We start from the raw sequence: 134,071 nt of genomic DNA, 5'->3' as shown, positions 1-134,071 counted from the left end.
ACCATCAAATTTTGCTAAGATGATATTGGTAAGGTACTAAGGTAGTGTTTAGTTTTTTACTCTATCAAAATTTACTTGGGTTGAAAGTGATGGTAAAGTGAACATGCCCAACATTCTCATATAAGGATTTTCTTTTAACTACTTAGATATCACTTATGCTTATGGTGTTGTGCATAAAGCCATGCCATTCCAAATCTCTGTGGTATATATGTTACAAATCACCACGGTGCATAGCATCTCACACCATCACACGAAATCCTTTTTATCGACGGTCATTTCTATTTCAGTCTTAGCCTATCCCATTCCCATTTAGCAGGTCGAGGGTAATGATATTTCTCTCATGTGCATTCTTTTAAATGGGCTTATATGTTTTTGGGAAAAAAAAACCCATGCACATGGCCCGAAAGGAACTGTAGCCCATTCATATACATGGGCCATATGCAATTCGTTGTCATTTACAAGCATGAAGTTATAGGTACAAAATTTATGTGTATAAAATGTATAAAACTCATATGCACATATTATATATATATATATATATATATATATATATATATATATAATATACATATATGAAGTTTGTATGTATAAATGTTTTGGGCCAATATATTTCTCACTGGGCCTCAAAAACAAGTGGGCTCACATTCAAAGAAGCTCCTACAGACTTATAAATAAGCACACATGGATCAATTTAAAACCGGACATGGAGAGAAACACGGACTGCAATGCCTGACGGGCACCCGTGCGCTCCAACAGTTCCGCATGAGCAATCATGCATTAGACCTACCCAAATTAATTTAATCAATTACCAATTCACATGGGACATATAGAAGTGCGAGTTATACCACTGTTAGAAACAGGATCAGATTTTTTTTATATAATTGGCGTGGTCATGGCCATGGTTCCGGTTCGCATTAAACGATCAAGTATACAAACATCACTGCATTTGCCCGCAGGCGAGGAAGTCCATTGAGCCTGAATGCTATGCCTAGTTGCAAAAGTATCATCTGCAGAAGGTTTAGAAATCAAGGTATGTCATGCACTTCTTGTGGATTTTCAATTTGATAGACAATAATAAGTGATTGATTGTTTCTCTCCTTTGAATTTTGATCTTGTGGCTTAGTGATTTATTAGCGGTTTGTTTTCTCATATATTTATCAATTTTTAAAAATATCTATCAATCAATCATGCTTTATGAATTGATTAATATTTGCAAATTGACATGCTTACTATTATCTTTTGATGTATGATGAATTATGTATGGCGTAAAGATTATTGCTTTATTTCAAAAAAATTTTGTTTGCCTTTTTGGGCCCAAGTATTACTCTCTCCCTCCCTCAGCCCGCAGCCTCTCTCTCCCTCCTCCTCCCTCTTCAGGCCATCGGTCCAGCCCTTTTGCTCCTCCCTCACCAAGAAGTCCATTTTGTCTCCCTCCTCTCAATTCAAATAGTTTTTCGGGTAGTAAATGATTTCAAATGAAAAAAAAATTGTCAACACAAAGTCGTACAACTTATCAATATCTACAACTTTTGTTTTTGTCATTTTGCTATATGGTTTTGTTTCAATAATTTGAATTTGAATTTCAAATTACAACAACTTCAAAAAACATTTTCAAATACTAAATGATTTCAACTGAAAAAGTCATCAACAACAAAGTTGTATAACACATCAATATCTATAACTTCTATTTTGGTCGTTTCTTCATCCGACAAAGTGATAGTAACATTGCTCACAAAATTTACATCTCTCTCTTATAGTTTATATCTGTTATAGTTTTATAAATTTTGTGAGAATGTTATTTGTCGGATGAAGAAACGACCAAAATAGAAGTTATAGATATTGATGAGTTATACAGCTTTGTTGTTGATGACATTTCAGTTGAAATCATTTAGTATTTGAAAATGTTGTTTGAAGTCGTCATAATTTGAAATTCAAATTCAAATTATTGAAACAAAGTCATATAGCAAAACGACCAAAACAAAAGTTGTATATCTTGATGAGTTATACAATTTCGTTGTTGATGACTTTTTCAGTTGAAATCATTTAGTATTTGAAAATGTTGTTTGAAGTTGTCATAATTTGACATTCAAATAATTTTATACAACTTTGTTGTTGATGACTTTTTCAGCTGAAGTCGTTCACTAATAAAAAATTCTATTTGAAGTTCTCAAACTTTGAATTTCAAATTATTCAAATAGAGTCAGATGGAGACACGACCAAAATAAAAATTTTGCATCTCGATGAGTTCTACAACTTTGTATTGGTGACTTTTCTATTTGAAATCATTTATTAACCCCAATTTTCGTTCGAAATTATCAGATTTTGAAAATTCAAATTTTTAATTTTTCAAATGAACTTATTCGTAAAAAATACCAATACGATAGTTGTAGATCTCGATGAGTTCTACAATTTTGTTGTTTCTGATTTTTGCATTTGAAACAACGGTAGTTATTTTTTACGTCATTGACTTATTTTACCAACGGCTGACCATTCGTCTAATGTAAAATTTTTTATGCAAATATAAAATTATTTATATCATGCTTAAAAAACATTTGATGAGGAATCAAGTTAGATTCAGTTTGAATGATTGTATAACAAACCGTTGACCTATGCAGACCGATCGACATCGAGTATAATTGTCCGAAGGGAGTAATTGCATATAACTTTGGCATAATATTACATATGAATATAATTTGTTTTTCGTCTTTACCACATATATATGTTTTCAATTGAATTTTTTGGTAACATTTTCACCACACGTGTTTATTTTATTTAAAAAATATTTATGTAGGAATATAATATTCTTTTGCTCTTGTAATTTGTTTTGGATACACCATTTCAGAAAATTGGTAGCATTCTCACTTATTTTCACCAAATGTCTTCATTTTATTAAAATATATTTATGTTGGAATATACTGTTTATTTGCTCTTGAAATTATTTTTGCATATAGTTTGTATTTTTTTTCCAAAAAAGAATGATACTGCAGCTGTAGACGCCAATTTTTTTGTGGGGTGGGAGCCAAAATTTTTCAAAAGCAAAATCTTCGCGGTCGGGCCACTTTGCGGTCAAGCCATTTTAAATTTGAATTGACTGTTTTGTCCAAATAATTCAATAACTATTGTCAACGCACTAGGGTCATTTCGGTAAAGCCGCGTTGTGATTGCTTCATACCCTGGTTCCTCAAACCCTAGCCGATTCCAATTCCCAAATCCACTGAAACCCAGCTGTCATCGTCTGCTTCCTCGCCGCCACCATCCACTCTACCGCCGAGCTCCCTGCCCACCACTACCGACGGCGACTACCTCCACCGCCACGGTGTCTTGCCTCTTCCGTGAGTCCTGCCGCGACTCCTCCTCCTCCATCGGCTCATCTGCCATCGTCGCGTCATCCACCACCGGCAGTGGCGGCCTCTCCCCCCGTTCCCCGACCTCGGCATCCCCTCAATCCCCCGATCCACGCGGCCACAGCCCCCCTCCGCATCGCCTTGCATCGGGCTGATCCTCCGCCGGCAGATCCCAACGCCGACATATCAAGGACTACGCCTCGCTATTATTAAGGTGGTGGAGGTGGTTGCCTCCGGAGTCCCTGTGACGGCGGCAACGCAGCTCGGCCACGTTGATTGCTTGGATGCGGCTCAGCAAATGCAAGGCGAGTAGCGATTGCTGCGCTTAGATTTTCTTTCTTTGTTGCTAATACTGGGTCCTTATTTCTTTCTTTGCTTACTAACTAATTCTAGATCCCTATATCTTCGGACTCTTTTTTTTATGTAGTAGTCGACTGGAAGGCTTTGGGCTGCCTTCCTCTTCATGTGCATGGTTTTGAAGAGATTTATTTTTATTTTCCTGTTTTCAAGAGATATATGGCCCAAATAATTTGAACTTTTTTTTCTCATGGATGAGTGTAATGGCATGTCAGTAAGCATGCTGATCCTATGCCATTCAATCTGGGAAATCAACCTACTGAACATAGTGTATGCAGTTATCTTCCCAATATTTCCAATAGAAATATGGCATATAGATCATTGTTAAACGATATTATGAGGACATGACTAGCTCGGATATAACCATAACTACCTTATGTATTAATCAACCAAATGTGCATATGTTTTATACTAGATTTACTTGTTATATATTTAAACAAACGTTGCTACACAATAAGTTTTGTGTGTTTTCATTTGCAGAGTTACTTGCTTGGGTAAAAGAAAAGAGACCGAGCATAAGGAATGCATGGATGATTGAAGAAGTTGATTAGGGACCAAACCAAGACCTTCTCCAAGTATTCTTTCATCTCACCACGTCACTTTTGGTCTATAGAAAACAAGAGATAAAATTCTACACGTTTTGGATTCCGATTCGGGCCTCCCGACAGCATCAACTTCAAACGGACCTAGCCGCTGATCTAGAAGGAATTTCGGGGCTCATGAGTACTTGTTGGAAAGCTTATGGAGTTTACTTTCAAATGGTTCTGGTCCCACATCAATATTCCTATCGAGCTGCCAGGAATCTGCAAAACAAGCCACGTATCTCATGTGTCATTATGTCAAGGGCTTAGCCCATGGGGGTGTGCGTCCTAGGGCAACCCTAGGACGTCCCTAATCATATTTATTTAGTAGCCGTTATCGTTTAGAGTTGGGTTTTTCTTAGATTATTATGTTAAGAACAGTTTCGCCGCTAGATCGGTTTGTGGAATCGCAAATTCGGGTGTTTAATCATTCAGATGCAATTGTGTTGCAATCTATCTTGTTTTTCTCGTGTTCTTCGATTTGCATGCAGGGATTAGACTTCTCGGCGAGGTCAACCAGGTTTTAGCACGGTTGATAATCAGAGGAGACGTGGTGCTGCGATTGCGGGGCTTAGTAGCGTGTTCGTTCGGAAGCCGGATCAAGTTGTATCGCGACTCCGCCCAAATTAATTGTTTATCAATATCTATCGGAAGATCGGGAACCCTAGTTCTCATCAGTTGGTATCAAAGTGCGGTTGCCCGTTAGGTAATTTATCTTCCCGTAACCAGAAAATTGCTACACAAAAATATTTATTCTTTACCTAGACAATTTGAGCTGTTGCATTGTTCTATTAGATTTTGCTTTGTTGAATTCTAGATTGCATCGTCGTGTTGAGTGTTGGTTTAGTTTTAGATTTAATTTTTAGTTTTTAGTATTGCATTTGTTTATCACTTAGGTCTAGGGTTCATCACTCAAGTCTGTGAGTTGTACGTCAGTTTTGGGTCCAGTTGTGGATCTCATCGGTTGTTGTCGGGACCTTGAAAAATAGAATCGTCTTGAAAAATAGAATCGTCTTGTTATCGGGTTTCCGTTTTTATCGTTGCAAGAGTTTTTGTTGGTTGGTTGCGGAGTTGCATTAGGGTTTTAGTGTCGGTTTTGTTTTGCCGTGAAGGAGAAAAAAAATAAAATCATAACAGATCTGCCGTGAAGGAGAAAAAAAAACATCATAACATATCTGTTTTGGTTTCCATCTAAGGCCGACACCTGAGTCTTCCTCTCGATCCACCTCACATTGGTCATGTCCCACCGTGTTGTCAGTAGGAAATCACGTAATATCTCTTAGAAAGCCTGCAGAGACACCTTAGTGAAAAAAAAAGAAAATTCCTTTAGCGGATTTGAGATATTTTTATAAAAACGGAGCCTACATGATATGAGCATTCCATTTTTAAGGTGATCCAATTTTAATTTTGCACTTTGTGTTTGAGTCCCTGTAATATTTATATTTACATTTGAGTCCCCATTCGAAGTCAGTGGTTAGTTTTGGTTGAAAAAAGTAAAAAAAGAATAAAGAAAAAAAGAAAAGGCAGAAAGGTGCAAAGAAAAAAAGAAAGAAAAAGTCGCACCTAAAAAAAGAAAAAAAATGCAGAAAGGTGCTTAAAAAAGCCGCACCAAGAAAAAAAATTCATTTATCCTTTGAGTATATTTTCAGAGTGCAGAGTTGTGCATTGATTCATATCTAGTCCTTAGTATTGTCGGGTGCTTGCTTGAGCTAGAGTTAAGTATAGGCTAGTCCAGCACATTGACTAGTACTTTGAACTATTATTCAACTTTGCATTTTCTGATTAGCACAATTGTGTTCCTTTGCTACTATATATAGTGCCTCCCAAGCTCCACGTATATACTTCTGGTCAGCACCATTTTGATTCTTACAATCGACACATCACGTCCTTCAAGGTGTCACGAGCCAGCCACCGGTTGTATCATCCTTAGCATTATTGGTAAGACAATTGTAAAAGCTTGGTAAGGTGCTCCACTTGCCTGAGTTGTTGAGAGGCACCACTACATCGCGTAGCAGATTATTGGGGATAACCTTCACTGTTTGTTGTTGTTTTTATGTTTGCAATGACAGGTATGAATGGCGCTCAATATCAGCAATACCAACAAGGTAACAATAGTCGCGTGCCCGATGATCCTTACGCTAAGGTTAAGTTTCAAATACTATCTTTTTCGGGTTATTATGATGCTGAGAAATACCTTGATTGTGAGATGACAATAGAGTAGAAGTTTAGTGCCCACCTTGTGCCTAAGCAACATAGAGTTCGACAAACCAGTAGTGAGTTTAAAGATTGTACTATCATTTGGTGGACTGGGTTAGCTGCACAGGGTGCTTTACCTACTACTTGGGAAGAACTTAAGATAGTTATGCACGATAAATTTGTTCCTTCATCTTTTCACAGAGATTTATGCAAGAAACAGATGCGTTTAGAACAAGGGGATAAATCTGTATAGGATTACTATCGTGAGCTACAAAAGGGATTAATGCGCTGTAACATAGTGGAGGGGACCAAGGATTCTATTTGTCGTTTTTACTCAGGATTGAGGCGCGGAATTCAGGACATAGTTGATTATAAGGAATTTAACACTGTCAACCAGTTGTTTCAGTTAGCTATGCTTGCAGAGAAGGAATTGCAGGGGCGTGATAAACAATTCAAGAACAAGGCGAGCACGTACACGCCACGGGCGAAGCCATCTTCAGGGATTCCCAAGCCCATCTTTTTTTAGGTGTCCCCACCAGCGAGCAAGCGACCAGTTGCGTCCGGAGTTTCTGTAGTGCCAAAACCACCTCCTCCACGAGCAGCAGATTCAGGTAAAAGTTCTTCACAGGTACCCGCCAAGAGCGCCTCATCCGTCGCTTCGACAGGACGCATTCAGTGCCATTGTTGCCAAGGGTTTGGCCAAGTGCATAAAGATTGCCCTAGTCAACGGGCATATGTTGCTACGGAAGATGGCTACGTCAGCACCTCTGACGTTAAAGATGAGGAGGAAGAGAAGAAACACGAAGAGAAAAGATCTATCCATAGCTCCATGCATGCTTGAAGAATGTTCAATTGGCCAAGCACCTATAATTTCTGAAGATGAGAAAAAAGGTAATGATAATGGTGCTACAACTACTCAAGGTATGCATATTTATGATGTACTAACTATGTCCACTATAGTTATGCTACATTAGAGCAACCTATAGTGGAAACAAATGTTGAAATACCTTTGTCAAAAAATGTTTCTTTGATAAAGAAGAGTTGTGCGATGCTTTCACTTATATCCATGTCACAACTAGTAAATGAACATGTTAACTAGCCACTTAGTCTCGCGTTGCGCGACTTTGGATTCCCGTTTATAGCCCTATATAAAATTTACTAAAATTTAATTATCTTCTTTTATAGAAACAATAGGACTCAATAAACAGTTAGTTAGAACCATATATCCAAACGATCGTATGTTTCTAACTAAAGGTTCAAATAATCATAGGACCCCTAGCAGCACTAAGCCATGCATTTGCACAAACATGAGTGTCCACCGATAAGCATGTTACTTTTGCGTAACGTGTGTGGAGAGAATAATTTGGATTGGAAAGACACTGAAATAACAACAATATTTGTTCGATGGAGCGGAAAAGGAGTTAACAATGGAAAGTAAGTGAAATATGCTCTCTCCCTTTGAGTATTGATCCATGATAATGCCAAATATAAAGAAAAATTTGATGACCTTCTCAGCTCTATTTCAAGTTCAGTTATTGAAAGGTGGCCTGAAGAAGCTACAACCTGGATTACTTCTCAGTTCCTGTTCAATTCAATGCATCACAAAGACTGAGGGAGAAAACGTTTTCTGCAGAACAAAACATGGATGGAAATTTAGGGGAATGAGCAGAGTAGAGCAGGAGAATATGGCTCAATTTGATATAGCATCCAAAGCTATATGAAATTTCCTCAAAAAAAAATGGTGCAGAGAACATATATGAAGTGGATAGTGAATAAAAATGCACATTGAACCAATACATTCTGATTTGAACTGGTCAAGTATAAGTTGTTTTAATCACATATCAGATTCTAAGAATTCATTTTTTTTAGTTTGCTAGCAATAGCCAGCCATGATCAGAACTCTGAAGTGAATTATGGAAATATATGAGCAGCAGTACCTGTTAGAATATATACGGGCCAAGAATTTCAATGCGATTTAGCCAAGAGTGCACAAAATCTGTTGGCGGGAAATTAGGAAAGCGTTTGCCAGACTGCTCAAGTTAATATTAGCATCTCTAGCTACAGAAAATTCTCTCACTGCTCTGAATCCATCTTTTGACGGGATGACCAAAGAAAGGTCATCCAATGGTATTAAGAGAATCATAATATCTTTCTTTAAGCCCCATATGCATAGTTCACCTGTTACATAATCATCAAAAATGAATTGCTCACATAGAAAAAATGCAAAAAAAAAAAATGAGGAACTAACATTTGTGCTAATTGAACGGCAAGTTATGAAACGGTAGTTCTTTACTTGTATTGCAGGAAACATTATCACCAGAGCTTTCAAGAATGAAAATGGTGTGCAGAAAAATTAACTCAACAACATTAGCAGCTATACCAGCCGACATAGCGTCAAATTGGCTAAGAAACACCCTCTCTTCTGGCTAATGGCAGCTTATTTTAACCAGCAGATAAAATTCAAAGATGGGCATACTATCATAAACTTTGAGTAAATCGTCGACTAGTCCTAGATTTTTCATTACTTAAATTTGGTCAAAAGCAAGTAATAGTAGTAAAATACAACACTACAGCAGCATTTGGTCACCTTTCAGTACTATGCTATTTGTTGTAGCCGTGAAATACTTTTGCCAGACCACTGAATCCTTCACTTCAAACTCCATTTTGTTCAGTGTCTTCATCATCCTTTTATAAGAAGCAGTAAACCCTGTGATATACTATAGCTAGTGAAAACATGCAGAAGCAATTAACATGCCACAACTTGAATTCAACATGATTAATTATTTCTTAATAGAATCTAGATCACATTATGAACTACACCTTTCTTTGTTCAGAAGAATCCTATCTAAAGATATGACTATTGAGAGGAAGAAAATTCTATATAATGCAACTGGCTCTACACATTCAGTATATCTGTATAACCTCAATTATTATGGTACTACGTACAACAAACTTACAAATGTTGGATGAAAAATTGTAAGTTCGATCTATTGAAACTGCTTTACAATCCTTTTTTTTGTTAACACTGAGCATTCTCTTTTTTATCGCTTAAGAGTAAAATTAGGTAATTCTGGAATGTTCTAAACCGGTTGGAAATCATAGCAGCCTGGATAAAATGGACACGATTATGCAGTCTGAAAGTTTGTACCAAATAATCAATCTAAGATAATTAGAGGAAGAGTAAAACTAAGTTGCTTAATAAGAGAGCAGTAGCAGGGGATGGTGATAAGTGCCTCTGTAGATTAGAGATGACGAAACGATGGAAGCAGTTCCTCTATTGGCCAGTGGAATCCCAGATTTAACACTGGAAATCACAAAGAGATTCTATATCCAAACTCTCATAAGAGATCCATGCATAATTTTTACTTCCAGCACTCCAAGAGTCAGGACTAAAACTTAAAATGATATATGTGATTAAAAGGTCACCAAACATCATTTGTCAAGGAGTTGATCAACACAACTATAATTAGAAAAGGTTATTCTCACACCCCATCTAATTATTGGATTAATCATCCCACGCCGATAACTCATGGAATATTCCGCCGGCAAGACCCCAACTCACGGGGCCTTCCGCTCCTTCATCCGCCTCATCGACGCCCCACTCTTACCTCTCCTCAGCGGTGGAGAATCAGATTGGAAGTAGATGCGTCGGCTTTGGAGATGGGGAGGGGGGGAGATGCTCGACTACAGCGGGAGGGGAGGGGAGGAAGCGGTGGTGGGATTGGGGAGGTGGAGACGAGAGACGGTGGACGGAGAAGGAGGCGACGTCTCGATCTCTCAGGAGTAGCGGCGGTGCAGCGACGGGGTGAGAGGTTTTTCTCTGTGTGACATTAAAAAAGATGGTGGCTGCCTCTGTGCCACTAAAAAGTTTGAGCCTCCCTCTATGCCACCGTCGAACTTTATTGCGTCCTCCATACCATTCCGTCATTGTTCTGTTTGGGTTTAACCGTTTTGCAGCTCTGACATGTGGGCCCATGCATGAAAAATATCGATATTACCCTTTCAGTCACCGGCGCCTCTCAGCCACTCACCACGGCGACATGTCATCCACCGCGCCACAGCCGCTGCGGCCACGCTAGGGGATAGCCGTGCCGTCACACCGCGCGGCGATGTAGCCGCGCCTCGCCGTCTCGGCGTCCTCCACCACAACCAAGACGAGCAGGCATCGCACTTTTGCCCACCAAAACACAGCCACGGAACCCGGGTGACAGCGACGACGCTCGCTCAAACGGCGCGCCGCCGGCTGGTCACGGCTGCCAGCAGCCAGACGGCGAGCTGCAAGCCCATGCAGAGCGGAGCACGCCGCGCGCTGTGGCAGCTACTCCTACGGCCATGCACGAACCGAGCATAGCTCAGCCAAGGCAAGACAAAAGTAGAGCAAAGTGAGCAACCGAAGCTTACAACCCAGCGGCGTTGGTGGCCAGCCTCGGGGGCGCTCGGCGGCGCGGCGCGGTGACCAGGAGGGGCGGGGTGCGCAGCGAGGCCGGCGACTGGCGCTGCGCGGCGGCCGACGGTGCCTCCTGCGCGGCGGCGGAACGGCTCGACGGCGACGCGGAGCTCCAGGAGAACGGCGACAGCTCAAACGTCTCCAAGATCTAGCATGCATGTGTGTCCACGAGGTTAGTGAGGCCACAGGGATGGTGTGTGCGCGAGGAATTGGACAATGGCTCACCGGAGGAGGCGGAATCGACGTTTGACGCCGGTGGCCGGAGTTGGAGAAGATGACGCCGTTCTTCGTCCATGGTGCTTCAATCTTGGGGGTTCTTGAGGGGTTCTGGTCATGGTGATGAGATGACGATGGTGGCGCGGCGGCTCGACTTGGCGTGGACCAGATCGACGGGGAGGAAGATGATGTCGTGGCGGCATCGCTCCGGTGCGCGTTCTAGAGCGCCGTGGGTAGGCGCGGCATGGCATGGCATGGCGCGGCGTTCCTTCGCAGGCGGCGGCGGCTCGGCGGTCAGATGGTGCGTGGTGCGGTGCGGCGGCGGCGGCTCGGCGTGGAAGAGGAATGGCGGCAGTGGCTTGGTGGCACAGAAGGAAACAAACTTTGTTCAAATGGCCTCTCAAGCCTAAGGGCAACCAAGTCATTTGGCTGTGCCGTTACCCACCGTGAGGACCAAAAACGGACAGAATGATGTGGAGGGCGCGATAAAGTTCGACGATGGCATAGAGAAAGGCTCAAACTTTTTAGTGGCACAGAGGCAGCCACCATCTTTTTTAATGGCATACAGGAGAAAACCTCACAGGGTGAGAAGGAAGCGTCATGGCAGATTCACCGGGCAACGTGCTAGTCTGGTAGGGGTGAAAATAAAAAATAGTAATAGTAGGGACGTGGAAGGGTATGTTTGTGAAAGAACTTTTACGAAGGATCTAGAAGATGTTTTGCCAATCAATGAATCCAACGGCTCCCATCATCTTCAACTGAAATCGGATGGCCAATTTTTCTTCGATGACGTGGCGCACCCCGGTGGTGAAAAACTTTAGTTTTTTTCACTACTTTAGATTCTATAGTAGAACTATTATGTGTTGAGTTTAAAATGTTATTCACATTGCTAGCGAGAATGAAGAGTTTAAATTGCTATCTTCTTTAAATATTTGGGGTTATCACTCAACTGCTTAGAGAAGAAATTATTTGCTAGATTTGAATTGCCATGCCCTTCTGATGTGATTTTTCATGTTATTGGCAATTATGATAGTAAAGGAGAATATAATGTGCATCGAGTATATATTTGTTCGAATTTGACTATACCTCCTTTTCATGATGAAATGTATTGTCTAGAGGACCGTATATGTATACGTAATTTCTAAACCTCACCTCTGATGTTTGATGAACTTCATTTTCTCGTAAATACTTTGTTTGACCAGATTTCCTGCTATATATATATATATATACTCTCTCACATATGGACAATATAATGGTTTAGGCGACTATTGTCTACATAATCTAGACGACCCACACAATAGAATATTTTAAGCAGATTTTTATAAGTGCCAACCACTGCCTATGTTTTGCTATTAATAGTATAGTTCCTTTCGTGAATTTGCACAAAGACTATAGAAAATCATAATATAAGTGCGACCACGGACTTCATGAAAGTTAGAAAAATTTTCTCAAGCATATAAGCATATAGTCTGACGGTCATTTCATAAAAATCTCTTGATATGATTTTATAAGTGAACAGGATCAAATTAATTTGAATGTACAAGCCGATATGAAATTAAAAGAAGTAGAAGTTTCTGTACATGCTATTAAGAAAATTTAGGTGAACTAAATCCTTATTATGCCTTTTTTTGTTTTCTTCTGACACAATTGTAAGTTTGTTTAGAATACTGTAAGCTGCGGCACCGGAGGATGGCCAACCTCATTGGCTACTGCTGCGACGGCGACAAGCGGCTTCTCGTCGCCGAGTTCATGCCCAACGACACCCTCACCAGGCACCTCTTCCACTGAGTTTCCTCCCTCCCTCCAGTCCCCTATGTTGTTTTCAGGGTGATAAATACAATGAAGAAGAACCTAATGCATTTGATTTATTCAAGGAGTTCCACTACAGCAAGAAAAAAAAAGCTACACCAGTGCTGTACATGAGGCTATTGTAAGATGACTTTCAAACTCTGCTGGGAGCCGTGGAGGAGCTTGCGGCGCTCGACAGCGACAACCACTGTGCAGAGCTTGCTGGCGGCGTTGGATCGACATTGCCTCCAGTCGTTTGCTGTCATGCCAGTCCTGGAAGGCCATGCCGTTGTGCCGCATGTGCATCGCCTCCGCACCTGGCTGTCCGCCGCCAGCGGCTGCGGCCTCCTTAGGGATGCTACCGTCGGGTGTTTTGTCCACCTGCGCGTTGCCATGCGGCAGATGAATAGGCTGGAGCAGCAATACGCACGAACATAAGGTATTTGCTATAATCGTAGGCTTTAGTCCAGCCATGATAATTTTGTTGTTGTCCTGAAAGTTATTATCTTTATTTTATAGTTGCTGCTCATACAATACAGGTGAGGATTCTACCATTAAATGCACTATGACACAATTTGAGGATCAGTTTAGCACTATAAAACCTGATGGGATTCAAGCCAGATGCCATAAAGTACTTGTTTTTTTTTGTTGCACTGGACTTCGGACAACTCTGTCTGATGCTATCTCTGAAACTGCTGCCAATGTTTTCTAACGTAAATGCAGTGCCCTGGTGGGGTTTACTTGAGTCTGTACTAAATTTTGCTTACTCATGTATTATAAGATTCATATATACATTATGTCGCTGGGGTACATGTAATTCAAGTACAATAAGAAACTACTCGTTTGGCAGCAATTTTGCATCATCAAATGCTCAGCAGTAAGCTCTCCTACTCAATTAGGTTCCAGATGATATTTTGGTGACACTAAACTTGCGACCATTGTGCTTGTGGGATGTTATTTTGGTGCTGCTGTGCTTGTGGCCATTGTGCTGTTGCTTCTGTGCTTTTGGCCATTACGTTGTTGCTGCTGTGATGCTATTGCAGATGTGCTGATGTTGCTCTCGCTGTAGCAGGAAGATGAAATTTGAGACTTTGGATATGTATTAAATTGGTGGATGGATGTAATGATATTGCATTTTAAGACTTGTGGAATGTGAAATGCACGTGACATTGCAATCATTTGTGGAATGTTAATTCATTTGAATCTGATTTTGTATGTGCTGAAATATTGTATCTGGGCTGAATTGTATGGGTTGAAAAAATATCAGTTGAGTTTTGTTGGTTGAAAAAATTATATGGGCTGAATTGTGCGGATTGGAAAAATCATATGGGCCGAATTGGTGTGGGCTAAAAATTTGTACAGGCTGCACTAATAAACAAACAAGCAAAAAAATATGTTGGGCTAGCTAGCAACAACCCCAGAAAAAAATATATTTGTGGCCCATGAGCTACATGGGTTTTGTGACGTTTTTTTTTTCAACCATGTCAACTGCCATGTCAGCTGTCATGTGGCAAGCCCCAGTATTTTGTGACAATAAAGCAATGTCTTATGCTTGTGACAATAAATGTACAAACGTCACATACTAAATTTATGACGGCGGCTTTTGCCGTTTGGAATTACGTCAACTGTTTGTCACAAATCTTAATTTTTGACATAAATTTCACATATTATGACATAATAAAATGTCAAAAAGCCACACATCTCTTGTTGTGATCTCAGATCTAGATGACTCAAACAACCTCTAATGAAGATGTGTTCAATAGCAATGTTATAGTACATTTGGAATAATTAAGGGACATAGGCCAAGTAATAATAATTAGGACCATAGACTTTCAACCACAAGTGCTTGTTCATAGTCCGGATTGCAGTTTTATGTAAAGCGAAAGGATTCTAAGAAGCAAATGCCAGACATATGAAAGCAACTATTTACATTTGTGGCCATAACCCAGATGTTCTAAACAAACGTCCTTGCTTCTAAGGATGGGTGTGCAAAATGATGGCATCCTGCACATATAACCAAAAGTGGCATTAACTGCATGTTGTTATTTCCTTCTTCTTCCACTACACAAAGAGCAAAGGAAAATATAGCTTAACAATGTGAGTTTAATCAAAGTTTCTGTAATTTTGTGATAGTTGTTCAAAGATTAAATAGCAGTTGCGCAGACATATAGCCTACCACATATAATTGACCACATGTGAGAATGTTGCATTTCTCTAAGTATGGAAACAACCACTTCTATAAAAGTATGATATTTTCAAAGGTACTTGGTTTATAGCGGTATGTGATGTGGTCTCTCCAACCTACTTGCGTAGGCGGATTCCTTTATGGATCATCTGTACAGTGAAAGAGTAGTGTCCACGAAAATAGTTTTTATGGTAGATTAATGAATTTTGAACCAAGAATATAACGCACATGTAGGTAGGTTTTCTATAGGATTTTAGTGAAATCAAAGATGTTCCGTTGGTTATGTCTTTTGGAGCGTGTGTTAGGGGAAGCATATGCGAGGTGTGTGTGTGATGTTATGTGTGTAGTGGTGTGTGTGCATGTACGTCTGATGTGTAATCGAAAAAAAAAATTGAACCAAGCCATTTGGCAATGAGGCATGGATCGATGGCCCATGATTGATGGGAGGATCGAGTTAACTGAACATGGTGTGTGTGAATCATTCGCAATCAATGATACACTAATAGTGGACTTCTCCAAATGAAGCCAATTGGAAAACCTTATGAATCTTAAACTAAGAAGAAATCATGGTTTCATCCAGACATTTTGGATCAATAATGATCACAGGAACCAGAAGTTCGTTTTTTTACATAATATAGGAACCATAAGTTCTATTCCTTCACAATCACATTACACTCAGCTTTGTCAAACTTGTCCCCATATTTTTTTTTTCAAATTTATTCCAAATATATGGTAGCCACATTACACACAGTCTGTGCTCTTGGCAGAGAAGCCTAGCCTGGTTTCTGATTAATGGTACACAGGTTCCATTCTTGCATATATGTCTTCCAATTCATTATAGGATATGTCATATATGTCCTAATTTATTTTGCAAACATACAATTCAAGAAAGGATGCTTCCCCCATCAACGCATATCACTTGGCCGGTGATGTAGGACGCCGCCGGCATGCAAAGGAACGCCACCAGCGACGAGATTTCCTCCGGGTCACCGACACGACCCAAAGGAATACGGCTGTAGTCGCTCTCTTCGAAGATCTCGCTGGCCACATACTACAGATGTAACAAAATATATAGAAAATGAAGTATAGCTATGGCATGTCTATAAACTTTCATGATCTCCGTTTATTTTTAATTAACTGTTGTTAGAACTAGGAAGGTAGCCCACGCGAATGAGCGGGCATGCATGCGTCGTACACTAAGTTTGAGACACTTATAAGAGTGAAATATTAACTGGAGAACATATGCCACGATTTCTCTGTTGTTTTCATTGGCATTAATTATTTTTATAATTTTCTAACCTATTAGCTTTATATTACATCATATTTAAGTGATATTTATAAGCAATTATTTATAATCTTCTTCATCATTTGAAAAGAAGGTAGACTAATTTTTTTTACAAAACATGTCACCGAAAGTAAAAGTAAGCGTAAAGTAAAAGTAAGGTTTTTTTTTCTAAATGCATATATATTATCATGGTTTATTAGAGAATGAATTGGGTGGGACATAAAGCTCCACTAAATACTTTATAGCTAATATGATTGATGTAGTTTGAGAGGCGGTCCATCCATGAACATTTTACGTAGAGTGGGTAAGAGGTTCTACGCAACCTAACATGAATACAATAATGATAAAATATAGTTGCACAATAATATTTTTGAAATGTGATGTACCATACATACATACTTGTTTTTCTTATAAATAATAGTTCCACCAAATTAAAAGGCATAGGAATATTTCAGAAATGTAGCTTAAAACTTATGGTTGTTTTAATATCCAACATTATTACGAAGTAGACGTGTCTCACTGGTTAGGTTCCTTGTGGTGGAACTTGTCCACTTGGGTTCAAGTCCTAGACTGACAAATTCTTTCAGTGGTAGACAATGTACCCGGTGATAGTGAGGTGCTCGTGGTCACTTTATCAATATCAAAATATGTGGATTCAGTCTCTCAGAAGTACTCATAGGGGTAGGATGTGCGTGCGTGCGTTTATAGGTGTGAGTGTGCATGCGTTGTGAGTGCCTACGTTTGTACTTTGTTTCTCAAAAAAAATATCTAACATTATTGATTGTTTCTCTTTTAGTTTAATAGATAAAAAATAGGGAGGGGACGGACAATGTTGTGTGCATGCGAGGGCAATGAGGAGGTGGAAATCGAAAAGATGGAAAGAGTAATCGATGATAGAAGATAGGAGACAGAGGGAGGGACAGATGTACATAATAATGTTAAGTAGGTGATGATGGGGGAGAGGATGCCCAGGAGGTGGTGGGTTAGGGGTAGGATTGGATTTATGGATGGGTTGTTGGATTTTGTTTAAAGATAGATCTAATGGTGAGATAATTTCTTCAATTTCTCTATTTATTATAGCGCTAATCGATGATTTAGGAATGTTTATAGAAAGTTTAATGGATTTTTAGTATATAATAGATTTAAAAAATACAACATGATCATAAATTAGATACTCCCTCTATCCCATAATATAAGGCGTGGTTAAAATTAGCACGGTCATCAAAACTAACTTTTACCTTATAATTTTTCATATACTATAAGGTCTGTAGTAACAAAATTGTAACCATATGAAAGTAAATTTAAATTTCAATCTAATGATATATTTTTTAACAAATAAAATATTGAATGTTGAAATATGTGCGCGTCTTATACTGTGGGATGGAGGAAGTATATTTTCTTTTAAAAAATTAAAAGATGGTTTAAAGAACATTTATTGGATATTTTATATTTTTTATTATAGATCTTAGTTTTACTATATATTTATATTTGTGAAGTAATATATTTTATTTTTATATTGTAAAATTAAAATAGACCGTCAATTTTTTTTCTTCCGGGCAGCAGAAGGAAAGCTTCGTTTTCAATAGTAATGTGCATACTCAAGTTTTTGTTTCCAATCATACGTACGTACGTACGTACCTACGTAGGGAGACAGCGGTCATGTTTGTATCATATATACAGTCGGAGGAAGTTATTATTTTTTAATAATAAATTTAATTTAATGGTGTAAAATAATGAGTCCACAAATTAAGCGAAAATCAACGGTACGGTTAGAACGGGTCCACCAATTTAAATGAAAATTAACGGTGATATTAGATAGTGTCATGTGGCGTCTTAAGAGCGTTTATAAGAGTACCACATAACGGTGTTAGAGCGTTTGTAGGAAGTTTAATGGACTTTTAATATATAATAGATATCAACATAGCTCTCCTTTTTAAAAGAAGTTACAAATACTTAAGAAGATACCATACTATTATTAACATAAGTAGTACGAAACTTTCGCTTATCATGGCCTAACCAGCTAATAATAACTACGGAGTAGTGATCAAAGAAAAACAGAGTATTTCTCTCCTATGAACCTTGGCTTTTGTTAGCAAATGAAGGAGAAATAATAACGTTATTGCTTTATAGACTCTCACATTAAATGAAGGAGAAAGAAATGATCTTTAAAATTCTCATATTAGCCCTCAAATGAAACATTTTTTACTTCAATGTTTTGGTTGGATAGACTATTATGTACTTTCTTTTATCAGTAATATGTTTTTTTTAATTATCAGTCGAGAAAATTTGCATGATAAATAGCTTAAACTTGTATATTCTGAAAGCTCGCACCTCTAGTATAAATTTACTGTAAATTTTAGGTTTCTTTAGTTTCATTTAATTGCTAGATTAGTTCAACTAGATGCGTTTGTATTCCTATCTAGATCGAAATTTGGCAAAGATATAAAACTAAACAAAGCTAATGCTACTGAAATTCAGTAATGACAAAATATGTCAAAATTTAACATTAAGAAAATTTGGTAAGGTTGATTTGGCCAACAAAGTGAACAACTTGTATAGTACCTTGCATTATTTTTTTAAAACAGTTATACCGTTTTAAGGTTATAAGACGTTTTGACTTTGGTCAAAGTCAAAATACTCTAAATTTGATCAAATTTGTCGAAAAAGTAGTAACATATTTTCAACCCAAAACAAATTTACGATGAAAATATATTCAAGTGTTGATTTGATCAAACTAATTTAGTTTTATAAATATTACTCCCTCCGTCCCACAATATAAGGGATTTTAAGTTTTGGCTTGCAACGTTTGACTACTCGTCTTATTCAATTTTTTTTTGCAAATATAAAAAAACGAAAAGTTGTGCTTAAAGTACTGTGAATAATAAAGTAAGTCACAAATAAAATAAATAATAATTTCAAAAAAAATTGAATAAGACGAGTGGTCAAACGTTGCAAGTAAAAACTCAAAATCCCTTATATTATAGGACATGGAGGGAGTACTATATTTATCTATAGCATAGTTAAACTTGAGACGTTTTGACTTTTACCAAAGTCAAACGTTTAACAAAGAACTTACGTCAGCTAGGAGTGGCGTCTTGATGTAGCCTGGTGCAACGCAATTGACTCTGACGCCATCGCTGGCCCACTCAGAAGCCAGGTTCCTAGTGACTTGGTTCATTGCTCCTGATATAAAACGGCACAGCTAGTGTCCGTTATATAGAACTTGTTGACATGCTTGAATGAATATATTTTACTCACAGTGTCGACTCACAAGGAGAAAACATGCGTGGTGTGCCAAAATTACAACGATTAAGAAAAACAAAAATCAGTGATACTGGTGCTCACATTGTTTGGTCTATGATAAAATCCAATAAAATTTAGACATTATTAATCACTTAGTATTTGTCGACTTACAAGTAAATTAAACTATTATACGTAGGGTGATGCCTGGTGGTGTTGCCAGCATATAATTAACCTGCATACATATATATTATACATACATAACATTTTAACGCTACTTAGTCGTCAACCTATGCATTGCACGGGCTATTACTATTTTGATATTACGTACAGATATAAACTTTTATTATATGTTTAATATGTTGTTATTAAATATTGTTGATACACGTAACTTTGTTTCAATATTCAAATATACACGATCACCATCGAGAAAGAAGAATTTTTGTAAATTACTTCAGCGGGGTCTTGAAGCATCCGAAAAACAATAATTTACATGTAGATAAGAAAACAAAAGTAATGACTACAAAATCAAGTATAGAATCCAAGCATAAATTTTCTATTTACTTTCAATTTTATTAATGCAGTACTGTAATTCCAAAATTCGGAGTTTCTATATATCGGTCGGTCTCATGTCAAAGTCTGAAATTAGCATTTGCCTTAATTGATTTAGACAGGTGGATCGAATATATAAACCTTAGCTGTCATGGACCCTAAACCGGTGGTACATAGCTTATTAACTATTTTTTCTCTTACAAAATCAATTTATTAGAATCAGGATGGCGATTTTCCTCTATAATTGAGCTCGACGATTGTTTGTACTACTTGAGACTCGTTGGATCGGAATCGCTAAAACTAACTAGCTAATTAATTTCGTTCAGGGCATAACAGAATATATAGAAGGAAATAAGGAAATGGAAATAATTCATCTAGCAAGGCATGCACATGGTGCCGGCCTGTAAAAACGAGTACTCGTGGTTGAGGATTATGGCGTGAAGGCTACGAAAATATATTTACCAGACTTCCTTCGTGTCATACGACATGACAACGGTTGTTTGCATCCTAACTATGGCTGCTTTTGGAATCCGGCTTTTGGAATCCGATGTTCCCAATACAAGTTGTGTGCACGGAAAATAGAGCGATCCATTAGCGTATGATTAATTAAGTTTTTGCTAATTTTTTTTAAAAAATGGATCGGTATGATTCTTTAATGCAACTTTCATATAGAAACTTTTTACAAAAAATACACTGTTTAGCAGTTTAAAAAGCGTGCACGCGGAAAATGAAAATGAAAAAGAGTTGGGAACAATGGGTTACAAACACAGCCTATCTATATGTGTATGGAACTCTCTATGACTAAGATCATTATATCTTTCATTGCTAAAGAAAAAATAGTATAGTGGGCCGGGTGTCCTCAATCAACCTTTGGCTGCCGAGTAGACGGGAAGGGAAGGCAACGCGAGGGAGGTAGCCGCAGAAGAGATGTTGATGATGTTCCCCCTCCCAGAGGCCTTGAGGAGAGGGTACGCCAGCTGGCTCATGTGAAAGCATGACTCGAAGTTGGTCGCCATCAAACTCGACGTCTCCTCCAGCGTCAGCTCCACCGCCGGCTTCAGGTACGACGTCCCAACGTTGTTCACCTGCATCCAAATCCGTTCGTGGTCGTTCGTGTGCAGATATCACTTACATATCGAGAGAAGACAAGTTGATGATTTGATGGTATTCTCCTACTAGGATGCTAAGCTTGCCGTCGAACAGGGCACGCACCCTGGCGGCGAGCGCCTCCCTGTCGGCACGCACCGACACGTCGCAAGCGGAGACGGTGACGGCGAGGCCCCTGGAGTTGCACTCCTCCTGGCATCTGCTCAGCTCTGCCTCGTTCCTGGCACAGGTGTGTCGCGCCGAAGCTCGCTAGCTCCTCCACGATGGCCCGGCTGCATATATAATTTGGATGATTTGGTACTAAATCATTAATAATGTAATGAATTAGCGTGCGGAACAAACTGTCAGATATGATCGATTTGGTTAACTATCAATTACCCGATGCCTTTGCTACCGCCGGTGACGAGCGCGGTGGCGCCGGCAAGGCTCCACCTTTCCTTTTTAAAGCTGGTAGTGGCCATGTATCTAAAGGCTGCAGATCTTGATATTTATAGTTTTATTAATTAGTGGGTCTTCTTTGATTATTGTGTGCTTCATAAATATTGAGCCCTATATATAGACACCCAAACATATGTACTGTTACTGTCTGTATAATTTTGTTCACGTCACATTCAAACGATATACGTACAAGCTTATAGGACAAGCATCTAATCCGCATATCGCTTGTGGTACAATATGCAGTCACTTGGACAAGCGTGAATTCTATGGACCTCTAATTAACCCCAGGGGACACAGAACATGCTTCATATTTCATCTCGGGCAGTGTGTTCTCTTTAGGAAGCATGACCTTCAATATTCCCAAAAGTTATATAAAACTCTTGTCTGTCCATCCACTCCTTGCCTTCAGCTTTATTAGGTCTAAGGTAGTTGACAATTTAGTGTGTTTTAGCTTGCATCCGGCATATATAGGTGTCTCCGAGTCACTGACCAACCTGATGAACTTCATGGAATCTCTCTAGTTGTAAGTTGGGTCCTCAACATCACGTAACATGTCTTGCAGCAGATCAGGGTCCACATCAACCATTTCACCCCCCAATGGAGATGGTATAAACATGTCATGCTCATTTTCATCTCCTTCATGATTGTTTGCACCACTTCTATCTACAACTGCACCACTTCCTGATTCTTGCTCTCCATGCTTCACCCAACATGCGTATCCCTTCTTGAATCCCCGTTGTGTTAAGTGAGAGTGTATGTCCACTCTACTTTCAAACATATTCTCATTCTTGCAATCTCTACATGGACAACACATGTATTTGCTATTTCTTCTTTTCCTATCCTCCTCCGCAGCGTTCATAAAACTTAATACGACATCTCTATACTCCTTACAATGATGATTCAAAGTAGTCGCATATATCCAACTTCGATCCATCGCTGCAAAAATGAACAAAATTTTAGTTAACAACTTATAAGATAAGTAATACTAAATTAATAAGAAATGATCAGTAACTTTTTACTTAATTTTATGATTTTCTTGTTTTCCTTTGGAAAAAAATGATGAAAATTCGCCCCCTTCAACCTCCCTCCAAGAGAGTGAACAGTGGGATAACTTCGGACAATAGACGGGAGGAGTATTTATAGTGTCACTAGTACAGAACCTTCCATCTGTGACGGCCTCTAACATGCTTGGAATTAGCGGCCGTCACAAGGAAGTCATCTCAATCGGGCCAAAAAAAACGCCCGATTGAGATAACTCAGGCCCGTCAAGGATGATACCTATCAGTGATGGTCCGTAGTTTAGGCCTGATTGAGATAACATTCCATATCTCAATCGGACCTTAAGTTGGTGCCCGTCACGGATGATGGTCACTTTGTCGGATGAAGAAATGACCAAAATAAAAGTTATAGATCATGATGAGTTATACAACTTTGTCGTTGATGACTTTTTTAGTTGAAATCATTTAGTATTTGAAAATGTTGTTTGAAGTTGTTATATTTTCAGATTCAAATTCAAACTATTCAAAAAAATGTTGTATAGAAAAATGAACAAAATAAAAGTTATAGATATTGATGAGTTATACAAGTTTGTTGTTGTTGACTTTTTCAGTTGAAATCATTTAGTATTTGAAAATGTTGTTTGAAGTTGTCATATTTTCAAATTCAAATTCAAACTGTTCAAAAAATGTTATATAGAAAAAAGACCAAAGTAAAAGTTGCAGATCTTGATGAGTTATGCAACTTTGTTATTGACAATTTTTCCATTTGAAATCATTTACTACCGGAAAAAATATTTGAATTTCTTATATTTTAAAATACAAATTTTATATAGTCCAATCAAACCCAGATAGAGAAATGACCAAAATAAAATTGGTAGATCTCAATGAGTTCTACAACTTTGTTTTTGATAGCTTTTTCATATGAGATCATTTAGTATCATAAAATTCAATTCGAAATTCATTTTTTCCTATAAGTCTGATTTGCTTCCTCTTTGATAATACTTGCTAAATATATATTTGATCCAATTAACTCGGTTTTCTTGGTAAAACATGTGATCAAAATGGATGTTATGTGAATGTGGTTGTGTTAAATATATTGATGGTTATGTATGTTAATGAATCTATATGAATAGGGGATGCTAGGGTGTGATATTCTGGCACAGGGCTTAATAGGATTAATAGAATACTCATACCAACAAATTACAATTTCTTTCTCAGAAGCCAATCTCAAGCGTGCTTGGCCTAGAGCAATTTAGGGATGGGTGACCAACCGGGAAGGCACACAAGTGAGGGCAGAGGCTAGAGGCTAACAAAAAAAACAAAATTTATTTTTTTGTGGATTATACTCATCCGTGACGGGCTATAATCTAGGCCCGTAAGAGATGAGAGTCATCCGTGATAGCTAAAGTTTAGGCCCGTTAGAGATGAGAGTTATCCGTAATGGCCTTTTGTATTAGGCCGATTGAGATATGTCATCCGTGACGGCCGGATGCCCGATTGACATATTTTCTCACATCACTGACCTTTGCTTAGTGACGGGGGCCCTGCCCAAAAGAGATGATGCTTTAAGCCCGTTAGAGATGACCGATCCGGTTCTAGTGTGTGCAAAATATATCTCAATCAGGCCAAAGAAATGAGGTCTCCAACGGGCGCACAATTATCTCTAACGGGCATAAATAAAAGCCCATCACCGATGTATGAATCATCAGTGACGGGCGTTAACCTCATCTCAATCGGGCCATATTTGGAGCCCGTAACCGATGTTCTTCATCGCTGACGGGCTTTGTACTTGGGCCCGATTGAGGTATATGAGGTAATCTCAATCGGGCCTAACGGTGTGCCCATCACAGATGTGTGTCATCGGTGACGGGCTATAGGTATATGCACCTCGATTATGTCTGTATGAGTACATCTACAATGGTGTTAATTTAGGGCTAGTTAAGATGACTTTGTTGTGACAGCCCATGTAGCCCAGCATGTGAGGGGCCGTCGCAGATGAGAGGACTTGTACTAGTGAAGTATGAACAATCTAGCTATGTAGATTATCAACATATGGTTTTATCTTCTCCTCTTTGCCTTAGATATTCTACATGTCGCTGTCCTCTGACAGTGATATGACACTGTACGAAAGTCATCATTCATCGCTAGAGGTTTTTCACGGGTGAAGAAACGCCCTTTTTCATGACAGCACTCACGGTATATGAAGTTGTAAAGGTCCTGCTGCATATTTTTAATGCCTTTGTCGTCAAAGTTGGTTCGACGCTCGATTCTAGGCAACTGCAAGTACGAAAGCAATTAGAGAGACTTACAATGTCAATTCGATGTGCATTCCATAATTGAACTTATATTTAGAGGTGAGAGACATACATCCTATGGGTTTGTCCTCTACCTCCCATTTACTCTAAGGAACTCGCAAGTTTATTATCTGCAAACACTGGTGGAGAAGTGCTTTTTAGTCCCGGTTCATAACCCTTTGTAGTCCCGGTTTTCCAACCGGGACTACGAATTCGATCTTTAGTCTCGGGTGAATTAACCGGGAGTAAAAATCTGTTTTTAGTACCAACCGGGACTAAAGATAGAGCATTTTTAGTCCCGGTTGGTAAACGGGACTAAAGATAGAGCTAGGCTAGCTAGATCCGGTTGCTCCATTATTTTTTCTTTTCTTCATTGTTTTTAATATATTGATTTCACTCCATCCCCATCCCAAAATCCCAAAAAAATTATCCCCAAATCCTCAAATCCCCAAATCGATTATATGCAAATACATCACAAAATCTTAAAAAAGAACTACATCACAACTTCTACAAAATTCATCACGAATACATCACATATTCACATCACACATAAATCAAATACACAGACCCGAATCACAAATTCTCAGAAAAAAAAAAGAAAAAAAACACCCGTTGCGGCTGCCGCTGCCGTGCCGGCCACCGGCGCGCCGCTCGCTGCCGCGCCGCCGTGAGGCCGCCCGGCCCTCCGTGCTGCAGATCAGAAGTGGGGATGATGGGGGGAAGGGAGGAGAGGAGTTAGTGGAGAGGAGTTAAAGGAGAGGAGGAGGAGGAAGAGGAAGAGATGGGAGAAGGAAGAGATATGGTAAGGGAGGAGGAGATAGAATTTATTAACTGATCCCGTCTCCTCCTCCTCGATCTCGTGCACGCCTCGTACTCTCCAAGGCGCATGCCGCACGTGCCGATCTTTTGTTCCGGTTGGTGTTACCAACCGGGACTAGAAATAGATCTTTAGTCCCGATTGGTAACACCAAACGGGACTAAAGATAATAGGGATCTTTTTTTCCGGTTGGTGTTACCAACCGGGACTAGAAATAGATCTTTAGTCCTGGTTGATAACACCAACCGGAGCTAAAGATAAAAAAAGTAGCTCTAACCTTTTGAACGGGACTATTGTGGATTTTGGCCGACCGACCAAAGATGGTTTCTACACCAGTGAAAGGACGTTGCCTCTATGTTGCTTGTGACACTTCATTATGACATAGATATAGAAGGAATTTTTTTTTGAGGAAAACAAGAGCTTTATTGATTATGTAATAACATTACAATCTTGCTTCAGAACCTGCATCACACAAGACGGGACATGGTCACGCCAAACCGCGCAATGTGCCGTCCGTTTAGCAAGTTGAGCCAGTTCATGAGCTACCCTATTACACTCTCGTTTTCTATGCTGAATACGCACTTCCTGAAGACTTCTCATTACAGCTTTTGCTGACCGAATAAGAAACGTCCATCTTGATCTCTCCTCATCTTCAGCTGTCATTCTTCCAATCACCGTGACACAGTCAGACTCAAGGATAATTGGCTTCCTTATCCACTCAGCTGCAAGCTTCATCCCCTCATAGCAAGCTAAAATCTCCACTTGTTCTGCATCTGCACATCGGTGTAGGTACTTCCAGGAAGACAATAAAGCCTTCCCTTCACTATCACGAGCAATCACACCGATCCCTCCTGTGTTATCTGTCATGGAGAAGGCTCCATCCACATTAATTTTTGCCCACCCCTCCGGAGGAGGTTCCCAGATTTGCAAACAATCAGCCTTCGTCACGCCCGGATTCTGATTCAGCCTCCCAGGAACCTGAGCAGCACATTTTCCTTTTGGGTCTTCCTTTTGTCGGATCGGGAACAGGAGCTGGACATAACTCTGTAGGAACCGAATTGAACCAGAGATTGTCAGAGTGCCAGTGTCATGAACGGAGTTGTTGCGAAGATGCCAAGCTCTCCACAGCATCAGCAGCATCTGGGCTTTATTCCTCATATCTAGAGTATCCAAAAGAAGAAGCAGCCAATCTGGTCCTTGTCTAACGAATTTGTCTTCTGGAGGAATCGGCCAGAATGCCCGCAACTCATCACGCAGAGCTTTTGCTTTTGTACAAACCACAGTAGCATGGAAACCATCCTCACGGGGGGCACCACAGACCTCACATCGAGCACTTGGCACTATGTTGCGCTTCTGCTTATTGTGTTGGGTAGGTAGTCTTTCCACTGCCAACCTCCAAGCAAAAATGCAAACCTTTTGTGGTACTTGAGCAGACCAAATATTCTTCCAAAGCACTCGGTCGCCATTTCCATTCGAGCTGCATGCACCAGCCTCGTTTGCACGGTGTTCTTCAGCCAGTCCCAGTTTATAAGCACTGCGAACAGTGAAGACTCCCAATCGCTCCGGATGCCATGCCAGAAAATCGTCAGTCGGGGACTCTGGTAATTTAATTTTTAGGATTTCATCTACATAGGGTGGATAGAAGATTTGTCGAATTAAACCTTCATCCCACTCCTGATTGTTTGGTGACACCAGGTCAGCTACCCATTTCAGACATGTTCTTGTTCGTTTTCCAGTTACTCTCAGCTGGTGATCCCTAGGAATCCAATTATCCCGCCAAATATGCAACTGGTCACCCTTTCCAATTCGCCAGATTATTCCTTTCTTTAACAATTCCAAACCATGGCATATGCCTCTCCACACTTCCGAGGAGTCAGTGGGGAATACTGTATCAATTAAATGGCCATTGGGAAAGTACCTTGCTTTCATCAACTTGGCACAGAGGCTATCAAGGAATTGAATCAGACGCCACGCTTGTCTTGCTAGAAGAGCTTGGTTAAAGATTTTCAAGTCCTTAAAGCCAATTCCTCCCTTACTCTTTGGTTTAATAAGCTGCTGCCAGGATGTCCAATGCGTTTTTCTCCGGTTCTTTTCTTCCCCCCACCAGAATTTCCTGATCATCTTCATATAGTCCTCACAGAAACCAGATGGCAATTTAAACACATTCATCACATATGTAGGGAGAGCTTGTATTACTGATTTAATGAGGACCTCCTTGCCTCCCATAGATAAGAATTTCTCAGCCCAGTCAGAGAGCCTTTTCATCAATCTGTCCATTAAGTACTGATATTTTCCTGCTTTCATCCTGCCCGATGGCGTAGGGAGCCCCAGATATTTGTCCTTAAAAGTATTTTGTTGGACCTGCAGGACTGACTTGATGGCCTCCTTCATCTGTTCAGGACAATGTTTCCCAAATAGTAACGAACATTTCGCTGGACTTAGTAGCTGGCCCGTGCACCTCTCATAAATACCCAGTGCCTCCTTAACTACCGCAGCTTGTTGTAAGTTTGCCTTGAAGAACATAGAAGGAATTAGTTATGCACATAGAAGGAGTTTAAATAAATAAGTGTGCGGAGTATGTTTAGTACCTGCTAGTATGTATGCACAAACAACTTCTCCCTCATTCGCAATTGTTCCCCACCCTTTTTACTTTGTAGTAGTTGTACATGCTGTATGATTTATAACTCGTATTAATGAACAGAAATTTAATAATCATGAACACTTCATGCTTGAGTCAGAATAACTTACTATTGTAAATTGTCAGGAATTCTGTGTACGAACTATGAGTACAATGGGGGGGGGAGGTTCTAGGACTGTAGCGGTCCCGTACTTTGGGTAGAGAAGGATGCAATTGTAATGATCCATACAAAACAAATGTACAGGATCAACCCAGAGGATGTGATCTCAAAATATAAGTTCAATGATGGAATGCACATCAATTGATATTATCATATATTCTCGTGCTCTCATACATGTAGTTGCCAATAATTGCACATCGAACAAACTTTGACATCGAGGGCATTACAAACATGCAGCGGGACCTCTACCACTTCATCCACTACGAGTCCTGTCATGAAAAGGACTTTTCTTCGACCCTAAATGCGGCCTAGCGATGAATGAAGACTACAAGTCTCTTCAGGATTAGAGCCAAAAGCTTGTGCAATTATCATGTATAGAGCTAATCGACACTTTTCTCTAATGCATGCAATATGTGTATATCGATATCCGTATCACAAGTCTACTATCTATTACATATATTTTTTAATTAATAAATTTCAATATTATTTGATTAAAATATACTACTAGATAATTTGGCAGGAAAATTATATTTGGCGGGAAAATTTCACAAGGGGCGTAATGCATTTTCCTAGGTGGCATATTGTACATCAGCCCATCTGGGAGATACATCTTCACAGGCAGACCACATAACTGGCCTGCTTGTGAAGATCAATCTTCCCACGTAGTGTTCTGGTGCACATGCCTTTGTGTACAAGTGGGCCGTGCACCCGCCTGCATAGATCATTTTTTTCCACCTACGAAAATGTCTTTTTCTAGTAGTGTTGGTCCTTTATTTGGGTGGACGTAATCACATGTTGAGCAGTTGAGCTCACACCATACCAAACACTACTACAAAACCCCTCATATCTGTTGGCTCATAGGTGCCGGTTCATTTAAAACAGGCACATATGGACATCTTCCCACCTCTGTGCGATGAAAAAAAAGTAGAATCGGCGCCTTTGAACAATATAGGTGCCAGTTCTAGGGAAAAAAGGTACCAATATTATATTATAGGTACCATTTTTTTTAAAAAAAAAGACAACCATACACGATCAAGGCGAGCTCCCTTATCCACTCTGTCTCCCTCTCGCACTCCCTTTTTGACGTGAAACAGCAGGAGAGGCTCCTACTGCCCGGAAGTGTCTACAAAAATCAGGTTTCTCTGTGCGGGTGGCGCACCCGCAAGTGAAAATTAGATTTTCACGTGCAAGTGCTTATGTCGCTGACACGTGAAAATAAAAATAAAATAAATAAAAATCGTGAAAAAAATCGTAACCCTAGTTGCCACCGCAGCTCGTCATCGTCGTAGCCGTTGCCATAGCACATCATCGTCATCGCCGTCGCGCGGGGGAGGGCGGGAGAGGGGCGCTGCCCCTGGATCAGTGTGGAGGATGGCCGGAGAGGGGTGCCACCGCTGGATCCGAGCCGCGGAGAGGCACTGCCGCGGGGAGAGCGTGGGGACAGCCGCCGTCCGCCTCCGCTCCGGCCACCTCCTCGTCGGCGGGGGCGGTGGGGATTTGCTAGGTCAACGGCCCCGCTCCCGGCCACCTCATCACCGTCGTCAGCGATGATGGGGCGGTCGGGGCTACACTTCTCCTGCAGTCGCCCGCTGCCAAGCCGCCCGCCTGCCACCGTGTGAGTGCGTGAGAGGAGAGGAGAGAGAGTTGGAGGTGAGGATAAGGATAAGGAGGTGAGAGAGTTGGAGGAAGGATATAAGAATAGAATCTTTGAAGTGTTGAGAGGGAAAAAGGAGAGATGGTATTTTAGCGTACGGTGCTCTTAAGTGGTCCGCCTGCGAGAATCGATTTTCGCGTGTGGTTCTCTTAAGGATCCGCAGGCAAAAATGGGAGGACGATTTTTTCCAGACGGGACTAGTCACGGTCCGTCTGCAATACATTTCACGGTCATAGTTGAATTTGCAATACCATGACCGCAAGAAAGGAAGTACAATGGAAAAATACCCGTGGCATGCCTATTGTACACTTTCTTTTTAATGATCAACAAGCCCTTTCGGCTACGATTATGACAGCTACCACAATAAAAACAAAATACAGCTACTTGCACTAGCAGCCAGTTAAGCCCGAAAACGATGTGACAACTATATTGTTTCCACTTTCAGCAATCGATCCCTTCCCACGTACTAATGTCGACGGTTGTGGCAAACTACAACCCAGCACCTACTAAACCTCTATTATCTACCAAACCATGCAAAATCCACCGTGTGTGGTGCAGACTGCACAGAAACGGCCGGTAATGCGTCCAATCTCGGGTGGGCGTGCAAAAGGTGGTTCATGCCACTGGTGGAGAAACCATCTTTCGTCGGTCGGCCGAATTCCATAATAGTCCCGGTTGCAATAAAAACTAGGGCTAAAGATGATATTTAGTCCCGGTTAAAAAGGGTAACGGGCATATTTGATTTTTAGTCCCGGCTGGTAACACCAGCCGGGACTAAAGATCATCTTTAGTCCCGGTTCAAATGCTGTCAGGGCTTGTCAGGCCCCACCAGGATCTTTAGTCCCGGTTGGTAAGTCCCACCCCTATATATATATGTCTTCTTCCTCCTCCAGCTGCCCGAGCAAGCTTCAAAATTTCTTCAAAAAAGAGGGGAGGTCATGTCAAAATTTCTAGTGAATTTATTTTGGTGATTATATACAAATCGGAGGTGCCTAAAAGGTTAGCAACTTCATCCTCCAATGTTTTTTTTGTCATATTATATTTAGAGCTATGTTTTGCACACTTTTTTGTCTCCAAAATTTAGTTGTAAGTTGATGAGAGAGAAAATTTGTGTGGGGAAGAAAGAATATATAGAAATTTAGTTTATTTGCTAAAGAAGGTTTTATAAAATAGTTGAGAAGGAAAAAAGAGTGAAAGTTAATCTTAAATAATAGAAAACAAACTAAAATGAAAATTAAAAGAAGTACAACACATTAATATTAGTTTAAAACTTTAGAAATAGTAAATAAGAATTATTTGGTGTAATATTTTATAATTTTTGTATGAATAATGATATGTCATTATTGTATGACTGTTGAAAGAGTTTGTAATTATTTTATAATTATTATATGACTGTCATTATTATACGAATAATTATTTGTGTATGATTTTTTTTCATTTCATGTAGATGGATCGGCAATGGATGTACGCTGACCGGCGGTCCAAAGAGTTTATTGACGGCGTGCATTATTTTTTGAGAGTGGCCGAAGCTAACATGCATAAGGGTTTTATTTGTTGTCCATGCAATAAGTGTAAGAATCAGAAGGAGTATTCTGCATCCAGGACTATTCATTTCCACTTGTTTGAGTCGGGGTTCATGCCAAGCTATAACTGTTAGACATCCCACGGAGAGCAAGGGGTTGAAATGGAAGAAGATGAAGTGGAAGACGACAATATTCCGGACTTTGCTCAGTACGCTGGATATGAAGGAAATCAAACGGGCGAGGAGGAAAGGGATGCTGATGGTAACGACGTTGCGGATGATCTTGGTCAGATGTTGCAGGACGCCAAGGAGGACTACGAAAGTAAAAGGGGCCCATAAATTGGACAAGATGTTAGAGGAACACAGAACGTCGTTGTACCCAGGTTGCGAGCATGGGCACAAAAAGTTGGATACCACTCTGGAGTTCTTGCAATGGAAGGCAAAAAATGGTGTTAGTGACAAGACATTTGGCGATTTATTGAAACTCATCAAGAACATTCTTCCAGAGGGAAACAAATTGCCCAAGACAACGTACGAGGCTAAGAAGATAGTCTGCCCTCTAGGACTGGAAGTTCAGGAGATTCACGCATGTCCGAATGATTGTATCCTATATCGCGGTGAGGAGTACGAGAACTTAGAAGCATGCCCTATTTGCAAAGCACTATGATACAAGATTAGACGAGACGATCTAGGAGAAGTTGACAGGCACCTAACAAAGAAGAGAATTCCTGCTAAGCTGATGTGGTATTTCCCTATAATACCACGCCTAAGGCGTTTGTTCAGGAACAAGGGGAATGCTAGAATGATGCGATGGCACGCCGAAGAGCGTCAACAGGACGAGATGCTGAGACACCCCGCCGATGGTTCGCAGTGGCGAAACATCGACAGAAAATTTAAATACTTTGGAAAGGACACACGAAACATACGGTTTGGTTTAAGTACGGATGGCATGAATCCTTTTGGAGAGATGAGCAGCGGCCATAGCACTTGGCCCGTTACGATGTGTATCTACAACCTACCCCTTGGCTATGCATGAAGAGGAAGTACATAATGATGCCGATTATTATTCAAGGCCCCAAGCAACCTGGTAACGACATCGATGTGTACCTAAGACCACTGGTCGAAGATCTTAAACTGTTGTGGAAAAAGGAAGGTGTCCCCGTGTGGGACGAGGACAATCAGGAGGAGTTTAACCTACGAGCGCTGCTGTTCGTAACCATCAACGATTGGCCTGCACTTAGCAACCTTTTCGGTCAGTCCAACAAGGGATACAAGACTTGCACTCACTGTATGGATGAAACAGAAAGTACGTATCTTAAGCACTGTAGGGTGTACATGGGTCATCGTCGATTCCTTGCTGCAAACCACCCGGTACAGAAGAAAGGCAAGCACTTTGAACATAAGGCGGACCACCGTACGAAGCCTAAACATCACAGCGGGAAAACAGATCTTAAAGTAGTGTTCGGAAAGGGGCCTGGAAGCCAGCCTATAGAGAGCGAAGATGGTCACGTGGCGATGTGGAAAAATAACTCTATATTTTGGGAGTTATCCTATTGGGAATTCTTGGACGTCCGCCACGCAATCGACGTGATGCACCTCACTAAGAACCTTTGCGTAAACCTTCTTGGCTTCCTAGGTGTATATGGAAAGTCGAAAGATACACTGGAAGCACATAATGATCTGAAGCATATGGAACAACACGGCGACCTTCACCCAGAACCAAAGGAGAAAGGAAGCCATTACTTGAGTCCAGCCAGCTATACTCTTAGCAAGACAGAGAAGGAAAGTATGTTTGAATGCTTGGAGAGCATAAAGGTACCGTCTGGATACTCCATGAATATAAAGCAAATAATAAGCACAAAGGAGAAGAAGTTCACAAACCTAAAGTCTCATGACTATCACGTGTTGATGACACAACTGCTACCAGTTGTAATAAGGGGTATCCTTCCAGACAATGTCCGGGCAACAATAACAAATCTATGTGCTTTCATGAACGCAATTTCGCAGAAGGTCATCGATCCGGATAGATTAGAAGCCCTTCAGAATGATGTGGTGCAATGTCTTGTCAGTTTTGAGTTGATATTTCCACCGTCATTTTTCAATATAATGACGCATCTGCTTTGTCACCTTGTCAAAAAGATCGGTATTCTCGGGCCTGTGTACCTACACAACATATTTCCTTTCGAGAGTTACATGGGCGTTCTGAAGAAGTATGTTCGTAACCGTGCTCGTCCAGAGGCAAGCATCGCCAAGGGGTATGGAACAGAGGAGGTCATCGAATTTTGCGTAGAATTTATTGAAGAACTTCGCCCAATCGGGGTACCTGAATCACGCCATGAAGGGAGACTACGGGGAAAGAGAACTCTCGGAAGGAAAGCAATAATGACAGTAGACAACAATTTATTCCGTAAAGTCCATTTCACGGTTCTGCAACAATCTTCATTGGTAGCTCCTTATATCGAGGAGCACTTGGCTCTAGTTCGCGCCAGAAACATCGGTTAGTCCAATGCATGGATTACACGGCATCACCTTTTGTCCTTGCCAATGATGTAACGCAAGTCTTTTACGTGAAGGACATGTCTAGCAAAGGAAAGAAGGGCAGAGGGCCTGACGAGCCGAAGCGTAACGTGGTTCTCCCAGGCAAAAGAAAAATCGTCGGAGTTGAGGACAAGACTGATGAGAATTACGATCAGTTGGATGGGCAACCCCCTTTCACGGTGACGATTGACCCTAGCATCCTCCTATCAAATGAAGACACCCCTTACTCACGTAGCGATCACAAGGAGGGAACAATAGTGAGGAGAAAGTACGTGCGATCAACCGTCACCGCCGATGTATTGCCGTAATTATTGTGTACACGATGTAAACTATTTTGGAATCAATTGTTGTATGGCATATGTTAATTACGTACGATTATTAGAAATTTTAACAATTTTAAATCATGCATATGCTAGTTATATGCGATAATTAGAATTTTTAAAAGTTTTAAATCATGCATGTGGCATTTACATATGTTAATTAGAGTTTTTAACAATTTAATATCATGCATATGCTAATTATATATGATTATTAGAATTTTTATTAATTTTAAATCATGCATGTGGTATGTACATATGTTAAAGTTTAATTTTTAACAATTTAATATCATGCATATGCTAATTATATATGATTATTAGAATTTTTGTTAATTTTAAATCATGCATGTGGTATGTACATATGTCAATTACAATTTTTAACAATTTAATATCATTCATATGCTAATTATATATGATTATTATAATTTTTATTAATTTTAAATCATATATTTGCTTATTACGTTTTATCCACTTTATTTACTACAGACAACAATAATTTTTCGAAGTAATTGTCATTAATTTTTTGACTTTAAATTATTTTAATGCATTATTTTCTATTTTAGAAACACATATGTAATGAAAATCAATATTCAGTGCGTTTATCAGTAGTCCTGGTTCTTAATCCTAACCGGGTTTAAAAAGAATTTGGAAATAGCAGTAAAATATCTTTAGTCCCGGTTGATGAGAACAACCGGGAGTAAAGATATCTTTACTCCCGGTTGTTGAGAATCTTTAGTCCCGGTTGTTCTCAACAACCAGGAGTAAAGATATCTTTAGTCACGGTTGTTTTTACAAACCGGGAATAAAGATCTAGGGGTATATATATTCCCGATGCGCGCCCTCGTCTTCTCCATGAACACTTAGAAGTTTTTTCCCTGATCGATCTCTCTCGGCTTCTCCTTCGCCGCCACTGCCAAGGGCATCCCCGCACCGACGCCGCACTCGTATCTCGACGTCATCTCGCGGGCGTCGTCGTCGCCGCCTCCGCCGCCTCCGCCACCGCCGCATCTTTGGGGTGAGAGCCGCCGCCGCCTCCCTCTCTCTCTCGACGACCTCAATCTCTCTCTCTCTCTCGCTGGCCGCCTCGTTGCCGACGCTGCCGCCGACGTCGACGCGGCCAAACACGACTTCGCCTCCCGACGATGCCGACCCCGACCTCGATGCGGCCGCCACCGGCGACGACGTCGCGCCGGCAGTGTCGACGACGCTGTCGCAACGCCTCCGGACCGCCACCGCCGCGCCGCCGCGCAACGCCGCCACCGTGTCGCCATGCCGCCGCTCTGCTGCCACCACGAGAACGAACGATCGATCGTGAACGAACGAAACGTGACTTAGGTGTCACGCCCAGAAATTCACTAGTAATTTCCGAACTTATTTGTGCATAAAATCCTCGTCCAGGAATCAGCCGAGGTACACAAACTAACAATTTAATATACAGATTCATCATAATAAAAATGTTAAATACTTACAAAAGAAAAGAAAACAGTAGCGGAATAACGGTCTAACGCAGCTCCGGCTCCACTCCCACAGGCAGCTCAACTGGGCTATAAGCCAAACGTCTCCTCCTTCTGGATCCTTTTCTTCAACTGAGGTTTGATTGATTATTGCAAGGTGAGTACATGGAATACTCCGCAAGCCACACAGCAAAAATACAAGTGCACAAGGATACCAAAGGATGGCATAATATAGGGCTTATTTGCAAAAGCAGCATTTAGCAAACATTTGAGAATTGTAAAACAGTAGAGTAATTAATCATCAATATTAATCAACGCTGAACAGCACACCCATGCTGCACAGGCCCAACCATCCTGAACAACCATACCCGGCTGTACAGACCTATCTCCAAACCAGGAATGTACCATTCCAAACCAGGAGCTAAATTAATTGCCATCAATTATCACATTATTATTAATGAGTAGTGTGGGACTAATCACGAAAGACATTATTAGACCCGCCCATAACCGCGGGCACGGCTATTCGAATAGTTTTACTCTGGCCAGAGGTGCACCACTGTACCCACAAGACACAACCCACCGTCATGTCACCGCATCCGTGCAGACACGTCAACATGGTGAGTGATTGTGACAAGACCCCTCACATAACTCAACTCAAAGCAGTGCACCGTTCCTGGATCATAATCACCCCCTTTTAAACAAGGCATGGACTCCCCAGCGACCCCCGTGGGCTTATCTCCGCCACTTCTCAGTCTGGTGCTCCGCAATGAGCCTTGTTATATAAAGTGTCCAGCCGTTGCCCATTCTGGCTTGTGGTTGGCACGGTTAATGTTTCACAACCGAAACTCGTGAACTGGTCCTTAATTGTCATGAGCAGTACCATCAAAACCATGTGCTCATAACCCACCATTATCAAGTTTTAATTAACCAATCACGATTAACCATCGTGAGCTATCATTAAATATCCATCATTAAGTAATAGTTAAACATTAGTTATCCCAATAGTGTGCTAATGTTTCTAAGCATGACTAAGCAATTATATCTAATATATCTAGTTGAACCAATATATAAATCCAACTAGTCAAATTATAACCCGAGGTAATCAAGAAATAGGGTAATCAATGCAAATTGGCCATAACAAAGGAATAGGTTCACACCACCCGATGACATTCGAAAATAAATGCACAGTTGAAATAAATAGAGAATTTAAATATAGGATCAACATGTTCAAAGGAATTCTGTTTGGGATCTGTGTGACTTGTCTTGCAATAATGGGTCTTCAATTTGTCTTCTGGAACACTTCCGACGGACTCGTGAACCTTCGTAACGACGGAAACGACAAGATAACACGCAAAACGGGGAAAAGAATAAGAAACTCCAAATAAACAATACATATAAAGTAAACAAACATGTAGATCATGATTTTAGATGAATTATGAGACTTGAACGGCCACATTCTGACTTCATATGAATTAATTACAAATTTTACAAGATTTAATCTAATTAAAGCCCATTTAAAAAGGATTAACTAAATTTAATTCAATTTATTGATAATTTTAATATATAGATCTTTACTTTATACAACTTTTGCAACTTGAACCACATTAAACCAAGTTACAATGAATTAGTTATGAATTTTTAAACATTAAACCGAATTAAAGCATTTATATGGATTTTAATTGAATTATGACGCAATAAAGAATTATTTTTGAAAAGGAAAAGAGATTTATTGCGTCATGAAAGACGGTCAACGGTAAACTGGGTTCACAGAAGCGGTCCACGGAACCAACGGCCAAGATCTAATTGACCTAAACTTGACCGAATCGAACGGCCGAGATCGATCCGGTCTACCACGGGTCTACGGCTGACAAAGCGCTGACATCAGCGATGATGTCATCGCCGGCGGCGGCTCGGCACATCGTGCTCGCCTGCGAACGATGGCACGGCGGCGCAATCGGAGGACACCAACGCGTAGAGCTCGGCTCGGCGAACTCAGTAGTGGCTTGGACGACGGCAAACGACGACGAATGACGACGGCGTCGAGGTCAAGCCGGCGGCGGTCTTCGGGTCGGCGGTGACGGTGGTGCTCCAGCGGGAAACGGCGGCAACGAAGGGGTGGACGAGGTGCTGCTCCTCCTCGTGATCCCGACGGTGGCGACAGCGACCGAAGGCGGTGGCTGCAACGACGGCGCAGCGCGGCTGGACCGACGGCGACGGTGGAGAGCTTCGGGTCGACGGTGTCGGTGACACTCCGGTGATTCGCGGCGGAAACGGAGGACGGGACAAGGACGGCGGCGACCTTGCGAACCTGGCGACGGCCTTCCCGAGCGACGGCAGCGACTGGAGCAGCGGCGCGGCACGGCCGGACTCACGGCAACGACGGCGGCGCACGAGCTAACGCGGAGGCGGCGCTACAAGCGACGGCGGGCTAGGGCAAAGGTGGCGACGGATAGAGGAGGTCCCAGGGGTCATTTTATAGAGCTAAGCGGCGGCGATGGAGGCCCATGGCCGGCGGCAAGGAGATGGAAAGCTCTAGGGTTAGAGGAGAGAGAAGATCCGAATCGAGCTCAAATCCGTCGGTTTCCAAACGAAATTAGCCTGGGATTCCTAAAGAGAAAGGGAAGAGGAGATCGAGGAGATTATTTCTCCTCAATCAATTTGATCGGAGAAGGAAAGGGGCGGCCGGATTTTGGAAGGAGATCGGCGGCGCGCGGCAAGGCTGGGGCGGCCGGAGGTTGAAGACAACCTGACAGGTAGGCCCCACCCGTCAACGGCACAGAGAGAGAGGAGGGAGGAGTGACGGATTAGGCCAGCTTGGGCCTGGCACGCGCAGGCCGGGGAAAGGGACAGAGAGAGACTTGGGCCGACTTTCGGCCCAAAGCCAAAAGAGAGATTTAAATCCTTTTTCTTTTTAGATTATTCATGAAATGATATTCTGTTTATTAAAAATACTTCCTTTGCTCAAATAAATCCCAGAAAAATCTAGGAACTATAGAAACAAGAGAAGTATTTAACAAAATTTTATCTAGCCCACTTTTATATTGAGATTTAACAAATTAAAATTAGATCTTCTCTTTTAGGCATTTAAGATCATTTCTAATAATTCCTTTTAAACAACAATTTATAATTTAAGGATTTTTAAACAAGAAAAGCATTTAACATAATTATAACTAGATCATTAATGATTATTGATTAACTAATTATTGAACTGTTCTTTGTATCATTTAGGAATTGAGCTCTGAAAAAATCTGAGAAAATTTCAGAGAGTATAATTAATCGTGGAGAATTTAATAAAAATTAAATCCAGCCATGCTTTATATTTAGGAAATTTTATTTCCCACATTTAACTTCACTTGTAAATTAATGAACATTTAATATAAATTCTATTAATAATTTATTAAATAATATATAAATCCTGAAACGGAAAATCAGGCTGTGACATTAGGCGAGAACTTAACGACAATGTGAACGTTAATGAACGATCGTGAACGAACGTACGTGAACTTGAACGAACGTGAACTTAACAGGAACATGAACGAACGAACGTACGTGAACGTGAACGTGAACGAACGTGAACGAAACGTGAACTTAACGTACGTTAACGTGAACGAACGAACGTACATGAACGATACGTGAACTTAACGTATGTTAACGCGAACGAACGTAAACGAACGAACGTGCGTGAACGAAACGTGAACTTAACGAGAACACGAACATGAACTTAACGTACGTTAATGCGAACGCACGTGAACGAACGAACGTGGGTGAACGAAACGTGAACTTAACGAGAACGCGAATGTGAACGAAACGTGAACTTAACGAGAACACGAACGTGAAGTACAATATATGTTACTTTGCGTTTAGCCTAATACATTTTTTTGTATGTTGCAGAAAAGACGTTGTCGTCGTCGTCCCTCAAGCCTGAGTGGTAGCTAGCCCTCGAAGGAATTCGCGCAGGCAAGTGATGTAAATATATGATTGTTAGATCTTTAATACAGTTAAGACTATTATATTTAATATATGACACTTAGACTTAGCATATATGATTATCTAGGGTTGTAATGTATGACACTTAAACTTAGCATATATGATTATCTAGGGTCCTAATATACGACACCTAGACTTAGCATAGTTGACTATTAGAGTTTTAATACAAGATTATTAGAGTTTTAATACAAGATTATCTGAGTTTTAATATAAGATTATTAGATTTGTAATTAGACTTAGCATATATGATTGTCTAGGGTTCTAATATAGGACAGTTAGACTTAGCATATATGACTATTAGATTTTTAATATAAGATTATTAGAATTTTAATACAAGATTATATGAGTTTTAATATAAGATTATTAGATTTGTAATTAGACTTAGCATATATGATTGTCTAGGGTTCTAATATACGACAGTTAGACTTAGCATATATGACTATTAGATTTTTAATATAAGATTATTAGAGTTTTAATACAAGATTATTTGAGTTTTAATGTAAGATTATTAGATTTGTAATTAGACTTAGCATGTATGATTGTTTGAGTTTTAATACAAGATTAGTACGGTTTTAATGATTATCTAGGGTTCTAATATATGACACTTAGACTTAGCATATATGATTGTTAGCATATAAGATTGTTAAAGTAAATATGACCTATAGACTTAGCAAATATTTCTTGTATGAACAGATGGTTGATCGCGATGAGGAACATATATTGTACGATACAATCGCGGAGGGAAGCAGCTAGTACTGGAACGAAGAAGAGGGGAACGAGGATCTAAACCAGTACTTGAACGAGGAAAGGAACGTGAAGAGAGATGCGGAGGGGAACCAGGAGGGGAACGTGGAGAGGGATGCGGAGGGGAACGAGGAGGAGGAGGCTAGTGGAAGTCAACCCTTCGCTGGACGGAAGAGGGCACGCGGGCAACGAGGTGCCGCGAAGAAGCTAGAGGATCGGCACTTCATAACGGAAGTGGACGACGACGGCCGACCTAGTGCCCCGGCAGAAGCAGCCAAGAACTACGTACGACACAGCGGTTGGGTTGTGCAGGATAACGTGCCTGTCAGTACGGTGTACTGGCGCAGAACAAGGGCACGCAGAAATCATGAGAGCTTTGTCCCAGATTTGGAGAAAGAGATGCTGTGGACCACAATGCTCGAGACATTCACCCTTCCCGCGGGTACAGAGAACAAAGTGAAAAGGTGGACTCTAAAGAAAATGGCAGAATAGTTTCAGAGCTTCAAGGGAGATCTGTACCAGAAATATATCCTGAAGGGGCAGACACCGAACTTCAACACATTCCCAAAGCTAAGGGATCACTGGGATGAGTTCGTTGCATATAAGACAGGTCAACAAGGGCAGGCGATGATGGAAAGAAACAAAGAAAATACCGTCAAGAAGAAGTACCATCACCACTTGGGGTCAGGCGGCTATAGCGTCGCGATGCTATAGAGGGGATGGAGGCAAGCTTGCTTGAGAGGGGTATCGAACCGGCCACCACTAAATGGCCGGATCGATCGAAGTTCTGGTACTATGCTCACGGTGGAACGCTCAACCCAGATGATGGCTCCCTGGTCTTCAGCGATCAGATACGCGAGGCTGCGCGTCGACTAACGGACGCAGTGAAAGCCTCTTCTCAGCGCACGCTCCGACCCGACAGAGAGAAGGACGAGCTATCACTCGCCCTGCAGACTCTAGAGCATCCAGGACGAACATGAGGGAAAGGGGTGATTCCTTGGAAGATTGGATTCAAGGAGGACATCCACACATACAGGAGTCGGATGAGGAGCAAGAGAGATACCGAGACGAAGATTGCAGATCTTGAGTATAGGGTATCGAGCTACGAGCTCAGCATGCAAGAGGAGGTGGCAAGGAAGGTTGATAAACGCATGGCCGCACATCGGTCCCATGATCCCCAGCCGTACATTCCTCCTGCAATGGTGAGCCGTTCAGGCAATTGTAGCAGCTGCGCCTCAACGGGGCAGGTAGGATCACAGAGCATGGACGCTATGCAAACCTAGGACGAAACCACCTGCCCCGTTGATGACATCACTCAGCGGACACCATGTGAGCTGCATATTCCCTTCAAGAACTTATCAATAAAGGTAAGCTCGTAGTATATAGATTTTAGACTTGTCCATTCCGCAAGTTGCTGCTTATATATGTTGATTACTAATAAATAACCTCTCACCATGTGAAGGTGGCGTCGGGCATGGCCATCCCAATGGACCCTTCAGGGACTTACCACTGCAGGCCGATTCCAGCAAGATACTCCAAGGTCGAAGTTGAGTTGGTGGAAGGCGCGTACGAGGACCTCGAGTTGGACTACCCTGGAGGAGACGGTGAGATGCATCTACGAGACACAAGCCACGCCATTATACTATGGCGCAAGCGGTACATCATCCTCCCTGGGCGACAAGCGGCGTCTCGTGCACCATCTCCTCCGGCGCCGCCATCTCCTCCTTAGGCTCCTGCACCGTCTCCTCCTCATGCTCCAGCACCGTCTCCACCTCAGGCTCCTGCACCGACTCCTCCTCAGGCTCCCGCACCGACTCCTACTCAGGCTCCTACACCGACTCCTCCGCAAGCTCCTCGTCCGGCACCTTCCAAGTCAAGGGCCCCCCAAGCTCCACCGCCTGCCCCCACAAGGGCAACAAAACAAGGACCCGGGTACGATTGCACGCAAGAGGAGCTTGACGCTTATGTGGCATCAGAAGTCATGAGACAATTGAAGCCTCGAAGTCCAGAAAAGAAGATTCCTATAAACCCGAGTGTCAGGAACTTCTTCAGGGGTATGTCTGCACCTGCCAAGGATGCCATAAAGCTATCGGACTATGAGCGAACACTTAAGAAAGCATCTTCTGGAAAGTCCAAACCAGTCCCTCAGCTTAGAGAGCAACCAAACCAGGAGATCGAGCCGTTGGTGACCAGTGAAGATTTTGGAATACAAGAATTTATTAATGACACCGGGCTAACTACGGATCAATTGCTACGAGGCGCACCAATCGAAAAGGCGGAAGTGAAATACATGTACGAACTCGGTAAACCGCTTGTCAAGCCTGAGCAGCTGCAGTCCCTACCCACACAAATGTACAATTTCCATCAACTGTACATGGAGATGAGCGCCACCAGTAGAGAGATGATCGGAGCGAGGATCAGGGACACGGACTTCTTGCAAGGAGAAGATATTCACTGGATCAATTTCAAGGGTATCTACGAACTATACCAGCTGGACGCCCTCGACGTCTCTATTATGAGTTGCTGGATTTTGTAAGTATCGTTCAGTTAGATTTCTTATTACGTTTCCTTTAATTAATTAGGTCCTTGTATATAATTAGACTATATATAATATATACTTCCTTTTATCGTTGTAGAATGGAGATTCAAAGGGCCCGACGGCGGGGGGTTTTCGATACTGGATTCGTCGACCCTCGGAAAGTAAACGTTGCAATGCTCGACCAGTATCCGCAAGCTACAGAGGACAATCTCGTCCATCTCCTGAAGGCATAGTATTACAAGACGTTCATACTATTGCCGTACAACACAGAGTTAGTTTTTACTGTCTTCCTATACCAAATTTCATTCCCGTACAAACATGCTAAGTGTTTCATATGTAATGCATCCGACGCACATTGCAGATTCCACTGGGTCCTTTTACTCTTCGACATGGAGGCATGCACCGTCAACGTATATGACTCAATGGATAAAAAAGAGTCTACATTTGACAAGGTTTTCGAACTTATAGACAGGTACTGTCATAAGTTCCTATGTTAATTAAGAATCTTGTTATAATTAATTGCTACTACGAATCATAGCTTTAAACTCCATGTAGGGCTTGGTATCGGTTCCGTCATTTGGTCCGCGGCAATTGGAGAGAAAGACTTAGGCGGAAGTTTAATTTTCCTGTGAGTACACATGCTCTACATTTATATTGAATCTCCAATTCAAATACATACAAGTGTATATTAATTAGATTTCTCGTCGTTTGTCATTTATTTATAGTGCGCAAAGTAAGCCCAGGGAACTAACTTGTGCGGCTACTACGTGTGCGAGTATTGCCACTGCCTTGCAGACCAAATCATCACCACAAGAGAGCTCGATGTACGTACAAATAAATTCAAAATTTCATTTCGTACGTATCGATTTGTTGTTTACTAATTAATTTCATACATTCATATAGTTTATTCGCATGAGGGATAACCATACACACAAGGAACTTATCGCGGCGGTTGAAGAACAACTCATGGGATTCATCAACGAACAAATCCTTGATCCCAAGGGTGAATTCTACTACGACGGAAATACAATTCACAGGTCCTTAGCTTCTGAGATAACGACTACTACTACGTCGAAATCGTAGCTAGCTAGGACATCATAATGGATTGTAATTAATACATGTCTATTTTTCTATATGCATGTACACATTTTCTTTAATGTAAATATATATTTTAGTCATACATATATGCACATAAAATGTTAAGTGATTTCATATATATATATATATATATATATATATATATATATATATATATATATATATATATATATATATATATATATATATATATATATATATATTATGCATGTATATGTATTAAAACATATATAAATATAATATATATATATATATAAACATATATATGCATGGTTTATATATATATATATATATATATAAACCATGCACCAACAGGGCCATGCAAATAAAAAAAAGGTCAGCTCAATCTTTAGTCCCGGTTATTTCACCCGGGACTAAAGATAGCGATCTTTAGTCTCAGATTGGTAGTCCCGGTTTGAAAACCGGGACTACGAACGCTTTCTCCACCAGTGTGCGTGTGCCTGTGTTGGAGCTTGTCACACGTCAACATATGGTTGACATGTAATCAAAGGTGGTGGAACGAGCTAGCGTTAGGGGATCAAGTACCTGTCGATAATGCCAATTAATATCTACTTTTCCGTCTGTGATTATTCGCGTCTTCATAGGTTTTTCACGGTCGTAAAGGAGGTATCATCAAGTACCAATGTACTATGATGTACCAACTCCATCCCATCCGTTCATTTACAAGTGAAAGGGTACGATCAGAATTAAGCATGCGGATAACTGGATACCCCTTCTCTCCGACACGCTTTTGTTCTCTCCCCCTGCGCGTGTCTTCCCCATTTTTTTTCTCACTGCATGTCACCACTGCGACTCTGGAGCACACGCCCCCCTGCCGAAGCACGCGCACCTCGCCAGGTTTGCTATCTACAGACAGCTGCAATCCAAATCCGAAAGAACGAAAGCCCCATTTTGAGTTGGGATATTTCTCTTCTAATTTGTTTTAATATAAGATAGACTGGTAATATCAAATTGGGTTTAAAAAGTTGAGCAATTTTATGGTTCTTTAGGAGATATCATGATGTGTCCGTGCAACGTTTCCTTAAAAAATACTAGTTAGGTGTCCGTGTGTTGCAACGGGAAAAATATTGATATTGTGTTACAGCACAAGAACAACAAATTAAAACGGATGAATAAAACACCAAAGTCAAGTGTTGATAAGTACATTATAAAAAAAATGTACACCAAATACAATTCATACCATTCGAATAATGTCAAAAATCATATTAGGCCCCTCCACATCTGAGTTATTTTTTCTCTTCTTCTTTGTCTGACTGAGTTTTACAAATTAGAAAAATACATGTATATGGATATGAAAAACTATCATAAATTAACATCAATTGTAATTGACCACTAATATCACCTGATCCTATCAATGATGCATGGACAAGCATATAATAGTGATACTGATTACTACCTCCATTCCAAAATATAAGTATTTTTTGGTTTTCAACACGATCTTCATATGCTACTTTGACCAATAATATTTATAAAAATAAGTTATTTTAAATAACAGAAGAAGCATATTATAATAGTTTGTTCAGTGATAAATCTAGTAACATCATTCTCACAAGATGCATCTTTTTAATTTTTTGTTATTAATAGTCAAACTTGACACTATTCTAAAATGTTTATATTAATTTTGGGACGGAGGGAGTACAAAGTTTTTGGTGTGATGCATATTTGTTTTTTATTGCCTCGTGCGATGCAAATTTGAAGCTTTCTAAGAAAACCAATTCACTTTTTTTAAAAATTATCAGATAGCTAGACATTTTCAGGCGAAACACTGCACTGCTTACAGGGCCACAACGTGAAAGCAACTCAGGAGGCACGGACGTCCACCGCCAGCCCTGCCCCATCCCTCCCTCCTCGTCATTGCCGGGGCAGGCCATCGGATTTCGCACTGCTTGAAGGAAGGCGACGGAAGTGCTTCCTTTCCCTCCTCCACTTGGTCGCAAGCGGCTTATGGGACAGGTCTGTCAGAAGTTGTCGGCCTCGCACGACAGCAGCTTGGAGGTGCCCAGATCCGGCTTGGGCATTACCGGCAGCATCAGTTCAACTGGCGATGACTTTACACGGTGAAGGTATCTGGGCGTCTAGCAGTGGCGGCACAGGTGATGGTGTTGAGGTGGAGTTAGGGACTCAAGTGGGTTGCCAATGGGCTGGTTCAACAGCTCACTCGCTTGTTGGCCCAATCAAGCCCATTGAAGATAGAACTACAAAAGCGAAAGCAGCTACTCCTCTAAGGGTAGGACGAACAGAACGGCACTGGACGGCGACTAGCCTTGGCTAGGTGATCGGCGGAGGCGACGCCTTGGATCCAGGATAGGATCCTCGTCGAGTACCTATCCTCTCCTCCATCTCCCATTCTCCTAGCTTCTAGAACCTTCTAGCCCCTTGTATTGCCCCCTTCTCCCACCTGCAAAACACCACTGATGATTGGATTAGTGTTCATTGGCGAAGTTGTTGTCATTTGGTTATTCGGTTGCTAACAATATGGTATCAAAGCATTCAAGGAGATGTTTGACGGTATGGAAGTTCACACAGGCAAGGCTTTCAAGGAGAGAATTGCTGCCATCAAGACATCCCCCACTGACCTCACGGCCGCATCTCCATCGCCACTCCCGGCATCTCCTACTTCAGCGCCAACTTGGTATTCGACAGTTTGCCCCAACAACAACATCATGTACACGACGGCGAGCTCATGCCACTTCAATAAGAAACCTATTCTGGAGGTTGCCTTGGAGCTAGGAGATCATGAGGAGAAGGCCCACGCACTCTGCATCGATACCATTGGCTGTTTCAAGGATATGCATGCCAAGTGTTCGACATTTGGCCTCGAGACAAATGGGGATGCCAACCAAGCTGTGGTCATGTCCCCGACCATTATAGGCATGTCTAAGATAATTCCAGCATCAGTTGTGCTAGTCGACATCTTCTCGCCAACGTCCATCACTGACATCAAGATGTATACACTTATGGCCACAAGGGATGTGTCTCAATGTCAATATCGGCAATTACCATGCTATGGTTGCGTTACCTCTCATGGCAAGCCCTCTGGGAATCATCACAGTGCTAATGGAGCCATCACCAGTCATGGGGCTGAAGCTTGATGCCATCATCAGTGTGGAAAATGAGGTGCCCGATGGGTGTTCAATGAAATGCCATGAGGATGGACAAAAGGCGCTGATGGAGAATCCTAAGAGAAATCCTTGGCCACCTCCTAACTCAGGTGAGCATGTTCTGAGAAGATGGGAGATGGGGCTTGTACGCTCAATGCCTCTATGGTCACCACTTATTCAAGTAAAATCCTTGGCATGTGTACAGTCTGACAACGGAAATTTATTTATAGGATTAGTGGTTCTATCGTATGAAATGACTGAGTTGGATGAAAATACTTGTGCCAGGGGAATGGTTTTCCTACACTTCATGACTGATGAAAACACTTGTGCCACGGTAGCGAAAACAAATTTAGCTACAGTTAAAGAAGATGAGTTATTCTCAGTTCTTGAGCTTTATGAGTCTTTCTCATGTTACAATGATATTGTTGAGCAGAACATGCCTAGTCATTTCTCAGAAAAATTCTTGCAAAAATATGGTCAGATAAGGTATTGGGATTGTGCATTGCTCACAAAAGGAGATAAGGGGAATTATGATCAGTTAGAGCTTTTAATGTGCATGAGCATGAAGTGGATACAATTGGTGTTATGTACAATGCTCTACAGGAGGATTGAATGAAAATTGCTGATTGATTGCAATTCTAAACAGTGCATAGAAAGTTTTCTAGCTATTCTTGACACCAAGCTATTGGTTATTTCTGTCAACAAGGATAATGCTCTCCAAGGTAAAGCATCAAACTTCCTGGTGGTATGGTGGAATGCTTCTGCCACTAAAGAGTTAGCTATGGTAATGATGGAAAAGCAGTTGTGTGATGTGAGTCATGGTATCGTTGCTTTTATCATGCAAAGGCATTGGGGATCATGGTGGATAATTGACATTGGTGGAACCTTTTGTATGGAATCCAAGTGATGGCAAGGTAGCTTAAAAGCACTTGCTAGCAAGGAAGGCAACCTTGTATTTTGTGATCTTGAATCATTATTCTTTTGGTCATCATCTACTGAATTGTTGGGGTTGTTGTTCAACTACTATCAAACTGGAATAGAAGGTTCTAGAAGACATGGGAACGGGTGGTGTGTCGACGGTCGTTATAGACCAATTTCGACCATCAGTACATCCGAAAATAAAGGAAAACTAGCAATGCTTGCATACGTATTGTTTGCGGCATAACTTGGCTTATAATTAGTTTATTTCTGCAAGCCAAATTATTTTAGAATAACTGGTGTAATGGACTAATAATTTGCTTGGAAAATCAGCTCAGTTTACATGTGCAGGAATTTGTGATAAATTGGATGGTTGTCCATGTAAATTGGAGGGTGATTCGATGATTCGATCATGCATATGTGGAGATATGTATGAATGTCAGTTGGGCTGTGCTGCAATTGAAAAAGGAGTAGCTTTGTATTTTGGAGTCTTGGACTGGGACTGGATGCATGCATATGGAGAATCGATGCTTTGTCTTCAGTTGTTGCTTGATGGCTGATTTGAGCTGATGTTGCTTGACGTACGGCTTTGGATGGAGGACAGAGAGGAGAAGCAAGAGCCAGGCGCACAGGAGGATTTTACATTGGGTTTGCACTTGTGACCGAGATGACACTACTAATTAAAAAAGGCATATATAAGTAGGCACCATTTGCACCACTAGCAGAGCAGGTGGCATGTGGTCGGCTGGCTGTCCGCAATTCCGCACCGATGGGGCATGGCTACGCCATGCACTACCTACCAATGTGATGACCATCATGCATGCATATACTCAGTTTGTTGATGATAAAGCAAAGAAACACACATCAACAGTAATTTGGATGCTCTAAGTCCAAGGTATATAAGAGTGGCTACAACTAAAAGATTTTTTCACTACATACTTTCGGAATGCAGCATACTCTTTTTGCGTTTTACGTCTATTCTGAAACAAATATAGTTTCTTTTTCTTCTGTATCATGCTCATTTTTTTACTCAGATTTACTGGGATTTATGGGAATAAGTGAATGCATGTCAGTTTGATTAGTTTACAAATCAAGGTATTGTTCAGAATGAATTCCTTTTTTTACTGCTCTAAATAAGTGGATGCATGTAAGTTTGATTAGTTTACAAATCAAGGTATTGTTTAGAATGAATTCATTTTTTTAATGGTCTATTTCTCTCGAGCTAGTCGTTCCACCATAGGAAGCACGCACACCATGATCCCTGCACTCTAAGATCAATACTTCCTCTCACCGAAAATGTAGCTAGTACCAGATATCATATTACCTAGGACTACGAATCTGGATAGGTACTAGGTAATGTGACATCTTATATTAGGTAGCTATATTTTAGGATGGAGGTAGTATAAAATTAAACACATGAAAGCACGCACACCATGGGTCCTAGATTCCATAAACACAAATGCATGCCCCATATAATTTCAGGATCAGCATCGGATTATAAGAAAACTGACATACATTTATTTCTGCAACTCACTGCATTTTTCATCCTTTCTTTAACACAAAATTTCTAGAATCAGAGTTACTAGTGGCAAAAATTCTGGAATTGGAGTTACTAGTCACGGGCTGTCCTCCTATTTATGTTGGGTTGAATGGAGCTGGCTAAACTCTACAATACCGTGCAGTACTGTGCTGGCTGCAGCTTCAAATTTAACCAGAAACTTCCCCTATTAGCACCACAAATATACATAAAATTTTCGTTGCGCATACATCATATACATATAATTTTCGACGCACATACGTCATACCATACAACCACATATGGGATCATCCCGTATACACCGAATGTCTGCAGCTTCAAATTTAACCAGGAACTTTCCCCATTAGCAGCACGTATATACATACAATTTTCGGCGCACATACATCATATGCATACAATTTTCGGTACACATACGTCATGCCTTACGACCACTTCGGGATTATCCCTTATGCACAGTATGCCTGCGTACATTTGGACCACACCTAACACTGCAACTCACTGCGTTTTTCGTCCTAAAAACGGTGTCGGATCCATCTCATCGAGGACACTGTAACTCAATGCGTTTTTCGTCCTAGCTTTAACAAAAAAATCCAGAATCGGAGTTACTAGTGACCGGGCTGTCCTCCTATTTATGTTGGGTTGAATGGGGATGGCTAAGTGAGGTGTACTAAACTCGGTGCTACAGTACCACGCAGTACTGTGCTGGCTGTTGTTGCTTGCAAGATGACTGCATTCTGTGCTGCTAGCTAGCTGCTGCTGCTGCGCTTGGGCCAAAGGCCAGCTGCTGCTTGGGCTGCCGGCCTGCTGCTGCTAGCTAGCTTGCTTTTCTTTTTTTGTCAATTATTTTCTGGGCGTTACAATCAGCAAGCCTTGGATGCAGAAAGCTGGAACAAAATAGTAAAATTGATTAACTTTTGCACGAAATAAAGCAACCATTGCTGCCACAAGCTCAGCCCATATGCTACTATGTCGGAGCTTAAATATATGGCAATCATTGTAAGGGATTCGAAGAATAAGTCACATTTTTTTTTCTAATCAAAGTAAACAAGAAACCTTTGGAAATTTGTTACATATATATGCCATATCAAGCTTGTAGTTTGAGCATTGTCTATATGACTTATCATTAGAAAATGGATTATTTGGTGAGTAGTAAACAATGACTTATTAAAAATCATATAGTTGTAAACAGTGGCAAATTGAACTACATATACTTCCACAATGGGCATATAGTTGTTGCTCCATATGTGGAGAGACGAAATATGAAATAGCATTCAACTTAAGTATGAGGTGGAATGTATTCATTTCTCACTTCCCTGTTTTATTTTACTATAGCATGAAGAATGTCGTTGTCATTGCCTTTTGCACTGCCAACTTCTTTTTGCGTGGGTTGTGTCACTGGAGCGCTTCATCCATTTGCGATCCTAGAACTTCATTCGGTGCTATGGACAATCCCCCACCGAAGCTACACATCTCGCCATACGATGATGTGTACAGCCTAAACCCTAACATTAGTTCGGGGTAGTACGATCCTAGGGAAACGTAGTACACATTAATAAAATTGTCAATACTGGAGGAGAGATCAATCACACAAACAAACTAGTAAAATTTAGAATGTTTTTTAAAAAAAGAGTAAATTCTCTGTGTACCTTTAAAAACTCACTCAATCTCTATATATCATACCCTTGAATTTTAACTGATCTCTTCTACACCCTCGAAATTTTAACTTGATCCTTTCCATGCCCCTACTGTTATATTTACCTTAATTTCATTGTTAAGTTTGGTACCAGATGTCTTTTATGCCCATGATGATGTTTGTTTGAATATAAGGTTGAAAAACAATTGAAATTTTTGTTTGAGTGCACATTACATGCATTTTACGAAACTAATGAGACTAAATAATTGCTGCAGAGAATTTGAACATTAATTTTGAAAATAAACTAAATGTAATAAATTGAAATTTTAATATGACAATGGATTTTTTTTTGCAATCAGGGGCATTCATACAAAAATGAGAAGCATCCATAAAAAAAATCGTGAGCATTAGTAGCCCCATCTTTATATGGATGCTCCAAATTTTTAATGCCTTTTTAATAAATAAAATAAATACTCCCTCCGTTTCAAGTTATAAGTTGTTTTGACTTTAGTCAAAGTCAAACTGCTTCAAGTTTGACCAAGTTTATTGAAAAATAGTAATATTTTTGTCTCAAGATAAATTTATTATAAAACTATATTTAAATCTTAATTTAATAAAACTATTTGGTAATGTAAATATTACTATATTTGTCTATAAAGTCGTTAAACTGCTTCAAGTTTACCCAAGTTTATTGAAAAATAGAAATATTTTTGTCTGAATATAAACTTATTATAAAACTAATTTGGTAATGTAAATATTACTATATTTGTCTATAAACCTAGTCAAACTTGAAGCAGTTTGACTTTGACCAAAGTCAAAATATCTTATAACCTAAAACGGTATATATATTGGTTCTTTCATTATTTAAAAATAAACTTCGTCATAAATAATGTGACCACGACAAACCCATAACTATAATAGTCTTATATGAAAAACTTTTATATTTTTAACAGTGTAATTCATAAATTTAGAAATTAGATTGTCAACTTACGGTCAACTGATTGGAGGAGCATGGAAGGGATGAAGTTGAAATTTTAGAGGTATAGAAGGCATTAGATAAATTTCAAGGGTATCATTGAGATTGAGTGAGTTATCAAGGGTATACAGGGAATTTACTCTTACACGCGACGCTGCAGCCGAGGGTGGTCCCTCCCTCCGCGCACGCTACCGACGCTGCTCCTGCCCTAGGCTCGCGTCGCCGCAGCTGCTCCCTCCCACGCGTGCCACCGCCGCCACCGGCACCGCTCCATGTGGCAGAGTTGGGGATAAGATTATGTGGAATCAGGGGCATTTTGGTCATTTTGGACTAGAAAATACATTTCTATGAAACCTTAACGGTGGAGGGAAAACAGGGTTAGCTATTGGTGATAGACTTCAAAATAGGGTCAAATAAGCAATTGTCCCTTAAAAAAATATCTCCAATACATTGCCTAAAAGTAGCTCCCAACTTGTGGAGATCAAAAAAAGAATATGGGACTTGATTAAGAGGACTGTAGGAGCACTATTTTCAGCTAATATCTTATAATGTTAGCATTGGAATCTGCTGGGAAGATAAGGGAATGATAAGAATTGGAGCAATGCACCTTTCCCCAACGCGTGTGAGTTCAGTGGGACTGCACGTTTCCCGTGCACTAAGGCCTAGATGTCTCCAATCTCATTCCTAGCGTGTGTTAGGGATGCGCTAGCGTGTGTGTGCGTGTGTTGCGGTGTGAGTGTGATGTGTGTTCGCATGCACCCTGAATCGCACCCTTAAAAAAACAAACACCGGTGCGATTCAGGGTGCATGCGAACACACATCACACTCACACCGCAACACACGCACACACACGCTAGCGCATCCCTAACACACGCTAGGAATGAGATTGGAGACATATAGGCCTTAGTGCACGGGAAACGTGCAGTCCCACTGAACTCGCACACGTGTGTACCCTATTACCACATAAAGGTGATCAATATGAGCGGGGAAAAACCCCAGTGAGGCAACGCAAAAAATTTGATCCCATGGGAGTCGAACTCGTGCCTGCCAGCGTTGGGAAGATAAGGGAATGATAAGGGAATTAGCAGCTCTTTTTGTTTTTGGTCCACCACTTATACTCAACGCATTTATGGCCCAGCACATTAATACAGATAAAACCTGTATGTATATAAACCTGTATATATACAGATAAAACCTGTATGTATTTATGGCCCAACACATTAATGTATTTATGCAAATGAATTTTGCAGAGTATATAAACTTTATACATAGAAATATATAGCCACACAAAAAATTTAATTTTTTTAAAGAAGACAAAATATGCCTATTTTGGGATACAGTCTCGGGGTGTCTTGCCGCCACATGCCACGGACACATTGAGTTTGGTAAAAGTAGTTCGTGAACACAAGTCCCAAAACAGGGAAGACTGATCCGAACTAGAACTGATCTGTCCAAGAGGGGTGGTAAGATCTACAGTGACACTAGACCCCAGTGACCTAGAGAGAAGGGACAGGGTTCCGACAAGCAACGGTTGCCTAAGTCAATATATATCAATTTAATCGTCTAACAATGAATAACAACATAGAACCAATGGATAGCACGACATGGAAAAACCAATATGGTACCTCAAAGTGGTATTGTGGTTCTTGTCAATCTATACCAACCAAGGATATGCTAATGTTTACATACTCTCTATGGTTTTTAGTTTTTTGATGCGGTTGACTTTTGGCATAGGATTAACTATTCGTGTTACACGCATGATAGATATTTCCAATAAAATGAAAGAAAAACATATTGATGAATCTTGTACTCCAAAGAAATCAATGTTTTTTTTTGGATAATGGATAGTAATCTGGTCTCCATATCCACACACTACCAGAGGTTACATGAAAACTAAAACAAAAAAGAAAATGAAAAGACTACAAGACTATTGCTTGGCCTTCTCCTATTTAATAACGAGTCATGCTAAACAAAAAACCGCAATGCGTCGATCTTGATATGCGGTATGAACTCTTGCACCCCTCACGACGTTCTGATCATATGTGATGAGCTCCTTTTGCCACCTTGTCCTTGCCATTGGCTAGAGCCAATCGATCTGATCTGTCAACATCCTGGCCCTGGTGCCATTGCTTGCCGACGCTATTCAGTGGAGGCAGAGAAGAAGAAGCCTTTTAATGTAGTTTGCGATTACACGTTCAGATCGGGCATGGACATCTCAAATCCCGTGGCACCTGCGTCCTAGATCCAACTTCATGACATATCCATTGCCAGCATTGCCATATCCTGCCTACCGTCATCTTGCGTTTTCAATGCATCCTTTTGTCACCTGGAGGGCAATCTGGCCAGGCCGGATCCATCAACTCAGAATGTCGCTGGCACTGCCTGCGATGCCACTCTCATCCCAAGTTGCAGTCGCTGAGCCAACGTTGATTGGCTGGCCACCATTGCCATCCCAAAGCCTCTATCACCGCCTCGACACACCGCCCTGTAGCCGCTGCCAAGACGCTTGTTGTCGCTGAGGCATTAAGCAATAGACATGGAAGGACAATGGACGTGGCGAGGCAAAACTGACCTCTTTTCGGAGTGCGGCGAGCGGAAACGCCACCATTCCCAAACTCTGCTTCCAACACCTATTGCTGTGCCCTACGCTATCGTCACGCCCTATTTTTAAAAGATTAATTAATGTTCCAGCACAATATTTTTATAAGATTAATTAGTCTTAGAAACCAGATCGATCTTCTGTTCCATGGGAATTCCCACATTAGACGCGTCCCGACAAACTATTCTACCTAATTTCCCAGACTTATTTAAAATATATGTGGTAACTTCTATCATTTTGACACACCCAGCAATCTGTGCTCTTCCCAGATAAATTAATCCTAGCCTGGTTGGCACGTGGTAGACAAATTCCATTAATTCTTCCATATCTCTCAACGTAGCAGGTAATTAGTATATCTTTCAGGAATCAGGACCATCCACTTCAAGAAAGGCAGCGACCGCCGTCGGCGCATATGACCTGACCGGTTATATAGGAGGACGCTGGCATTGACAGAAACGCCACCAGCGATGCGATGTCCTCTGGTTCACCGAGACGGCCCATGGGAACACGGCTGAACTCTGCTCGCCCCAACTCGTTACCCTCCACGAACTGCACACATTTAGGCCCATTAGAAAAAAAATGCATGTCTAACTGACAACTGTGCCATATTTGTAAGCTTGCAAGCATATGTACGTTGTCAAAAGAACCTCCCATTTAATGAGTGGTAGTCTAATATTTATTTGAATCAAGTTAATACTATATATTAAAATAAGTAAACTAATAATAAAGCATATTTGATAAAAAATATTATATCTATGACATATTAGTATATATTTTATTTTACCCATAACAAAGCATGGGTATTTTGCTAGTCTCTGAAAATAAAAAAAGAAGTGGGAGATAATATAAATTAATTATAGAACTACAAAGGAGCCGTACATCCATGGATAATTTAGTAGAATTAAAACCTGGAACTTACTTCAGATAGGAGCGGAGTACGAATGAAGCCTGGCGCAACACAGTTAACTCTGATCCCATCGTTCGCCCACTCAGCAGCCAGGTTCCTTGTGACTTGGTTCATTGCTCCTAATATCACAAAGAGCACAACTTGTCGTCAAAACATGAGAAAGGTCAAATAAGAGTTGTGTTCGGCCTCCCATGGAAATTGTTAAACTTCTATAAAATCTACGTTTTCCAAAGATAACCTTAGTATATTGCCTCATGTGTAGTGAAGGTAATTGCCTGTGGTTACTGCTATGCGGAAGCCTCAGCTAATAGGTGTGCCTCACACCCCATGGATCCACATGTCAACTATTGTTAGTATTATGCAGTAACTACTGAGGATCTGTGTCCGTGTCTTAGAATTAATCCACTTTAGATAGGCTGACCGTGGTGCAAGCATATTCAGCTTGATAGATTTTGGGTTACTAATCTTGTGCACTTCTATTTTTAGCAGCTTTCTTTCAGTATTTCGTTGTGTAGTAGATTGTATCCTGCATGCTTGCATACGGCCGGCTGGGAATTAAGGATAGAACCAGACAACCAGTCATTGAGTAGCCGTTTTTTTTTTCTCAATTGCCGGCAAGAAACCAGATCATACGAGTAGCTGTTATTGGATCTTGCATTTCAGGCGGCCATGGTTTGCTTGTAATTATAACCCAGTTCATAGAGAGAGAAAAAAAGGAGAAAAACAAAAAAGCTGCAAGGTTACACATGCCAAAACCTTACGTCGCTCCACTCTGCCTTGCATTCCTCTGTTTCCTCTGTTTCTAACTACTGTAGCGCGTCCAGCAGAATTCAGGCAGCTGCAGTCTGCAGACACCAAGCGTGAGCGAGAGATTTCAGCTTTTCCGCTAACACAGGTTATATCCTTAAAATCACCCAAGAAGTTCGGAAGAGGTTGTTTATTAGTCATCCGTTTTAAAATATAAGATGTAATTTTCTTCGTATAACCTTTTCTTTCTCCATTTGGTTAGTATTTAGTACTAGTACAATTTGTACTAGTTACATTCGTACTGACGAGTACCTTACTTTATTATGTTCATATTTTTCATCAGATAAATCTTCTATAACCGATTTCAGGGTCAAAAATCTGGCCTCCTATTGAGCCACATGGCACACTAAAAATTTAGTAACACATGTCCAGAAAACTGCCACGTGTCCATTTAAAGAGCCTGCTTGCTTGAAAATTATATGTCTCCCGTGCACATACATGATACAATATGGAGTATTGCCCAGCCCTCGGAGAGATTAGCCGGTTGTTGGAGAAGATGAATAGGTAGCACTCCCGTGTACATCATGGTAAATAAGCGTGTACAGTTTATGGCACAAATTCTATAGATTTGCAGCTTTTCATATGGTACTATGAGAAAATGACGAGTTTCGTAGCTCCTTTAAACAAAATTTAGAACACCTTTAAATAAAATATCGTCACCAGTTTTATCATTCAATAGAAAACTCAACTATGATTTTAGATAAATAAAGAAACCCTAAATAGTGTGGAAAAAAAAGAAAAATTAAGGATTTTCGTAATAATGTGATTTGCTAAACTAAATTTTAACTTAAAAATTGATTAAAATTTTCATTCAAATGTACCTTTTTTGTTTCAATAAAATTGGACTAAATTCTTATAAAACTTTGCAAAATTTATATTAGCTTTGTATTTAACATAATGTCATTTTAAAAATCAACACAGACTCCATTACGCATATTTTAACATTGTTTTCCCAAACTACATATCTATAAAAATTAAAATACAACTAAGTTTTCATTAAAAAAATATTAATATGATATTTACAATTTAATAGCTTAAGATATGGAAATTTGATGATGTCGTCTTTTTGCAAGACACATAATACTTTTTAACAACACAAAAACGAATGCAAGAGCTATAAAACAAGCGTACCAATTGGCACGCTCAATTTCTAGTGAGATACTAGTAATAGTTAACAAGCTGGTCAAAGCCTTGTTCTAATAGACAAAATGCCCCTTATATTTTCAAATTCTGGTAATAGTGCTATATCCGTTTTCTAGAAAACTCTTCCACCTCCTAAACAAACATGATATTAAGCGATTTTTATAGAAATCAGTTAAGTGGAGAAATGTCTAAGGTGCCACAGTGATATCGTTCAGTTAACTGGAGCCCATGGAGGGTCCCATTGAATCGCAAAAATGTAAAAATAGTGCAATAAAAAAATCACAAGATTCCGATAGAAATGCAAATACAAAATAGAGAATGATAAAATACAGGAAAAACACGTACAGGAACTGTTGTTTGATTAGACGGCAAGAAAAACGTATGAATCGAATGAGAGAGATAGATTCAAGCAATTTTTCAAGAGGATGGAACTCTTGCTATGTTTCCTCCAAAATGTCGATACGATTGTGCGTTAAATAGGAATTTCAAAAAGAAATTCTATATGATTGAAATCCTCGAAATTTTATGTGTTTTTCATACAAATCAAAGGGACTCTAATTACTCATCCATTAGTCAAAGGAAACGAGTCTCAATTCTCAAGCAAACACTTTGTGGAACAAATATCGAATGCTAAATATAAATTATCATGGAAAAACCGTGATGCTGGTATACTACTACATACTCCATTATATATTCTTTTTAGATAAAAAATATTTTTGAAATATGTCCAAGATAGCAAAGGTTGTTTGTTTTGACCTTTAGCAGCTGAGTAGACGGCGTTGGGAAGAGAGCAGAACGCGACCACCGAAGCAATGGACGAGATGTTGATGATACAACCTCTCTGAGAGGCCTTGAGGAGAGGGTACGCCAGCTGGCTCAAGTGGAAGCACGACTCGAAGTTCATCCCCATCACCTACGAAGTAGAGGTGGTAATGGGTCAATGTGTATAGGTTCTTCTACGATCTTATTCAGACTCTAAATATTTTTAGATAAAAAAATAAATAGAAATTCAGCGTAACTCATTTCATATTGAGGCCTGGTTTAGTTCTCAATTTTTCCATCACATCAAAACTTTCCTACACACATAAACTTTCAACATTTTTTTTCAAACTTTCAATTTTAATCAAACTTCCAATTTTGGCGTGGAACTAAATATAGCCTCAGCTCTTAAATTTTGTAGGTTAAAAAATTAAGACCCATAACGCCTTAACCACCCCTACCTGCGAGCAATCGTCCGGCGTCAGCTCCACCGCCGGCTTCAGGAACGACATCCCGGCGCAGTTCACCTGCATTCATGAGCTCGCCACGGATTCGTGTGTCACAGATAACACTATCAAAATCGACCACGGCAGCTAAGCTGCCTTAGCTAATTTCTACATGGGTCGTTAATTTACCAGGATGCTGAGCTTGCCGCCGAAGAGCTCGCGCACCGTGCCGGCGAGCGCCTCCCTGTCGGCACGCAACGAGACGTCACAGACGGAGACGGTGACGGCAAGGCCCTTGGCCGTCAACTCCTCCCGGCATCTGTTCAGCGGCGCCTCGGTCCGGGCGCAGGTGTGCACCGTCGCGCCCAAGCTGGCGAGCTCCTCGACGATGGCGCGGCTGCGAGGGTTGGCAATATGTACGATAACGATCCGATCGATCAGTGGAACGCGGCTTGCGCATATGCTGGCGTGCGTCAATCAGCTGAGAAGATTTGGTAGATTAGTCTTACCCGATGCCTTTGCTGCCGCCGGTGACGAGCGCGGTGGCGCCGGCGAGGCTCCACCTCTCGTTTTTAGAGCTGGTAGTCGCCATGGCCATGTACGGCTGGAGCCTAGAGGTCTCAATTTCTCTTCGTTTCAGTGAATGTAGTTTGACTTTACTGTGTATCGACCAGTGAGGATATTATATAGACTTGTTCATCCCCACTCCAACCGAAAGAATATTCTTTTGGGCTGAAAAATTCATCTAAAAATATGACTAGATAATTAAAAGACTTTTTTTGTCGCATTTAGTACATTCGAAAATGTGGCACTAGCTTCTTTATTTAAAAAGAGTTTGAACGACTCGCACAAGACGATGCAACTCTGCGAGGTTGTAACCCGTAAAAACAAAGAAAAACGCATCGCCGTCAAGAGTTGGCAGCTCCTCACAACACACAATAGAGAAGACACTAGCACCAAGCCGACCGTCCCTAAGCGTGATCAATCGCCAGAAGGCCAACAAAGAGGCTGCAAACGCCCCGCATAACACCAACTCAACCCAGAAAGACGTCGAAAGGTTTTCAGTTATACTCACGAAGAGGAGTTGAAAGGAGGAAGAGGGTGATAGAGAAGGAGATCCATTCATCCCTTGTCACAACCTGATGAAGAAAACCAAGAGCCGCCAATGACTAATCAAAAAGAAGACATAGATTGCGAGGAATAGGACCTCCTAGACAATGCCTTCATGAAGGCCATGGGATTTTAGCCGTCACTGTTGCCCGTCCAGAAGGACTCGGTTTTCAACTGGAGAAAGCGTAGCCGCTTGCATACAAACCTCCACACCACACCTATTGCCACCACTTCAGAGCTCTGCCACCTACACAACCTCTGCCAACTCGACCTCATCTGCACCAGCGCCACACCGCCAGCCAAGCCTACAAAGGAATCTCGCGAACACAATCCGCGATGGCCTCCCTGCCGTCGCCCTCGCCGGCCTTCGCCACCACCGGATTCGCAACTACGGCCTCCCAACCGTCGCAAGCGTCCTCACCAGCCTCTCGCGGTCGTAGGTTGCAGTGCCCGCTCCATCATCATCTGCATCGTCCCCCTCCTCGCTGCTAACATTGCCGTGCAGGCGATGCATGCGCCGTCCTCCTCCTCCGTCACCGGCCGCGACGTGCCAGCCCTCCGCCAGCCACGGCCTCGTTTGCCCCTCCCCATCCCCACGGCACTTCCTTGCCCTGCGCGCCTCTCCTCGTGCCACCCCGCACATCCACGGGACTGCCGTCGTCACGAGCTCTGCCGCCATCGTGGCGGTCCTATACCGATCTAGCCTAAGGGAGGCCAGATTTGCCACCGCGAAGGCCATATCCGCCTCCGGTATGGCTGGATCTGCCGCGCCAAATTAACCATTCCGGTCGCTGGCCTCTGCACTTGACATGCACCGCTCCATCTCCCGCGCCGAGGAGGACCATTGTCGAAGTCGCTTTCCCCGCCGTCACCTTTACGGCTAGCCGCTCGGTTTCGGGCGACGGGCTCTAGCGGTGGCGAGGTGGAGAGGAGAAGTGAGGGGAGTGCCGGTGCGGGTGGCTAGGGTTTTGTCCCCAAGCCGCCCACGCGAGAGCGACGCGGGGGCGATAATATAATGTGTCCTTATTCCGGTTACTAGCTTCTTATACTATCTCAAATAATACTTCTTAGTTTATATTCTTGTCCACAAAGCCAAATAATACCAGTCTTTAAAAAAAAAGGTGCAGACACGCAAGTGCCTTATCAATCTTATCCTTACCTAACACGTCGGTCTGCGGCAGTATGATGTGCATGTGGATGTCTAGGATGGTAGTGCGTGCCAGTCAAACATCATCACGGCGAGCAGTGCACGACTGTATGATGAATGATGATCTAATAGTCACTCACTGTAGAGCTATAAAAGGAGATGTAAACCTGTCAGTTGTCGCAATATGCGCGAAAAGAATTTTCAGATAAATGAAAGTGTAATTGGAGATAGTTATCCCGTTCCCGTTGCCTGCTATTTTCAATCGGCATCTGTGAATTTTTCCCATGGCATATTTCTAACATATTCATATCTGTTTGCTTTTCAAAAATCGTTTGATTTTTTTTCTCATATGTCAATCAATTATTCTCGCACAAGTCATCAACTACATATGATTTGAGAAAGGGATGGCTGTGGTGCGCCAATCTTTTGGCACTCATCAGAAAAAACATTTGCTCATGCGACCAAAATGGCTCTATCCAGACCGCCAAACACTCCGCGTGCAACTAAAAGACCTACAAAGATATGTTGTCTTGGTAAGTGGGAGGCGACAGTCTAAGAAGATTTGTTTTCGCAGGGGGTGGTTAAGTGACAACCTATGAAAAATCAATGTTCATATGCGGTCGGCAGTAAAAATAGCCACTTGTAAACATTTATTCCGTGTAGACATATATATAAACTAAGCAAATTTTGTTGTACGACAGTACAACTTCGTGGTTTTAGCACTCAATCTTTGTACTCGCGTGATTGACCGAAGGTATATTTCGTCACATAGCGGGTATACGTTCATCCAAAATCACCCGTATACAAATATTTACACATACTTGTAGAAACAGTTAGTAATAAATCCTTATCACTAAGTTTGATATTTTATTCTATATGTTTTTATGCAGAAGTTGACGGTAAAATTTGGTACTTAACTATCATCAATAGTCGTCTGGGTATTCGAAACTGTAGACAGTTTCTAAGCTGGTACAGGTATCACTGATTGGGCATGTATTCAGACATGGTTGAACCATGACTGAGTCTAACCTGAGGGGATGGAGTTGAAGTAGATCCCAATCTTGTGGCGAGAAGCAAAGGAAGTTGCATCATGATTTTGGGCATTGTTGGAGATGCCGATTGGATAGGCCGACGCTGCAGGTTTCTCTGACTGGTTTGAATCCTACTCGGGAAAAACTGGCCTAACGAAGGTCTTGGTGGCGTTCGAGTGACCGAACAAGATGGAAGTGATCTTGAACCTCATCGACTGGTTAGAACCTAAGACGGAGAAGGAGAGTTTGCCGAAGTTGTCGGTGAGGAAGTCAAAGCAGCTGAATCGAAACGCTTACCCTGGGCGATAGACAAATCCAATGACTCGTGAAGTTGAATCCATCGCTCTTGTTGATGAAACACTTGACACAACCCCTACACGCACGCCAGCTATGGATTTTTTTTGATTGGCAATAATTTTATGGGACTGTCTACAACTCAGTCGACAGAAAATAGGTGTTCCAATCTGTCGAATTTTGTAGCCACAAGATCTGAATCAAACAGCCTCAGATTTTTAACAACAAAAAATATAAAAAAAAACATAGCAAGCTAAATCTGAAAGGCTATTCATGGCCCATTTCTTTTGAGCCCAAATCCAGTCGATACTATGAGGGCATAAATCCAAAACAAAGCCCAAATCCAAACCATGGCCCAAATAGATCAGATCAAAAAAAACAAAAAAAAAATCACGTGACCTTATGCCGTATTGAGAAAATTTGTCAAGCAAGAAGCAACTCTGCAGAGTCACGTGATTCTGATCTAAAAAGCAAAAAAGCAACTTTGCTTTCAAGAAGAAATCACTTGGGGATTTTTACACAAACAGATCTAACAAAAAAAAAAGAAGAGGATGGAGATGGAGGAGAAGAATAAAAAAAAAGGAGATATAGGAAATCAAATCAAAAACACAAAGGATTTAAAGTCTGATTTCAAAAATCAGGTTCTGAAAAAGAATACAGGTACTAATACCTTTTATTCTCTTCAGTTTATTTTTCTGAATCTTCTGTCGATTGATATTGATATGTAAAAATTTGACAAGTTAAATTCACCAATATATAGATCACATAATGCAGATTTGACTACACTTTACAGAAACATCTGACAAATTTGAAAGTTGAACAGATTTGACAAACTAAAAATTCAGAAACTCTTGGTTGCAAGAAAAACATCAATCAATGTGTAAGAAAAACAAAAACATCATACCAAATCAAAATACACAGATTGTCAGGTAACACCATAACTTGGTCTGAAATTTCTTGAGAGTATTCACAGATTCAAATCGAAATGCAAAATATAATTTCATACTAAAACTTTCACTGAACTGAAATATCTACAAGCATAATTTCAAACCATACTCTTCTCTGAATTATTTTAAGACACCGACATCTTGCAGTTTTAAGAGAATACAGATGCATCAGAGTTAAAAATCACTATGAGGAGCTCTTATATTTCTGTAACCTCATTATCTCAAAACACAAAATCACTACAGAAAAAATAGTGTAGGGATGCAGAAAGTTGAGTTATGTCACAATTTTATATTTTAGTTATATTACTGTAGCAATTAATTAATAAGAAGCAAATGCAGATTTCAGAGCATAACGCTATCAGAAAATAATAATTCAAACACTAAACATTAGAAAATTATAATTCAAACACTAAACATTAGTAGCAGTATAGCTCTTTCTAGTACAGTCCCCAGGACATAGAGCTGAACAAAAAGAATGAGACCAGCTATACTCACTTACTCATCAATGTCAGAGACATAGATGGTCACAAATAAGAAGACAATTGTCTTAAGCCAACATATTGATTAGTTACAGGACAATTGTCAGAAACCGTTAGATTGCAATCTAGCATCCTTAGGCAGCAATCAATTACAACTTCAGATTATTTTTTACTCTTCAAGAAATTCTAAATTCAGACCATAACTCACTGAGAATATTAAGAAAAAAGAAAAAAAATCGTTGCATATCAACTGACTAGCAGGATAATAAAAAATTCATAGTACGAAGAAAATCAGAAAAACATAATTCATTACAATCTAAAAATAAACTAAAAATTGCTACAAGTTGCCATAAAAATATTCAAATCACTATATTGAGAATATTCAGCAGCATTCTAAAACTTTGTTATTAAATTACAGTCATTTTGTACAAGAATTACATAAAACAGATACTGTAATTTCAATAGTAAAAATATGTAACTTACATCTTGTAGACTTGAGGCTTTACAGAAACATCAAAGATTTAGTATATGTTTGATTCAATTTATAGAATCTATAGGATCTGTTAACAATATAGAATTTATCAAGTAATTTGTCTTACAATAAGTAGAAGTACAGATTTAAAGCCATTTCTAAACAACTAGGAGAACATATGTGTAGGTGCATTTCAAAAGAATATGTACTGCATATGTACTGTATTCAGAACAAAACTTATATCAAAATTTGGATTTCAAAGAATTTATATGTCAAAAAATTTATATTACTCATGGACCAACTGCACAAAGTTCATGGCAAATGTAAATCAAATTTCATATATAATATATCAGATTTCAGAGTATATCAAATTTCAAAATTTCGGAGTATATCATATTTCAGAATTATCAAGGGAGTAACATAAAGTAACACATCTCCTCAATAATATCATAACTTACTTGTCTAAAATTAGATAATAGTACGGCAAGCTTCTGTTCAGTCACCTAGAGAGTAAACAAAAGTATGGTCGGATAGCAAAAAAAAAACAAAAACAACACATATCAAATACACCACTCTCTTTACATTACTCACTTGCTGATCAATGTGAGAGACATAGATAGTCACAATAAAGAGGACAAATGTCTTAAGCTAACATTTTGACTAGCTACAGGACAACTGTCAGGAAACTCTTAGATTGCAATCTAGCATCCTTAGGCATCTATCAAATACACCTTTAGAATCCTTTTTTTGCTCTTCAAAGAATTCTAAATTTGAATTTGCATTTCATTGCATAGTACAAATTTCAATACTCACATGTATTATTAAATTTGATTCCATAAACCATTCAAATCAAGCACAATGCTTCACAAAATGAGAAGATTCAATAGCATTCAATTTTTTTTCTTAAATTACAGTTATTTTGTATAAGAATTACATAAAACAAACATTGTAATTTCAATACTAAAAATATGTAACTGACATCTTGTAGAATTAAGACTTTATAGAAACATCACAGACCATATTATCTTAAGATTCAATTGTCATGTGTGTTCTTAGGTTGAACAACATTATGGCATATGAATTTTGAACTGCATATTATTGCAGACCAAAGTAATTAACAACAAATTCAGAATTAAGATCACAACTCAATCAGTAATTCAAAATTGAGACATATTACTGCAGAGCAACTAAATATCAAAAAAATATTGAAACCATTCCTATGGAACAATTATGCCAACAAGAAAAATAAATAACTTCAATTCAAAGTTTGTGCCATGTCAGTTTGTTGGAGCAAATTTGCAAATTGGACGTGTGAGATTAATAGCAAAAATATACTCCAGTTTATCTACAAAAATAAATTAGATGATTTGTGTGAAAATAAATAAACTACATGTTCAATGTTGGAATAATATTCTTTGATTCTTGCACTAATACTATGCAGTTTTCAAATTTGAAAGCATTTAGATTCACGAAGTTACAAATTCAAACTAATCATATAGAATAATCCACAAATATTGTTAAATTGTCACAAAATAGCACAAAGTTTGCACAATTAGTTCCTAATCCCTTCCTAGTACACACGCACAAAAATTACAGTGCATTTCTACTATATTTACATAGAAAAAATACTGTAATTTCAATATTAAAATCATGTAAATGGAGCCACGATTTTAATTATGATTATGATTACTAGTGCAAAATCTGTACATATTTAATTGAAATGCTTTTATATTCAAGATTAAAAGAGAAGAATTTGAAAACATCAAATGTTCTAAAGATGGGTGATGAAAAGCAATTCCAATCAGGAAATACATCAAGAGGTAAGATATTCTTCAACTGTAATCTTTAAAACTTCAAAAGCTTTTCATCCTGAAACAATCAAATTCAGGTAAAAAGTAAAAAATGTTATTCTGTATAGATTTATCTTAATCTGGATCATAATTTTCAATTTAAAATCTACATGCATAAATAGAAATTTGGATCTTCAAATTATTTTAAGTGTACAGAAATATTCTGATTCAGTTATGATTTTTGCACTAATGTTCTACAATTTCAATTTTGGGTTCCTTACAGATTCAACCAAAAAAGGACAGGAATTGAAAGCAATCAAGAAATTACCAAGTATTTTATTATGTTTCATTATATAAAAATTAAATCAAACGCAAAATAATAACTTGAAAGTTAAAAATGATTGATTGATTGTTCAAAGGAGTTAAAAATTATATAGAACAGGTCAAAAGAGGAGTCTTAACATATGACCAAATAGCACAAAGTTAGCACAGTTAATTCCTACTTTCATCCTAGTATACACAAAAAATTATAGTTCATTTGTACTATATTTACGTAGAAAAATACTGTAATTACAATGTTACAACCATGTAACTGAAGGCAAAAAAAATAAATTCAGATTCAGTAATGCAGAAAAATAGGTTGAATTTTACAATTATACAACTTCAAGTCTAATAAATAGAATACTGCAGTGATAATTCAAGTGTCAGAACACCATGACAATTTTAAAATTTGTTAAATTTTAGACAACATGACAGCTTCAAGATTCAGAGCTAGAGTACTGCAGTGATAATTCAGATATCAAACATGAAGTAACTTTAAATTTCTGAATTTCTCCAATTCAAAACTAACTGATATGGGAACTTGAAAATTAATCAGAACATCAATTTCACCTAACGATTTTGTGCGGCATTTTTTTGTCAACAGATTTGAAACAACTCGACCTTATGAATCCACCCCTTGCATCCCCCGATTGTTTCAAACAGCCAAGCTCCTCCTACACAGGCAGGCAACATTATGATGACCATGGGAGGTATATACATATCTGTAGTCAACTCTTGCATATATATTGCTACCTGACATTGAGCTAGCTCCTCTTTGTTCACTGGATTGCTTCATTTGATTCTAACTGCAGTAACCAGATTGAACTCCTGGCTCGGCTGCGTTTAGTTCCAAACTTTTCCTCCAAATTTCCAACTTTTTCCATCACATCAACCTGTCATACACACACAAACTTTCAATCACATCGTTTCAATTTTCAACCAAACTTCCAACTTCGGCGTGAACTAAACACATGAGAGTTGGAGCAAGTGACTGATGGTTTTAGGAACAGGGGAATAGAACGTCCTGTTGGATGAAGGGTGGACAATTATCAAATTATTATTTCTAATTGATAATAATTAATAAAGACATATCCTCTTTTACTGTTTCATATGGTTTCTAATCGTCGGTCATCTTCTGAGAGTTTCTTGATAGCTCGATAATTTACTCCATTTTACTGCTGCCAGTGGATTCCAATTCCGCATCGATCGTCTTCCTCTGCTCTCGACGAATTCCTTCTTGGCCCAGACACACACTCAAATAAATTTGGATCGATCAATTTTTTAAGGTATATACAGTCCAGAGAGTGCTCGATTTCACTCCACTTCCTCCTCCTTGATTGAGTTGTTTGTTCGATCGATGGATTGATTGTCGCTGTCGGTTTAGCAATCAAGCTAGCTAACTAGCTACAAAACAGGAATGTAGACTAATCTGCATCGATGAGTGCCTCTAATCTTCTTCTTCTCTTGTAACCAGCAGCAGAAGCAATCCCCCTCTCCTCTCTGATGGCGTTTGGCAGCCACACGCGCCTTGATGTGAGGCAGGCGCAGCAGCAGCAGCATCACTCCTCATTCTGCTCCCCCTCCACTGCCACCGCCGTCTTGGTGGCGCTGGCCTTGTCGCCGTCTGGATGGCCTCTTCCACGCTCGTCACCCCGGCGGATTTCTCCCCCTTCCACCCCACAACCACAACCACAACCGCTCGACCTTAGAATCACCAGATCGAAAATTAAAACAACATTAACTCACCTTAGAAGAAATCACCAGATCGGCGCTTCAAACACAAAAACAAAACCACAAATCTAGCAAATGCCTGCAAAAAACATACAACATATCAACGAGATAGAAAATTTAGAAGGCATCAACGATGAAAAAAAAAATAAAAAACAAAGCATCAAGGTGGTAGGGCTCTGATCAGGGGTGTGGGGTTTCCTCATGCCCATCGTTGTGGGATGCGGAGATCGCCATCTCCATGGCCGCGCTGCTCGTCACCGCACTGCTCCGCAACAAATTGGTACACTACAACATCAAAAACTTGTGCTCCCCCCTCATCGTCCTCTACTCATGCAGCCCCAGTGAGCTGCCGCCGAAATGGCCGTAGTGGTGGCTGCCGTTGCTGGCGGCGCTCGAAGGGGGAGAAGGAAGCAGCTGAACATGGAAGCGCAAGCAAGGAAGCAGTACTCACAACATCTCCGTCGATGAAGACCTCCTCACCAGTGAACCGCCTACTCGTCGCTTCGGCGCCGCCGCGACGGCGCGGAGAAATCCCCAGCTCGACGGCGCGGCGAGATCGCCTCCTCTTTCCCCGATGAAATCACCACTCTCTCTCTCTCTCTCTCTCTCTCTCTCTGTCTCTCTCTCTTCGCTCTCTTCCGTTCTATCGGAATCAACGAGAAAAAAAAATCAGCAAATTGGTCCCACAGAACCGACGAAAAAGGAGGCGCGGGTCTCGAAAAATTGAACAGTGGTTGTGGGACCTACAGAGCCCAAAAAGCGGGCCAATAAAGCCCAGCCCAGATGAACTCAAGGATGTCCATACCACAGCCCAGCGAATGCACGAATCTCAAATTAGATGGACGGCCCAAAAAACGAAAGATTTGGGCCTGCATTTTCTGTTGACAGAGGAATAGCAATTCCTTAAATTTATAGGGCTATGTACAAAGCGGAAAGGTGGATGGATGCAGAGACGATAGTTTAGACAAGTTAAGGCCCCCTTGATAAGAGATAATACCCTATTGAGGGTTGTATATCTATTGGGTGTTGTATTGATCTGATAATCTGAACGTGACTTGTGCTTAGGAGGACTCTCGGCTCCTCTTATATAGGTGGGGGGCAAGGGTATAGATAGAAAACCCAGCAGGACTCCGCATAACTTTCCTCAAGTATTAAAGAAAAACCCAGACGGGGTTCTGGAGTCATGACTTAAAATACAAGGTAACTTTAACGAGTAAACCATAAACAATATTAAATTTATCATTGTCTCAGTCCATCTCCTATCTTCACTCTTTGAATCAGCGCTTAAGTGAATAGTTTTCCATGACTTCATTGCTGGTTCATCACTATCATCTACAACTGCCACTGATAATGAGCATCATGACATTTCCTCAATTAATAACGATAAATGTAACAGTACTTCCGGCCCACACGGTCTAGCACGCACACATGTTTCTTCTTTCTTTTTTTTTCAGTTGCTACCACCGTTTCTTCTCTTTTCTTTTCTCGCTTTCTTTTTTTTCCATGATTTTTTCCTTTTCTTTTTTCGCATTTTCGATTACTTTGAAATCTTTTTTTTTGCTTTCTTTTTTTTCCATGATATTTTTCGCTTTTTTAATCTTCTAACAACACGTGTTTTTCAAATGTTTTGTGTTGAAAGTTTTTAAATATTAACTTAAAAATTTCAAATTTGGACTTGAAAGTTTTCAAATCTCGAGTTGAAAGTTTTCAAATCTCGAACTAAAAATTTTGAAAACTCAAGTTGAAAGTTTTTAAAATTTTCAAATCTAGACTTCAAAGTTTTCAAATCTCAAGTTGAAAGTTTTCAAAACTCGAGTTGAAAATTTTCAAATCTCAAGTTGAAAGTTTTCAAAATTTTTAAATCTGGACTTGAAAGTTTTTGAATCTCGATACTCGAGTTGAAAGTTTTCAAATCTGAGTTGAAAGTTTTCAAAATTTGACTTTAAAATTTAAAACTTAAATCGAAAGTTTTCAAATCTAACTTAAAAATTTTTCAATCTTCTAGTAAAAAAATCTCCAAAAAAAATCTTCAGAATCTTTCCTAATTACTGATAGAGGTAGTTAAGTCCGGGGGTGCGTGCTAGCAGCGCGCACGCACTAGCTAGGAGCCCCCCAATACTAATACTAATATATTTGGACCAATTGCATATTTGCCACTAGTTTCTACCAGTATTGTATATTTGCCACCATAAACAATTGGAACCCAACTAGCCTGCCATTATACTGACAAACTGAACTAGCACCGTTAGAAGGTTGGTTTTTATCAAATTTAGGACAAGGATACCCCTGTCCACCAAATTGCAAGATAAAAATTATTTTGGCATACTTACCGCATAATAAGAAAAAAAAGAGGATAAAAGCCTTAGGAGATGCAGCCGTGGGTTGCTACTGCCCACGAAAATGCTGCCTGCTAATGTTGTTGTTGTTGCTGGCCAAGAGCTAAGATGCTTAGATGCAGTTGGCTGCTGCTGCATCCCCTGATAATGCTGTTGCTGCCCAAGATGCAGTTGTTGCTGCTGCCGCCGCTCAAGCCGAAGTCGCACGCAGTTCTGACCGCCACAACACCCGCCGACTGCCTGTCGCCTCCTACTCATCAAAATCCATTAGCTCTTTCGTTGCCATAAGAGATGAGAGGATTTGAGATCTGTGGTTTATAGAGGTAGGAGGGGATCATTCTTTCTTGCAGTCAAGTCGGGTCCTAGGGCTGGGAGTGGATAAACTTAGGTAAGGGCAAAATAGTCTTTCAAGTTGCTATATATTTGTATGAATTATTTTTATCCTTTTAATTGCATCAGTTTGGACAACAGTGACAAACGGAAGCACAGAAAACCAACTTCGATGGAAAATTTGCAGTTTGTGTTTTTACAATTCTCCCAATTTATTTCTGGTGTGTTCATTCAATTTTATCTCAAATTTATACTAGTTTGTAAGTTCCAAACATTTCGTGGAGAGTAAAGAAAACCATCAACTATGAAAATACAACCGAGTAAAACCCCAGAGAGGATCTAATCATAACTAGGACAATATACGACCACCATCAACATAGATGACTTGTCATGTGATGTACTCCCTCCGTCCAAAAAAAAACCTAATCCTGGGCTCTGTCCAAAAAAAACCTAATCCTGGGTTTGAATCTGGACATCCCAGCATTAGGTTTTTTTGACGGAGGGAGTAGGATGCTGCCGGCATGCAGAGAAAAGCCACCAGCGAAGCGACCTCCTCCGGCGCGCCAACTCGACGCATCGGAATATGTCACAGCCTGATTTTCGTTTCAGGATTTATAAATTATTTAATAAATTATTAATATAATTTATATTAAATGTTCATTAATTTACAAGTGAAGTTAAATGTGGGAAATAAAATTTCCTAAATATAAAGCATGGATGGATTTAATTTTTATTAAATTCTCCTTGATTAATTATACTCTCTGAAATTTTCAAAGATTTTTCAGAGCTCAATTCCTAAATGATACAAAGAACAGTTCAATAATTAGTTAATCAATAATCATTAATGATCTAGTTATAATTATGTTAAATGCTTTTCTTGTTTAAAAATCCTTAAATTATAAATTGTTGTTTAAAAGGAATTATTAGAAATGATCTTAAAAGCATAAAAGAGAATATCTAATTTTTTAATTTGTTAAATCTTAATATAAAAATGGGCTAGATAAAATTTTGTTAAATACTTCTCTTGTTTCTATAGTTCCTAGATTTTTCTGGGATTTATTTGAGCCAAGGAAGTATTTTTAATCAATGGAATATCATTTCATGAATAATTTAAATAGAAATAAATCTCCCTTTTGGCTTTGGGCCGAAAGTCGGTCCAAGTCTCTCTCTCCCTCTCCCTTTCCTTGGCCTGCTTGCGCTCGGCCCGTTCAGCCCAGTCCGCCGCGCCCTCCCTCCTCTGTCTCAGCCGCTGACAGGCGGGACCCACCTGTCAGGGCTGTCTTCCTCCTCCAGTCACCAACTGCCGCCTGTAGCGCCGCAAGCCGCCGCTGCCTCCTTCCAAAATCCGGCTGCCCCTTTCCTTCTCCGGCCAAATCAATTGAGGGGAAATAATCTCCTCGATCTCCTCTTCCTTTTCTCTTTAGGAATCCCGGGCTAATTTCGTTTGGTAGCTAACACGCAAAATGAGGAAAAGGCTAAGAAACTCCAAATAAACAATATATATAAAGTAAACAAACATGTAGATCATGATTTTAGATGAATTATGAGACTTGAACGGCCTCATTCTGACTTCATATGAATTAATTACGAATTTTACAAGATTTAATCTAATTAAAGCCCATTTAAAAAGGATTAAATAAATTTAATTCAATTTATGGGTAATTTTAATATATAGATCTTTATTTTATACAACTTTTGCAACTTGAACCACATTAAACCGAGGTACAATAAATTAGTTATGAATTTTTTAAAGATTAAACCGGATTAAAGCATTTATATGGATTTTAATTGATTTATGACGCAATAAAGAATTATTTTTGAAAGGAAAAGAGATTTATTGCGTCATCAAAGACGGTTCACGGTAGACCGGGTGCACAGAGGCGGTCTACGAAAACAACGGCCGAGATCTAATTGACCTAAACTTGACCAAATCGGACGACCGAGATCAATTTGGTCTATCACGGGTCTACGGCTCACGAGGCGCTGACGTCGACGATGACGTCATCACCGGCGGTGGCTCGGCACCTCGTGCTCCGGCAGGAAACGGCGGCAACGAAGGGGTGGACGAGGTGCTGCTCCTCCTTGTGATCCCGACGCTGGCAACGGCGACCGAAGACGGCGGCTGCAACGGCGGCGCGGCGCGGCTGGACTGACGGCGACGGTGGAGAGCTTTGGGTCGACGGTGTCGGCGATGCTCCGGTGATCTGCGGCGGAAACGGAGGACGGGACGAGGACGACAGCGACCTCGTGATGCTGATGAAGGAGACGGCGACCGACGACGATGACCGAAGCGATGGCGGCGCCCGACTGGACACCCGCCGGCGGCGGCGACGCAAAGAACCACGCGGAGGCGGCGTTAGAGAAGGCGGCAGGCTACGGCGAAGGTGGCGGTGAAAAGAGGAGGTCCCAAGGGTCCTTTTATAGGGCTAAGCGGCGGCGATGGAGGCCCATGGCCGGCGGCAAGGAGATGGAAAGCTCTAGGGTTAGAGGAGAGAGAAGATCCGAATCGAGCTCAAATCCGTCGGTTTCCAAACGAAATTAGCCCGGGATTCCTAAAAAGAAAAGGAAGAGGAGATCGAGGAGATTATTTCCCCTCAATTGATTTGGCCGGAGAAGGAAAGGGGCGGCCGGATTTTGGAAGGAGGCGGCGGCGTCTTGCGGCGCTATAGGCGGCGGTTGGTAGCTGGAGGAGGAAGACAACCCTGACAGGTGGGTCCCGCCTGTCAGCGGCTGAGACAGAGGAGGGAGGGCGCGGCGGACTGGGCTGAACGGGCCGAGAGCAAGCAGGCCGAGGAGAGGGAGAGGGAGAGAAAGACTTGGGCTGACTTTCGGCCCAAAGCCAAAAGGGAGATTTAAAACCTTTTTCTATTTAAATTATTCATGAAATGATATTCTATTGATTAAAAATACTTCCATGGCTCAAATAAATCTCAGAAAAATCTAAGAACTATAGAAACAAGAGAAGTATTTAACAAAAATTTATCTAGCCCACTTTTATATTAAGATTTAACAAATTAATAAATTAGATCTTCTCTTTTAGGCTTTTAAGATCATTTCTAATAATTCTGTGCCATCTCCTGTTGATAGACATCCATAATTTCAGTTACGGCCTAGAAGCAGGTACAGTGGAAAGTTAATTTAGAGCTTGCATGTCAAAATGTGAGATTAAAAGACAATTGGTTGATAGTACTTGTTAATGACTTACCATAAAAGATGCAAAGTAACTTATTTATTTTGTCTGAGAGAAATTAATTAATATGCAGTGTTACCTCCTCAAGGAGTGGCGTCCTGGTGAGGCCTGGGGCAACACAGTTGATGCGGATGTTGTCGCCAGCCCAATCTGAAGCTAGGGCCTTCGAGAATTGATTCATTGCTCCTGCAAGAAGTGCAAACTTATGGGTGGTTTTGTTTTTCTAACAGTATGATTGGATGCGCAGACATTGGTCACACCACACTCCAACCACCGATGCACATCCATTTATCTTCTACGTGCATGTTAATAACAGGTTTATGACAGGCACACATATTTAGCCATATGAACAATCTTAAATAAAAAAGTTGACCAATAAAAAATTGAATATTTCTTCATTATACACAGGAAAATGTTATTAGTTTTTCTGAAAGATAGTCATGTGAGTTCTGAAATACTCCCTTTCTGTCAATGCGGATTTGTAAAAACAAAACCGACATTCATACTCTATATTATTGAGAACCAGCAGCATCACTACAAGTTCATTCTAGTATTAATGTCGGTTCCAACATTTGTTTTCATGGCAGTATTTTCTCTTATTTTACATTTGTTAATAATTAGGAAGGTAGCCCGCACTTTTAGGGGGCCATGCATAATCACTTGGGTGGATGTCCACATGTTTACTGCTTGTCCACATAAACAGTGATGAAATTTTTTAAAAAAATTCACAAGATAGATTAATATGAAAATATCACTCAACAAACATGCATGTTTAAATAACAAATTTAATTATAAAAATATGTATACTAATTATAGTATAATTTTTTATTTCTGTTACAACTTATCGAAGTTAAATTTAAATTAACTTGCATGTTTGTGAAGTGACATATTATATATTAATCTATATTATCTTTTTTTTTAAAAAAAATCATAACCTTGGGGATTAAAAGAATTTCCTATACATTGATAGATAATAGATAGATAAATGGACACATTTCAGGAAAATCTTATTCTTGTTATTGGAACTACCAGCACTGCTTTTTTAAAAACACATACTAATTTGTTTTCTTTTCATTTCAGGAATTTGCGGCTTGCTAAAACACGTGCCAATGACATGTGGAGCTAGCTATTTCTATGCTATTTTACCAACTTATAAGTTATGATATTTTTTGCAATTATCTCAATAACATATGTCATATATAATATAAATGAGTAAATTCCCTGTATGCATGTCAAAACTGACTCAATCCCTTCCATGCCCTCCAGTTTTCACCAATCCCGTGTGTACCCTCGAGATTTTGCTGTGTTCCCTCCCATGTCCTTACCGTTAGGCATATGTTAGATCTGTTAGTGCATACATCCATTACGTTGTCAGTAATTTCAAAAAAGACCAAAATGCCCAGCGAAACCCTAGGTAACAACCAACAAGGCAGCAACAGTGAGAAATCCCCAAATAATCTCCAATCTCTCGTCTCCCCTCGACGCGGGCGGCGCCGTGCGTCGCCGCCGCCGTCCTTTCGCGGCCGTCGCCAACATTCCTCCCGTGGCCACCGGCCTTGCGCTCCCGTCCCCGCCGTCGATTCGGTGCTGGTGGTCCTGTCGCCCTCGAGCTCTCGTCGTCGTTGTCGGCGGCGGCTGCGGCGGCGGCTTCGGCTCCCATCGGCTCCGGCGACGGCGGCTTCAGCTCCCTTCGGCCCTAGCGACGGCAGCCAATCGACGCTGCAGGTGCTGTCCAGGCAGCAGCCGCCTTGTTGACAGAGCTCTCAGCGGCGGCTGCTGCTGGCCCCCGAGCTCCCATCCCCTACTGCTCCCATTCATCCGACTAGGTTGATTTCTTTCCTATGTAGATGTGTATGATTTCTTCCCTTCTTCTTGACTGTTAATATTGAGAAGGGAATGCAAGATGTGCAGGTATTGATCAACTGTTACGTTCACTTTTTCAGACATTTAGTGTGATGTGCCATGGGTACTGTTTACTGTGTAATTTGGCCATGTGATGACATGTACTTAGTGTGTGCCTTTCCCCATTATCATGAGAAAATTAGCGTAATGACAACCTTGGTTAAAAAGCTTGGTCATATTGTAAGAACCAAAATTACATGCAGTAGTGCTTAGCTCCTGTACAGATCTAGTAGTTTTCACCTATCATAGTTTATTTCAATCTAGACTGTACTTAAAGATGTTAATTAATGTAGATCTGTACTTTATTTCTTATTCCTCCTATAGTTAATTAGTAATGGTAATTTATTCCTTCTCTTGTGTGTGAGAGTTTTTTTAGAGAACTTGTGTGTGACAGTTGTGAACCACATCCACCTCGAATGGCAAATTCAAGGCTTAGCACAGTTCCTTCATGGCTACCAATAGGGTAAGTGACTTTAACTTGCTTGTTAATAAGTTTGTTGTCGTTGGAATAAATTTGGTTGATAGGTTGATAGACAACTCCGATGTTCATCCACAGGATGGACCCCATAGCTACATATTTGTTGGAAATTAAACCAGCGGGGGATCGAAAAAATGCTAGGGTGGAATATGATTGGTTTATATTCAGTAAGGTGGTAGACTCAAATGTATTGTGCTACAAAGACTTTGTTGATGACATTGCAAAGTCATATCCATGGGGGCCAAATGAGACTGTTACAATTGACTACATGGATTTGGTTGATAAAACCTCTCATCATGTCAAAACTGATCAGGACATGATAGCAATGTTTGAAAAGTTCATTGATATCAAGGTGATTCCAATGATTATTCGTATACATGGTATTGATGAAAATATTGATGAGTTAGACCACACTCCTGATAAAGTAAACATAGACGTGTTCGATACTCCTTTGGCAATTCCCTCTCAAGTGGATTTCAGCCAACCTAGCAGCAGCACTCAACCTTCTCGTGTCACTGTGCCATCCAACACATACTTAGTAAACCTTTTTCCAATGGCTGAGCATGTTGGTGTGGATGATGAGGGCATGTACTTAAATGATGTTGAGGAAGCTGCTGCTGGTCATGCCGAGGAAACTAGAGGTAAAGAGGTTGTCAATGAAGACTCTGAGGATGAATCTTATTTTGCATCTAAGGATGCATCTGAGGATGAAACTGAGGATGCATCTGAGGATGAGTGTGTGGATGAATCTGAGGATGAGGGGATGGCATTGGATGAGATGCCAGAACATCTTCCTACCATAACCTATGATAAAAATGATCCACCAATGATAAAAGGCAGCACTTATCCTAACATTGATGAATTTAGATTGGCAATAGCACAACATGCAATAAAAAAGGAATTTTAATATAACATTATCAAGAGTGAACCAGGGAAATTTACTGCAAGTTGTGCTGCTGAAGGCTGCAAATGGAGGATTCATGCATCTGCGGTTGCTGATGGTGTCACCATCATGGTAGGTTTCTATTGTACATCAACATATATTCTTTAAATATTGCAAAATATGTGTTTTATTGTGGTATTGATTATCTATGACATTTTAGGTAAAAACTAATCTTGTTGCCCATGGATGCTCAAGTACTAGAAGAAGTGAAACTATCAAGGCTGCAAGCAAGTTTTGGATTTGTGAGAAGGTGAAAGATTGGTTGTTGGAGGATGCTACTGTTGGAGCAAAGGAATTGCAAAGAAGGATTCATGAGACACACAAGGTTTTGATCAATTACAAAAGAGTGTTTGTTGGTAGAGAGCTTGCTCTTACAAAGTTGTATGGGAGCTGGAATGAAAGTTTTGACATGTTGTATAGATACGAGGCACAAATTGAATTATTAAGCCCTGGTAGCTTTTTCATCATTGACCATCACAAGGTTCTAGAAGAAATAAGGTTCAGGAGGTTATTCTTTGCCTTAAAACCATGCATTGATGGTTTCCTGTAAAATCAAAGGTGTTTTTGATTATTATTCTGTGATGAACAATTGGGCATTGGAGATTATTGGTTTTGTTATTTGGAATTTATTCACGAAGTGGTTTTGGAGATGATTGGAATTTACAGGTGAATCTAAAGGATGCTGTTATTTTATGTGACCGGTCAAACCGGGCTGTGTATGCCGGTCAGACCGGCGGTGATCGAGCGGTCGGACCGGCCAACCCGCGGTCTGACCGGCCGACGCTGTGTCGGTTTCAGTTTCGGGTTGTTTGTTTGGATATCCGTGATTATTTCATGATTATGGCTTCTAGATGGGTACTATACGTATGTAATACTGTTGTTTGCTACTATGAGTCAAGTTGGAGATAACTTGGTCTCGGAATATGGTTTCTTTGTTTATTTCATGTGTAGGTGACTTGATGCCTCGGGAGAGTATTTGCGGTGATGGACTGGGAGTCGGCTTGGGGATAAGACGACGTCCGTGGTGGTCAGAGATCATGCGGGATACTTAGTCTAGAGTTGATGCACGTGGTTGATGGAGATTCCATATGGCATACGATGGAGGTATTGTGTGCGTATGGGATGTGGAGTCGAATTTGGAAGGAGTCCAAATTTGGTACGATTGGTTATGTAAAGTTTCTTTCTTGTACTAAAGGGTTTTCTAAGGTGTTTTAGGACTCTTAGTATGAGTTTGGTTCGTGGCTTTAGGCTGCCTACCTCATGTATAAATAGAGAGGGAGCGTGAGGCTTCCCGGTATCGCTTTAGAGAGCAATTGAGTTGAGTTTTGAGTTAGGGTTTTGAGTTTAGTCGAAATTTTTGTAAGGAGAGCTCTTGGTGCACTTTGTAAACACAGAGAGAATCAAGAAAGATGTCATCTACTTTAAAAGTTCTTCGATTTGTGTTTACCGGGTTTCGGCGGTCTAACCGGCGATCTACCGGCGGTCAGATCGGCGGCAAGCGGCGGTTAGACCGGCGGCATATGGGCGGTCCGACAAGCGCGGCAGGCGACTACGGCGGTCAGACCAGAGATTCAACACCGGTCAGACCGGCGGCATCCACACGGTCAGACCGGCAGATCAATCTCGGTCAGACCGACTTCCGTCGATTTCGAGGGTAACTTTTATTTCCGCTAAAAGTTTTCGGTTTTTGGGTATACCAACCATTCACCCCCCTCTGGTTGGCTTAGTTCTTGTGATTCGATCCTACATTTTCTTGGTGGTTGCAGGCCATATTTGGCTATAGACAGTACTTTCTTAATAGGCAAATTTAAGGGACAGCTAGCAGTTGTTTGTGCTATAGATGGCCATAATTGGATGCACCCAGTTGCTTGTGGTATATTTGACTCAGAGACCAATGAAAACTGGATATGGTTCATGCAGCAACTTAGAGATGCAATTGGCACTCCAACAGGCTTGGCTATTTGCACCGATGCAGGAAAGGGGGTAGATAATGCAGTGAATGAGGTAATTTATGCCTTGTGTGGTTTGTACGTTTTGTTATTTCTTTTGAAAAATAGCTAACAAGCATTACTATTTTTCTCCTTTGTTTTAGGTCTTCTCTTCTGCAGAACATAGGGAGTGCATGAAACACTTGGTCACTAACTTCAAGAAGAAGTTTTTTGGCAAGGTTTTTGATGACAACCTTTGGCCAGCAGCATATGCATGGAGCGCTTCTTTGAGAAGCACATTGCAGCCATGCAAAAAGCTAAACCGGAAGCGATGTCATACCTGAAGAAGTATCACAAAAGGCTATGGAGCAGGAGTCAGTTCTCCACAGTTTGTAAGGTTGACTATGTCACAAATAATCTTGCAAAGAGCTTCAATAATATGGTCAAAGACTGGAAGGGACTCCATTTATATGACTTCCTAGAGAAGATTCGGCGGTGGATGATGGTCAAATGGGACAAGAGGCGAAGAATATGTATGAAGTTTGAAGGTCGCATTCTACCTCATATTGTGAAGGAACTGAATGAAAAAAGCCGAGATTTGGACATGGTGGTCACTAGGAATGGTGATTTTGAGGCAGAAGTAGAAGTGAAAGGGGGTAGTGGGTTCAGACATGTTGTCAATTTGGAGCACAAAACCTGCACATGTAGGGAATTTCAAGTCTTAGGAAAACCTTGTCTCCATGCTATAGCATTTATATTACATCAATTAGAGGAAGGCTTGAAGATTATGTGGATATCTGCTTTAGTGTGCATCAATTCAGGACAGCATATGATAAATTGGTGCCTTCATTGCCTGACAAGTCTCAATGGCCAAAGCTAATCATGGGTTCTTCTTGGCACCACCCATTTTGAAGAGATCAGCTGGGAGGCCAAAAACTATGAGGTACAAAGGATGCACTGAGAAAGGAAGCAAAAGAAGTGGGAGGCACAAGTGCCCAATTTGCAAGACCTATGGCCATCATTGGAACAATTGCAAAGAGGGTGATCCGGAGCAACTAGCGGCAATGCTTGCTGAAAGGTAACTACACGTCTTACAAATTTCCATTATGTTTCTTATAACCTTAAGACATATATTTTCTCCTTTTCATAGAGGGCCGCCAAAGAAGAGAAGGAAGAAAACTAATAAACCTCCCTCAGAGACTAGCATCATAGTTGCTCCAACATTTACACCGATAATGACATATCCCCCTAGGTTAGCCAATATCCTTCTTTATCTTATTCTAATCTGAATTTAGATCAGCCTTTGTACATAACAATTAATTCTGCACATCTAACCCATTTATTCCAGTGAGGACAATATGACAAGGAACAATAGCTTGGATTCAAGTAAATCAGTTAGGTAAGTACTTGTGCCAATTGTTAGTATTATTTTGCTTTATCCAATCCATTTGCATTTACAATTATGTTTTTATAGGTCTAACTCACTTACTGGCTCCAACCAACCTGAGCCTTCCAACATGATTATAGCACTGCCACCCCTTGGAGAGCAAACACCACCACCTGCACCAACAAAAGCCAAGCGCAAGACGAAAGGAAAACCACCATCTGATGCTGCTCCTGACAGCCCAGCTATGGGCACAAGGAGCAAAAAGAAGAGCCCTGCAATGAGCACTAGAAGCAAAAAAAAAAAAAAAAGCTTATGGACTAAACTATGGATGTAGCTAGTTGGTTTAGTTTCCTTTTGGCACTATTAAATTAGCTCATGTACTAGATAAGTGATATAACAATATTACTGGTATATTTTGTTGTTATGAGGTCCTGTAAGTGCTGAAATGATGCCCAGGATTGCTTGCTATGGCCATGTATTGTTATGGCAGCTAGGTACTCTGCCATATTTTGCTACTGTAATGCCCAGGATTGCTTGCAATGGTGATGTACTATGGCAGTGATGCTCACAACGTACACAATACTTGCCTTGTTATTTTAGTTTGTCCTTGCATTCGTTTTATGGCCATGATGCTTATGATCCACACAGTGGTGTGTGCATGGATGATCCCCGTAGTGCCTTGTCAAATTCCCTATAAATTGCTGGCCATTCTATAAATTTTCTATGCACTTATTATTTTCTGTGCACTTATTACTCAGTCTCATATAATATGATGCACTCATTCATATTTTAGTCTTTCTCAACCTCTCAAATACAATCGGCCACTAAGAACTCAAATTGCACACTTAAGGGCATAATGGATATTTCCAGGTAAATTAACCAGTCAATGCTGTGAGAACTAATGGTAGAGACATGGGAGGGATCGCAGCGAAATCTCGAGGGCACACAAGGGATTGGGCAAAATTGGAGGGCATGAAAGGGATTGAGTCAGATTTGAGGTGCATACAGGGAATTTACTATTAATTGAATGTTTACTGGTGAAAAAAATGCAAGACATGGAAATTAATTCAGACAATGTATTCATTTTCAATAATTTACCTTTCGCAGCTGAATATACGGCAAGATAAGGGTACGCGAGGTATGAAGATATGGAGGAGATGTTGATGATGCTGCCCCTTTCGAACGCCTTAAGCAGAGGATGTAGGAGCTGGCTTAAGTGGAAGCACGACTCGAAGTTGGCCACAATCTGTTGTGTGTAGTCACTTGTGGTTGTCTCCAGGGTTAACTTCGACAAGGTCAGCCCCGCGTTGTTCACCTTCATGTTAATTTGGTCAACAGAAACTTTATTTCCAACTAGAAAGGTAGCCCGCGTGTTCGTGCGGACATGTGTATTAGTTTGTTTTCATAATACATTTAAAAAAATTAAGTTAAAACTAAAAGTAAGATGTTTTTGTTTTTCATTGAGTGTCTGTTATCTATTTTCTTTTAAGAAATCTTGTTAAACTTTTATTGTTAATCAATGTATTTTCTTTACCATCGAGTCCTTGCTTTAATTGGTTCATACGCACGCAATTTATTATGCTTGTGTGTAAAGTAGCAACCACATAGGAAATATACATACCCTGGACAGTGCTCTCTATAATACGTGGGAGCCGTATTGTATCTTTAATAATAACATATAGTCAATGTGCCTTAAAATATTAATTTAATAGAAAGAAATATAAAAGGCCACTACAAACTATAGGACTTCAGATTTCAGTAAAAAAAAAACTATAGGACTTCAGGACTTCATGGATTTATCATTAGCCTTCGTATCTTGACAGGTGTGTCAAAGCAAAAGATGACTTGTATGAAAAAAAAAAAACTCTTCGTAACCTACTATGGGCATGAATTAACTATGATTGCATAATCTTTGATGCTAAGGCTACAATGCCTACCCTATTTATCTTCTTTCTATGAAACAAATAGGCATATTACAATATTGTAATTTATTATGTCCATTTTAAACACTAAATAATTCTTAATTTCCATGTTTCCAAAATAAAAATTATTTGGTGGATACAGTTTTCTTGCAACTCTAGATATTGTGCTCGATGGCTATAAAAATAATCCATCTAAACTTGTTGCAACTTTTCCCTACCACCCTGTTGATGCATTATTCATCGGTTATTAAGACCGGTCCACTCACTCCCTTATCTCTCATGTGGGCAGCCAGGCTTACAGAGGGAAAATTTTTATTTTTCGAAGTCCAAAATTATTATCATTGTATGTGTCTCATGGCTGTAATTTTATCGGAGTTGTCACATTATCTATCTAATATAGTGGTGTTCTTTTATTAAGTAGTTAATCTTGATTTTTTTTATTTTAGTACATCATAAAATTTAAATTGATCTTGAAGTTGGTTCAGCATGTGTATGGAGAACGAACATGTTTGTAACCTACTAATGTTCATATATAAGAATATTCACATTCACATTTACAATGGTTTAGGCATATAAAATAGTCAAGTTTATCTTTATATATATGAAAGGTATAGAGGGAACATATTCTATGCACACAAGCTTACCGTGCACACTCTGTGCACACCAACTAGCAAATATCACGAAAAATTCTAGAAAAAAATGGACACATACTTACAATTGTATTACAAATATCTGCAAAGTCTCATATTTAAATTTATTATATTTTAGCCGTAAGAAAAAAGTGAAACATCTGACAGTTTTAAAGGTAAAAATCTATCAGAATTTTGTCTTTTTTGTTACGGCTAAAATATAATGAATTTGAATACAAGATTTTACATGTAGGTGTAAAACTATTGAAAGTATGTGTCTAATTTTTTCTAGAATTTTCTATGACATTTGCTAGTTGTTGTGTACGGAAAGCTTGTGTGCATAGGATATTGTCGGAGGGCAACCTCCTCGAGCAGGGGACCATAAGGCCCCTCCTTTTCAGTTTGACCGGGGGCAGTGGGTGTAGATTGAGGAACTGGGTGTACTAGAAGGAAACAAGGGGGTTCGGGGCCATGGTCTAGCGGTTCGGGCCGCCGAGAAGCGTAATACCTTACTCCTAGGTATGATGATTTTTCTGAGCTTTGAAAGTCTCTGAATCTCTGGTGTATAAGCTAGGGTTGAGTGTTCTTACTCTAACTTGTCCTCTCCTCTCTCACTAGACGTCCACCCCTTTTATACTCTAAGGGGTTGTTACATGAGTTGTACGTGTCCTCCAGCAAGAGAGTAAACATTCTCCATATTGAACGTGTGTCTTGTGCTACATGCGCTACAGCTTGGAAATTCTCCACATCGGCAGTCGAGCGGCCCCCATCAAATCATGTAGGCTGACACAAGCCGACATGGAGAAGGATCCCTGTCATTCTTCATTTAATGGTTATAGATTTGAGGCTCGTATGCGCCGGGAACACCGTCCCGGGCGCTGCGCCTCCCGTCATCTTGATGGGACATGGCATACCTACCGCATGGCGAGGCACGCTCGCTCTGCCCGCTCCGCCCGCACTAAATGCGGTTAAGTGGGCGTGGAGGGGCGTCCACGAATCGTCTTTGCATGGTGGCCACGTGGTGACCAGCCCGAGGGGTCGGGGCAGCCCGACCCCTCGGGTTAAGAACGGGTGGCTTCCGCTCGTTCACGGGCGCGACACCTCGGGGTGAGCGCCACGTGGATGCCAAGGGCGGCTCCTCCCTTCTAAGCTCGGTACTCCCGGTACCCCCGGGCCCATATCACCGACATATATGTTCTCATGTATAAAAGCCATAGCAGCATTCATCTTTATCCATCATCTATAATGTACTACTCCCTTCGTCCCAAAATACAAAGGATTTTGGACAGACAGGACACTCTTCAGTACTGTCTAGATTCGTTGTACAAGAATGTGTCCCATCCGTCTAAAATCCCTTATATTTTACGACGGATGGCATAAAAGTTTTTTAAAAAATTTCTCTAAGTCCATTAAATGGCAATGTATAATATATTTTAGAGCGCATACATTAAAGATGAGTAACCAGATAAGACATAAGTTGAGCACATTTCAAAATACATAAATAACTGGATACCATTGATCCAAATAAAGGTGCAATCTTTTATGCTGTTATGCTATTCATAGTTAAATTTATTCTTTTCTCACATATATACAAATTATATATCAAATTTAGCTATGTATGCAAACTAATATATGATAATGCAACATATGTTGTTAAATTATTTCTCAATTATGCATTTTTCAGGAATGATTTAAAATGGCATACTACATGTTCACTATCTTATAATATTTCATTGCAGTTGCTAGATAAATTATTCTTTTATATCAAAATTTATTTATGGTTGAGTTTTTTTTCATCTAATTTAGCTATGCATGTTTGTTAAATGGTTTAAAATGGCATAATATAAGTTTGCTTTTTTATAATATTTCTTTGATATTTGGTAGCTATGTAAAAGATATAGTACTGGAATCAGAGGAAAGATATATTTGGACCGAGGACACTAGGTAGATTATTCGTTTATACCTAATTTATTTCATATTAACAAATTAATGTATCAGGAAATAATTACTCTCTCCCCCGTTCCAAAACAACTTTGTTTTTTACCTATCCCATAAATATCAATACTATTCCAAAAAAGTAAAATAGCCTACTTTATCAAATCCCAATGTAATTATTTTTCACTTATCTTTCCAAGGATTAATCTCTTACTTTTACAAACTCGGATTAAATACTTGCTCAAAAAAGTACTTATTTTGGGGCTAACGAGAGGGGAAAAAAACCTATTCCTGAATTTTTTTTATTCTTGGTTCACATTAAAAAGAATATACAGATAGTGTAGATAGCGTATATGCCCGAATATCGTATTATAATTTATATGTAGCAAAATATGGCAATATAGATCTTGAGTTATACATTTAGTTATAAATAAATTAATAACTCAAAGACAACTGAAATTAGATATGTGTATTGAGTTATGATCATTTAGCTATCTAATTATTTTTCTTTTAGTGTATGTAGTTGTCATAGCATCGATGCGCACATATTGAGAGGAATGTAGATGATTTAATATGACACCATATTTAAACATAGCTGTGCATATCACTTTAAAAATAGAGAATTAATGGGGCCAAATAACATATACATTATTGAAATTCTCACAAATTTGCTAAAAAAATATGACACCATACGTGGGCTTGATTTCAATCATTTCTGTCATTATGTTATTGCTACCTCCTTGCTCTTATCTCCTATAAATACGTCATAAATTGTTTTATTCTAATTCTCTTATGCAGTATATATGTCCTCGAAGAATTACAGTATAAGTTTTAAGATTTATGATTACAGGGTAAGTTTTATCGTTTACAATGTAAATGCTACATACAGCGCCACATAAGAAAATCAACTCAAAATTCAATGTCACATGGAGGAAAAAAAGCAAAGCTTTCTCTGTGGATAATAATGTGACCGTTTTGAGCACAATTTGGAGCACCAATTAGTTTTTTTTTCTTTCCGTGTGCCTCCAATTGGTGCTATCCCTGTAGTGCTACACATCTTATAATTTCATTCACATTTTTTTAATGTTTTTACAGGCACTATTTGGGTTTAGGAAGACGATAATGAACTACCAATCTGAGATTTTCTTGTTTATGAATGCCACCAGAAACTTCAATTCTTTTTAATAACTTAGGTATTGTCTAGATTGATGACATTTCAAATCATATCATTTTTTATAGGGTTGCCAAATATATGCATCCATTTAGTTTGTTGCCAAATTTTAATAAATACATAAGAAATTCTATCAAAATTTTAGTAATATTACCAAATTGTGAAAATCTGATAAGATTTATTTTAGAGTAAATTACATCAGAGGTACATGAACTTGTTTGAACTTGTTAGGTGGGTGCAATGTGAACAGCCCCCCTTATTTTACATATACCGTTGGATCGCTGGAAATCATGGTGGCAAGAGATTATGAGACTTACAAGGATATTGAGTTTGCCGCCGAAGAGCTCGCGCACCCTGCTGACGAGCTCCTCCCTGTCAGTGCGCACCGACACGTCGCAGACAGAGAAGGAGACGGCGAGGCCCTTGGCCGTCAATTCCTCCTGGCATCTGCTCAGCTCCGCCTCGCTACGGGCGCAGGTGTGCACCGTCGAGCCGAACCCAACGAGCTCCTCCACGATGGCGCGGCTGCACATACGCGCGCGCGCGGTGAATTTTTGCACGGAGGATTATTCGGTATTCGATCAAACACGGAATGAGCGCATATATATTTGGGTGAGAAATCACCCGGATTTGGATGATATACATTACCCGATGCCTTTGCTGCGGCCGGTGACTAGCGCGGTGGCGCCGGCGAGGATCCACCTCTCGTCTCTCCCGGCGCCACTGCTTGCCATGTTTCTCTCGCACTGATTTTGCATAAAGGAAACCGTTCATGTTGTACTAATACTAGTAATCATACACGTGCAAGGCACGTTATGTTCAATATATAAATTAAACCCAATATATTATAACCTAATAATCTGAAAGAAGAATAGGTAAATAGGAAATAGATCATAAGAAAGAGGATCTGCTTCAATCACACTTGAAGCTCTAACGATTCCCCGCTGACTTATGCACAATCTGCACAATTTTCATAAAGTGCATGCATATATGCATTCTGATTTTCATATTAGATACAAGAATTTGCTAAAAAATAAATATGATCTTCAGCCAATGTGCAGAGATATGCATAAGCCAATATGCAGAGGTAATGTCTGAGAAAACAATGGAAGAACATTAGATTGATATCTCAAAGGAAGAACATACATAGCACAATAAATTATTGAAATGGAAGTGGCCACTAACACTAATTATATTTCATAACAGCAAACACTACATAGCATAAACCAAAATCCATACTATGATATTGATGCACATTATTTAGGGGCAATATCTTAAAATTATTGAGTTGTGCACATTTTGTCCTATTATTATTATGCCTAAGGGGTGGAGGGTATACCAATGACTTCAACTCCTAGAGGGATAGTTTATCCCTTGTTGCCAGTGCACTTCTTTTTTGGCAATGGCTCAATCACCACTTCATTATCTTCAACTATCACCACTTCTGGTTTTCTTGGAGCATTATTTTGTTCTGCCGGTTGCAGTAGCTCTTGGTTCCTAAAGTTCACACCAATCTTAATGGCATCATGCAGGACTGGTTCTTTGAACATGGAGTTTCTCACCTCTGCATCCATTAGAACAAAGATTACAAACAAAATATGCTAGAACAACAAAAAGAAAAGTGTCCTAATCAGTATTAGTTTTAGAATTGCACTCAAAAATAAATTGGAATTGACTTACTTGGAATCCATCAATGTGACCTTTCTAACACTGTTTGGAAAATTTGCATAATGGTCTACAGGGCAACATCTGTACAAATGTAAACATGTTTCAGAGTTAGTTTCAGCAAGAAAAGAACAAACACAAAATACACTTGTGGTTCAATATACCATACCAACAATTGCGCCATTAGGCAGACTGAAAACTTCAGCAAAAGTCATAGCTGATTCTCAGAAGAGAGACCTTACTAATGATCTATGGAAGAGGAAAGATGAGAAGAAATGCAGTGGCGATGTACTGTACCGAAGTAGTGGGATTGAGGCTAGCTTTATAGGGGGGACGGATTGGGAGTAAACAGTGCCTTGTGTCCGCGGCGCTCCAGTGATCCGTTGGCCAGAAACGATGCTTTCCTGTTTTACAATGTTGATAACAAACCTTCCACTGATGAACACCTCTTGAAATACACAATTAGATTGAACCCCTAAAAAACGCAAAGAGTAATTTGATATTACAAATTGATTCCACAGGATATTACCAGGTGTGGAGGAAGACATAGGTGTGGAGGATGGCACTGGCTGAAATGATGGCTGACAATTTACAGTTTGGCTTCCTTCATGCAAACTCTGATTCAAAACTACAATCCAATTGAACTAGCCCAGGTTTTAGCATTGTTTGCCATAAATTAAGCTTGACCATAATAAGCATCGAATGAATATATCATCACCTGTGCCCGATATAGATGCAGAATTCTTCCTCTCCCTGTTTTCACGGTTCCTTTGAACCAGCGCAGCCTTCTCCTCAACGCTGAGTGCCGTGTACCGCTCTCAGGCTTGCTGACTTTTTAATTCCTTCACAGTTAGTTTAGGAACGCCGTCCATCGCAAGGATGTACAACCTTGAAGAACACACCATGAGCATATAAAAGCAGTTTTAATATGCAACAGGTTCTCGTTAATATTGATGACAGTCCGCTCGCTATAACAAAATCCCAAATCCACATTTCGTAAGCATCAATTAGGACCTACATGTTACAGAATAACAAGACCTACTGAGGACTTTTCATTTTCTAAGAATCAATTTGAACCACGTTAATAAGAACAACCGGAAACAATTTTTTCAGCTTCAAACTGGAACAAAAATATTTACCAAGGTAGTATAATGGTCCATAATTCACATTTCTTGTAGAATAAAAGAATCATCGATAGTATTGTAACTGAAAACAATATTTACTCGAAGGGAGTGTGTGAGTTGCTCCCAATAATCAAGCAACTTATTAAGTTAAATGAGATAAGTACTTGAAAACAATATTTGCTCGAAGGGAGTGTGTGAGCTGCTACCAACTAAATCCCTTGTGTGAAATTGTGAAGCTTCTTCCTGCACAACAGTATAGCATCACGCCTGAATCTGTACGGAATATTAGCACAGTGATGTATGTGCAGTTCATATTAATTTTGCTAAAAACAAAGAGAGGAGAACCATGAAGCAATTATAACCTTGCACTGCTGAAACTAAAAACGTTAAGACAAATGGAAATCAAAACATAGGCAGTCTGTTAGTATATTCTATGGCCTGAACTACTAAATTAAGTTCATACTGTCCATTTTTAGAGCTGACATATATGGAGGACAAACAGAAAAAAAAATCCATACTACCCACATCGTGGGAAAAGAAATACAAGGCCCATTGCAAGCACAATTTCAGAGAGTAATTTCGTAAGCATTGCAAATCCAAGAACAAAAACATTGATATTTGAATGGCCAATCCATATATTGCATAGCCAAGCTCATAATAAGCACAGTGATGTATAGAATGGTGATGCTTTACACAAACCACACAGCAGATGGAGAGGAGGATGGCAGTGAGCTGAAGGGGAATTGTTTGGCAGTCAACAAAGAAAGACCATCAAATTGTATAATTAAATGATGAATCGAAGCTGCAAGATAGAGTCTGATTACCTGTACGTCTCAACGATGTTCAGATTCCCTCCTATTGTTCAGCACCTAGGGTATAGGCACATTGGCCAAGTACAGCTGCATGACAGGAGATGGGCAGCGGAGCGAGGCAGCAGAGACAACGTCGACGATGGCGACAGGGACTGCGGTAGCGGCGGATGGGGAGGACGTCGGCTCCGGCTGTGGCCGATGGGGAAGAGGCCGGCCGCGGCGGTGGGGAAGAAGGAGGCGGCGGCGGATGGGGTTGAGGTTGCCGCGGCGGTGGAGAAGAAGCAGGATCCGGCGGCGGCGTCTCCGGCGAGGATGCGGCGGAGCGGCGACAGAGCTCCGGCGAGGATGTGGCTTCAGTACACATGGGGAGGAGGAGAAGCGAAGTAGCGAAGTCTGCGTGCGTGGAGGAGCAAAGTCTTCGCATCCTGCGGTGGGGAACGAAATCATGCGTTGGTGAATGAAATCGCGCGGATGGACGGTAGGGATTCATCCAAGTGATTTTGGACCGTAGGATTGGAGGGAGGCAACTCCTCCTTTTTATATTAGTATAGATATAGATATAGATAATTTGCTGTATTAGAGAGACAGAGAAACAGAGATTTCTCGTTGTCAGGTTGATCAGATGTCAACCTCGTCCACACATACGTCGTCCAGCGAGCGAGTGATAGAGATATCTACATAAAGCTTAGTACGGGTGCATGTCATTTGTGACAAACCTACGTGTTAGGGACCCAATATCTTTTTGCATGCTTCTAAAATAGGACTTTTGAGGGTCTAAATTTGGATACCTCTTGGAGATGCTCTAACATATTTTCATGCAATTAATCTCACTAGTAATATGTCCGTGCTAAACGCTACGGTGTAACTCTATTTATCTTTAATAAATATCGCCAATACCTATATTAAAAGATGGATTTTCACGTCTTTCTTTTACATATTTGACAGACAAAAAATATATTTTGTTTGTCTCATTAATTGAATTCCCCTATTTTTAAAGCACTACAATGTGATTCATGTCACATGAGAACTTTATTTCCATGTAGTAATTAAATAATTTATTTCACAATCATGTCGTGCTTTTTATGGCGTGCATTCGATAGTTAGTGTATTTAAGGATTTATTTGTATTCATATTTAAATGGGCAGACCAATTTAATTTTTCATATGTATGAGTATAATATATTTTGAAAAGCACCACATCGGCGAATTAAGAAAATTACCGTTCTCGGAATCAATTCAGAGGGAAGGAAACATTGAAACATACGGATCCATCGAATTTCATCAAAGCTACAGAACAGGCCTATGTATATTAATTGGATGAACAAATTGAAGAGCTACAGCCCACCAATTTCACCCGTATTTTCGAGGTTCCATTTGCACTCGCTTTTGCCGCCTCCTATATATCAAGCATGAAAAAATTTCACAAGTCAAGGCTATTCAAGTCAAGCAGCTTTCTAATCTTCTTTTCCTATTTTGCTAGCCACTTTTAGAATAGCCACTTTTAGAAACACATCTACTTGGTTCGAGGCTCCATCCTATTCTTCTCTAACAATCGCTTGCTGAGCTGCTTTCATTCTGCAGCACAAAAGACATAAAAAGGATAAATACCCAATACTGCACACACAGCAGTTACATCAGCTAAATGGCATGTCGAAACATGAATTCGGCAATAATAAAAGGGGTAGTGCATGAGACATAAAAGTAAATGGATGCGGAGATAATACCTTAATGAGAGATAATACCTTACTCCTGTTTGAGGATTTGAATCCGTCGGGTGTAGTATAGATCTGACGATCATATGTGCTCATGCCCCCTAGAGGGCCTCCTGCTCACCTTATATAGGATGGGAGACAGGATTACAAGATAGAAACTTTAACCAATACGGTATCGGTTTCCTAAATCTATTTTACAATATTATCAAATCAAGAATTTAGGCCGCTCCATAATATAAAAGGAAACATAATACCCAAATCATAATTTGTTACATATTCCATACATATAAGCTATCCCCAATAACTAGTCGGATAACCATGCCGTGTGGGTATGGGGTACCCATAATCTCCACAGTAGCCCCTGAGACCTTCACAGTCGAAAAGATAATCTTATCTCGAACTAGATTACTCCAAAGCCAAGTGCTTCAATCATCTTTGCCATGGTCTCCCGAGTACTTTTACCAAATCTGAAGACTGTGGAGGGCTGAAAAATAAAGTTAGGTGCATCGACTAGATGCACCTAATAGGTGTAGCCCTCGACTATGTGGTTAATTGAACAAACCAAGGAAAATAATCCAACCAACCGAGTGGTTTCGATAATTGTAATCAACCAAGCGACTTGATATTAATATGTAGCATATGCGGTGTGAATCCCCGAATAATATAATCCAAGTGATATACCGACTGCTTTATAAAACATGATGCGTACAACCTAAAGTTGACTACATCATTGAAAATTCACATAGCAAAAATAGCTATAAAGAACCTTGTATGCTGTGAATAAAGAATTTTCCAAAGTATTGGGCATACGCCATACGCACACTGCTTTAACAGATGTGCTTAAGTCCCTAAAAGACACATAGTTTCACCACACCTGAAAATATATGGCATATGCGGTGTAACATCCGAGTAAATAAACTCATAAAGGATTTACCAACCGCCTTGAAAATGACCACAATATATAATCAGCCTAAGCCATAATATTGGTCAATAAAAAGGCACACTTACATGACAAAAAGCACTGATACCGTATTCAATCAATTGCTTTATTAACCCAAACTGCGCCTTGACTATATAAAAAAGTCAGCGGGGCAGCTATGAAAAACTTCACTGTTGGCTACCTTTTAAGATGCATTGTACTAACTCCTAAAAAGTTGAGTAACTGCGGTATAAAAGGATTTTAAGGTATTGGGCACTTGATCACGCGCACTTTGGCCTAAGCAAAAAGTGCCTAAGTCCCTAAAAGAACGTGATAGGCCACACCTGAAAATATGGGCTGCAGACATATTAGGCCTAGGCCAAAAAATATGCCTTCGACATCCTTTAAAGGATGACGCATGTAACATGCCCTCGGGTAATAAATCTTCCAGGTGATATAGACCAAGTGTAGCTCATATGAATAGCTTCTGATCTGAGTGATTATCCCTTATGGGATACTCCAAAATAGATATAATAATTGAATCCCGACTGGCGCAAGTATTCAGTTGATAGCCCTTACGGGGAATAATGATTAGTCGAGTCTTCGAGCATAGATAATAATCTCAGGACTACGTGTGCATATTGCCTGTATCTAGAACAAAGTCCAACTTGAAGGTATGATCCTTGTGTGAGTTGATAGGCCCCTGAGCATATATAGCTTGTCCTTCTGTCATAGTCAAAATTGTCCATTGGCAATAGCTGATGCAGTCGACATGGAGATGAAATGACCAACATGAAGATGATATTGCCCACCAGAGGTGGCAAAAATATTGGTGGTAGTGAAGATAGTGATACCAATCAAAAGTGACGAAGTTGCACAGCTATGGAGGTGAAGAAACCAGTCGGCAGCAGTCAGGTCAGCCATCAATGAAGATGCAAGCGCCCAGCGATAAAGTTGTGTAGCCATGGTAGTGAAATAATCAGTCGGTGACGGACGAGGCAGATCAAAGGCGATGACAAAATCCACCAATCATGAAGATGAAGAAAATAGTCGGCGACGACAAACGCAACCGACAGTAATGATGATAAGCAGCAACAGAGATGATCGACTATGGTGACGAAGTTGCCCATCAAACAACAGTAGAATAGGCTATGTTGAAGAGGCTTGACAGGATATTGATGAAGACGACGATGTCGGTGATCCAGTCGATAGTAGTGTAGCAACCAATGATAATGACGAAGACGCTCATCAGCATTTGCTTAGTAGGTCAACCGTGAAGGCGAAATAACAAGCCGACAATGACGGAAGCAACTGGAGGCGAAGACGTAGTCATCCATTAGCAACGGCAGAAATGTCAGGGCTGATGAAGTAGAGGAAAGTAAATGATGTTGTCCAACTCATCGAAACTGAGCTGATTGGTTGATAACTCAAAACTCCCAGACATATAGATAGAATCTCAAACTTGATATTTGAAAATTTTGGAGTAGATTGTGGCGGCATCCAGAAGCCAAAATTAATTGCCGGTGAAATAATAAGAATGGCTGAAGTAGAACGTCTACTCTGAAGTGAAGATGAAACTGATGACTCCCAAAGTAGATTCCACAGAACTCATTGGCTGATTAGAGAGTCTTGTATTTGTATAGCCCCCGACTCTTTGGTTAGTTGGGAAACAACTAAACATAGAGTCGAGAATTGTAGCTTCTTGTCGTCGAGTAGTCATTGCAATCAAAAGTGAAGATGCATGTCGAAGATGTCCGAGTAAAAATATTAAACATTTGAACACCACTTGTTGTAGTAAAATAGCACGGCATCATATTTGGTGACGCATGCCGAGATGTCGAAGCTCCTGTAGACGTCGCGGCTGGTGAAGTAGCAAAAACTTGCGAAGTAGCGGCAATTGAGTTTGCCGGTGCCGAAGATAATAAAGATGAAGTCGCTCCACCATGGTGACAAAGTTGCAAAGCCGTGATGAAGTGAACACAAGTCAGCGCCAACAGAAGCAAACTGGTAGCGAAGACGTGTAGTTGTGAAGATAAAAACACCAGTCGGCGGCGACATAACCAATTGACGACGGAAGAAGTAGAATGATGATGAAAACGAAGACGTCCTTGAATGGCGGCAAAATAGGCCAGCCATGAAAGTGAAGACACCATGGGCGGTGACAAAGGCAAACCGGCGATGACGATGACGCCAGTCAATGATGACTAAGATGTGCAGCCATAGTGGTAGCGGCATAAACCAGCCGTAGAAGCGAGGGCACTAGTCAGCAGCAGACAAGACGACTGGCAGTGAAGACAATAAGGTCAATCAACAGTGGCAGAATCATGCAGCCATGGAAGTGAAGAAACCAGTCGGCAGTAGACGTATACAGCTTGTGTTGAAGATGATGATGCCTATTAGCGGTGGCTGCGACGTGGCCTGCTGTGAAGACGATATCACCAGTTGGCATCATACGAGGCGGCTGGTCGGTGAAGACGTAGACGCCCAACAACGGCGGCATAATAGGCCAGCCGTGCAGGCGAAGACACCAGTCGGCGGCAGCAGAGGCAAGCCAGTCGGTAAAGACATAGACGCCTAACAACGATGGCATAATAGGCCAGCCGCGCAGGTAGAGACACCAGTCGGCGGCGGCAGAGGCAAGCCGGTCGGTGAAGACGTAGACGCCCAACAACGGCGGCATAATAGGCCAGCCGTGCAGGCGGAAACACCAATCGGCGGCGGCGACGACAAGCCGGTGGTGATGTTCTGACTGATCCATTTCTGGAGCGTAAGAGATAAGCTTAAAGCCATGAATCCCTTTTATGCATATCTGGATCTGGATCCTGCAGAACAAACATATAGGATGAGTAGTATCTGATGTAAATATAATACTCGAGAAAAATTCAAGTATTTTAAAAATTTATAAATATGTATTTCTCCTCTTGCCAATTTTGATTTCCCCGAGCAGATGACTCCGTACGTTTAAGCACTCTGTCCGACTAGTAATAGCCCCCAAGCATCGGGAGTCGGCCTAGGCACTTCCCAAACATGCATATGAGTGACATGAGTTCGTCATTAATGGAACAAAGTTTCACGAATCAATATTAATCTAGTATATGTAAAGAAATAAAAACGATGGTGTGACGAACCAACCGTATAGGCGATGACACTAGTTGGCGGCGATGGAGGCAAGCCGGCGGTGAAGTCGTAGACGCCTAACAACAGCGGCATAATAGGCCGGCCGTATAGGTGGAGACACCAGTCGGCGGCGACGAAGGCAAGCCGGTCGGTAAAGACGTAGACGCCCAACAACGGCAGCATAATAGGCCAGCCGTGTAGGCGGAAACACCAGTCGACGGCGACGGAGGCAAGCCGGCGGTGAAAGCGTAGATGCCCAACAACGTTGACATAATAGGCCAGCCGTGCAGGCGGAAACACCAGTCAGCGGTGACGGAGGCAAGCCGGTGGTGATGACGAAGACGCCCATCAGCGGCGGTGTGATCATCCAACCGTGAAGGCGAGGGCACCAATCAGTAGTGGCGGATGCCACATATGTAAAAATAACAGATCAAAAATAATTAGAGATCTGTGAATTAAATGACTAGAAAAATCAATATTAATCTAGTATATGTAAAGAAATAAAAACGATAGACCTGGTAAATGTTTGTCACCCAAACTCTTAATGATGCATGTACGTCATCGGCTTTACATGTATCAACCTGGTCAGCCTTGACGTTCATCGTTGACTGCATCTGACTTGAGTTAAAGTGGCAAAATAGGTACTGTGCAGGGCCAGATATGAGTCCGGAGTATGCATGGCTGAGTTCGATCAGTCGGCTCGGATTCCACATCGACTCCGATTCATGCTAATAGTTGAATCTCGCCGAAACTTTGATATTGACGAGAAAACATTGGCGCTTGGAATTTGATCGACCGACGCGAACCTGATTTCCAGGTTAAGCCCTTCGCACATTTCCCTGAACTTGTCAGAGTCGAACTGCTTGCTGTTGTCAGTGATGAACTCTTTTGGCACTCTGAAACGGCAAACAATGTTTTTCCATACGAACTTTTGTACTGCTGCCGAAGTGATCGCTCCTAGTGGCTCGACCTCAATCCATCGAGAGAAGTATTCGACGGCCACAATTGCGAACTTGTACCCGTTTTGTGCCACCGGGAACGATCCAATGATGTCCAGTCCCCATTTGGCGAAGGGCCAGATTGGCGCAATGGGCTGCAACTCATACTGGGGCGCAGTTTGGCTTCGGCCATGACGCTGGCAACTTTCGCACTTCTTGATTTGCTCAACACAGACTTTCAACATAGTGGGCCAGTAAACTCCTTGTCTAAACACTTTGGAGGCAACTGTTCTTGCAGCTTGGTGCGCGCCACATAGCCCCTGGTGAATCTCCTTTGCCATTTCCTCGCCTTCGGCGAAAGAGATGCAGCGAAGCAAGAGTTGAAGTACCCCGGAGCGATAGAGCTGGCCCAAGACCATCTTGTACTTTGTGGCTCTGTGCTGCAAGCGTTTTGCTTCTGCTTCATCTTCCGGAAGCCATCCGGTTTCAAGGTGTTTCACAAACGGTGTTCACCAGTTGCATGGGTCTTCGCCCAGTTTCACTTGGTCGATTGCCGTGACCTCCAAGATGTCCGTGGGCACACTTGGTGCATACAGGACTTCAAAAAAGATGTCAGGCGAATGTGGGCCGCTACAAGCAGCAGATTTCGCCAAGGCGTCTGCTTCCTCGTTCTGGCCTCTAGGTAAGCTTGGAACTGCGCCTGCAGAGCCGAAGTCCCTTCTGCCATTGCTTGCGGCACTTGGCCAAGTGGTTGAGGGTGTACTTGGGCTGCGACCGGTTGAGCTTGCAGCTGCACGTGAGGGGCCGGATGCGCTGCTGCAGTCGACGGCTGCCCGACGAAGTATATTGGCGCCTGCCGAATATTGGAGGATTGGTTGGCACTTGTGGATAGACTTGGGGTGGGACATACCCTACCGAATACTAGAGGATTGGTGCCGAAGTGACCTTGGATCGCCTTGCCGCCTCGTACTCTTGCTGCTATTCTTGCATTTGACGAAGCATGTCTCGGAGTCGTGTCATGTTCTGTCGCATGGCTTCCATGTCGGCTTCGGTTTGTGTCTAGAGGTCAGAGTTGACTTGGGCTTGCACAGCGGCGAGCGTAGTTCGGGCCGCTGCCGGCTGCGACGGAGCGGCTTGGGGCACCAGCAGCTGGCTTGTCGAAAGGATCTCCGCTCTGGTCTGGAGTGCCCTCGCCGCCGCAGCTGCCTTCGCCATGTCATCCACGTTCGGCACCTGCACAGAGGTGGCATGGGCCGAAGGCGGTAGTGAGGGCGCAGGTGCAGAAGCAGATGGCGCTCCTCCATCTTCGGGCGACGGGCGCCGAAGGCTCTGCTCCCTCTTCGGCGGCCATATCAGCCCCGGCGTCGCTTTCCTTTCGCCTTGTAACCTTCTCCTTCACGACCTTCTTCGGTGGCATTCGCTCTCAGTGGTTTTGCTAGGAGTTCCCCACGGTCGGCGCTAGCTGTTGTCGAAACGACAACCGCATACGTCGAAAGACGTGGTTACTCAATAGTGGTTGAAACAGAAGTAAAGTGTATTAATTTGAGAATTTTTACTTGGGATCCCCCCATTACATGGCCCTATAAGGACTATTTATAGCCCCTATTACAGGTTCTTACTACTAGGGTTTTGGTTATAAGGGGAATTTACATGGTTACCCTTATAAAAGGGACATTTACATGGGTATATAGTGTAATAGAGGTTTATGGACTCCTGATGGGCCGTTAGGCGATCGCCGGCCCAATGGCCTCTAGGCTTGATGGGCCGGAAAAGGCTTCTCCGGCCCTCGTGGGGGCGAGCTTGCTTTGGCGAAGTCGTCAACCTTCGGCATGTACTCTTCGCCCTGCATCCTTCGCCCAAGAGGCCTCCGGCTTGGCAGAGTACCCGCACGATCCTTCGCCTCTCGCGCCGTCCTTGTTCCATAGTCTTCGCCATGGGGGCGGGGCTTTGCCCCGACTAATTTTGACGTCTCGGGCTTGGCTCCCCACTCCTCACATAGCCTTCGGCAGATTTTGGTCGAAGGGCCTCATGCCATACCGCCAACACAAAGGATGATTCTTCAACCCAGACAGCATCCTGACAAGGCACTTCGGGAGTGGAGCAACCCGATGCCGTATTGTATTTATTAGTTAGACGATAGTGCATTCGACGTGGACAATACAATGTAAAAAAATATTGTACAATATTGACGATACTTTAAATGCAATATATGTCAGTATTAAATGATTATTAGTTCCTAATATTATTTATGCATTAATTAATTAATTAATTGCAAAAAAAAATATTAAAAAAAATTGGCGGGAAATTTCAAATTTTGGTGCCTATTTTCCTAGGCGGCTTAAACACATTAATGCAGGCGGCGCATGTTCCTCCTGTCTGCATATATCTTCCTAGGCGGACCGTTCGGCCGCTTGCGAAGATTGGTGATCTTCACAGGCGTTTGCTTGTAGGCGAAAGGCCTGTCCGCTTGGGAAGACGGTTTTAGCCTGTCTGCAAATACCTTTTTTTTCTAGTAGTGGTTGTTTATCATTTAATTATTAAAAACTTGAAATTAATAAATTTCGAGTTGCCCTTTATTTAAAATATCAATTATAATATTTTCATGATTTAATAACTCTAAAATCTTAATTTGTAAATGCCCAATTTTTTTTTTTTTGAGAAGCGCGATGGCTAGCGCTGTCGAACTGTTCTGTTAATTTTTATCAGAAGTAAACAAGTTCCTCAAGTTGATCTGTGCATCTCGGTAGGCAATAAGTTCCACTTGAGCTATCTATAAAGAATAATAATGAAAATCGTTAGGATTAATGACAACGCCAACATTACAGATCATTTTTAAGAGAGAACGTCACCACGTACGGTTTTTCTGACATTCTATTACATATATAGCTTGCTCAGTGCACCTTGCTGTTCTTCATGGCCTCGAGCTGGGACTTCCCTTTGAGCCCCCTCCTGCGGGAGAACCTGCGGTACTCGTCGAAGACGATGGGCGTGTAGAGCGCCGGCGACTGCGAGCTCACCAGCTGAGCTGCCGGGCCGATCGGAAGGTTCCCGCTAGGGTTGCAGAAGAAGGCGACGGTGAACCGCGCGTCATCGGAGCTCGCCACTGCGCGGTGCTCCACGCTCTTGTACTTGTCGTTGCTTATGATCTACAGTGGTGGTTAATTAGTTTCTGAAAAAGGAGGCCATATTTCAGAAGAGGGAGAGAGAAACTACCACTCCATACGAGTCATGGGCGAGTGGTTATTATTTTACAAAATACAAAGTAACGGTGATGATCAATTGTAAGTTGTTTATCTTTTTTTTCCTCTAAACTAAATATACTTGTGAAACTATTCATAGTCTACAATGCAATACTTTGACTGAATGTTATTCTAAACTAGTAAGGTAGCCCGCGCAGTTGCGTGGACATCTTATTTAAATTTTATTATTAGGATTTTAAATATTATGACTTTGTCTCTCGATGAAAGAATTTGAATGTTCTTTTATAACACATGATTGAAAAAAAAAGTATAAAGGCCGGAAACATGTTAGAAATGCATGTGTAAAACAACGAATAAACAAATTTCGGACAGTAAACGAATTTTGTACAGAGGACATAAATAACATGAATTTTAAAATTTGTTAACCCACATAGATGAAATCATCATCTTTCATTGCATAAATAAATTGCAGTTAACCAAACAACCTTTCCGTTAGCAGCTTGATTTTCTCGATCCCATGCGAAGGGAAAAAACATACGCATGCATCTTATTACTATTTTATTAATTTTATTGCTATAGAGATATACCGCAACTTTTTGGATATCAGCTAATCGTTATATGCACCGTGCATGGATACCTTGTAAGCAATATGATTTAGGGATTAGTAGATAGTGGTAGTGTGGATATACCTCGTAATAATTGATCAAGTATATTGTATACTACATATTAAGCGTTTTAGTAGCTTTCTAAAGAGCTTATCGGAGTGGCTACTCCCTTATCCTATATATCTATAAAGTTCATTCTCAATAAGTGCAGTTAATGCTAATTCTCTCTTCTCTCATGAAGCCACAACACCTCAATTGTTTTTAGCCCTTGGATGATTCATCAAGGGTGCAAATTGCATCTCTTCTCCCCAAAAGCCACACCATACAACTCAACCATTTATAACTTTTGAATAATTGATGAAGGTACAAAATATACAAGCACATGAAAGATAATCATATAGTAAATAAGATATTTTTTCTACTACTCATATCTACTACTTTATCACACAATTCTCCTACAGCAATGTGCGGGCCATCTAGTTCATAGTGATAACGTTTCTTGGACTGCTAAACGTGTTATATTTTATATTTTTCTGATAATTTCTATTATTTTCTCTAATTTATTATAGTACCATGTACAATAGTGTTCATAAGATGTTTAATTAAAATTTCCTATGTTTATTTTTGCATGGTATCGGTAGGATATGAATTTTTTCATCAGACTTACTATAATGTATTCGTGCAAATTCAAGGACGGTATAGTGATGCAATCAATAGGAATCCCAATCGCACACTTTTTTTACTATAATCCAAAGGAGGTTTAAATTTTAATTTTAAATCCCAACTATAGTTTTGAGCTGAGTTCAAACTTTTTAACAGTGTATTGCCTTTTGGATTTCACAAAGAAAACAAAACGAAAGAGAGGAACGTGGGACCTGCGTGGGGACATACTTATTTACACCTAGAAGTGGGGACTTTTAGTGATAAATTAAATTGGTAGTTTTTTAAGATAGATTCAATGCATGGATAAAACAATGGTCTAGCAAAATAAATGAAAACTAACGGTTAAATGCTGTTTTTCTTAGAATTTATGTGATTTATTATAGCGCCACGTGGTAGCTTAGAAGCGTTTATAGGGATGCTATGTGGCGGCTTAGAACCATTTATAGAGATGCTATGTGGTGGCTTAGTAGCATTTAGACGAAGTTTATTGGACTTTCAGTATATAATTAATAGATAGATGGTAGATTGTCAGTAATAAAACGAATTAAGCTGAGCATAAAACCAACATATATTTTTTATAAGTTAATACATGCAAGGATGCACGCATGCATGTAACCATCCATGAAGAGGACATCGACAGATGTAACCATGGTGCTTTTGCTCTCAACAACTTATGAAAAAAAAAGAACAGATGATGCATATACATGATTGAGAGGTGAGCAGATTGCCGGATTGGACGTTTTATATGTTAGCTGTTAATTTTTCTTTTCAATCTGTAACTGTTTTTTGGTTTTTTATCTTTTTTTTATTTTGGCCTTTTTTTATCACTTTCGGATGTATTTTCTCTCATATAGAAACGGTATATTAGAAGTGAGAGATTATATTTTAATGGATCTAATAATCTAATGGTCCAAAATAACGGATCCACAGTTTAAGTGTTAGATGTTTCACTTTTTCTTACAATTCTCTAATTTATTATCGTGTCACATGGCGATGTATGAGCGTTCGTAAAAAGCCACGTAACAACTTGAGAGTGTTCGTAGGAAGTTTAATAGACTTTTAGTATATAATAGATATATTGTTATATACGATGTTTAATGTAATGGATATTTATTATTTGCTAGCTAGAAATTAAGGAGGCCAAAGTGAGCAAGGAGAGATGACGTAAAATTATTTGCGACCACATGATAGTATATGTTATTATTTTTTGCTATTTGTAGGAGTATTTGTCAAACGATGTATTTCTTATATATCAAAACACATGGCTAATATAGATAAATAGAATATGTTGTAAAAAATTATATTTATTTAGTTATCTAATTATTTTTTACATAATAAATTTATTATCTAAAAAATTAGAAGATGGATGGGATGAAGAAAAGAGAGGTGGTGAGGGAGTAACGTACGTACACGTACATGTACGTGAGGAGTGGAGGCCCATGAGGGGAACGGGAGAGGATGGGATCTTGGTTTATTTTGTTTAATATAGATCTAATGGTGCAAAATTATGAGCCCGCTATATTAAGTGAAAATCAAGGGTGAGATGTTTTGCTTTTTTTTCTAGAATTTCTTGGATTTCTCTAATTTATTAGAGCGCCAAGTGACGGCTTAGGAGCATTTGTAGGAAGTTTAATGGACTTTTAGTATATAATAGATATAAAATATGTATATTCAAAGGGAGTACAAATTAAACAAGGTATTTTGTCCGGGAGCGTTCTGTGACTGTGTTTAGTTACACGTCAAAATTGGAAGTTTAAAGAAATTGGAACGATGTGACGGAAAAGTTGAAAATTTGATGTGACAGAAAGTGTGTGTAGAAAAGTTTGATGTGACGGAAAAGTTGGAAGTTTGAAGGAAAAAAAGTTAGGATGTAAACATGGCCTGCTATATAATACTGGTGGACCGACGTTGACATTTCCTTCTCGATGAACTAATTAATTATGACAGATTTAACACTTGTCACTTGCTCAATCTTAAACTAGGGAAGAACATAAAATATTTGAAATGCAACATATGCAATTTTTCGTCTGGTATATATATTTTCAAACATACACCAAAATTAATACATACTCCTACTTTATAAAGGTGCAAATACCGGAGCTAGCAAAAGGTCAAAAACAAAACGATTTTAATCACCTGAATCTGGTCGCCAACGTTGACTAGAAATGCATTGGGGATCGGCTGCACCGTGTACCACGTGTCCCCCTTTAGCACCTGCGTCCCCTTCACACGGTCGTCGGCGAGAAGCACGGCGATGCCGCCGGCGTCGGAGTGGGAGGAGATGCCCAGCGTTAGCTCCGGCTGGGGGCACTTGGGGTAGTAGTTCACTCGCATGCACGCCGAGATGCCGTCGTCGCTGCCGAAGGCCGCGTGGAGTTGGTTCTCACCTAATCCCAAGCTCAGCGACATGGCTTTGAGTAGCACTTCACAGAGATTCATCAGATCACGCCCGTAATCCTCCGTGATCTCCCTGCAACAAAAAATATAGATGAGGATAATTAGGATATGATTAGTCTATTTGTGTTTTGTCTTGATCGAAGAAAACATTTTAGTTGGTGACACTATGGAACTGTTTGGAGGACTTCACAAGTTAACCACGTAAACCAAAATCTACTTGAGTAATTAATCTACATATATAAGGTATCTATTTATCGATTTATCTGTCTATGTATATGCTTATCTCTAGTTATATACATTCCCTCTGTTTTTAATAGATAACGCTGTTAACTTTGAGATACACATTTGGTCATTCGTTCTTATCTGAAAAATCTATGCAACGACATACGATATAAAACATGTTTAAATTACTTTTAGTCAATAACATATTTTGTGCATACAATCTTGTCGTGTACACACAAAATAAAACAACTAGATGATACAATAAATGATAATTATGTAAAGATTTTTAATAAGACGAATCACCAAACGTGTGTCCAAAATTTAACGATGTTATCTATTAAAAATATAGAGGAAGTATATATAGTTGGACACAATCAAAAAATTTACAATTTGCCTGGAAAGATCTAACCATTAATTTGCATGTATCACAATATTTATTATAACTATAGATGATATTAATAATTTGTGTTAAATAAAATATAACATTGAAAACCCAGTTTTTGTTTTTTTACTTTCAAGCTATACAAGCGAGACTCTATACTTCTTTTTATTAATAGTAGATTTATGAACATATATTCTAAATTTATTCATTCTGAATTTTAATATCCTTTAACAAAGAAAAAATATACAATGGCCCATGTACATACGTACAGATTGACGACTTGTTTAATTACAAAATCTCGCCAAATTAAGTTGAGGTTTCAAATATTTTTGATAAGAAATATGCTCACACAAAGAACTAATTTAATCAGATATCAACGAGATGAGTAGAAAATGCTGAAGAATTTAACCAGACGTATGTACCTTAGGTCATGCGGTGATTTTGGCCACTTGTTACGACGCTTGATCTCCCTCGGCAAAATGTTGAGGAAATAGTAGTCACCCCAGTCAAGGAGAGCTCCCTTCTCGACTCCGGCGCGGCTGCCGTACCCTTCCGGCGCCGACGGCGAGTTGGAGCACGCCTTCTTCTCCTCCATCTCTAGGGCAAAGAACCTCCTCCACGCGCCTCTCATCCTCTCCACGGTGCTTGCCTGCACGCCATGGTTGACAACCTGGAAGAAGCCATGCTTCGAGCATGCCTCGGCTAGGTTCTTCAGCTGCTCGGCAGCAGCGCAAGCGGCGGCGGCGCCGTCGAGGTCGAGGAACGCGGCGACGTCGACGGTGGGGACGTCGAGGCTTGGCGCGGGGAGAACCGGGCGATCCTGTGGCGGCTTGATGTATTGCGGCGGCACGGCGGAGACGCCGGCTTCCGACAAGGATTGCACCGGGACGACGGGCTCCGGCCAGGCGTCGGGCAAGCTGCAGCTTGCCGTGGTGTCCATGGTGGATAGCTATATATGTTTCTGTGATTCTTGAAGGATTAATTGCTGGAGTTGTGGAAGATGGTGATGGTGATGGGAGCAGGTCATTATATAGATAGATGCTGCAAGGAATATGCCTGCAAGTACAATGTGGGATGAGTAATAGTGGCATGTGATAATAATCAGTTAATAATGCTTACTCTGCTGACACCTAATTGTTGGACTTATTAATCAATTGCTCCTGAAGTAGTGAAAAGCCTCTTCTCCTCCAATGCTGATCACATGCCCTAATATACTCACTATTGTCAACTTCAATCCGTGATTCCCGCGCGAACAGTTGCATTTCGTAATTTATATTCTTTTTGTCTTTATTGGTTATAGAGGCGACAAGGAACACTTTCTGTCGTGACATGTGTGGGTTTGAACACTTCAACTCATATGATGATTACGTGCTCATTAATACAGACGTAGCCAGGTTAAAAAAAATGACCGTAAAAATATGCTATAGGACCATATATAAATTAAAGTCCTCTAGTTATTTCTATTTATGACTTTAGTTATTTGTATTCATGACCTTAATATGTTAGCTTCTTATGCATGTGTGAATTCATATGAACAACCATGGCCCAAAAAGGTTAAGATATTCATTATGAATGTATCGTACTATGTTAAGTTGCAGCTTTAATTTATATTTGTAAATACATTATTGTGATTAGGATATGGCGCCAACAATATTTGACAATGTTCTCACAATATGGAAACATCTGAATAACTAATCATCAATATAATTTATCCTAACCATACATCAAAATAAACAAAGAAAAAGTAAAAATATTGTAAATAGTGTTTAATTTGATTCTTTTAATGTTTATTTCTTTTCATCTTAGCTCAAGTCTTCTAATATTAAATATTGTTTAGCTACTAAACATCACATTTTTTTATTCATTATTTTTATAGTGTATACATTTTTCAGTCATTAATGTATATACAACCACCTCACAGCAATGCGCAGGAATCATCTAGTTTATATATATCAAGTTTGTGCCCCCACCTTAAAATCTAGGAGCAACCCTCATTAAAATCATCACTCAGAACTCATTTGGACTCTGTTTTCGATACTCTACACATATGTATGGAAAGCTAACGATGTCATTTTTCCAATGGGCCTAGTCTCACATCGAAATTCCATTTGAGTCCACATGAATAGTCGAAATAGGAATAATTAACTATTTGCCACTCTTACGAGTGGTTCTAAAGGACTTGCCATTGGGCCCACATGTCATAGACACATGAGGGCCCACATGTCATAGACAGCGAGTGGCAAATCCTTAATTGATACATCTTAAAAGTGGCAAATAATTAAATGTCCCGTCGAAATAAGTTGGCATCCAGAATTTGTTCAAGTGGTGCATCATAGTTTTTGGGGTCGTTAGCCTGTGTATTGTGTTGGAGTCCATTGCTGACGCGTACAAGGGTCCTTGGTTGACTCTATAACCTATTTATTCAATAACCATCATCGAAATAGGGGTTGATTTTTCTTAGATTATTCTGCCATTGTAGTTTCGCCGCTAGTCCGGTCTGTGGAACCCCAATTTGTGACCTTCATCGAATATTCACAATATATTAAGATTACATCTTCCACTCTTTTGCTTGTGTTCTCAATTCGCTTGGAGGAGATAGCCTTATCAGCGAGGTCAACCGTGTCTCGGCTCGGGTGATAACCAACGAAGAGTGGTGTAGTGACTGTGAGGGGTTCGATCATTCTGATTAGATCCTCTGGATCATTAATGTTGGATCTTTACAATTGACCTATCTAGTACCTATCGGAAGATCGGGACCTAGTTCCTCATCAAGTACCAAGTTATCCGGGTTTGATGAGATGTAGTACCTCCATCTTAAAATATAGCAATTTTTAGCTATTATGTGGACAAGGTCAGATGCTATATTTTGAGATGGAAGTAGCTAGTACATTTTTATAGTTGAGCATGTTTTTTCATTTGAGATTGTTTACATCTCCGACTATGCATTATAATTTCTTAGATTATGTGGATAAACAAATTTTTAGAAATTTACAAACCGATGTAGACATGCTCTGTACAAAAGTTATAATGTTTGACGAGATTAAATCTTTATGGTTGATGATTTTTTCAGTTGAGTTGAGTTAGTATGGAACCCAAAGACCTAACATGCATATTTTGTTCAAGTGAGAAGTGCATTCTAAGTGACATAGTAAGAGGCAATAGATGAAAAGAAAATAATTGGGTGTAAATCCAACGTTTCGTGCAGAAGCATATTTCGTGCGAAAAAATGGGTGAGTTGTGAAAATACGAAATATATTTTTGCACCTACAGAAATCAAAAGGGGGACGACAGTAAAATTCATTTGCAGAGACGATTGTTGTAAGCCGACTGTCTATGGTAATGAACTACAACCGCCCTCTCTCTGTTTTTTACTGTATGTAGAAATGCAACATTTTCGGTGGTGACCGCCAGAGGTTGTTAGCTAAACATTCATGTAAATGAAATTTTAACAGCCTATGAAACCATATAAGACATATGTAAATTTTATGAACAATGTTACTATCACTTTATCGGATAAAGATATGACCAAAATAAAAGTTATAGATATTGATGAGTTATACAACTTTGATGTTGATGACTTTTTCAGTTGAGATCATTTACTATTTGAAAATGTTATTTGAAGTTGTCATAATTTGAAATTCAAATTCAAATTATTGAAACAGAGTCATATAGCAAAATGACCAAAACAAAAGTTGTAGATATTGATGATTTATACAACTTTGTTGTTGATGACTTTTTCAATTGAAATCATTTAGTATTTAAAAATGTTGTTTGAAGTTGTTATAATTTTAAATTCAAATATTATATAGGTCAATCAAACTCAGATGGAGAAATAACCAAAATAAAATTGGTAGATCTTAATAAGTTATACAACTTTGTTTTTCATAACTTTTTCACATAACCTCGTTTAGTATGATTTTTGTGTGTTAATCCACAATGGTATAATAAAATAAAAAGAAAGAAAGGTTAAACAGAGATGGAATGAAACCAGGCCTATTACGGGCCAGCCCTTTTACTCCTCCCTCGCCGAGAAGTCCATTTTGCCTCCCTCCTTTCAATTAATTTCAAAATATTAAAACTTCGAATCGAATTTTATCATACTAAATGAACTTACGTGAAGAAGTTATCAACAACAAAGTTGTATAACTTATTGAGATCTACCTATTTTATTTTTTTTATTTCTCCCTCTGAGTTTGATTGACCTATATAAAATTTGAATTTCAAATTAGAGTAAATTTCACAAAACTACAGGTATTTTGACCAAATTATCACAAAACTACAGATTTAAGGAGTTGTATCACAAAACTACATATTTAGCACTAAATTTATCACAAAACTACAGATTTTAGATTAAGTATCATAAAAATGCATATTTAATATTGAACTTATCACAAAACTACAACTTTTGGAGTTTAAATCCCTAGCACCATTGTTATAGTGGAGCTATCAACATCATTACTTTGTGATTAAATTGATTCTAAACATGTAGTTTTGTGATAATTTAGTTACTAAATATGTAGTTTTGTGATACTTCATCTTAAATGTGTAGTTTTGTGACAACTTTGGTGTTAAATGTGTAGTTTTGTGATACACCGAGTTAAATCTGTAGTTTTGTGATAATTTGGTCATAGTATCAGTAGTTTTGTGAAATTTACTCAAGAGTTTCAAATAATGACAACTTCAAATAATATTTTTAAATACTAAATGGTTTCAACTGAAAAAGTCATCAACAACAAAGTTGTATAACTCATCAATATCTACAACTTTTGTTTTGGTCATTTTGCTATATGACTTTGTTTCAATAATTTGAATTTGAATTTCAAATTATGACAACTGCAAACAACATTTTCAAACACTAAATGATTTCGACTGAAAAAGTCATCAACAACAAAGTTGTATAACTCATCAATATCTATAACTTTTATTCTGGTCATTTCATCATCCGATAAAGTAATAGTAACATTGTTCACGAAATTTACATTTCTCTCTTATTATAGTTTATAAACTATATAAGAGATATGTACATTTTGTTAACATTGTTACAAATCGCTTTATCGGATGAAGAAATGACCCAAATAAAAGTTATTGATCTTGATGAGTTATACCACTTTGTTATTGATGTCTTTTTTAGTTGAAATCCTTTAGTACTTGTAAATGTTGTTTGAAGTTGTCATAATTTGAAATTCAAATTCATACTGCCAAACAAAGTCATATAGAAAAATGATCAAAATAAAAGTTGTAGATCTTGGTATGTTATACAACTTTGCTGATGATATTTTTTTTTCATTTGTATCATTTACTACCCAAAAAATTATTTGAATTTATTATATTTTAAAGTTTAAATTTTATATAGTTCAATCAAACTCAGATCAAGAAATGACCAAAAGAAAAATGGTAGATCTAAATGAGTTATGCAACTTTTTTTTACAACTTTTTCATACGAGTTGATTTAGTGCCATAAAAATCGATTCGAAATTTCAAATGAAAATTTTCCCTCCTCACCACTTCAAAATATTTCATCTTTCCTCCTCCTCTCTCTCTCCCCACTGATATTTTCCGTTTCTCCTCACTCTTTCTCTTCTTCTCTCTCACTCTTTCTCTCCTCTCCCTCTCTTTCTCTTCCTCTCTCGGCGCCGAGCATGAGTGCCGTCCGGCGGCAGCTGCTGGCGCGTGCCGTGTCGTCCCCGTCGCTCAGGCTGCCCCCTCCGCAGCGGCACCGACCCCGATGATGAGGAGGAGGCGCCGACCCCGACGATAACAATGAGTGGGTGGCGACGACAACAAGTGGGCGATGACGACGATGACGCGGGTGGTGGCGGCGGCACCGACCCCGATGACAATGACGAGTGGGCGGTGACGCGGGCCTCGTCCTGCCCGGATCCAGCGGCGGCGGGCCTCGTCCCGCCCGGATCCGGAGGCGGGAGTGGGTGGCAGGAGCGGGGGCGGCCAGCGGTGGTGCAGCGGGTCCGGCTCGGGCGCAGCGATGACGACCTCCCCGCGGCGACGACGACCTCAGCGATGACGACGGCGGCGGGCAGCGGCGGCGAGCTCGGGTGCCGGCTGGTAGGGTTTTATTTTAGAATTTTATATAAATGTTGACTAATTTCCTTAAATAATTTACTGCTACTGACTATATGTCCTGACTCTTGCCTCTATATAATTTACTTGATTAGACTTATTCATGCAGGGAGAAATTAGGCTTATTGATGACCTAACTATGCTATGATTTTTATTCAGATACTATACTTTATTGTTTCCTGATAATTTTATAAACTACGATTGCATATACTTAAACTAAAGATATATTTGTACACACTAATAGATGCCATTCTTTTCTCTAAATTTGCTCTGCTCTTCTAGCTGACCTAATGTTGATACCTATTATTCTGCCGATGGATCCTAGATGCTTTATTTAGTGTCTATACTGAGAAATGGATTATTGTCTACCCATTTATGCTCTGCCTATTTAACTAGAAATAGTAGCACAATATTGATCTTATCTAGTTATCTTAAGCTCTTGAGGTTAAATAGAACAATGATTATTTCTAACTATGCATGCATTCAAAATTCATTCTATGATGGCTTTACTGAACATTAGTTTATAGAACTATATACAGATATAGTCCTTAACTCAAATGCACTTGTAGATCATCCAAGATAATTCTTGCTGTCAACTATGCACTGAGATGGCTGATCAATACTTGAATTATCCTACTAAGAGTCCATTAAATTTTAGATGATACTATCTTGTCCAATTACTCAATAAAATTATGTCTTGCTTATTGAACTAAGGATGCATATTCAGTAATATAACCCCAACACATAGTAATAGTATATGCAAACCAACCTGTAACTCATTTAAACAACTAAAGGAACTAGATATAGAATTATTTATACGCATACGGTCCTTTAGACAATACATTTCATCATGAAAAGGATGCATAGTCAAATTCGAACAAATATATACTCGATGCACATTATATTCTCCTTTACTATCATAATTGCCAATAACATGAAAAATCACATCAAGTGGACATGGAAATTCAGATCTAGCAAATAATTTCTTCTCTAAACAGTTGAGTGGACAAAAATCATCAAATTGAATATAGCCCTAAGTATTTAAGGAATATAGCAATTTAAGCTCTTCAGTTTTGCTAGCAATGCGAATAACATGTTTAAACTCAACACATGGCAGTTCAACAACATAACTAACATGTTTATTCTCTAATTGTGGCATGTATATAAGTGAAGCATCGCACAGCTATTCTTTATCACAAGAAACATCAAGCAAATTGTTTTTGTGACACAGGTATTTCAACAATTGTTTCCACTATGGGTTGCTCTAAAGTAGCATAAGTAGTGGACATAATTGTCAGATCGTAACTATGCATACCTTGAGTAGTTGTAACACCATTATCATTATCTTTTTTCTCATCTTCAGAAATTAAAGGCGCTTGGTCAATTAAACATTCCTCAAACATGCATGGAGCTATGGGTAGGTCTTTTTGCTCTCTGTCTTTCTTCTCTTCCTCATTACCTTGGTTGTTCTAAGATATCTACAAAATATTAGTATCCAAAGCAAGAGGCACAACAATACGTTCGTTTTGTAATAACTCAGACTTAGTTGAAGGCATCGCAATATTATTGGTTCTATTTTTTAACCTTTCAAGATTATCTTTGAAAATTTTAGCAACACTCATTGGTTCCAATTTTAATTTTCGACCATTATGTCTAAATGTGTATGTATTAGCAATATCATTATGCAAATCATTATTATCATTTATCCATGGTTGACCAAACAACAAAGAACATGCTTGCATAGGCACAAGATCAAAATTTGCAGTATCACAGTAGCTTCCAATCGAAAATTTTATTCTCACAATTCTATTTACCTTAAACTTACCACAAGAGTTGAACCATTTAATGTAATATGGATGATGATGCAGTTGTGTAGGCAACTCAAGCTTCTCAACCAAATATGAACTCACAAGGTTACTGCAACTCCCACTATCGATTATGACACGATATGCTCTATGCTTAACCACAAACATTGTTTCAAATAAACCATGGTATTGCTTTTGTTCCGCTTTCTCCATTTGAGAACTTAACACTTGTTGCACCAAAGTACTTACATCACGTGCATCTGTGGAAGGTGATGTAGCAACTATGGTTTGTCTCCCGTCCAACTTTATCTCATGTCCACAAGTGATATAACGTGCAATTGTTAGTAGAAAACAGAGCACAATAAAACAATATTATCCATATTAACTACAGAACATGGATTGTAGTGGAGGCTAGCAAATGAGAGCGTCTTACCAAGCTCTTACAAGTGTCTTATCAGGAATGCTAAGGACGGTACAACCGGTGGCTGGTTCATGATACCTTGAAGGACGTGATTCGACGATTGCAAGGGTCGAAACTATACTGATCAGAAGTATATATGTGGAGCTTGGGAGACACAATATATATAGTAGCACGGAAAGCAATTGTGCTAATCAAAAAATGCAATTGAGCAGTACACCAGACAAACCAACATGACATTGTCAATCAGTTGAACATTTTTCAATTATCATTCACAAGAAAGGATACAACGGTACCATGAAAAACAACTAGTAATGGATGAATCGATCGTACCATCGTACCTCCCTGATGTCCTCACCGCCATCGCTACCTCCGGTGTTCACGATCGGCTCCAAGGGACACCTCGGCCACGCCCTCTTCATCTCATCCTCCTTCGGTGGTCACTCTCCATCTTCCTCTTCTTAACTCCATATGTCAAGCTTCGGCCATAATGGATCACGAAGATTAGGGGTTGGTGGCTGGATAGAGGACCGATGATCTCCTCCTACCCATATCCTCTCCCTAGCCGCCGGCACTAGGAGGTGGCGGCGGAGATCGGGCGGAAGCGACGCGACGGCAGTGCGCAGGGACGGAGATAGGCATGGGGAAGTTAGGGCTTGAGTCTCATGCCTAGCTTCATAATCCCTATTATAGTCTTAAAAAATACGATGTAATTTGTGAAAATATTTTAGCTTCCATTAACTCAGCCCTGCGTGTGAAGATTTTCAAGCTTCGCCATTGACAACGTGGTTAGGGAGAAGAGCTAGGATTGTGGGTAGCACCATGGAGGAGTAGGCAGCTAACTGGAGGCGAGTGGTGCATGTCTCACAGGAGCGCTGGTGAAGGGGGATAGGGAGAAGGCACAGATGAGGAAGCATAGGTGGCAGCGAGGGACGACAGGAATATGGGAGGCAGCAGTGCCGCACACGGTAGGATTGGGGAGAGGGGCAAAATGAAAAATGGTGTAAGTAAGCACTAACCAGCGGTATGGAAGAATTATAAAAATATAGAAGTTTCTTGAAGGGTCAAGAAGATATTTTGCCTAGCAGAAGATCCAACGGCATGTGATGCCCACAGTGAAAATCGGACGGTCCATATTTAGTAGATGACGTGGCCGCTGTAACTTTACAAGAAAGTTTGCTTTTTTCACTACTTTAGATCTCAAGGTGCTAAGTGGTGCAATTTTTTTTCCAAAAATATATTACATATATAAATAGCTTAGAATACTTCTTAGACAATATTTCTCAACATCCTATAACCTTTGTAATTGGAAAAATAAACTTATGTAGCAAGTACTAAGCTGATGTAACGAAAGATTATAAGAGTTGTAACTTTAGATTTGTGTTGAGTTGAAATAGAACATGGGAATTATGACGAGATACAATTCATCTTGTTGTGTTAATCTCGACTGGCTAGGTGCGATCACAACTGCCATTGCCTTTCTATTTAAAAGATAGCCCTAGCTAGGATAGAGTTCTTCATCTCTAACTCTATCCTAACATTAGGTTCTTCAATTCGGTTTTCACGATTTTATGGATGATCAGTTCCTGAGAAATACCAACTGATATCGTTAGAAAAAACCCAATGTTTTCACTTAAAACTAGATAAGTTTACTGTTGTTGCACTTTGAACCACCTGGCTCTCTTCTCAATCATATGAACGATCTCGACTATGTTGGCTCCTACTTGTAAATGAACTCTCATATGTGTATGTAGAGTATTTATTTGACACATGATAAATTGGATGGATAAAACTGTTGCTAAATGTTAGGGTTTCGCCTGGGGCTCTGGCGACGCCCGGGCAACCGGGCGGCGGCGACTGTCTCCCTTGGTTTGGGTTGTCTCTGGATGGAGTTTGCCTCCGATCCGTCTGTGTCGTCTGTAGGGACTATGCCTGCTCCTGTCTTCCATGTCTGCACAGCAGATCTGGCCTTTCGGATGATGATCGAGAATCAATTGCGGATTGGTTCAGTGCATGGATGGCCCTCTGGGTTTTTCCTTGGTTCTGTTTGGATTCGGCTTCAGGGAAAAGAGGGTTTAAGGAAGTTTTCCGTCGCCTTCCAATTCTCTCTGGCTGTTTTGGATTGCTCCAACTACCAAATCTCTCTGGCCGTCCTCTTGGTATAAAAGAATCGACTAGGGGCCTCGTGAAGGATATGCTTCGTTCTTCCTGAAGTCTGTCCTGCTGTTTTGCAATCTTGGCTTAGCAAATTTTTTCCGGTTCTCAATCTATGGCGTCATCAGTTGGTGGGGGTGATAAAGGGATCATCGATGAGACGGTCGCCATCCGAAGCCGCCTGGTGGCAACATGATTGTCTTGCTGGGGTCTTTGTCGGCGGCCATGGTACTTGCGGGGGAAGAGACTAGGAAGGCCCCCAGTTTCGTCAACAAACCAAAAGCTGCCATGTTAGAGAAGGATGATGTGGGTAACCCTAATTCTCACAATGGACCAGCGGTTTTTACTGAAGGGGTAGTTGACGAAGAAGATGATGACGCGGTGGACATTGTTCTCGAGGAAGATGAGATAGAAAAGGCAGGACAGTGGACAATCCTGGCACGGTTTTACTCTCTTCGCTCGCCAAATATCTTAGCCTTGTTTGATGACATGAGGCGAGCCTGGAGATTACAAGCGGATATGAGCTTCAAATCCATGAGGGATAACCTGTTCATTATCACATTCATGGCAGAAGGAGATTATAATTTTGTCCTGTAGGGGGGTCCGTGGATTCACAGGGGTGATGCTCTCTTGGTGGCGGATTTCGACGGGACCACCTGCCCATCCAAAATTCATCTCAATTCAGTTCCGATATGGGTGAGGATCTATGACCTCCCCTTGGTTTTGATGACACAGGCAAGAGGAAAGCTCTATGCAAGTAAGCTTGGCATTGTGCATGAGGTGGATGTGGGCTCGGACAGTCCAAATAAGCATGACTTTTTCCGGATTAGGGTTGATCTCCCGGTTAATTGCCCTTTGAAGACAAAGATTGCCATCAAGACAGCAATCCAAGGGAAATAAGTGACACGTAGTTTTGATCTTCGGTATAAGAGAATCCCGCATTTTTTATTCATCTGTGGTTTCCTGGGTCACTCGGATAAAGATTGCGATAAGAATGGTGCAAATGCCGATCATCCCTTCAGGTTCTCGGCTGACCTACGCTGCTCACCACTGAAACCTTTTGAAAGGAATATAGGCCAAGTGAAGGCCTTCGCTAATGTGGGTGTTGCTAGAAACCTAACTTTCAGAAGTGCTAGTAGTGCAAGGTCAACCTCATCTGGAAGAAAGAAAGGCGAGAAGTGTGATGAAGTTATTCCGCCAAGAGTCGATGCGCTTGATGACTTTGAAGGCCACGAACAGACTGGAGATCTGAATGTTGATGAACAGCTCGAGCAGCAGGCACAAGGGATGATGGTTCATGCCAATTCTAGTAAGAAGGATGTGCTGATGGGTGGTGTCTTGGGGAAACACGGTTCCCTGGCTTCGCTTCTTGATCAGGCTGGCTCTGATTTACAATTGATGCAATCCTTAGGGATGATTCCAGCAATAGCCAATCTACATCAACAAGCCTCCTTTGGAGAAGTATCTTCGAAAGAGGGTAGTGAACTTGGGAAGAAGGTTAAACAGGTTGATAATGTAACTCATATGTCAGGCCAGGTTCAGCAAGCCATCATGGTGTATCAACGACCGTCGACTGAGGGGAAGGTGGTGCAGACTGATCAGTCCATGCCGGCTAGGGCGCTGAAGCGTTTCAGGAAAGTGGAGACAGGACAAGCGGAGGAAATGGAGGCAACCAGCCCAGGGGCCGCTGGTAAACTGACAGGACCGGTGAACCGCGATCCCGTCAGGAGCAATGAATTGTATAGCTTGGAACTGTCGCGGCATTGGGAACGCTGCGACAGTTCGTGATCTTTGCGCCTTGGTCCAGGAGGAGGGTTCCCAGATTGTTTTTCTTAGTGAAACTAGACAAAAGGTTGAGAGAGTTAAACGACTACGCACTAGACTTGGTGTCAGGGGTTTTGCTGGTGTTAGTAATGAAGGAATGAGTGGAGGTTTAGCTTTGTTTTGGCATGAATCTATACATATGGAAATAAAATCTTTGAATGAGAGGTACATTGATGCGCATGTGTGTTTATCCCATGATGGGCCAAAGTGGCATGTTACCTTTGTTTGCAGGGAACCGCGAGTTGAACACAGACACCGTATGTGGTCTCTGCCATTAAGCAAACTTCTTCCCTTCCTTGGCTTGTAATGGGAGATTTTGATGAGGCACTTTGGCAGTTTGAGCATCTTTCGGTGAGAAAGAGAGGTGAAGGACAGATGCTAGCCTTCCGGGAGTTAATCCAAAATTGTGATCTCCACGACCTAGGCTTTACGGGATTTCCTTTCAACTATGACAATCGCAGAGAGGGAAGGAATAATGTGAGGGTCAGACTTGATCGTGCCCTTGCAGATGACAATTGGCGGGATATTTTCAGTGAGGCGCACATAGTCCACCTGACATCACCCTGCTCTGATCATTGTCCAATACAGCTACAATTCAATATGGTGAATCCAAGCAGTAACCGATCTAAGTGCTTACACTATGAAATATGTTGGGACAGGGATGCTTAGTCTACTGTTGTGATCGAAGAGGCCTGGAAGGAAGTGAGCGACAAACACGACTTGGGGGCAATTAATTCTGCTCTAGGTCGAGTAATGCGTGCTCTTAGAGTGTGGAGAAGGTCAAAATTTAAAAACATAGGCCGGGAATTGGAGAAGGCCCGTCAGAATTTGGCTCGTCTGAATGTGAGCAATTCAGATCGTACTGAGCTGCGTCGTGCTACTGACCATATGAATGAGCTCCTCTATAGGGAAGAAATGCTCTGGCTTCAATGGTCTAGAATCAGTTGGCTAAAGGAAGGTGATAGAAACACTAAGTTTTTTCACAGTAGATCAGTCTGGCGTGCAAAGAAGAATAGAATTTCTAAACTTAGGGACAGATCTGAAACTATTCAGAATTCGGCAACAGTGTTGGAGAATATGACGATCTCGTACTTCAAAGAAGTCTTCAAGGCTGACTCTTCTCTTGATCATTCCAGGGTTACTCGGCTTTTTTAGGAAAGGGTAACATACCAAATGAATGCCGAGCTTTGTAAAGAGTTCTCTGATGAGGAAATAGCCGATGCTCTCTTAGAAATTGGGCCATTAAAAGCCCTGGGTCCGGATGGATTTCTGGCTCGATTCTATCAGAGGAATTGGGGAGTGATCAAAGCTGACGTCATACGAGCTGTTAAGGAATTTTTCTCCTCAGGAGAGATGCCGGAGGGTATTAATGACACAGCTATTGTGCTTATCCCAAAAACCCAACAGCCGTTAGAGATGAAAGATTATCGTCCCATAAGTTTGTGCAATGTGTTGTACAAGGTTGTCTCAAAGTGCCTAGTTAACAGACTCAGGCCAATTCTGGATGATCTTATATCACCAAATTAGAGTGCTTTTGTTCTGGGGAGGTTGATTACGGACAATGCCCTCCTCGCTTTCGAGTGTTTTCATTTTATTCAAAAGAACAAGTCTCCGAGCAAGGCTGCTTGTGCTTACAAGCTTGATCTCTCGAAAGCATATGATCGGGTGGATTGGAGGTTCTTGGAGCAGGGTATGTACAATCTGGGTTTCGCTCATAGTTGGGTTAAATGGATCATGTCTTGTGTAACCACAGTGAGATATGCAATCAAATTTAATGGAACGCTGTTGAGTACATTTGCTCCAACTAGAGGACTTCGTCAAGGCGACCCTCTCTTTCCTTTTCTCTTTCTCTTTGTGGCTGATGGCCTATCCTGTTTGTTGGATAAGAAAGTGCGAGAAGGATCCTTTCACTGGTTCATATATGCCATAGAGCCCCTGGGATACTCTCCTGTTCTTCAAGGCAAATAATAACCAGGCTCGAGTGGTCAAGGAAGTCCTTCAGGATTACGCCCTGGGAACAGGGCAGCTCATCAACCCGGCGAAATGCTCTATGCTGTTTAGTACTGCCACCCCGGTAGAAATTCAGAACTCTATCAGCAACACTTTGCAGTTAGTTAATGCTTCGTTTGAAGACAAGTATCTTGGTTTTCCCACTCCCAATGGGAGGATGTGCAAAGGTAAATTTCAGAGCTTACAAGAATGAATCTGGAAACGAATAATGCTTTGGGGCGAGAATTTTCTTTCATCTGGAGGGAAAGAGATCATGCTTAAATCCATGCTTGGAAGGACTTCCTTGATTGACACAAGTTTCAGTGCCAGTGCATCTCCGGGTTGGCGTTCAATAGAATATGGTCTAGAACTCCTGAAGAAAGGTATCATTTGGCGAGTCGGCAATGGCCGTTCAATCCGTATATGGCGCGATCCCTGGATTTCGAGGGGCCATTCACGTCGGGTAATTTCGAGGAAAGGCAGCTGCAGATTGAAATGGGTTTCGGATTTGATTACACCAGAAGGCTCCTGGGATTCTGATCGTATTAGCCAAGCTTTCTTGCCCATTGATGTTGATCTCATTTTGGGTATTCGCCTGTCAGCTAGGCAGGAAGAGGATTTCCTTGTGTGGCACCCTGACAGACTCGGTCGGTTTTCAATCCGTAGTGCATATCATCTTGCAACATCCCTTGCTGAATCGGATAGCAGCTCCAGTTCTTCGGGAGTAATTCTCAGCAAAACATGGGACTGTCTACGGAAGTGCAAAGTCCTGCAGAAAGTTAAAATCCATGCTTGGAAGGCAGCCTCCAATTACCTCCCTACGATGGAGAATAAAAAGAAAAGGAATTTAGAGGCCTCCGAGGTTTGCAAGATCTGTGGCATAGAGAAGGAAGATACTATCCATGCGCTATATCGCTGCCCTCAAGCTAGACAACTCTGGATACTTATGCGAGATGTCATTTACTTGGACCCTGCTGTTGTCGGACGGTGTACAGGACCGAACCGGGTTCTAGACTTGCTTATGCTTCTGCCAGAGGACAATCGTATGTTCTTCCTGATGACTCTGTGGCGGGTGTGGTTCATCCGGAATGAAATCATCCATGGGAAAGAACCACCTCCAGCTACCGTTTCGAAGCGGTTTTTGCTGAGTTATGTCCGATCGCTGCTTGATTTATCGCAACATCCAGATGGAAGCCTGTTAAAAGGGAAGCATGTAGCGTCGTCCTCCCCGCAGACTAATGGCATGGTTAAACCTGTTAACGTGCAGGCCTCTGCTCCCTGGATCAAACCGCAGCCGGGATGGATGAAATTAAACATTGATGGTTCCTTTGATGCGTCTCTGAATCAAGGCGGCATCGGTGTAATCCCGAGGAACAGTACTGGTTCAGTCATTTTCTCGGCGTGTGGCTTCATTGATCGATGCAACTGTGCGCTGGAGGCAGAACTCCTTGCGCTAAAGGAAAGCATCATTCTGGCGCTTCATTGGACATTGTTGCCGATCTGTATCGAGACGGACTGTCTAGAAGCTGTGAACCTTATTCAGTCTGCAAGAAGCGTGAGATCAGAGTTAGCTCACCTGATTCGTGATATAGGTGCGCTGATATCAGGGAATAGGGAAATGCAGATTAAGAAAGTGTTGCGTTGCCAAAACACTGTTAGTCACTTTCTAGCTAATAGGGGTTGGAGTGAGGATCGCTCTGAATTCTGGCCGGACAACAGTTGTAACCTCATTGCACACCTAGTGTGTGAGCATCCTTCAGTTACTTAATGAATTTCCCTTTCCCCCGCACAAAGAAAAAAATTGGATGGATAAAAGAGTTGAGGTTTGTCCAAATGGCCATAGAGGTAAGATTTCCCCAAGGTAAAAACATTAGTTAAATGATGGTCCCAAGAGAGGCATCGATAATAAAATATAACGTAAAGCGAAATTCACTTTAATAACAATAAATCAAAAATAGTTGTATTATGTGAATTTTATTTTCTACTATACTGGGAATGTCTAAATTGTAGCACACATCGTGCCAAATTTATTTTCACTATTTTTCCTTGCTTTCTCTACTCTCTACAACTATCCTATGTTTTTTTAGATTCTATAACATTTTTGTAATTTTCAGTTATCCATAAAAATAGTGTAGTGAGTTGTGAATTAGTGATACCGTATTATTGTGAGTTGTACTGTCTACTACTCTACTCTCTTTGGGAGTGTCCAAATTATAGCTAGGATAAATAATTTTCCCATACTTTTTACAGCATTCATGCATTTTTCTAGATTTTCTAAACTTTTTCCGTAATTTTCAATTATTAGACATACCCGTATGTCAAACGAGAAAAGCACACGAGAAGATTCCGCTCCGTTGGCGCCAACAAAATCAAAGTGTGTGCCAACAAAATTCCAAGTTCGTGACAACAGAGTGCAAACTGAAGTATGGAATTCAGTCATGTTACCCTGCTCCAGGTGGTCCCACACGGTTGTTTGGTGGTGGCGCACTGTATTTTTGGATGTTACCATGTTCCTGTTCATAGACATGGTAAGTTACCGCGTGTTATGTTAAACTCTCGGTAACAGTTGGGAGCACACGAGAGCTTTCCCAGCTCTGGTAGTGAAAGAGAGAGAATAGATAAGATAACAGAAGCAGGTCATAACAAACGGTAGTCATCTGCCTCACAAGAGCTGGGCGATAGAATTAATGGTGTAATTTGTGTTTATAGCTGACAATTATATGGGCACGTTGGTTAAAATTGGCTATAAACTATGTGCCAATTTTCATCATGTGCGACTGCTGCATAAAGATGGTAAAAATCATCACATCAAAACAAAATAGCATGTGTTGACCACAAGATATACGCATTATCACCACAATATTAACACCTTGCAATCTATTTCCAACTATCTTACATTTGTTTTTACAATTTCCATTCCCAAATAAATAAATCTCCTATATATAACAGAGATGACTAATCCCATACAAACAATGCAAGCTATTTACTCTCCTATCATATATTTACATCACCCCTAAAACAATTACTCTCCAATCATCCATGCAATCACTACGAAATATGAATACTACTCGAAACTACCAATGAACTCCCTAGTCCCTACCATATGCATGCCAAGTTGTCAACCCCAGAGCCCGGTCGGCGTCGTCATGACCAGAGGCGGCGCCTCGAAACCATGGACTGTCCGGCAGACAGCCAACGAGCTGCCGCCGTCGATCGCCGTGCCGGCAGACGTCGGCACGGCGTTCACCGTCCTCCTGTACGGGCCAAGCCATTTGGCAATCATGAACTTGCGCTTCCTCCACGGCGGCACGCTGAGGCGGCGGCGCTTCAGCGAACGCCGCGCCGCCGACGCCGCCGCCCTGACGACCTTCCTCACGTCGTCGGGCCTCGCGACGAGCACCTCCGGCAGCGCGGAGCGCACGGCCTCGTAGTCTTCCGTCGGCCGCGCCACCTCGAACTCACCGGCGAAGCCGACGTCGACGATGTATCTCGTCGCCTCTGCAGCATCTGGTGCGGCGGCGACGACGACATCGATGTACTCGTAGCTTCCGGCGACCATGCTGCTCGTCTTGTTCCACCGCGCCTTGCAGAGGCCAGCGTCGTGGCCGCGCTCCCGCAGGAGGGACATCACCGCGCGCCGGAACGCCGACCGTTGGGCGCGGACGTTCTCCAGCTCACGCATGGAATCCACCACGTCGGCGAAGATCCGGCGGCGCAGATCATCACCGTCGCCCCCACCGGCGGCGTCCAGAACGCGTGCGATCTCGTCGACCTCCTCAGCCGCGCCGACGCCGCCCTCGTGCTCGTCATCCTCCTCGGCGTCGGAGCCTCCACCAACGGCGAGCACGGCGGCGGAGGGGACGGTGGCGTCGTCGGCCGCCTCGAGGAGGTACTCGTTGACGAGGCTGGACAGCGCGGCCTCGTGCTCGCTGCCGCTGCTGTCAGCGCTGCCCGGGACGACGGCGAGGCGGGCCATCGCGGCGGCGTCCAGCGGCGCGGTGGCGCGCTTCGCCCTGGAGCTCGCACATGGCGTCGTCATCTGCAGAGAGATCGGAAGTTGCTGTACTTAGAAGCGGTGTGTTCATGAGACGTGGCTGCTCGGTAACGCATATATTGTGCGAAAACGGCAGTGGACTACTGAAATGTCAGTGGAGTGTCGACACAATGCGTAAATGTTAGCTCATGTATGTACTAGCAAAAGAAACTTCACCATAATTGGCTGCTAATTAACAAGGTAATTATGGGAGACAAATTAGTTGGCCCTATTTATGAAACTAGGAAGGTGGCCCGCGCATATGCGCGGGCACTTTACTAAATTAGTATTGATTAAATTTGTATTATGAATCCTTATTATGTGGAAGTGACTTTTTTTTAAAGGAAATAGTCTGAATTACACCCTTAAACTATAATAACAGTGCGAATTGTTCCGGTTATATCTAAACTCGTCTATCACCATCGTTCGCTAACATATGAGTTAATATATTTTTTGTTTTGTCTTTTCTTTTATTATATATTTGATTCACCTATGCATGTTCATGGGTAATATACGATGGAATAATCTATAATGTTAATAATTAGCATATTATTACATAGATGGCAATTATATAATTAAAAAGATATAATGTGGTTACATGCGACATTTTCGATGATATATATATATATATATATATATATATATATATATATATATATATATATATATATATATATATATATATATATATATATATATATATATATATATATATATATATATATATATATATATATATATATATATATATATATATATATATATATATATATATATATATATATGTTTTTCCTGGCAAATACTAATTACATATTTTTTCCTCTTTTTTTGGACAAATATTTTTTCTCTTAGGGTAGGTGTGCGTATGCCTATTCCTATGATGGGTGTGCACACCTTTATATATGCGCTCGAGATTGCCTTTAACATTAATAGTAAAAAAATGCTTTCAAGAAAATTGGCGAGATGGCGTAAAGCGGTGCAGTGCAGCGTGGCTTCTTCGACAGTCTCGCCAGGAGTGGTCACTACTCATATGCACAATTTGTGGAAAATCTCAGTGCTGCAAAGAAAGAAAGAGAAAACTACTTGATGGGGCTGATCGTATACACACTCTTCTTTTTTTCCTTTATGACATCTCTTGTGTACGTACATAGTGAGGGATTACTTGAATAGATATAATATAATGATTGAAAATAATATATCCACTGGTTTATGTGTAAATAAACAGTTATATTTTGCTTTTCTTAATATATTTTTTCTTATATTTTCTCTAATTTATTAGAGCGTCATGCGGCATCTTGGAAGTGCAGGAATGCTATTAGTCATAGTCGTAATGGATTACTTGAAGAGATCTAATCTTATGGTTAAAAATAATTTATCCACCAGTTTAAGTGTAAATCAATGGCTAGATGTTTTACTTTTTCTTATAACTTTTGTTAGATCTACCCTTATTTATTAGAACGTCACGTGGCATCCTAGGAATGTATGTAGGTGTGTGGGAACGCTATTACCCAATAGTTCCAACATATTTGTAGTCAACTATAATTTGTTGCGGCTTGCTAGTATCAATACTTATCTATCATCTGTTGATGGTTTTTCACTTAGTATTGTCCATTATCAGTACTTGATAACACAATGCATATTAGATGTCATCTAATTATTAGGTGTATTAAGCACGGATGCCTCATAAGTAATTAATATGACTTGATAATTGGTGGATAGTGTTTTGTATATGAAACTTATACACATAGGAATTAGTAGGGATATATGATTGATATATTTGGCTCTATTCCTGATTGACAAAATATATTATATGCTATATATTTTATAGTAAATTTAAGGTTGAGTTCTAAAATTTTATCGGATTGGCTACTCCCTTTATGGTGAGATGTTCCTAAAATGATGCATGTTTTCAAATACTTTCTATGCAAAGTTTTTTTAAATGATCAAATAAATCCATATTCAAGTTTGTAATATTTAATACTTAATTAATCTTACGCTGACGACATGCTTTTTTTTTCGCGTGTCCTAGATAAGCTCATCTAATGAGGTAGACCGAATGAAGCCTAAGAGATAAAAAAATACATCCACATGGTGTAAAAAAATATATGATTGTTAATTTTTCAAAAATATATGAATAAAGGAACATATAATATATGAAAATATATTCATGATAATTTAATAATGTCATTTGGGCATATCAATATTATATAGTAGGGAGTGAGTAAATTTTTAGAATGCTGCTCATAATTTAAATTCTTTTTATTTTTTAAAAATATAAGTCCAATTTAACTATGTTCTTAAGAGATATACAATCATATAATCTACAATTTTAATTTATTAATATTTTTAATGGATGTTTTGATGCGATGCGCTATTTAGAATAAAACGTGAAATAGCATATATTTTTACAACTTTAATTTAACATGATTTTTCATCTAATCTAAGAATATAAGAAGAAAAGAAAAGGAAAAAGACTTACAGGGGATATGTATGTACGTATACGTACAAGTCCACGGGGACACCCCGGAGGGGGGGGTAACGTGGGATTTTTTTTTTATAGATTGATTTGGGTTTTTTCTTAACAAAATCTAATGGTTTAAAATAGTGGGTCCACCAGATTAAATGAAAATCGATGGCTAGATGTTTTGCTTTTTTCTTATAATTTATAGGATTTATTAAAGCGCCACATGGCAATCTAGGAGCGTTTATAGGAGCGCCACATGGCGGTTTAGGAGCGTTTGTAGGAAGTTTAATGGACTTTTAGTATATAATAGATAGAAGATATCATGTGAAATTTCTAATATTAATTATTCCAGCCATTTCACGTTTTAAAACGTTTTGGTCTCTCCATATCTCTCATCTGGATTTACTAACGTTTGTATTTAATTTGGACACATATACAAAACACTTACATGGATGCATCCATGAATCTATTGAAAACCCAAACACACACATGTGATGGCAGTTTGAGAATAAATAGTATCGTTGCATATGTTAAGTGAAACATATAAAAAATTAATGTCTTGAGTTCTCCAACCGTTCATAATTCAGGAGTTTCTTCTCAATTACAAAAGAATAGGATTTCCCTATTTCGTGTTCAATAAAATCTGCTCAACGAAAATACACATGTCCATTTGGAACATGGCATTGGACACGCGTGCTGCGACTCTCATCCATCGATTCATGCTTGCTGGAATGTAAATTCTTTCGAAATTTCTAAGTACCGGGCATAAATAATTTGATCCTTGTGGTACAGAAATGTACGTCCAAACAATGTCCAAACAGTGTTAGCATTTCCTTTTATAACCTTATGATATCAGTACATATTTGAAGGAAAAGCTCCTAGTTTGTCTATTTGATTTTGAAAAAGATTCTTTGGTCCATGAAATACTTGACAATACATCTATCCAATCCAACAAGTTAAATGAAAAAAAAATACAACCCAACAGCACGCTGTTTAATTAATCATGCTGTTCTCTTAAGCTATAAACAAAATGCTTTTTATTACTTGAAATTACAAAAAAATTTCATAACGAAAGCTAATTTCTTTGTTTTTTGAAAAAAAACTAAAAGCAAACAAACGGAAGCAAGATCATGAAATTAAAGAACACAGGACTAACCTTATAATGTACGGCCTTCAGATCCGTTGATAATTATTGATCAAGCTTCGTCAGATTTTGTTTACTGGCCTCGATGCTTCTCTCTTAATCTGAATAATCGTTCCTTTTTTTTGAATGCCAATTCCTTCATTGCTGAGAAATTAACATTGCGAGCTACTGCACTTGCCATTGGAGGATCTATATATGTTTACCTCTGGCCGTTTGCCCTTGTTGGTTGTCAATACTCGACACCGACGACTGACCTATGTCTAGGTTCATTGAACATAATGGAAGGTGTCCAGGTACAATGCACCAGGGGCTCATTAGTCATTGCAATATATATGTACCTAAGCCATGTATAGGTACGTCCATGCAGCGTCTGTTCATTTGCATGTGCCTATCGACGCAGAAACGTATATGATACTGAGCTTGTATCCTATATATATATATATATATATATATATATATATATATATATATATATATATATATATATATTGTTGTCACGTTTCTTTTTTCGTGTTTTCTAATTTGTCTGATTTTGAAAATTTACACTCGTGTCTATTCGTCTAAAATAGCTTAATGAAAATTTCATAAATCGAAAGATGCTTAATGTGACTAAATAAACTAATTACGCTGCCTTCTCATTTTATCGTTTGTTAATTGGAGTTATTTGGTTTTTATTTGAGTTTGGAAGTGGAGCTGAAATTTCCCAAAGTTCCCTATCCAAAGAAATCACCAGTATTCCAAAAATCTCCAAATTTCAAACTTTCATGAAAAATCTCTTTTCTTTTCCTTCCTTTCTCTTTCATCCTTCTTACTTATTCGTCTCTTTCTTTTTCTTTTTTCCCCTCCCTACTGCAGGTGATGCCTCTCCTCTCTCTCCCTGTCTATTGATCTCTTTCTCTGCTATCCATTGCTCTGTCTATCTCCGCGTCTCCCCTATCGATCTCTCTGTCACGATCTCTGTTCCTCTCTACACAGGCCGAAACCAGCAGCCCATATCCCCCACAACGCCGTGGTCTGAGCCCAGCCCAAGCCACCATCCTTCACATAGGGCGAAGCCGTTTCTTTTATTGGAATAAGTTCACGTGATATTCCTAAACATCTTGTCGAGTCTGTCTCTGAGCTGCCCCAATCCAGAAATCTCTACCTCTCCACTATCCCCAAACCGTGCAAAAAAAGGTCTCGGCGATATCGACCCAATTTCTCCCTGGTTTAGCTGACATGCCATATGTGGGCTCCACATGTCAGTGTGCCATTGAGGCGTTATTACACGGTGTTAAAACAGGCGCGCACATGTACCTACTCCGATCCATCTCTTATCTCTCCCGTGCTTGCTCTGTCCAAACCATAGCATAGAGGCGACCTGGAGGCGATTTGGAGGTGAGGACGAGATTGAAGGTTGCAACAAGCAAGATGCGCTGGCAGTGACAGGTGACGTGCTTGTCGATTCACGGGGTGGATCTAACCCCGGTAAGTTAGTTCTGAGCTTGGCATTTCGTACAAAGAGAGTGCCCACTGTTTTGATTTGTGGGAAGTTTTAAAATGTGCTAGATTTATTTCTTTTGTGGATTTCGGTGTGGATGCCTACTAGTTTATTGTCCCACATCCTCTAGGTTTTATTAGATGTTACTCCCTCCATCCAAAAAAACCAACCTAGGATGGGATTGTATGTTTCCTAGTACAACCTAGGTTGGTTTTTTATGGGACGTAGGGAGTAGGTGACAAGCAATATTAGGGATCTGAATGTAGTGAATTTTAGTAGTGTAGTAAGCAGGTGCTTAATTTTTAATTGTGAATCAGACATAGAGAAGGTTTCACTTCCTAAAATAATTGAACACCTAAAGTAATTTCTATTATGTTTAACATATATTGATAAATTCAGTAAGAAAGCGTGGCTTATCTCACATAGTTGTATTTATTTCACAATTCGCAAATCAATCTATCTATTATATAATAATTATATAATAATTAAAGGAATAGAAAAACGAGCCTCCACGTTCACTCTCATGGCCTACAAATTCTCACATTAATCGGAGAAAAAGAAAAAGCAGAGTCCATATAGAAATACAATTTAGAAACAGTTGAAATTCGGAATTAAAAAATAAGGAATATTAGAAAAGGAGACTAGAGTCCATATAGAAATACAATTAGGAAATAACTGAAATTCGGAATTAAAAATAAGGAATATTAGAAGTAGAGTATAGAGTCCATATAGAAATACAATTAGGAAATAACTGAAATTCGGAATTAAAAATAAAAAATATTAGAAGTAGAGAAAAAGAAAAGACAGAGTCCATATAGAAATACAATTTAGAAACAGTTGAAATTCGGAATTAAAAAATAAGGAATATTAGAAAAGGAGACTAGAGTCCATATAGAAATACAATTAGGAAATAACTGAAATTCGGAATTAAAAATAAGGAATATTAGAAGTAGAGTATAAAGTCCATATAGAAATACAATTAGGAAATAATTGAAATTCAGAATTAAAAATAAAAAATATTAGAAGTAGAGTATGGAGTCCATATAGAAATACAATTAGGAAATAACTAAAATTCGGAATTAAAAATAAGGAATATTAGAAGTAGAGTATGGAGTCTATATAGAAATACAATTAGGAAATAACTGAAATTCAGAATTAAAAATAAGGAATATTAGAAGTAGAACCCGACCCGATCAGAACCATCGTCATCCAATAAATTAATCTTTTAGGATTCACATAGCTTCGAGATATCACTGCCAAAAATCCGATTATTCTACGCCTCGGTCGCCAGGGGAGGGGAAAAATTGGTCGCTCCCCCCCCCCCGACGCGCGCGCATGTGCGCCCTGGGCCCCACGATGTGTCCCTATCTACCTGCTATGTGTCCCCACCACATACTCCGTTGCAACAAATCATCCACATATTTTGGAAACCCTCCACTAAGGGAATTCGTTTCATTTTTTATTCCACCAATAATATTTCACCTAGTGTACTCACAATTTTTCACTATGTATAGGTCAAATGTTGCAGTGAACTGAAACATTCTTTTGCAACAAATCACCGATATATTTTGGAAACCCGTTATTAAGGGAATTTGTTTTATTTTTTGTTCAACAAAAAAATATTTCACCTTGTGTACTCACAATGTTTCACTATGTATAGATCTAACATTACAGTGAACTGAAACATTCTTTTGCTATTTATTGAAACATTGTTTTTATAAAAGGTAAAACAATGACCGGTTTAAAGGATTGAAACATTTTCGATTTATTTAGTAAAACAATTTCGATATACTTGGTGAAACAGCGTGCAACATTTAAAAATAACTCAATAATAAGCTAAAAAAATTCATCGGAATATGTCCATGTGTGGTTTTGTTTTAAAAATTTAATTGTAGCGAATTTAATGGTGTAATCGGATCATGATTTGGATAAATAATTTAAGAGAAAAAATAGTTTGAAGTGATTTTTCACGTATGCATCATGCTGATATGCTGATATCAGTATGACATCAGCGCTCGATTTTTCCACTCCATCTGGCGCCCGACGCCTAGACCCCTCCCCCAAAATTCTCTAACGATAACCGGAGTGGACAGATTGTTGCCGGGAAAGACATCCGAGTTCGTTGCGCTACAGTGCAGAGAATCATGATTCCCGCATAACGATGGGCCCAGCAGCACGATACGGATCGGGGTTGTCATCGCGTATGACATCCTTAACAAATCAAGTACCAGATACATATAAGCATGCTGGCTTAGAGCGGGTACAATAACCAGCGATAACAACACCACGTAAGATTTTTTTGTGACGTGGAGGAGAGATAGTTGAAGAGAGAGAACTAGCGGGCGCCCGGCTCCACGCGCGACTCGAGGTCGTGGGCCCGCTGCTCGCAGCCATGGCGCCCACATGCCCTCATCACATGAGTCCGTCCGCCCTCATCGGCGAGGTCGTCGCCTGCGGCTGCCGTCGGGGTCGTCGCCGTCTTCCGCGTCCGAATCGACCGTCGCTGTCTTCCGGCTTGGCCGCCCTGTCTTCGGCGTTCACCGTCGTCCAGATCGACCGCCGCCGTCTTCCGCGTCCGCCACACGGCCACCGGCTTCCGCGTCCGTTGCACAGCCACCGTCGTCTGCCTCGGCCGCCTCCGCCTTCCTCGTTAGCCGTCGCCTGAATCGGCCGCAGCCGTCTTCCGCGTCCGCCGCACGGCCACCGTCGTCCGCCGTCGCCCGAATCAGCCACTGCTGTCGTCCGGCTGGGCCGCCCCCGTCTTCCGCGTCCGTCGCACGGCCACCGTCGTCCGCCTAGGCCGTCTCCGTCTTCCTCGTCAACCGTCGCTCGAATCGGCCGCCGTCGTCTTCTGCGTCCGCCAACGCGGCCGCCGCCTTCGTCTCGCTTGTCTCCCGTGTTATCTGCACGCCCGACGTCCGGCCCGACCAGGCGACCACCGCCATCTCTTGTGTCTGCGCATGGCCTTCCTCGTCATGCACGGCCGCCGGTGTCAACCGCATCCGCCGCATGACCGCCGCCATTTCCTGCGTCCACACCGCCGCCGAGCATCACCTTCACTCTACCGGAGTCAGCCATGTAAAGAAGTGAAGACAGGCAAGGAAGGGGAAAGGAAGGAGAAAGCAAAAGGTTGGAGAAAATGATGGGTCCCACTACAATAATAAAATATTTATGTACATATTAGCTACACTAGATATGACATGTCTAATTTTTTTAGAGTTAACAGCAGGCTATATTATTGCCCTTGCTCTTACGCACGGGCACGGTACTGCTCCGAGTCTGTATCAGTAATAACAGAATAATCAACACGTCTCTACTATGCATGAAGCTTGGACAGACACGTGCACACACAGCCATGCACCAAGCTAGAGAGGACTACATTCGGAGTACATCAATTTCCAATGTCACATACAAATCAACAGATGTATTTCGTATCGGTAAATCTAATTGGAGAGGTCTCCCTAATTAGTTCTAACCAGATATATTCACGTGCTAGTGTTTTAGAAGTTTTGGTTGCTATTAATCCATTGAGCAAGTAGGAAAAATAATCCTATCATCTATGCTTCAAATAAAATTTTCTCTTAAATTACTCATCCGATTTACAATCCAATTACACTGTTGTGTTCGTAATAATTAAATCTTTACAACAAGATCTCACATGATTATATTTTGATGAAAAATCACAAATTACTTTTTCTTAGACATATAAAAGTAAATTTAGTAAAATATAAAAGTAATGTACATATATTATATTATAGAAGTAACTTATAACAAAAGAAAGTAACTTTAATTAATGCCTTTTTTCACTGAACAAATTATCATATATATATATATATATATATATATATATATATATATATATATATATATATATATATATATATATATATATATATATATATATATATATATATATATATATATATATATGAGTTATTTTTAGATTTGATTAAAATACTTCCTATACATTCATAAATGCTCTGAGGTGATTACTTTTATTATTTTTTTAGTTAATTCCATAATTTGTGCTGATTAATTTAATTTCTAGATAAAGTCGTGTTTTTATCTCTACAACGGATTTACTTCAAATGACATGCTAAAGTTACCTTCGTTTTGTTCTAAGTTACTTCTATAATATATGTAAATTAATTTTACGTTTTACTGAATTTACTTTTATATATCTAAGAAGTAACTTAGTAAAATCTAAAAGTAGTTTAGACATATCATAAAAGTAATTTATGATTTTTCATCAAAATATAATCATGTGAGATCTTGTTGTAAAGATTTAATTTTTACGAACACAACGGTGTAATCGAATCGTAGATCGGATGAGTAGTTTAAGAGAAAATTGTATTTGAAGTATAGTTGGATGGTGCCTCTTATAGATGGAGTGGTTAGCTGTATAGTTACGTCCATTTCGTATTAGGTTTTTAAATTAATTAATCTATATCCGGCATATATCAATAAAGTTACACAACATATTAAATACAATTTAACGGAGCAGTAACTTAATTATTAAATTTACCTAAAGCATATTTCATACAAATATCTATTGTGCGAGTGTTTCGTGTATTAGGCTAACTATGGTCTAATACTGGGGGCTCTCTATTTCTTCTATATAAATCATGCTTGTTGCTGGTATTTCTTATGGTCATAGATAAATCCACAAACGAACGGATACCGCTTTAGCATTTTACTTAGGAGTATTCCGGGAGTATCATATTTTTCATATATTCGTAATTATGCTATAATTACTTTATCATAGTCGAAACAGGGGTTAAGATGATAATGGTAGTTTAGGTAGTGTGACACGTAGGAGATTCATCTCAAATAAAGATACACTAGACAGTGGAGAAGGACTAAAGAGACCTAAGATTCATACGTACTTCGTTATTACTAATATTTATTTACACTTAACACATACATGCTTACAAGGTTAGAATTTAGTTCTAAGTACCTAGGTACTACCGAGAGACCATTGGTAGTCTACTAGCATGGTTACGTCATACTTGGATGTGGAGGAATACAAAGAATGGATAGGGCTTTCATCACCTGCCACCTATCTCACTTTCCGTGGGGCATACCGCATCCAATGATATTTAACTAACCTGAGCACCATGCTTATATTAATAAATAATGTCACTAATTCCCCTGGAACTCCAACCCTTCAAATGAATAAGTTTGACTACTGCAACCCGTTATGATAATTGGACCATTACTGTAGCATAAATTGACTAGCCTAATTAGGTGAAGCATATAAATAAAGTATGAACTATTTATAAAACACATAACCAATAGGAAGTATATGAGCTATGAACACTAATAAGTAAACAAAATAATTCCTTTATTTCAACTATAGTCTTACAAGAAGAGTGAAGTACTAAAGACATACCCGAATCTCCAAGAGAATCAGGTGAAGCATATAAATAAAGTATGAACTATTTATAAAACACATAACCAGTAAGAAGTATATGAACTATGAACACTAATAAGTAAACAAAATAATTCCTTTATTTCAACTATTGTCTTACAGAAGAGTAAAGTACTAAACACATACCCGAATCTCCGAGAGGACTAGAGTACCGAAGACTACTCTAAGGCTAACTCCACTATTACTCGAGAGAATACAATATATGGAATGAGAGAATGGCTCTTTGATGTGTGTATTGTGAAGTGAGAAACTCTCATCATTAAATAGTCCTGTAATGATGGTTGTATGGTGGTTGGAAGGTGCAGATGTGGGGAGCTGATGGCGGTTCAGCCGAACAAGGGGTCCGGCCAACCCCTGGGCGCCACCTTTCTCCACTGCCTTTCACCAAAGGCTGCTAGGTGCGTCTCTGTAGCGATTGAGGATGGTTTGGCTCCACTTTAGATCAGTTTCATATGACTTGTGGGCCCATCGATCTGTGTACTCGCACATGATTCGCCAGAGGTGTGTTTATTTCCATGCTGGCTCTTTTCTCCTTCACTTTAGTGTATAATCTTTGCATACATAGTAATTCGCCAGGACAAATGAAACTACATTATTTATAACTAATATACGTGGATGAAGTGTTAGTTCTCCTTTTATTTATTGAAGTAGTTGATGGTCGAAATCGGTACTTAATGACC

At 40.3% G+C, this 134,071-nt stretch overlaps 6 protein-coding genes, 3 long non-coding RNA genes and 1 pseudogene across 18 annotated transcripts; 2 read left to right on the top strand and 8 right to left on the bottom strand.

Moving 5' to 3' along the window:
* Positions 1-7,828: 7,828 nt before the first annotated feature.
* On the bottom strand, positions 7,829-10,285 carry LOC4350418 (uncharacterized). Of its 2 annotated transcripts, none has more exons than XR_010737519.1 (4): positions 9,712-10,285; positions 9,066-9,185; positions 8,416-8,656; positions 7,829-8,105 (listed from the first exon to the last, which is right to left on the bottom strand). It is a non-coding gene; the product is annotated as an uncharacterized lncRNA (long non-coding RNA). The 2 variants fall into 2 exon arrangements; XR_010737520.1 differs by having other exon boundaries at positions 9,967-10,285.
* Positions 10,286-15,794: 5,509 nt separating this feature from the next.
* On the bottom strand, positions 15,795-21,759 carry LOC4350417 (tropinone reductase homolog At5g06060-like; annotated as a pseudogene).
* Positions 21,113-21,866, top strand: LOC136353913 (uncharacterized). Its single transcript, XR_010737425.1, has 2 exons — positions 21,113-21,252; positions 21,371-21,866. It is a non-coding gene; the product is annotated as an uncharacterized lncRNA (long non-coding RNA).
* Positions 21,867-26,274: 4,408 nt separating this feature from the next.
* Positions 26,275-26,985, bottom strand: LOC136354173 (uncharacterized). The gene is made up of 2 exons (XM_066305849.1): positions 26,428-26,985; positions 26,275-26,307 (listed from the first exon to the last, which is right to left on the bottom strand). Exons 1-2 carry the CDS (start codon positions 26,983-26,985, stop codon positions 26,275-26,277), a joined length of 591 nt encoding a protein of 196 aa, XP_066161946.1.
* Positions 26,986-54,461: 27,476 nt separating this feature from the next.
* Positions 54,462-60,001, bottom strand: LOC4350416 (tropinone reductase homolog At5g06060). 4 transcript variants are annotated; one of them, XR_001541392.3, is made up of 7 exons: positions 59,853-60,001; positions 59,533-59,740; positions 59,359-59,424; positions 58,895-59,051; positions 56,201-56,307; positions 55,255-55,830; positions 54,462-55,176 (listed from the first exon to the last, which is right to left on the bottom strand). XR_001541392.3 is itself a non-coding variant. In XM_015761456.3 (6 exons), the coding sequence occupies exons 1-6, from the start codon at positions 59,939-59,941 to the stop codon at positions 55,663-55,665; spliced, it is 795 nt and encodes a 264-aa protein (XP_015616942.1). In that variant the 5' UTR covers positions 59,942-60,001; the 3' UTR covers positions 54,462-55,662. The 4 variants fall into 4 exon arrangements, 2 of the variants coding, with proteins under 2 accessions (XP_015616942.1, XP_025877271.1); XR_001541393.3 differs by having other exon boundaries at positions 54,462-55,167; XM_015761456.3 differs by having other exon boundaries at positions 54,462-55,830.
* Positions 60,002-62,493: 2,492 nt separating this feature from the next.
* Positions 62,494-63,144, bottom strand: LOC136353914 (uncharacterized). Its single transcript, XR_010737426.1, has 2 exons — positions 62,929-63,144; positions 62,494-62,857 (listed from the first exon to the last, which is right to left on the bottom strand). It is a non-coding gene; the product is annotated as an uncharacterized lncRNA (long non-coding RNA).
* A 4,062-nt stretch (positions 63,145-67,206) lies between these two features.
* Positions 67,207-90,828, bottom strand: LOC4350414 (tropinone reductase 1). 5 transcript variants are annotated; one of them, XM_066305217.1, is made up of 13 exons: positions 90,430-90,828; positions 89,200-90,337; positions 89,011-89,109; positions 88,779-88,885; positions 88,497-88,565; positions 88,156-88,380; positions 87,465-87,910; positions 87,134-87,341; positions 82,258-82,474; positions 74,601-74,707; positions 68,681-68,744; positions 67,688-67,827; positions 67,207-67,608 (listed from the first exon to the last, which is right to left on the bottom strand). In XM_066305217.1, the coding sequence occupies exons 7-11, from the start codon at positions 87,572-87,574 to the stop codon at positions 68,682-68,684; spliced, it is 705 nt and encodes a 234-aa protein (XP_066161314.1). In that variant the 5' UTR covers positions 87,575-87,910; positions 88,156-88,380; positions 88,497-88,565; positions 88,779-88,885; positions 89,011-89,109; positions 89,200-90,337; positions 90,430-90,828; the 3' UTR covers positions 67,207-67,608; positions 67,688-67,827; position 68,681. The 5 variants fall into 5 exon arrangements, with proteins under 5 accessions (XP_066161314.1, XP_066161316.1, XP_066161315.1 ...); XM_066305219.1 differs by having other exon boundaries at positions 87,465-87,562; positions 89,011-89,125; positions 89,200-89,369; XM_066305218.1 differs by having other exon boundaries at positions 87,465-87,562; positions 89,200-89,369.
* Positions 75,962-78,450, top strand: LOC9271789 (uncharacterized). 2 transcript variants are annotated; one of them, XM_015761455.3, is made up of 4 exons: positions 75,962-76,347; positions 76,800-76,886; positions 76,980-77,916; positions 78,005-78,450. In XM_015761455.3, the coding sequence occupies exons 2-3, from the start codon at positions 76,840-76,842 to the stop codon at positions 77,806-77,808; spliced, it is 876 nt and encodes a 291-aa protein (XP_015616941.1). In that variant the 5' UTR covers positions 75,962-76,347; positions 76,800-76,839; the 3' UTR covers positions 77,809-77,916; positions 78,005-78,450. The 2 variants fall into 2 exon arrangements, with proteins under 2 accessions (XP_015616941.1, XP_015616940.1); XM_015761454.3 differs by having other exon boundaries at positions 75,962-76,886.
* Positions 90,829-99,863: 9,035 nt separating the features above from the next.
* On the bottom strand, positions 99,864-105,553 carry LOC9266684 (jasmonate-induced oxygenase 4). Its single transcript, XM_015760749.3, has 3 exons — positions 104,994-105,553; positions 103,707-104,040; positions 99,864-100,248 (listed from the first exon to the last, which is right to left on the bottom strand). The coding sequence occupies exons 1-3, from the start codon at positions 105,509-105,511 to the stop codon at positions 99,994-99,996; spliced, it is 1,107 nt and encodes a 368-aa protein (XP_015616235.1). The 5' UTR covers positions 105,512-105,553; the 3' UTR covers positions 99,864-99,993.
* A 16,134-nt stretch (positions 105,554-121,687) lies between these two features.
* On the bottom strand, positions 121,688-122,937 carry LOC9271655 (uncharacterized). Its single transcript, XM_015761198.3, has one exon. The coding sequence runs from the start codon at positions 122,876-122,878 to the stop codon at positions 121,958-121,960; it is 921 nt and encodes a 306-aa protein (XP_015616684.1). The 5' UTR covers positions 122,879-122,937; the 3' UTR covers positions 121,688-121,957.
* Between the last annotated feature and the right edge of the window lie 11,134 nt (positions 122,938-134,071).

This window comes from Oryza sativa, chromosome 11 (assembly GCF_034140825.1).
Source record: "Oryza sativa Japonica Group chromosome 11, ASM3414082v1".
NCBI classification, from domain to species: Eukaryota; Viridiplantae; Streptophyta; class Magnoliopsida; order Poales; family Poaceae; genus Oryza; species Oryza sativa.
This window is presented reverse-complemented; position numbering and strand designations above follow the sequence as displayed.

Coding starts and splice junctions, on each gene's coding strand:
- LOC136354173 (XM_066305849.1), bottom strand. CDS start 26,985: ATGCTGCTGATGCTGTGGAGAGCTTGGCATCTTCGCAACAACTCCGTT. Junction 26,308..26,427: donor TAATGAGAAGTCTTCAGGAA/GTGCGTATTCAG, acceptor TGTGTGATGCAG/GTTCTGAAGCAAGATTGTAA.
- LOC4350416 (XM_015761456.3), bottom strand. CDS start 59,941: ATGGCCATGGCGACTACCAGCTCTAAAAACGAGAGGTGGAGCCTCGCC. Junction 59,741..59,852: donor GGCGGCAGCAAAGGCATCGG/GTAAGACTAATC, acceptor CAACCCTCGCAG/CCGCGCCATCGTCGAGGAGC. Junction 56,308..58,894: donor CGTCTACTCAGCTGCTAAAG/GTCAAAACAAAC, acceptor TTGTGATATTAG/GAGCAATGAACCAAGTCACA.
- LOC9271789 (XM_015761455.3), top strand. CDS start 76,840: ATGGCAAATTCAAGGCTTAGCACAGTTCCTTCATGGCTACCAATAGG. Junction 76,887..76,979: donor CCTTCATGGCTACCAATAGG/GTAAGTGACTTT, acceptor GTTCATCCACAG/GATGGACCCCATAGCTACAT.
- LOC4350414 (XM_026021487.2), bottom strand. CDS start 87,574: ATGCAAAATCAGTGCGAGAGAAACATGGCAAGCAGTGGCGCCGGGAGA. Junction 87,342..87,464: donor GGCCGCAGCAAAGGCATCGG/GTAATGTATATC, acceptor GCGTATGTGCAG/CCGCGCCATCGTGGAGGAGC. Junction 82,475..87,133: donor GCGGCAAACTCAATATCCTT/GTAAGTCTCATA, acceptor ATTAACATGAAG/GTGAACAACGCGGGGCTGAC.
- LOC9266684 (XM_015760749.3), bottom strand. CDS start 105,511: ATGGACACCACGGCAAGCTGCAGCTTGCCCGACGCCTGGCCGGAGCCC. Junction 104,041..104,993: donor AAATCACCGCATGACCTAAG/GTACATACGTCT, acceptor TTTTTGTTGCAG/GGAGATCACGGAGGATTACG. Junction 100,249..103,706: donor ACGTTGGCGACCAGATTCAG/GTGATTAAAATC, acceptor CCACCACTGTAG/ATCATAAGCAACGACAAGTA.
- LOC9271655 (XM_015761198.3), bottom strand. CDS start 122,878: ATGACGACGCCATGTGCGAGCTCCAGGGCGAAGCGCGCCACCGCGCCG.